General features: G+C 38.9%; 5 protein-coding genes across 5 annotated transcripts; 1 reads left to right on the forward strand and 4 right to left on the reverse strand.

Annotated features, from left to right (window-relative positions):
* Positions 1–21,673: 21,673 nt before the first annotated feature.
* On the forward strand, positions 21,674–26,234 carry LOC145779410 (LYR motif-containing protein 5B-like). The gene is made up of 2 exons (XM_082590996.1): positions 21,674–21,814; positions 23,791–26,234. The coding sequence occupies exons 1-2, from the start codon at positions 21,776–21,778 to the stop codon at positions 24,043–24,045; spliced, it is 294 nt and encodes a 97-aa protein (XP_082447122.1). The 5' UTR covers positions 21,674–21,775; the 3' UTR covers positions 24,046–26,234.
* A 13-nt stretch (positions 26,235–26,247) lies between these two features.
* Positions 26,248–47,628, reverse strand: LOC145779409 (suppressor of hairless homolog). Its single transcript, XM_082590995.1, has 11 exons — positions 47,430–47,628; positions 38,470–38,508; positions 37,424–37,519; positions 36,319–36,481; positions 33,201–33,375; positions 32,951–33,088; positions 31,924–32,048; positions 30,303–30,431; positions 29,749–29,904; positions 27,466–27,651; positions 26,248–27,126 (listed from the first exon to the last, which is right to left on the reverse strand). Exons 1-11 carry the CDS (start codon positions 47,567–47,569, stop codon positions 26,818–26,820), a joined length of 1,656 nt encoding a protein of 551 aa, XP_082447121.1. The 5' UTR covers positions 47,570–47,628; the 3' UTR covers positions 26,248–26,817.
* A 6,614-nt stretch (positions 47,629–54,242) lies between these two features.
* Positions 54,243–70,826, reverse strand: LOC145779280 (uncharacterized). Its single transcript, XM_082590821.1, has 5 exons — positions 70,513–70,826; positions 69,545–69,717; positions 67,082–67,222; positions 60,937–61,000; positions 54,243–54,418 (listed from the first exon to the last, which is right to left on the reverse strand). The coding sequence occupies exons 1-4, from the start codon at positions 70,804–70,806 to the stop codon at positions 60,940–60,942; spliced, it is 669 nt and encodes a 222-aa protein (XP_082446947.1). The 5' UTR covers positions 70,807–70,826; the 3' UTR covers positions 54,243–54,418; positions 60,937–60,939.
* Positions 70,827–71,937: 1,111 nt separating this feature from the next.
* Positions 71,938–96,538, reverse strand: LOC145780124 (C-Jun-amino-terminal kinase-interacting protein 4-like). The gene is made up of 30 exons (XM_082591832.1): positions 96,341–96,538; positions 94,397–94,535; positions 93,383–93,598; positions 92,924–92,994; positions 92,206–92,297; positions 91,716–91,733; positions 91,344–91,512; positions 91,085–91,181; positions 88,907–89,045; positions 88,424–88,539; positions 86,747–86,879; positions 86,121–86,271; positions 85,393–85,589; positions 84,458–84,664; positions 83,038–83,091; positions 81,986–82,052; positions 81,500–81,610; positions 80,980–81,147; positions 80,210–80,426; positions 79,813–79,881; positions 79,047–79,184; positions 78,557–78,648; positions 78,285–78,439; positions 78,050–78,198; positions 77,679–77,827; positions 77,070–77,272; positions 76,740–76,822; positions 76,245–76,523; positions 75,720–75,917; positions 71,938–75,593 (listed from the first exon to the last, which is right to left on the reverse strand). Exons 1-30 carry the CDS (start codon positions 96,422–96,424, stop codon positions 75,364–75,366), a joined length of 4,191 nt encoding a protein of 1,396 aa, XP_082447958.1. The 5' UTR covers positions 96,425–96,538; the 3' UTR covers positions 71,938–75,363.
* Positions 96,539–110,681: 14,143 nt separating this feature from the next.
* LOC145780074 (ELMO domain-containing protein 3-like) lies at positions 110,682–112,019 on the reverse strand. Its single transcript, XM_082591785.1, has one exon. It carries the CDS (start codon positions 112,017–112,019, stop codon positions 110,886–110,888), a length of 1,134 nt encoding a protein of 377 aa, XP_082447911.1. The 3' UTR covers positions 110,682–110,885.
* Positions 112,020–144,179: the final 32,160 nt, after the last annotated feature.

Below are 144,179 nucleotides of genomic sequence, written 5' to 3' on the forward strand. Positions count from 1 at the left end.
CGGATTGCTTTCCAGATCACGCCATTGTACCGTTCTACCTGAGAATTTCCAGTGGGATGATAAGGCGTTGATTTACTAGACGTAATTCCACGTTCCACGAGAAATTCTTTAAAGTCAGTGGACAAGAATGATCTACCATTGTCTGAATACACATAGCCCTGCATTCCGCACATAGGAAACAACTTTTTGAGGCAACTGATCACTGTGGTAGAATCCAAACCAAGACTGCCATTTCTAACATTTAAACGGGCAATAAACCCCAAACCATACTTTTTGATTTTTTTTGTTTGTAAGTGCTCTAGACATGTATAATTGTATAATAAGTGGTTGTCGTTGAAATTTTCCCTCAATTGCATTGCATTTCCTTTGTAGGGCCGTTTTTGTTAGCCCTTAGTTTCAGAGCGACGTGTGCTCACTGAACCGTGCGATAATCGGACGTGACGTCATAATGGTACAAGCTGCTCGTATGTTCACGCAAGATGCATTTGAAATGCAGAGTAAGAGATCGTTTATGGTGTCGTTTCCAGCAAATGCAATGAACTATTTATGTCGTTTTTAAGCAGCTTAGTGCTTGATAAAACGAACACTGAAGGCAACTAGCTTTAGGCAATCATCATATTAGTTTATAAAGAACTAGGAACATTTCCTCAAGACCTCTGATGGGTATACCTTACCGTACATGTACAAAAATTACTCTATGCACACGGCAAAGCTTTTCTTAAAGCAGACTTTGATTTGTGACTTCTTTTTATTTCAAATCAAGATATTTAAATCCAACATATTCGCAGTCTTCATTGGAAAATTTCGACCTAATTGCCGAAACGACGCGTGACGGCAGAGGCACACGGATTGAACGTCCAAGGTAACGCCAGATCCACCGAACAAACTGTCTGTAGGCGATGTGCCTATAGCGTCTGTAAAAACAACTTTTGGTTACCTTGTTACGGTAACTCCTTCACATTCAAAACAACTTTTTAATAGTTTGCTGATAAACGTTGGTAGGCTCCATTTAGGTAACGAACCTGAATTGGGGTCCTCGCTGTGCGTCAGGGGTATAATGCTGAATGTATGCGCCATTGGCAGTCTCGATTACCCACTGCTTCATATATGTATATACTGTTAGAAGTATGCTTATTGAAGAAGTAACTACGGTCGTTCATCAATGCAATACACACGCCATCAATTAAAGGATACGTTTCTATGCCTGAAGAAGCCGCAGATCCACTATTTTATTCAATCTTGTGTCCATGATGGCGTATGTGCCATACTTTCCACAGTGTCCAGGAGAATCTACCCTTCTATCCCTCGCTAGCATGAGATCACCCCCATCACCTTGCAATTGTTCGAGTACAGTAGTCTGTTCTTCTCGCCACATGCGATAAATGGCTGGCTGGACATGCCTTTTGGACAAGTTACAAAAGGTTGTGCTCGAAATATTCTGAATATTCAAGTGGTCAAGCATCCTTAGTGTTTTCACGTACGGCAAGCCGTTAGCAAAGATGGAGCCAACTAGTAACAAATTTCCTGCTGGGATCTGTCCCATCATTGGCTAACTTGACCACGGTCTGAAATGGTTACACTCAGAGCAAACTTCTGTGTAAACATGTCCCACAACCACTAATACAGTCATCTCCAGGTTAAGTACGCACCCGTTTAAGTTGGCATCCCAGATAAGTACGCAAAAATCCTTCACAAATTCTAGGTTCAACTTTTTCAACAATTTATTTATTTTAAACAGCAAGCACATTAACTGGATGTCAGGAAAAGTTAAACGTCAACTTCAATAGTTCACTGCTTAAACATGTCGTGCAAAGTCATCTGATGCATATTTTGCATTCTTTTTTGCTTGGCTTCCAACGTCACCTGTCTCAGTTTTCGCTGAAAGCATTCAAAAGTGCTTTTGAGATTATCGTAAGCACCTCCTGCTTGATCTTGTAAGGCAGGACACAGCAACTAAACCTCAACTTCAAGCACTTTGTTGTAAAGTTGTTCAAAGCCATGAAAAACGATGCTGTTTTCGACAGGTGCACAATCGTTGCTTGGGCCAGCCTCATCGTCAGTGTCATCATTTTCAGTCTGCATCGTTTCCAACACCTCATTCACGTCATCCAAAATCGTCTGTGAATACTCTTCATTATTCTCGTCATCAGCATGCATAAATCCTTCTAGCTCGTCTTTGTCAATCGAAATATCCATAGACTTAAAACAGCGCAAAATTTCAGAAATGTCAGACATGAAGTTAGCTTCCTCATCAACGCCACCATCCAACGGAGTTAGTAGTTGAGCCTTGTTAAACGAGTTTCTTACCGACGCATCCGATATGTGTGGTCTCTAAAATGATGTAATCTAGTATCAAAGCTACAATAAACTAAATCTGAGCTAAAATTGTTACGTGTGGTAATCTTATCTACTGCTGCAAACGCCTCAAACCTTATCTACAGCTGCATACCACACCTTAAACCAGCAAAACGTTTTTGCAAAACTCTGCTTATGACGTCACGCAAGCAAATATTTTATTTCGACAACACTTGATGCAGTGCAAGTTCGAATTGCAAAACCAAAACTTTGCTTTAAGATTGCGTGAGAACAAATGAGTATTTTTTTCATAAAAACAAGTGCAATGTGTTTTTGAGTATCCCCTTTATGTATTTCAACTCTCAATTTGCATTTGAAAATGGACTTGTCTGCCCCTTTAACATCTGAGACTTGTAATACAGAAGTGGAAATATATTATTGGAAGAGCTTGATCAACTGCATTAACACAACAACACATAGTTACTAATACACTCACTCTGCTGATTTCAACTATTCAATTTACTTCCGCCTCTCTCCACCAATACTCTCTTGAGTTTTTACACTGTTGAGATGCCAGTTTCATCCAACTTCCAAATATTATGTGGATTCTGAATTTTTATTTTGAAAAATGTATTTTTAATTTGAAAAAAAAAAAGCTTTACATGAGACCTGTTAAAAGGCCATTGAGCGAGCCAGGCTAGTGGCTGCTTGCAGTCCTTATGGCCAGATTCTTTTGACGATCTAAAACCCCATAAAACCTGTCTCTTTCTGTTGAATCATTTTCTTTCCAACTGGGAGGAATCACTATCGTTAGCTTTAGCAATTCGAAATGCAAGTGCATGACAACCTTCTCGAGAAAGACCATGAAACATTTTGGAAGAATATTTCAGGTATAATAAAAATTCGTCTTCTTGGTATTGAATAAACGTCTAAAACATATACTTAAATGCAAAGAAACCACGACATGTTTGCATGAAATAATATCCATCATAATACTGCAAAATATTTTTTTACTATAATAAACGTAAAATAATTTACAGTTTTTGCCTTTCGTCAGAATCTCCACACGGGATTGCAGTGAATTTGTTTTGGATTGCAGTGAATTTGTTTTACAGTGGAGTTACGTGTTACAAATTAACTGATCTTTCGACAGTTAATATTAAATTTTACAGTAAAAACACAACACAATCTAGACCATTTTTGGCCTTCCCCAGATTGTTTGAAAATATTCTGAAAAGCTTTTACAACTGTTTTACCCTTTTATCTGTTAGCGTTTAAATAAAACCAAATTTAAAAAGCACATCAATTACCATCAACCAGTACCTCACACCATTATTCCACTTGGAAAACTTTTGCATTTCAACTAAATCTGCAGCCCCAATTTCATCAACTTTTTTTGAAAATACCTGTTGTCGAGTGAATTTTCTCCTTATTAGTTTATGCAGCTCATCAGCTAGTAGACCCTCCTCTTTTTTTTGCTCCAAGCCCCAGCTTGTATTTTGTTCCAATTACTCCTTGAACTAATTTCTTGTCGAATGACTCTCTGATTCCTTTTGTTTCCATCATGGACAAGCTGCCCAACATGGATTTATCATATTTTAGCTTTCCTTTCTTGTCATTATCTCGATAGCAGATGTCATGTTTCAAAACGATAGCATCAACTTGATTAAACGATTCTTGACCTGGCAGCGGATTGTCATTTTCATCGAGTTGTTGATCAAAAGGATTGAATGGACCTGTGTATTTATGACCTGGCATAGTGAAAAAAAAAACGTATATAATATAAAAAATAGAAACGACTTTGGGAAGACTTATAAAAAATACAATGTATGATAATAAGAGAGAGAGGTTCAATGCTGCAATAAGAACATACAGAAATAAACAAGTTTGGTTTTGTGATATATAGGAAAAAAGTTATCGAAGAGACAGTAAAAACATACACTTAGTTTCAAAAAAACACATGAGAAACAAATCCGTCTAAAACTGATGAAGCGCTCGCGCGATTGGACACCATAATAAAGAAAGTCATGTTTAAATGATCGAGTCACATAGTGTTATTTCCAGCCAAACTCTCGAAGGTTGAACTTTCTTTTTTCGTTTTTCTTTTTGATGTTGTTGAAAAGTTTCTTGAAAAGCAATACCCAAGTTAATAGACGCTTTCAGCTTCTGTAATGTTGCTTTATAATAGAGATTGATTAAATGTGGCTTCATTTCCTCCAACTATTTCTCTTCTTTGTTAGTTGGATCATCTTGACTTGATACAACCGAAACCACACTATTGAGTAAATAATCATTCTATTCTTCACCTTGTTTATTGAAGTTTTTTTTATGAGAAGAAGTTTTTCTGAGATGACCATCCGGAAGTCTTGAGCTAGGTTTTCTTAGGTTTTACAATCTTAGTTTCATTTCTTTCCAGTTTATCAATACATTCAAGCATACCCTTATGAAATTGTCTATACTTTTTGAATATAGACTCTTTTTTCATGTCAGAATCAATGGACACTTTAGTCTTTACCATCAGTTTTCCAAACATGTTTCCGAGACATTTTTTATTTATTTTAACTCACGCAGTTTATTATGTAACTTACACCAAGCCATCAAAAATGTAAAGCACCTACTGGCCTAGAAAATGAAAAATAACAAGGCAAATCATACCAAATGTCAAATCAAGTGAGAGAACAGTAAAAAATCTGTCATTTTTATATTGATTCAACGTCTACTGTCATTTTTATATTGATTCAACGTCTACAGACGTTGAATCAGTGTAAAAATGATAGATTGTGCTGTCTGGGTCGTGTGTCACACGGCGTAGCCCGGAGCATCAGGCAAGCTCTTACTCCATCATTGAACTCGACCAAGTCTGTGCAGAGCACTAGTGTCACCTAAATACCTCCCACAAGGCTGCACCAACGTTTAGCATTAACCGTTTAGTGGCGTACCGTGACCACTTTGACAGGGTGTTCAGTGACAGCAAAGCAACAGCGGGGGTCTGGGGGGCCTCCCCCAGTAAATTTTTAAAATTAACATTGAATTTGGTGCGTTCTGAGAGCATTTTCAGCACAAACTCTGAACATGAACAGAACTGACAAAAATAATGTTGTCGGAATGGAGAAGAATACAAAATAGATATTTATTTGACAGCGCCTATTGAATGAAAGACTTAATAATATCAAACGTTAAGTTGCATTTCTAAAGTCACATACTTCAGTTCAGTTTTTATTTCCGACCATCAAAACGAACAATATTACTTGCCGTAACACAGCAGGAGTCTGAAAAAACGCGAAAGTTAAAGCGTGCTCGAGATGGTAATGATTTACTTCATGCAAGGATTAGGTACGGTCGCAACACCTTGAGAAATGTAGCCTACAAGCGAATTAAAAACAAACAGGTGAAAGTTAAAACAAAAAACAATAGCAAAGCAACTCGATAATAAACAAGAAATAAAAGTCGATTGCTATGTTGGTCGGCTGTACTTTTATCCGCCGTACTACTTAGTAAAAACGAAAATGTTTAACACCTCGACTACAGAAGGAAAATTCATGTATAGCATAATTCGATTCTTCTTGTTTGTGCAATAAATTTTTGAATTACATCGTCGTAGAAAGCTTGCTTTTGCTTCAGTTCTAGCAAAAATTCCTTCTCTATTGAAAGCAAGCTGAGCGAGCTCAGTCTTTTTTGTCCTTGTGTGGAACGCAAGCAGGTATGTATTCTCTTTAGTGCTGAGAAGCTTCGTTCTGCCGATGCTGTAGTGCTGGGAATACTAAGTACGAGCTGCGTTAAGTTAAACAATTCGTTGAAGCCAGAACTTAAAGAGTTTTGATGAACATATAGTAACTCCTCAGCTTTCGAACAAGTTGCGTTCCGAACGGCCGTTCGGATCTTGAATTGTTCGTAAGTTGAAACTGTACTGTTGTTTGGTGTAGCCTACAGAACTGCTTAGGCCTATGTCTACTTAGTAGACTCTTCTCGAAAGAGTCTGTAAATGCCACGTCAGCATTTGGGTGAATGACAACTTAGACGAATTTTACGTCCCAGGGGAAGAAAAACAGTGACGACATAATCGAATTGACAAATTATGCGATGACCACTTAACCGAACTTGATTGTGTACAAAAGATAGGCTTTCTGCCGGGACCTGGCAATCATTGACGACTTAGACAAACTGACAAGTTTCCGAAGACGAGTTATCCAAGTTCTACTGTAAAACACTTCCGGAGAAGTAACGTGAAACTTCGACTTTAACGTTGTATTATTCTGAAGTTCAATCAGTTCCATCTGCACGCTATTGTCCGCATCGGCTGGATCCACATCAAAAGGTGTTGCCAGTAACGCGAATTCGTGTTTGTGTCTTCGCATGTCCTGGAACCGGGAAGCAAACTGCTGTTTGATGTCAACAATAACCTCCACATATTTCAACGTACTTGACGGACTGTTGTTACCAAGATTGAAAAAATGTGCAAAATTAGAATTACGAAGTTGGTGTTCCCAAAGTATTTCTCAGTCCACTCTTGCTGAAAACTTCGTTTCTCCAAATCCACTTTTCTGCGTTTTGCCATCGTTACTCCTACCAACTGTTGGAATCTAAATTTTGAAATATATCAACCAGTTGCAATCACAGTCGTGTGATTCCCTTTTTCTTTTTCTTGATTTCCAGCAAAAATGTCCTTTTTCTTGATTTCCAGCATTGTGATGTCATCTGGCTTGTTCAAGATTGCATCATCTTATTGAATCAGTCTAGTTAAACGTTTGCACAAAAATGAAACGTGTGCAATGAAGCATATAATTTGTAGCACGAGGTAGTATCCGTGGTTTTGTTGCACTATGATTTTAGCATGCGAAAAACAACTTATTTATCGTCGCGGGCCGAATTGCGTGCTTTTGCTTGGAACTGCTCGCGGACCGGAACGAAGCGCCTGGCGGGCCGGACTTGGCCCGCGTGCCGTAGGTTGCCGACCCCTGGTCTACTAGACGTTCGTCCATCACATACGCAACATACACCTAAGTTCTTTCTAATATTAAACGCATAGAAATAAAGTAAAACACAGCAAACATTGTCTCAAATCATTGCATTGTATTTACATAAATATACAGTGTAGTGTGCAAAGTAGCCTACGTACACTGTTATGGATTTAAGCTGTCCATCAACGTTGGAATAGAAGGGGGAACGTCTGACAAAAAAGGCAGCTTATTCAAAACACATTAGTTGTTGAGTTTGAGTGAAGTTATTCTACGTTTTCTTGAAGACTTTCTACAGATTCGACGTTCTCTTGCGGGTCATCACGCTTCCTGAAGAATTGGTTCAAGGAAAATTGCACTGTCTTTCGTTTCTTTTCATCGTATATGATGCGATTACACTTGAAGGCATCGCGGACACTGGCTGCTACTCTTGAGAATCGCTCTACATTCGGATCCTGATTCTCAAAAACACTGAGAGCTTTCTCAATCAAACTAAACCCATCGGCCATCAACTTTGTTTCAAACTTCTTTGTAGGAACAATCTCTTCATCATCTTCATGTCTTTGCATGGCTTCCAATTCCATTAGTTCCTCATTTGTCAGTTCCTGTGTGTGTGACTCAAAAAGCTCTTGAAAGTCATTTTCCTTTAGGTCAATATCGAGCTTTTTAAATATTTCAATGAGATTTTCAAGAATCTTGTTCTCCTCTTGCTGAAATCCTTGAAAGGTGTTTGCAAACTGTAGGCACAAAGCCTTCCAGACACCATTCAATCCTGGCAGTTTCGCATACTTGTAGAGGCTTTGAATCACTGACGCACGCCCGGTCACTGAGATTGACAGAGTGAAGTTTCCGATTGTTGAAGTCTTGTTGCCCGGGAACTATTCCATCCATTAGATGGCGCTGAATGGAGAGCAGTCCTTAACATGCGTTGCTCAAGCGCACGCCCCGAGAGTCCAACCAGCGCCGCTTGATCTTGAAGCTTCTTCGTTCCAGAAGTCACGCGCTAACCAACTGAGCTATCGGAGCGGACATTGGCATTGCGGCAGTGCACTCCACTGGCCGGAATACTGACCTACTGAGCGGTTGTCGTCGCAACAATGACCGTTGTGGGATCACCGATACGAAAATCTACAATGGATTTTTTATATCCATGTTGCCATTTTGACGATACGGAAATTATTATACGTAAAGAGAAAATAAGGACTGTCTTCAACACAAACAAACCCACCATAGATGCATTTACGAAAAATTTTTGTGAGAAGATATAAATGTTCGTATCTCCGAATGTTCGTAAGTCGAGAAGTTACTGTACTCAATACTCATACATGTTTTGAACAGTTTGTTGCGAAAATTCTGGCAGCGAATACACAACTTGAAGTTCAGTTAAGCCGAGGGTAATCGAAAATTCCTCCATATATATCTTGTAATTTTGTCATTAATTGGTCAGGGAATTCTTTTTTGAATTCAGGAAACTTGTCACAGCACAGCAGTTGAAAAAACTCGAATTTTGTGACAGCAGTAAATCTTTAATCGATCTGACAACAAACACTGTCTATTATATCCTGATAGAGCAATGAATAAATGACTTTATTAGTTTCATTATTAAGGAGACACAGAAAGCGACTTTGAGTCAGCTGGCACCTGCTACATAATTAAGGTGTTTCAGCAATAAGGTACAATACCAGTAACATACAAACACTCTAATTACAAAACGATTAGATGTGTTGTTTTAGAATGCTGCATCAATGATATTGGTTGTTGCCATAAGATTTGTTGCAGATTCAGACAAGCTAGTTCTGATTTACTGGCACTTGGTGCATAAAAAAACATTTTATCTTATCTTGTGTCCAACTCTGATCACCTCAAACTCTAATCCAACAAGCTAAAACTTGCTATTGCCTGGGATTCCCCCAATGACGCGCCAAGGTGTTCAGATCAGCGAGTGCACAGCCTGGCTGAACTAAAACTATTGCTGTTTTCGCTGCCTTGTGACGTCATTTTTCTTAATTGTTTATTTTAAATAGCACTCGCCAAGCTGTCAGTGCACACCCAGCTTAAAGGTAATGACCGAAAAAAATTAAAGGCAATTACCTCAAACGTTGGAGTATTAAAATTAGAAGAGGACGAGTTTTGCAATTGCAAAGAAAGCAATCAGCATGCAACAAGATGTTAGAATATCATGAAAGTAAAGAACATCGACAACCGATGGAAATTTTCTTTTTTTCTGGATTTCTTGGGGTGTTCAGTGAACACCCTAAATGTACGCCACTGTAACCGTTGTTAGTTTTTAGACGGTTGAAGCATTGCCATGGCTCCACTTTACTTGGAGGAAGGTCCTCCGGAGAATAAAGTTCCATATATGTAGCTATCACCAATGTATCATGGCTAGTAGGTCCTCACCGGATGTTTTAACTGACATCGTCATCTAAAAAACGTTCAGTTATCGCTAACAAAAGCATCATTAACAGTGCTTGTGCAACAAATCAGTTATTTCAAGACACATGTGCTCTAAAAAAATACTTTTTCACACAAAAAGAACAAATCCCAATATACTGGCTGCTTAAGCTCAGCGCAATTTTAATTACAGGGTTTATAGGAAAGGTTTTCATGCATAAAAACATCATGGTCTCAAAAAACGTATATTGACAAAAAGGGGTGAATCAGTGATCTCACTATGATCATAGGTCCCGGCCTTCCCCTGCTTCCTTTGTAAGGAATTCATGTTGCTTTGGAGCTAAACTTGAACGTTTCATTTTTATCTTTTACAGCCGCGGTGCAGGTCTATTTCAAAGTTATACTGCACTTTTCAGGGATACTTTCGTGTGTCTATTGAGTTTAGAACAAACTTATTTATGCGTTAAATGGGAGGCTGAAAAAATGTGCATTTCAAATACTTCTGTTTATGTTTGTTACACACTGTAGGTTACAGTGTTTATTTTTTATGCGTTATTTTTCATTATAATTATAACTATTGAAGGTCATCAGGTAATGCAACAAAATGCTTAGTCTGTCTAATTACGGTCCTCATCGCGTACGATTGTTTTCAATATCATTTTGCTTTTATTACCACAAAAAATGTTGCTGTATCCTAATTGTCATTGCTTTTGGCTTTAGTAACTGTTATGCTGTTATGTTGCTTTCTGTTGGACTAACTACTAAATATAATTTAGCCCAGACTGCAAGTAGCCCAGAAATCAATGTAAAAAATGATCAAATCACTGCCTGGGGAGGCCACTGGCAACTCCAGACAATAAATCATTCTTTTTTACATTGATTCAACACAAGCCTTGTAAGGTTGTTGCAACTCATATTGGGATCATGTTTGTGTTGCATTCCGTGAGATCTTTGAACGTGCGCTTATTAAAACTTTATCACCGTGAAGAAAAGCCAGTGTGTCAGCATTTTTGTCTTCGTGCAATAGAAAGTTGGGTGGAATAGCAACTTAACTTAAAAGTGAATACAATCCTCGTACTGGAGTTTAATCCTGGCAGTTTCGCATACTTGTAGAGGTTTTGAGTCACTGACGCAGGCCCGGTTACCGAGATTGACAGAGTGAAGTTTCCGATTGTTGAAGTCTTGTTGCCGGGGAATTATTCTATCCATGTTCGGCATTTATTTGTTGTTAGTCCAGGTTTGCGTCGGGGAAAGCTTTATCAATGAATTATTCAAGTTTCCGAACATGACTGAGTTCACTTTTAGTTACAGTAGGCTATATATAGAAGTTGTTGTATTCTTACTTCTGCCTCGTTATTAAGTCAGGAGATACTTCGGTAAGATATAGGTTTTTGTATATTGAACGAAACGCTTATAAGTCAGACAACACAACTGCTGGATGGTCAAAACGCGGTTGTAGCTGTTCGATGTGCCTTTTCCACATCGGACCGTGAGGTAATACCCGCACATTTACACTGCGGCTACCGAACACTTTCGTTACCACAGCTGGGACCCACTTAGGGTCTTGTGTCTGTCGGGGTCCCCAATACAGCGCATAACAGGGGGTTCCCACTTCGAACTTAGGTCTTTCCAAGCCCTGAAGTGCTTCCGCATTTCCTTGCCTGTTCACTTGCTTACTTTGTGCGAAGTGGGCTGGTGACGGTAGCATGACGTCAATCTTGGCGCGAATGCGACGCCCCGATAGCAGTTCACCTGGTGATAAGCCACTTGATAGCGGTGTTCGTCTGTATAGCATTAAAAACTCTAGAAGTGCTTGCTTGGGTGGCAAGCTCGACTTCTTTAGTGCTTGCTTGAACGACTGGACAAGCCGTTCTGCAGCCCCGTTCGTTGCTGGGTGATAAGGTGCTCCTGTCAAGTGCACTATACCCCTTTCTTTGCACCACTGCTGGAATTCCTCAGATTTAAAACTTGTGGCGTTGTCCGATACAATTGTATGTGGATAGCCAAAGTGCGAGAAATCTTCTTCTAGCAGCTCAGTTGTAGCTTGCGTTCCCACTGATGTAGTTGGGTGAATGCAAGGGTACTTAGAGTACGCATCTACAATGACTAGCCAATTGCGTCCCATAAAATTAATTGCATGGTCAATATGAATTCTACTCCACGGCTTCTCTGGTAACATCCACGGGTGGTTGATTGCTTTTGCCGGTTTGTTTTGATGTTCGGAGCATGCAGTGCACTGACGACAGTTTTCTGCAATGTCCTGGTCGATTCTGGGCCAATAAACTGCTGACCGTGCGAGCTGTTTCATTCTTTGTATCCCGAAGTGCCCAAGATGAAGAAGTTCCAGGACTTGTTTGTGAATACTTCGTGGGATGACTAGTCGGGCTCCATAAAGTAAGCAACCATTCTCTACAGACAATGATGGAGCGATTCTTCTGAAGTCCTCTGTCGAGTAAGCGTCACAATTTGGTGCTTCAGACGTCTTTGATTCAGGCCATCCTTCTCTGGTGTATCTCATTATCGTTGAGATGACTGGATCCTTGAGAGACTCTTTTGGGATCATTCCAGGCTCTGTTGGATTCAACTGAGCGTTTATTATTTTGATAGTACTCACTACAAGAGTGTTCTCTTCCTCTTCCTTTCCGTCAAAGATGGCGTCTTCTCCCGCAGGCAACCTGCTGAGTGCGTCAGCGTTGCCGTGCTCTTGCGTTTTCCTATACTCAATTGAGTAGTCGTATTGACTCAACATGAGTGACCATCTTGCCAAACGGTTGGCTGCTAAAGCTGGTGTGGCTTTGTTTGGTCCGAATAATGCCAGTAGTGGTTTGTGGTCTGTGATTAGAATAAACTTTCTTCCGTAAAGATATTGGTGGAACTTTTGTAATCCAAAAATTATTGCTAGCGCTTCTTTTTGTATCTGGCTATAACGCCTTTGCGTATCTGTCAATGTTTTTGACACATTGGCGATTGGTCGTTCTTGGCCATCTTGGAAACGATGGAAGAGTACCGCTCCAATTCCAACACTTGACGCATCGCATGATATGCCGACAGGCAGAGAAGGATCGAAATGAGCCAGTACAGAATCTGCGCAGAGCACCTTCTTTAGAGTTTGAAAAGCTTCTTCCTGATCTGCTTCCCATTGCCACTTTACTCCTTTTCGTGTGAGCTTATGAAGTGGTTCTGTCGTGGAAGATAGGTTTGGCAAAAACTTGCTGTAAAATTGCACGGAACCAAGAAAAGACCTCAGGCTGGACACGTCGTTTGGTGGTGGCATCTTTAAAACTGCGTCCACTTTATGTCCTTTTGCAATGCCTGTCTTGGATAGCCGGTGACCCAGGTACTCAACGCTTGGTTGAGCAAAGGCGCATTTTTCCAGACGACATCTTAAACCCTTTTCTTGCAAGCGATGCATAAGAGCTCTCAAGTTTTGCAGATGCTCCTCGGCGTTGTGTCCACTCACCAAAATGTCGTCTAGGTAAACGGCTACTCCTTTCAAGTCAGAGGTGAGTTGACCCATAATTTCTTGGAAATAGCCAGGAGCTGAGCTGATGCCAAAAGGTAATCTCATCTGGAGTAAGACTCCTTGATGGGTGCTAAGAGCAAGCTTCTTTTGGCTTTCTGGACTCAGTGGTATTTGATTATAGGCATCAGCCAAATCGATCTTTGTGAACCCATAACCACCTCCCAGCTTGTGCATGAGCTCTTCCGGCAGAGGAAGAGGTTGTCTATGTGTTTCCAGCTGAGAGTTGGCGGTGACGGAATAATCTCCACAAACTCGGAGGGATGCTGTGCTTTGCCCTGGAAGTTTTGTCTTGCGTACAGGCACCACAGGAGTACCGTAATCATTAAACTGGGTTGGCTTCCAAACCCCTTTGGCAATGCCAGCGTCATACGCTTGGGCTAAATCAGACTGTATGGCAAATGGTACCGGTCTGGGCTTGCAAAACACGGGCTTGACATTCGGTTTAAATTTGACATCAAGCTCAAAATCTTTCAAACACCCCAATTCTGGTTTAAAAAGGTCAGGGAACTCATTGCATAATTGCTTACAAGCATTTTGGAGAGATGTGTCTGCGGAAAGGTTGTCAAAAACATGATTTACACCATTCAAATTACACAGTTTAGTATCAGCAGGAGATATCAAAGCATCTACAGAAATTTGTAATTTAGAAATTGCATCTCTACCAAGTAAGTTCAAATCATTTACATTTGTCACAATAAACGATAAATTGTTACAGTTCACTTTAGAGCCTTCTGTCGTAACGGAATTCGGGTGAAAAATGCCCATAATTGGCAATTTGTGTCCGGAAGCGGACTCGAATTTCGAACTACAATGTTGCAATGGTGGCTTGCCTAGCTGCAGCCAACGACGTTTACACATGAAATTCTCCCCAGCTCCAGTATCAACTTCAAAACTAAACATCATGTTATCAATAGAAACACATTGTTGGAGCTGAGGCACATTATTATTGGTTTTTACTTTTTGCAATTTAGTTTTACAAATCACCTTAACATGCGCAGTTCGTTTCTTCTTGAAACATGCCGGTTCGATATGTCCCTTCTTGTTGCAGTAGTTGCAAATGGAATCTTTGAAACGGCAATCTTTACCAGTGTGGCCCTTCTTCCCGCAGCGTCCACACTGTAAGTTTCTTTTCGGATCTGCTCGCTCACTATGGTTAAAGGAATTAGTTTGTCCTCTGTGCCATTGTCTCTTTTCCTCGACTGCGTTAACTTGGCCAGGTGTAAACGGCTTTGATCCGTAAACTGTCTCTTTTGCTACCTTAGCAGCATCTTCTGTCTCCAAGGCAATTTGTATGGCCTTGGCAAAGCTTAATTCTTCAGCGTCTACTTTGAACAAAGCTTTCAACACCGCTTCACTGCTGACGGAGCAAATAAAACGTGTGCACATGGCCTCATCTTGAGCATCCTTTATAGAAGAAAAATCGCATGTTGAAGCGTCCTGTCGAATTCGAGCTGCTAGGGTGTTGATAGACTCGCCTGGCTTGCGGTGCATGTCGCTCCAGAACTTAAATCTTTCTCGTATCGTAAAACGTTTCGGGTCGTATTGGTCGTTCATGAACTGTGTTATCTGTTCTAAAACAAGTTTGTTTATCTCCACAGGAGGGCTCTGTTGTGCTGCAAGATTCTGCAACATCTTGTATGTGACTGCACTTTGATTTGTCAAAAAAACTTGCGCAGCCTTTCCTTCGGGGACAGAGTGTGCTCCCAAAAATGTTTGAATCTGGCGTGATAGTCAGACCATAACTCACTCGACGGATCGAATGCGCTGAAGTTAGGAATAACAGAACTACTCTCTGTTTTAGTAGTAGTTGTCCCTTGGTCTCCAAGCTTTTCTAAAGCTTTCGTGAGCATTTGCATTTGTTGCATCTGCTGCTGCTGTTGTTCCTGCTGCTGCTGTAGTGCATGTTGTTGAGCTTCGTTTTGTCGATCAATTTGCAGCTGTTGCTGCTGTAGCTGTTCTTTCATCAGTTGAATGAGCTCTTTGTTCGACATTTTTATTCACTTTAAAAACCGATTTCAACTTGCTTTAACTTCTTACCAACTCACTGCTTAAAACGAATATCCCATCCTCGTCGCCAAAGCTTCTGTTGTATTCTTACTTCTGCCTCGTTATTAAGTCAGGAGATACTTCGGTAAGATATAGGTTTTTGTATATTGAACGAAACGCTTATAAGTCAGACAACACAATAACAACGCACTGTACTTCACAAACTACTCTTTTTCACTGCATAAAGATACAACCACGTCTTAATTAGCACGAGAGTTTACGCCTCATTGAATACTTAAGCATCCATGCAACTTTCCGCAGACCATGTGTCGAAACTAAAAGCAATGACCCGTAGCGATACACAACAGAAGTCAAATAATAACTACACTAAACATCCGTAAAAAAATATACCATAGCCTATATTCAAGCAAGTGGTAGGCTTGAGTTAGGGACAGTAGAATACCGGGACGACTCACTTTAATGATTTTTCCTACGAAATGGACAGCTGGAGGGTTACTAAGAAGTTCAAAAATTAGCAGAACTGCATAACGTTTTCTTTGCTTTTAGGTAAATTTTTTCTCATCAAATAAATTGCTATATTTAGTTAAAATTTTGGGTGCTGCAAAACCTAACTACAGCAGTTTGAGGCTACCTACCGTTACCGGTGTTGCGTGAAATCTACCCCTGCATTATCATGACTTGAATACTATTAAATAAACATGATATCACATATTTCCTACATTTATTTTGGCGATGCACACTTTAGGCTATACACACGTGGGCAGGTCATATAAACTGCACCTGAGTATGCGACATATGGCAGTAGACCTCAAGCTGTAGTTGCATCAAATTTTGTCATAACATTGTGACCTTCCAGTTGTCCACCTTACTTTTGAGTGAGCAATCCCCTACTTCTACAATTAATAGCTTGAGTGAAGAGTACCGTAACTTAGTTTTCCGTCAAACCCCGACTAGGTTTTGCCAAAGCTGAGCTGATACAATCTGCAGACTTTACTAGGAATAGCACCTAAATTTTTTTTTGTCGTATCCAGGTTTACACCCAGTGGTTGAAGATTTAGATTAAGTGGACGGGAAGGCAAGGAAGCCAATCTTCATGTCCACCTTCAGGCATGCCTTTAAGTGTCCTGCCAAAGACACAGCCGCATGCTCTTGAGCGGTGTCGAACCGGCACCCCTTCGATTGCCGTTCCAGGGCTCTCACCACTCGGCTATGCAGCACCTAAATGAACGGGCGCCACAGTGTTCCGCACCTAAATATCCAGACGCCACAATGTGCGCGCCTATTTGACCGGCGCCTAAAAGACGTGGACCCTGTAAAAATATGGTCTGACGTCATGTGTGAGATCAAGGTGGAAGTTCGTGCAGAGGTAAAATTGAGAATGTCTCATTCTCGTACAATTCATCCACACATGTGTCGACCTGCTCCTGCTAAAAGAAGCAAACTGGGTTTCAACAGCGAAAAACGTAGATCTTTACTTTCTTGACCCAGGACATCGAGGTTTGCTTTGTGGCAACAACTTAGTTAGCAAATTTATTTGCCAAAATAACAAGTCTGCAACAGCACTGTCCTCCCCGTTAGCTCAGTGGTTACGCGTTCGACTCAAGAAGACGCGGCGCCGGTTCGGCTCTTGGGGTATGCTTGAGCAACACATTTTAGGACTGCTCTCCATTCAGCGGTACTAGTGGTGGAATAATTCCCCGCCGACAACAATCAGAAAACTTCACTCTCCCAGTCTCGATAACCGGACCTGCACCAAGAGCCTTTACAAGTAAACAAAACTATTAGGAATATTCCATTAAGGCTTTGTCAGTCCGAGAATAAAGATTCAAAACCAAACCAGAAATTCAGCACTGTCTCATATAACATCAGGAACATAATTAATGGCATCACAGCCTTACTTGCAAGCTGCTCTTCTAGGTAGGCACTTAGCTTAATAGCCTACACATGATCAAGAAGCTTTTCAAAAACTTCACCCTCACTATAGATAGGTCTAGCCTACCAGTAATTCATGATGAAGAAAACAGACCCTTGAAACTTGGAGTCTCACAGAGATCACTCCTAACCACTATCCTACACATTTATTATTCCTAGTAGTTTCGCATAGGCCTACTTGTAGAGGCTCTTGACGCAGAGCCGGTTACCGAGATTGGCAGAGTAAAGTTTTCCGAATGTTGAAGTGTTGTTGTCGGGAAACTGAATGGAGAGCAGTCCTTAAATGCGTTGCTCAAGCGCACACCCCGAGAACTGAACCAGCGGTGCGTGATCTTGAGCCTGGCGCGTAACCACTGAGCCATCGGGGCGGACAGAAAGAAAACAAAAGTATTGCTCTCTCTGTTCCTTCAAAATATGGAAACACTTGCAAAAACATCAAAAATTTCATTTTTAACTTTTGAACATCTACGGTACTTTCAATCATACCACTTAAAACATTTGGAAATTAGGCCCAAATGAAATTTTCATAAAAGACTTCTTATTGATCAACTGAAGTCCCCCAGAACACATTAGTCTTTGATGAACAGATACAGTTTTGTCAGGGATGAGTTTTGTCAAGGAAAACCTTTAAATTTGTGTGTAGGGAGTCCATGTGGGAAATGGCTGACTGTGTTTTTTCACCCCAAAAATATCGTGTTCATTGGCTTCAGGAGTGGATAAAGATATATCTCAGTCGGCAGCCGTGGCCGAGTGGTTAGCGCGTTGGGCTCGCAGTCGAGAGCCTGCATGTTCGATTCCAGCCACCCGCACTTGCTGTTGTTTCTCTGGGCAAGAAATTTAACGATAATTGCCTCTACCTATAGTGATCGATTTCGAGTAATGGGTAGTAGGCTATAGCCTACCAAATTTAAGTCATAAGTAGAGTAGACAACCGGAAACTGACATTGCCGTCGGCTGCAGCGTGGGTCAGGTGTACGTCGGAAGGCGTACACCGATGCATAGCGCTCAAGTCCGCTTTCCCGCAATGCAGGATAAAGATAAACAAACATAACCTACAATTTGTCTGTTTGTGTCAACATTTTCTGCTCTAAATTTACGTAGCTTTCGACTTCTCCAAGGAGCAAATTGAGGCTGGGGTCTTCTGCAGGCCCGTAACTAGCTTGAAGCAGCAGGGAGGCAAAAAGTATTCTAGAGGGGGCCCAACTTTTACCTTCCGTATCATGTACGAAAACGACGTTTGTACACAATGTGGGTAGGCCTATATTTACGCAAGAACATTCATCGTAGGCTTAATACAACGTTTATATTAGAATAATTTATCATAGAAACAGACAAACAGTCAGTGGCGTAGCCAGGAATTTTGAAAGGTTTTTTTTTTTTTGACGGCCGGCGGCCGGCGCCCGACGGCGACACCCAAAGGCGACACCCAAAGGCGACACCCAGCAGCGGAGGGTCTGGGGGCGACCCTCAGAAATTTTTGAAAAAATTACTTTGAATTTGGTGCATTCTGAGAGCAATTTCAACAGAAACGTGGGTATGAATATTCCTGTAAAATGGTGCTGTCCGGTGGTATAGCAAAAGGATAAGATCATGTTTTCTAGGCCATTTTTCAGTAATAAAGCCAAGTCTCTATGTTTTCTTGTTGCTAATTCCTGGCTGAGATGTTTGAATGTTTGGTATTGGCAAAACTCGCTCTTTTAATGCAGTTTCGTTTAAAATTATGAAAACTTTGTTTTAGAGACACCATTCTACTCTGATTCTACCACACCATTAAACACACAATTTTTACAATTAAACAACACAAAAAATTGAGTATAAAACTGAAAAGTCAGCGATAGAGCAAATTAACATAATTTTTTCCAGGGGGTGCCAACGTTTTTGCAGGGGGGGCTTCTCCCCCCTAGTTACGGGCCTGGACTCTTCTGTCCATTGCGATAGCTATTGCAAAGTTTTATTTTCCGATTGGTCGCTTTTTTTTTGCAAACTTTATTGGAATTTTTCTATTTGCTTCAGGAAAAAAGACGATTCAGACGACATACTCGAATCAAGAAATATGTAGGTATTAGAGATGCAGCGAACCCCAAATTTTTATCCGCACACCGCACCGCAACTGACTTATCTATCTGCGCACCGCAATTTATTTGGAACTTTGACACTGCACCGCACACTAGTGATGCAAGCCGCGCCGCGCCGCGTACGCGGCCGCTTTTGACTTTTTCGCCGCGTGTTGCGCCGCGCCGCGTGGAAGGTTGAAATGACAAAGCCACGCCGCGCCGCTTGCCGCGTAAAATTTCAAGAAATTAAACTTTTGTAAACGTAAACTTTCAAGAAATTAAACTTTCAAGAAATTAAACTTTCGTAAACTTAAACTTTTTAACTTTTCAAGAAAATCAGTTATGAAACTTCAAATTTAAATTGGAAACACGAATCAGTTTTTTTCCCTTTGGAAACCCTAAGCTGGAAAGTTAAAGCTGTGCATTGCAAATTGCAATTTGCAAATGGCTTGCAGTTGACAGGGTTTTGGGGCTGGCTTGTCAGGGAAGCTGTACGAATGTTTTTTGGTTAACAGCCTAGCTGATTAGGTCAGTTACCAGGCTATAGGCCTAGCGCAACTACCGCATTAGTTACTGTAACAGTTAGCCCAGTGAGTTCAGGCTATAAGTTTTACTCTTGTGTGTGTAGTTCATAGCCACTGACATTAAAATTGCATTATTGCTTACAAAAAGTGTTCAAAAGTCCTGATACTGGATATAGATAGGAACATTCTATTTGTCTTAGTTTGTATTATGTCTTAGAACTTAGATGCATTGCTGATGTTGTGCAATAATTGGCTAGGCTAACCAGATCATGTTCTCTTATCAGCAATGCATTTAAGTTCTAAGACATAATACAAACTAAGACAGACAAATAGAATGTTCCTGGATCCAGTATCAGGACTTTTGAACACTTTTTGTAAGCAATAATGCAATTTTAATGTCGGTGGCTGTATGAACTACGTACACACACACAAGAGTAAAACTTATAGCCTGAACTCACTGGGCTAACTGTTATAGTAACTAATGCGGTAGTTGCGCTAGGCCTATAGCCTGGTAACTGGGAGCTGAGCTTATCAGCTAGGCTATTAACCAAAAACATTCGTAGCCTACAGCTTCCCTGACAAACCAGCCCCAAAACCCTGTCAACTGCAAGTGCAAGCCATTTGTAATTTGCATAGCTTTCCAGCTTAGGGTTTCCGAAGGAAAAAAAACTAATCCGTGTTTCCAATTTAAATTTGAAGTTTCATAACTGATTTTCTTGAAAAGTTGAAAGTTTACGTTTACGAAAGTTTAATTTCTTGAAAGTTTACGCGGCAAGCGGCGCGGCTTTGTCATTTCAACCTTCCACGCGGCAAAAAAGTCAAAAGCTGCCGTGTACGCGGCGCGGCGCAGCGTGGCTTGCATCACTAGTAGGTATGTTATTTGTGATAAAGAAACCGCTGCCCAGCCGCTGTTCTCTGACTTTGTAGTTTAAAATAATTAAGTTGGCAACACCACGAATAATTTTGTAAAATTCTTCTGCAATTGCACAGCAAAACTAGAAATCTAGAATTTCTCAGGGTAATATTTAGGCAGTGGCTATTTGACCGGCTCCGGTCTTTGAATCTGAAACACTATTTGACCGGTCATGACGTCACTGCATAAGCACTTTTTTCTTTTTCTCTTTCAAAGCAAAAGACGAGAAGCGCCGAGATAAGTTCTAAACTCAACACGTATTCTTCAACTCAGTCCGTGGCGCGTGCGATACGTCTCCGGCTGCCAATCTAGAGGGGATGAGTTCGATACCATCCGGAAGCATTCTTTTTTTTCATTTTTTTTTATCTAAATTTTGACCCGAAGCGCATTTATGTGGTCAATTTTTAATTTGAGTAGCCTACAGTCCAAGTTGGTTAATAGTTCTCAAGTATAGTTCTCAAGTTAGTTATATACATACAATACTTCTTTTAAAAGAAATGATAATGGTAAAACCATTTTTTAAAGAAGTATTGTATATAACTAACTTGAGAGAAAAATGTAGGATCGTTCGGCAACAAACGTTCACTTATGACGATCGGAAAATTACCAAGAGAAATTCTCAAATTCCAGCAAATTAAAAAAACTCTAACAGTATTACTCACATTTGAAAAGACATAAAAAATAGGCTGTAGGCTACTCAAATTAAAAATTGACCACAAAAATGCGCTTTGGGTCAAAGTTTAGATAAAAAAAGAATGCTTCCGGATGGTATCAAACTCATCCCCTCTAGATTGGCAGCCGGAGACGTATCGCACGCGCCACGGACTGAGTTGAAGAATACGTGTTGAAGTTAGAACTTATATCGGCGCTTCTCGTCTGTTGCTTTGAAAGAGAAAAAGAAAAAAGCGCTTATGCAGTGACGTCATGACCGGTCAAATAGTGTTTCAGATTCAAAGACCGGAGCCGGTCAAATAGCCACTGCCTAATATTTATGTAGCCTAATAGAAATAATGTTACGCTATTTTTTAGCTTAGTTGTTTGGTCTTTATACTTTACGAATTTACTTTGTGGTGAGCAGCTCTCAGTGCTCTGTATTGTTGGACAAAGTTTAAAGCCTTTTCTAAATGACAGTTTTGACTAGTTAACTCTTCCACCTCTACGCAGTGCACCTTACAAAAATGGAACTAAGAAGATCTGTGAAGCAATTATATAAAACAGTAAGTTAACTTGGTCAGTGAATTCTGATTAACATGTTTGAAAACTGATGAAAGATAAACTGAACGTTCTTAATTTAATGCAAATGTTACTATCCATACAATACAGTACTGTACATTGCTACACTACAGCACTGTGTATGTACAATGCCCATGTCTTGCGTTGTAGTGCAAAATATGCAGTAGCCTAGCCCAGAGTTTTACAACAATACGCTTTTTACTTGATGGTCTGCCATGATAGTACTTGATGGTCTGCCATGGAACACTTGTTGAAAATAACTAGCCTGGCCTACTCCAGTCAAAGAACACTAACTTATGCAATGAAAACTTGTTCTGTATTCCAATTCTAACCTTAGGGTGCTCCAAAGCGTGGCTCATGAGTTAATTTTGGTCTTTCACTAAGTTTTATCCTTGTTATGCAAATTCTATTTCATCAATGTTTGTGATATTGAATTTCGTCAACAAAATCAACTGAGCGTAATGCCGGAGCTTCTAATTTGTATGGGGAAGTCCATAAAATATCTTTGCAATTAAGAAAGTTGATTATAAAGACAGGTGTTGAGATATCTTGACTATACACATTTTTTGTTTTAATTTACAATTGATCTTTAACCCATTTAATTCACCACTATATGAACACTATTTGTTGCACAAAGTACATCAAGACAGTGCATAATTTCTTGTCATGCTCATTGTAGAGTAGCCTCATCAATGGTGGCAGTGGCATTAAAAATATTTTGTTTCGAGTCACTATTGTATCCCATATCTTTGTTCAATATACGATGCATTTGTCCATAAAAAGAAGTCCAAGGGTGTGATCTGGTGACCATACGATTGGCCCATTCTTTCTAATCCATCGGTTTGAAAATGCTTTTTTGAGGAACTGTGGTGGTGCCTGTTACAGTTGCACTTTTTAAGCATGCCATACAGCCTTGTGTAATTTGTAATTGTGTAAAATTTGCACACTGTTAAACATAGTACATAATTCCAACTGTGTGGTAGCAACATGGATTAACTTCATACGAGAATGTGCAAAACTTGTCACATGATCAATGCCTTTTCAAACATTTTTGGTCACCTACTTTTCTCTTCATTGAACACTTACCGGTACCTGTCTTGTTGCCATTGAATGTGAAGGATGCAAAAACTTTTGAATCCTGTCCTGAACCTACAGGATCTGGATCCTGTGAACATCTCTGATCTATCAGAGATGAAACTGCAAAATGGTACGCAAATAGAAAAAGTTTGGGAATCACTGCTTTGTAGAGTCAACTTGGGGATAAGGTTGCAGCTAGATTTTTTTTTTATACCAACCTACAGTAGCTTACCATACAACTCAGATTATTAAATGTTACATAGTGCATGTCACTATGGAACATTCAATATGTTCATTCAGACAAAGAAAACTAAAATTTAATTGTTTAGTTCAGGATAAATTCAGTTTTCTTGCTTCATACACCACCTTACTTCAACGAGTTTTATTTAATGAACAAGAGATGTAAAGCGGAGACGTTGCCATGGGTCTTGACTCTTAGGGGGCAATCACCTTCCAACATTTTATCTTGCCCCCATCCCCCCAAACAAATATGGGTTAACACTTTAATAACACTGTATTACATGTTGAAGTACGTTTCATGAATATTTGGCTGCATTTAGTAGCTATATTTTTAAACAAATTCTTTATTTCAAATATTAAAATGTTTGGCCCCCCAACAGCAACAGTTGTTAAATTTTTGCCGCCCTACACTTTTTTTTCTAGGTACGCCACTGATAACCACTATGAGGTTGAGCATTGTTTTGGTGCGCAACAAGTCATTGAAGTAATAAAACAACTCAGATGTTTCTGCAGTTGCTTATTCGAGCATAAATAGTACTGCAACTGCTGATCGTTCTTTCCTTTGCTTAAAGTAGCCTACTATTGCTGTTAGTTTTTAAGCACTTAGCCTGAATAACTTTTCACTTCAATTGCATTTCCTTAGCTCATCTTCACCGGACGAGAATATCCGAAAGGAAAGATTTACTTTCGAGATCGCTGCCATGCTGTGTTCATAAAAAACAAAGACATCGACGACCCTGTAAAGATTCGTCAAATGATAGCTCAAGGGGAATACGTAGTGAAGGAGCTTGAGGCTTTGTACCGGCTGCGAAAATACAGGACTTTGCGAAAGCGTTACTACAATACAGAAACTTTTGAAGAAACAATTTTGAAAAATATCAAACAGTTTGAAGACTAAGCAAGTGTTTTCTAAAGCGATAGCGGCAAAAAGTGACCCACCAAGCAGAGGATCTGTTGATGAACTACGACAACTAGGCAAATTTGAAACGTGTCATTTTAAGTGGATAGTTGTAAAATTTGGTTGCAGTTTGTGACAAATGAAAACTATTTCAAAACTTGTCTATGAACAAAGTAATATTTCTAATAGTTCCAACTTTGTGTCGACGATCGTCTATGCCAGCGTGGTCCAACTACTTTTGACTTATGGGCCACTTTACAAAAACGTGACAACTTGCGGGCCATTTCCAATAAAATGATAGCGAGTGCGTAATCGAAATTGTTAAACAATAGCAAATAGAAATTTATTGCAAATCTCTATCAGTGAGATGCCTGTGGTCGAGGTTTCTCTGATACTATCGTTTCTACATCAATTTCAATGTATGTTAGTGCGATAGGAAGTTGGAGACTATCTTCCAGTGTTTCGTCTATTATTTGATTTCTGTTTTTAGACTTGACTTGCTTCATTCTAGAAAATGTACTTTCAGACATGTGTGTGCTTCCAAACATTGAGTGCATTTTTAATGCAATATTTTTCAGTTTGGGAAACTTATCCTTGCTGACTACTTTCCAGAAGCACTCTGAGCTTTCATTTTTCCTTGACAGCAAGAATTGGTTGCACTGAAGCTCGGAGAGTTCGAGCTGAAGTTCTGGTAGCTGTGTTTCCACATTAACATCCATAAGATTTTTATACAAATGGAGATTAGGTTTTAATCTGTCAAAATCTTTAAATATATTCTCAAATTCACAAGATAAATCCTTATTATCTTTCACAAAACGGGAGCATTCCGCTTCATAATCATCTACCACAAGTGCATGCAAAGAATCAAAGGGTTTTTTGTTTTGTTTGTCGTATCCAGGCTTACACCTGGTGGTTGAAGATTTAGATTAAGTGGACGGGAAGGCAAGGAAGCCAATCTTCGTGTCCACCTTCAGGCATGCCTTCAAGTGTCCTGCCACAGACACAGCCGCATGTCGAACCGGCGCCCTTTCGATTGCCGTTCCAGTGTTCTCATCACTCGGCTATGCGGCCGACAAGCAATCAAAGGGTGAAAGATCGTTACTTTTCAAGCATATAGCAAAAAGGCGCAGTTTCCTCTGGAATGCTTTAATGTGTCCAACTAAATGTGAAATAGTTTGCTTTCGCCCCTGCAAATTTAGGTTTAACACATTCAAGTGCATTGTCATGTCTGTAAGGAAAGCAAGATTGCACAGGAAGTTTTTGTCGCATAACTGAGTTTGGTGCATTTGTGTTTCACCCAATTGTTCTGTTTGAAGAAATGATTGTATTTCCTTCCGAAGACCAAAGAAATGTTGCAGTATTTTTCCAGCACTAAGCCACCTGACATTTGTATAAAGTGGTAAATCACTGAATTCTGCATTTAACTCTTCTAGAAACGTAACGAAAGGTTGAAACAGTATAGGCCCTGCTGTCTACGAATTTGAATTAAATTTTTGACACTTTTTATTCAAATGCTATACTTGTTCTAATTGAAATTACCTTCTGTAACATAAATACAAATTAAATCAATACTGTGAAAGCGCGCGGGCCTGTAGTTGGACCACGCTGGTCTAAAAACTTTTTATATTTGTCTTATTTTTGTTTCTATTTAATTATATTTTAACAAATGGTTTCATTTTAATGTAATATTTACAATAGATGTGGGGTCTGTTCAAACGTTAATTGATGAACAGTGAACACCCCTTTGGGCGGTTAACAGAAGTGTCATATCGCGTGGAAAACGTATTTTTCGCATTAGATTGGGAAAGAATATTAATATGTATGCTGTATAGGCACAAAAAACATTAGCATTTAGTGTGTGGAGAGTGTCAACCGTGTTTTGAAACACTCGAATAAAGATTGGAAAAACATGATTAATTTTTAGTCACTGAAACCGGCAAATTATATTGCACTGCATGGCAGTCCGTGCAACCCAAAGGTGAAGTCTGTAAATTAATTCCAGAGGTAACCGCCAGAAATGAAACTCATTCACGCTTTTATATAGTTTTTAGTGGGGACATCGAACCCATAATATGGGTTTTCTTTCGACCTTAGCACAATGCGAGTGCCTCCCCTATGAACCGGTATAATACCATTTGTGACTAACATGAATGTTTTTGCTTCGGCTTTTCAACTAGACCCATCACAAAATAAGACGCATTTTATTGTCAAAAATATATTGCAACATTCGGCATCAGTGTTATGACAAAGGGAAACCTCCCATTCAAATTGGCGGCCATAGCGAGATTGATGAATCGCATCAACTTGAAGTTTAGTTTCGCCAACTGACATAATCCTGTGCAATTTACTTGATACAATGAGTTGTGACCTGTATCCCAGTCAGCAGAAGTCTCGTGCAAACGTTTTCTTTGTTAGGCAACTTTTGCTATCTGGGATCGAGCACTTTCCAGAGAAGCGCGCACACTTCATTGTCATCCAGGCACAAAATCGAGAACTGACTTGCATTGTTTCTGAGAGCGCGTCCCATTGAGGTTTCACTACGTTCTGGCGGCTTTTATCTCACGCACCAGAAACACAATTGAAGAGTATTGTTAGTTGTCCAATGATTCCAGCCGGCGAATGAGATTGAAATAATGCAGCGACCAACCACAAAGTCAACACGATCGCTCGCTACTGCATCGGCCATGCTTCGAACCATTGCGGCCCAGCACCTTCTCACTGGCTCACGACCATTACGTAGTACCGACGTCACCGCTACGTCACTGTAACGCGTCACGAAGCTGTCCGCAGCATATTAATATTAGAACCGTTCACAGTTGAAGAATCTGGCGCAACCGGGCGGCCGTGAACATCAAGAGCAGTTCTCTTGGCTACAGGAGTGGAGGAGTCCGGATCGTTGCTCCGACTAGAATCGTCCTCGGAAACAGGGGTGGGCGGCATGGAACAGGAAGGACGTTTACCTTCGTGCATCACTTCGAGGGCGGCGGGACAATGTTGACGGGGACCGGGCTCGGGGGTAAAGGTGAAAGTTAGGTTGGTCGGGTAAATGATGCCATCACTGCGGACTAGGTTGATAGGAACCTGAAGGAATATGGATATTATTACAGGTACAGCTACAAATTCATCATCCAAATTTGGTTTTGTCACACTAAAATTATAGCAAACTCTCCTTTAAAAGCTCTTAACTACAATGAAGTTCCGTACTGACCAGATTGACCTTTTTCAAACTAATCGGTCATGCTTGATTAGCCATGACTGACCGTGTGGAGTGCTGACGATTTCTGGAAGTTACCGAACTGTAATTCGCTTTGAATTATTGACATTCCGTATATATGACTTATCACTTCCTTTTTACATTGATTCAACGTCGGCAGACATAAAATTAACTGATTGAGAAATAATTGAACATGTTGCGCTGACCTGGACCGATTCTTTGACCCATTTCCAGCCCTCTCTGAAAGCAGATATATCCGGCACCACACAGAGCAAGCCCTCCTCACATCGATACATGGTTTCAGCTTCCACGTCACCGAACCAAACCTTGAGGTTTGAGCTGAAGTTTTCGCCGTTCACTTCCAACATTGCGACATCTCCACCGCCGTTCAACTGCAAATAAACAATTTCTGAAAGGTTTCAACCAAAAAAGCTTCGCACCTAATTCTTCAGCTAATTTAGCTAGCGGCTGTTTTAATCAATGGATGAAGTGTTAGCCCTGACTCGATAGATGCGGGTTCGATCCGTAATTAGATCATACCAAAATAAAAAAAACATATAACAACATAGGCGTCGATTTTTTCTAAGAAGAGAGGAATTCTGGGTGGGCGAGAGTTTTCAAACAGATTTCATTGAATGTGTATGTTTGCAAATTCGCAATGGTTCGGTCTTCGAAATGAGCATATTTTTACTTCGGCAAAAACTTTGCCGAGGTCAAACGGCAAAATTTGAAATTGCCTCGGCAATTACTGTGAATATTTAGTAGGAAAAGATTGTACTAAAACATGTAAAACGAGAAGCGAAAAATGTACTAGAGTGGTCTATTACGAACGCATTGTTTGATTTGTTGTGATGTAATAATACCAAAAGTAGTGATAAAGGGAGCAGCGCCATACGCACGCTGTTACGGTAATTCACGTAAAAAAACTCACGGAAAGGGGAAAGTAAGTTAATTTTGGGTTGATTCAACGTTCGAGTCAGCACAAATCGATTTAATTTTTCCGGCGGGTCGTATTGCGTAACAACAATGCCCAATAAGAAATTTAGGTTTGTTTTACTTTAATTCGACATCTAGCGACGTTGATTTATAAAATAATGTTAATTGCTCAACCAGGTAGGCTACAGGTAACATATTAATAGCTCCCTGCGAGAAGATCGCCTCGATTTATGTAAGCTTATATTTATAAGTCAACATAATTTCGGCACAATTGGGACACTGCGAGCAACACAAAGTCTGTTTGATGAACTAGTCAGAATCGGTATCATCAGATGCCGTATCTGCTGGACGAGATAACGGAAAGCGCGGCACAACAAGGAGTAGATGCTTACAATAATTTGACGTCTACTGGAGTTAAATCAATGCAAATAGGGTGATATTTTGATAAAAGATTCTCCCAGCTGGGCACGTGCCTAAGCGCCGGCGAAGTAGAAAGTAATCCAAATAAAACATCCAGCAATAGTAAGATTGAATCAACATCCTAGTCTGGTGTAGTCTGAGAAAATTAGTTTTTTTCTTGTAATCTTGTGGTCCTTACAATCACCTCGGCAATTGCCGACGCTAATTTCGAAAAGTGTGGTTAGTCTTTCTCACAAAGACTGCGTTTAGCGTCGCTGCAGCAATTAAGCTTTAGTAGGTTGGATGTTTTCGTTCTTGCATCTTGCGATCTTAAGAGCGCTGCTAAACTAAACAAACTTCTTTTATGTTTTCCTTTGCGACCTAAAAAGCGCGTGACTCGACCTGTTATCTTTATAGTGGCGCCTTCGGATTTGCCGCATTTTGATTTGTAAAAGCGATTGTTTTAGTACGTCTTTACTTTAGTTTGTATCGGTTATTTTATTGTCATGTTCATTATGATGTCATATTTACATTCCCTTTCGCTGACCGGGAACTGAAGTTTGATTGTGACGTAACAAAAGTGAGGCCATTCGGAGAAAAGATCAAATTGCGGACGCAAATTCGGAGAAAAAATCAAACGTGGCTTTCTCTCACCAGGAATTGCTAGCTGCGGCAGTTGCCGTAGCAACAACAATGCAGTGAGTACTGCATTTTTTTCCACGCAGCGTTGTTGCGGAATTGCTTTGTTCTGTCGGATACCTAGCGAGAGACGTAGCCTAAAACAAGAGGTTGCGCTGCAGTTGGTTGGATAGTCCAGCGTTTAAGAAAAACGGAAATAATTGTAACGAACACTTCATAAGTGTCATGAAAACAGGGTGGGCGAAACATATTTTGCCCACCCTGGTTTCACGGCAGGGTGGGCGTCGCCCACCCTGCCCACCCTATTTCGACGCCTATGTATAACAATGACATTGATTTTTCTACTCAGCGATCAGCATTGAGTAAATAAATTTGTCCAAAAAAAAGCCCACTCGATTCAGTTGAAACCGCGTTTTTTATTTATATTTATGAAACCCCGTGAAAATGCTACAAAACCAACATTCTTTTTATTCTTACATTATTTTAAGTGTGCAGATAAATGAGGCATGCAGTACCTGCAGTCGGTGGACACACGGCACGGGAGTGACCGCGTCCGCCGTCGGACCCATTCCGTCACAAAACGTGTATTCCGCTTTATCCGTGCTTATGATGGTCCACGACGCTCCGTCGTTGATCATTTCTTTGTTTGTTTCTTTAGGACAAGGAGTCGCCTGGAAAATATCGATTTAATATGAAATGGCCGGAGAGGAATTAAGTAAATATTGACAAGTTCGCAAATAAAAAACGGCACTCCAAGTCTTTACAACACACACTCGATCAGTCTTAGTGCCTGACGGCATCTGCTTTTCAACCAATCACAGGCTCTTAGCGGATTAACTATTCTGGAGTAGAATAGCAACCACTTTATGCATTGGCAATAGAGGCATTTTTCAACACGAATTCCATTACCATGTTAACATTTTTACGACGCTCCAATACGCCTTTATATCGTGTTTCAACAACATTTAAAAGTAGTAAAACGAAAGAAAAGTATTAATTTGCAGAGAAACAATGTAAAGAAATATGGTTGATTTTGATCAGACATAACAAGCAACTGTTGCAGGGTCACCTGAAATTGAATAATGCGTTCCTGAGACAGGCAGAGATACATTCTTTCAGTGTCTTTGAGGTAAAAGGCGCACTTGTGCAATTGAGAGACTGGATCGTCGGCATCCAAGATGGCCGTCTGTTTGTCAACCTGTCAATGCAAACTGCTGATTGACGGCTGTGAAGGACATTGAAACAGCGCAAACTTGTAAACTTCGTTTCGTAAAGACTGCTTTTGAATTTCAACCGAAATTATCGAAATCTTTCAATTTAATAATGTTTTTCTAACTGTATTGTAATATTTCTTAAAAGTTAAACAGACGTCTTCTATAACCTTACAAAAATATATAGGATGAAAAAAACATTTCCTAGCGGAACAAATATAGTTTTGAGTTTTTCAACTGTGAATTCATAATCACGCTGATCAAAACTGAACCTACTTGAGTTTCTTCGATGTTCGTTTTTTATAATGCCAGCTATAAAATTGTTCGTTTATTAAATCCTAAATTTCTTTCAACTTGGATGGATTTATTAAGCGAACTTTGTTGTTACGGACAGCCCTATTCACTGCGCACTGGGTCCTGCCAAGCCAAGCGTTTAAACGTGCGATACGTAACCAACGAGATGACTTGCTGGTCTTCAAAACATCACCAATGTGGTATTTCACAGCAGCTCATATGAATTAAAGTTTTAATGGGTTTCCTTTAAACTCATTAAATACACAACTCATCAAAACCGCTCCGTATATGTCGAAAAGGGACGTTCGAAGTGACTTGTTATTGCACAGTGCGCGGGGTTTTTTAATTGCATTTGCATAATATGAAATGTTAACATGTTGGTTTCATTTTTAGGATCTGACAAACAACACTCTCTTCTGGCAATAATGAGAAAATCGCTTGTCATCAGGAAGAGAATGTGCCTAATATGGGAGGCTTCCTGCGTGAAGATATTTGGAAACGCGTAAAAGGGAAATTTCAAGATTCAAGACGCTTGAATCGTCTAAGCCGATTTCTTGTGCATTGACGTCGTTCGACGTTGTATCAGTGAAATTAACGGCCGATTTTCGTTTGCGGGATAAGCCAAAGAAATTGCGTTGATGCAGCCACATAGACGTCAATTTGACATGGTATTACATAATGCCACGCACGTCGAACGCGCTTCGTGATTTGGTCAAAACTTTCAAAGCGGCTAAATGAGAAAAAGCGCATGCATGAAAGGAAAATGATCATTGGCAATCGTCATTGTTGTCAAACATTACGCACCTAATTGTCTAACTACGTGTCAGCTAGCCTTTGTCCTGCGCAGTTGCAATTCATATCTAATTATAAATGTCTTCGTGTTTACAAAGTGATCAGAGGAGGTTCTTCAAAAATCAAGCGTTCTTTAATAAAAATGGTGTGAGGAAAAGGATAATGATTGTGCAAAATGTGCAATTCGTTATTACCACACTACCACAGCGAACTCACAGCATCAGGTTAAAACAGGGCATTAATATCTGCATTGTGAAATGATAATAATGCTTTACACCATTGATTAAGTAAGTTTATTTAAGGTTTATACTTTCTAGAATTGTTTGTTAGAATATCTTTCCATCCAAAACCCGGTCCTTTTTATACATTGATTCAACGTATGCAGACGCTTACCTTTCGTATGATGAGTCTTGGTAAAGCCATGCCCGTGTCGGAGCAGACAAGCTTTACCGTCTGGCCGTAATGAATGTAGCCGTCCATTACACTGAACTCCTCCGATTCGGATTCTTCGTCGTCTACTGTAAAATTAAATTTCATTTTCAATCTCCCACACAGCAAAATCCATCATTTTTTACATTGCAAACGTTGAATCAACGTAAAAATGGCGGATTTTCTATCTGCGCTGCCTTTTCTCAACAACGCTTTAATCTTGTCTAAAGATTTTTCTTAGTGACAAAGGTTGCTATTAAATTGGTTGCCAAGAAATGAGACGCTCTCGATAGGTGTCGAACCGACGACATCTCGATTACCGTTCAGATGCTGTTTACCACATGAGAACTGACATTAGGCACAGTACGTGCATACAAACTCCCTGTTTTTATTCCAGTTGAATTACGGTACATAAATTTCGTTGGTCAAGCCAAAACGATATAAATTTACTTGTGAACACTTGCAGAAGAACTTGAGCACTGGACACCCTTTTACATTGATTCAACGTGAGTGGGGGAATTGCATGCCCAGTTAGTCTCGAGTCTAGACGATACTTTCAGACGCGTTGAATCAACACAAAAACACTGAAATTCGATAGTTGGTGCTGTTTCCAATGAGAGAAAATTTTCTCACGCTGATTGGTTAACTAGTTGTTGCCGGGTAGCACAGGACGTGTCATAAATCTGCGGTGCGAGGTGAGAAAATATGTAACTGCAGAACACGTTCATCATGTGGAAAGCGTTTAAAACTATGCCACTTTGTGTTTAATCAACGTCACAATGACATTAAATTGTTGTAATTTCTTTCTTTGAAAAATCATCGTGAATACGCTGCTCGTGTGAACAAACAACAAATTGATGAAGTGGCAAAGCAAACAACTGACGCAGAAAACCGTTTTTTTACATTGATTTAATACCTGCAGACGAAAATATGTGGTCTGCAGACGTTGAATCAATGAAAAAAATGGTTAATTTGCTGTATGGGAACTCACGCAGATGTATGGCGAAGCAACCCCACTGCAAGGAACTGGCGTGAAAGTTCCCTTTCTCCACGTGCAAGTATCTGGTGCTGACCGTTTGTGATCTCAGTCGATTGAACAAGGCAACCTTGGTACCGGAAGCGATGCACACTGTCGGAAACATAAACTGTTTACGAAAATGAAAATTCTAAAAACAGGAATTCCACGATACACAGAAAACTACGCAAGCTGGGCTAGTGGAAAATAGCAATCAAAAACTTACAATCCGCATTTTTCAGCGACTGTTTTTTCTTGGAAGGTTTGCTGATGACTTTAATTCGTTTACTATTAAATTGGCCCACGTCGCTGCGATTTCCATAAAACATTTTCACATTGAGCATGAAGTGCTTGCGTTTGTCCGTGTCAGATATGTACAAGGTCTTGGCAGTACAGAAGTTCTGTGAAAGCAAAATACAAATGCATTTTTCCGCTAAACGATGAACTAATAGTTTCTGTTAGTTTTATTTTAATTCGGAAGTGACATCGTCGATGACGTTAAAAGCGTCTTTTTATGATAATTTCTTTCGAATTATATTTACTGATAATCATAATCAACATTATCTTCGATGACGTCACTAACGATATCTCCGTAACTTCGTTTTTCCTTCCCAAACAGTAAATGCGTCATTTTACATTAATGTAACGTCTGCAGACGCCAGACGTTGAACCAATGTAAAAATGATGGATTTGCTGTCTGAGTTCACGGGTTTAGCGTTTTCAGAAGTGTTTGTTATGATGGTGTTCCAGCCAGCAAAAGTTGCCTTTTTAACATCAACATAATGTCCCCAGACGACGATGTGAAAAGGGCAAATTTCGCACTTCGGGCAGCTCTGAGTGAGAACCATAACCGAAAAGGCCCAATTAAACAACTTTCAATAAAAATAACAATGGTACAACTTGAAAAAATAACAGTTGTTGATAAAGTGGTCCTGTAGAAAAAGCGTCAATAAATGTTTGTAGAAATTAGGGCTTGCTCAAATCAATGTATAGCGGGCATGGAATATTGTCAAGCTTGGAAGTCGGATATTCGAATGAATACAAAGGGTGAGAAAAGGCTTTCCAACTTGGTGGATGGTGGTGAAGTACTTTACAATAAATCAACCATTGACCGAAACCCAACCCGATTTGCAACTTTGACATTCTGTATCTCAAATCTAAAAGAACTACCTTTTGAAGCTGATGTTGTCAAACAAACAGAAAGAAAATGACGTTCATAGCCTATATTTGATGCTGGTGATGACGGGGATCTGAGCACCATATTTTTTCAACAACCCATCATCTCAAAGTGCTCCACAGCACAAAAAGCGACTATATCGAAATGCCGCAACTACCCCATCAGCAAAAACATACTACTGTTACGTGCATATCCTAAACCTCGTCAAAAAGATAACACCGTGCACTCTCTCGCAAGTTTATTCGATAGATTACGCAAAACAGACACAACACGACGTTTCATCACGCTTTGCTTGCTAGAAACAACTAAATTTTCAAGATAACACTGCTATAAATTTTGCCGTTTGTTTTTCAAGGAAGGTGTTGCAGCTTGTGAACATGGATTACACACTAATTTAACATCACACGAAGAAAAGTGCAGAAGTGTTGCAAAATATAAAAAGATAAGCAAACCGAGCGGAGGGTTTGCAATTAGACAGAACAGAAGCAACAAATTTGTAAAAATTAGCGTCACTTGTCGATCGAAGCGCAAATCTGAAGGCGCTTCACAGATTTAAACGGAAGACCACCCAAAAGGCTTCAGCGTTAAAAAAAAACAAGTCAATGCCACGTAAAAAAAAGCAACAAAGCAGGGTTTGGCAGAGCCAGACCGAAGCAAAATATCAGATCCTGAAAAGATTCGAATTCGCGGCAGTATCGGCTTTTTCGCAAGCAAGTTTTTTATCGTCAAGACCGCGTGGGAAAGGAGCTTTTCTCACGAAAATGTTGAATTAAATTCTTGATGCGCAATCAGAACCGGGTGTCAGTTTCAATGCTTGCATATGACCACCGACTCGACTGAACTCACCGAAAAACGTCAATTCAACGTTGAGCAACATCGTGTTTGTCAGATTTAAAAGTTCATTGAAAAAGCACATGTTCTGAAGCAAAGTTACAAATCACGTTCGTGCTGGCATACTGACAAACCGGAAAGTCGCATCTTCGTTCAAGCATGCGCAACTTGCCGCAACAACAGATAGTATTTGACGTAATTAAGGATTAGCGCACGACATTATTACGCACAAGAGCGTCAGTGCGATGCAGGGACTTGGCAGCCGGCAGTGCATGTGCGGTCGGCGTGTCAGGGCGAACAACATTTGAAGAACGCTTATCATTCCCTGGAAGTTTCTTCGCCCACAAGACGGTGCCATATCTGTGCGAAGCTATTAAAACGCGCGTCACAGAGTGAAAGGCAGGAACTTCAGCCACTACCGTTTTTTCCTCAATTATCTCCCATAATCGCGCACGTATTTCCTGAAGTTGCGTCATTAACGTAATTATGATAATGAAAGGAAAGTGTTGATAGCATCCGACTATACACCGGTGCCAGTTCAATTTTCCTCGAATGCGATTTTGGCCATTTTTAAGGACAGTCAAACCAGTTAAGAAATAAACGGCATTGTACAACATGCGACTACGTAATACTATTTTTTTCGGGCAAATTGTGTTTTGTGGAAAAATTTATTTCCTGACCGTCATTGAAATTCAATCGACCAATAAAATTACGTCATTCTGAATTTATGTACATTTGGGTAACGAAAAATATTAAAAAAATTTTCAGCTGAACAAAAGCACAATGCTTATCGTTGACTAGTTTGCATTATCCTTTTATCTTTTGAAAATTCAATTTTTCTATGTCACGCAGATGGATGAACAAATGACAACAATTGGAACTAAAGCGTTTAGTCGCTTCTACCTTTTTTATATCTCTTTGTTGGCATGAGTCGTTTTCGCTGTGATTGTCAACAATAAAAATAAACCGTACTGAAGATAAAGAACGATATCATTAAGCCAGTTAATATTAAAACTGACCTATGACATTTCGAGTTATATAATAATAAATTAATCATATAAAGTAATACTCTCTCACGAACAAGCGGAAATCTCCGTTAGCCAAGTGGGTCCTTTTCAAATTAATTCAACGTCTGCAAATGTTGCATAAATGGAAAAAGACTTAGGAGCTAGCGAAGAACGGCTTGCTTGGTCACAAGCTCGCTCGAGTAATCGCAGAAAACCGAAACAAATACATTGCGTGGTGAGCAAATATCAACGCAAAGAAAATACATTTTTTCAACAATTTATACAGAGAGTTAAGTGTTAATTCTTATTGTACCGTGAACTGCACTCACCTTTCCATCAAGCTGAAGTTGCTGCATATCCTGCTCACTGCTTCCAATCCCGATGAATGTGTGAATTTGTCCGGCCTCTTGACCACTTTCCTCTTCAAAATGATGCTGCTTCTTTTTCCATCCTTCTCCGAGTAGATACATGCATGGGGGAGGACAAAAGAACCTGAGGTCAAACGTACGTTTGTTTTATGCAAAATCTGTTAAAACCTCTTTTCTTCTTTCGTATAAAGAAGTTGCTGAAAAAACCTTTTAAACTTGCTTTACTCACAAAAAGAAAACGTTGAAAATGCCTTGGTGACCAGGCTTCAAGCCTACGATAATCTGTCTTGTTTTAATTCGAGCATCCAAAATTTGTGTTTTGTTTTATTCCAACACAATTTGATGACAGCACAACTATATTGTGGAAAGCGTTTCTACGAAAGGTTTCAAGACATGTGGATTGGATTTTGGCAATCAAGCATTCCAAGCAACATTAAGTGTGTCTTTATCACGTGGAAAGGAAAATAACTTCGCATTGTTGATAAACCTATTTCCGGTGCAAAATCACCAAAATAAAGCTGATGGCAAGCAGCCACTAAGCTATAAACGAAAACTTACATTGGCACATTGTGGTTAAAAGTTAAAGCGACGCCACAAGCAAGAAATCACAAGGTCAATTGCGCAGTCGCGCCAAGGAAGCAATCTTATTGCGTCGTTTCAACGTCTGACGACGTTCAAAAGATCAACACGAGCTTCACCGAGTTGGATTTGTCATTTTGTTGCTTTGATTTTTCTGACTCATTCCAAAACACCACCCTTCTCTTGAGAGCCCAGTGCGAGAACAAAAAATCACATCGCGGTTATTTTACGTCAATACGACGTTGATACTCATCAAACTGTAGGAAAAATGGAGAGTTTTCAGCCAACTAATTAGACCTTCTTTGCATTGATTCAACGTCTGTTAACTTCAAATCAATGCACAAAACGGACCGATTTCCTTACTGGGTCGAGCGTGCACCGGAAATGAAGCCAGATAGAGAAATTGACTATTTCCATGTCGATCAAACGTCGCCGAACAACAAATCTATGTCAATGCGCACGATTTTGTAGCCGAAGCACAACAAACCTTTTTTCGTTTCCATAAGACTTTTGAGCGACCTTCGCGTGAAGAACAACAAGGGTTTGGTCATTTCTTTCTTTCAAATATCTGCGCATCGCTTCTCTGCAATGAAAAAAAAACGTTAATTTTGACAAGTTGTATGTAAGTCATTTTTAATTAGCTCTCCTTTTAACTCGAACTGATCAGGGATGAGATCGTAAAATTCTCACTGTTTTTCAAAAATCGAACACAAGAGCCAAGTGCAGGATTGGACCATTTATGCTGCTGGTATTTTTTATTGAAATCCCAGACGTGAAAATAAAAAGGTCTGTGTGTTGGGGTAGAAATTAAAAAAATAGATTTGCGTTTAAATTTCGTCTGCAAATCAGAAAACGCAAATCCATAACGACGTTGTTTAGTTATTTTTTGTGCCGCCTGTCCATAAACCAATGCAAAAGGGACTGATTGGCTGCCTGGGATATCTGAGTTATCAACCACAATTATGTCAGCTGCCGGAATCTCCCAGATGCTGGATATGAAGCACAATTGAAGAGCAATTATCTCATAAATCATGTTGAACAAAACCGCACCTTCTAATTGTTTCAAGCCCAAAAGAAAAAATGCATTGTAATCAGGAAATAACGACATCGCAGGTCGATATAAGATCCAATTGTTAACAAAGCCAAGAGAAGCAGGCTATATACCAGCTCAGTGGCCGAGTGGTTTCGCCTTCGGCTCCGGTGCTGGTAGATCTGAGATCGAATCCAGGTAGGGTCAAACCGAAGACTTTAAAAACGGTACCGATTGTGTTCTATCCTGCATGGCGCAGTGAGAATGAGTCGGGTAATAATGTGATAACATCGTAAACCTGATATAAATTAAAAATGAGCCCTGTCGCTAAAAGACCTTAGCTGTTGTAGAGCGACAATAAATAAAACCATAACATTATTATTATTAGAAGCAGGCTATGACATTACCCAGACAGGAATTACTCTATTATTTTTTTTCAATGAATCTACTACCATTAGAAAACAACGAACTGTATCACGGAATGATCAGTAAATTTTTGGTACCTGGTCAGCTTTTTCGGAGGCCATTTTTCTCTTGGTGATCTGTAATGTAAAAGATTACGTTCACATTTCATCAAACAGTTAGCAAAAAATAGTCTTACGTTGATTAAAACCAGCTTTATCGTGAACATACGGTTATATTGTTTCCTCACAATGAGGCCGTAAGAGAACGGTCGTTTGAATAATTGACTACAATATTCTTTACAGAATGTTGTTTTTGAAATCCCAGGACTTCTCCGTGGCTGCACAAGCTTAGAATTAATACTGACACTAGTTCCCATCTTCCTGATTTTCGCTTTTATTTTGGAAAACATTGTGTCGTATTAATCATGTTTTTGTGGAATTACAGCGTTTCAGGCCACTTTAGCAACAGTACATTTCGGTTTTGTGCCACATCTAAAGTCACATACACAACGTTCGTACTGAACTCGATATCACACCAACAGTCCAACATAATTTCACTGAAATCACGATGATATTGTTCACTAGAGACCTTGTGTAAATTTTTTTATATCCCAACTGCTTTAAAAAAAACAACAGGCAGCGACATGCTTGAAGCTTTTGGTATGATTCTACCGGGAATCGACCACAGGTCGATACCCCTGTCAACAAACCAGTCCTTTTTACATGGATCAGAATACGATAAATCAATGTAAATATGAATTGATTAGCTGGCTATGTAGAAATAGTGGCTGGGCTTGGTGGGCCATTTACTGAATTTCATCATCATCTCCGATCCGAAGGTTAGCTGTCATTTGCTTCCACAGGTCAGGTTCTTCCGCTACTCTTTTTGCAGCTCCGATGCTTGACAAGTTAGCCCCCTGTTTTACATCATCTCCCCAAGTTCGTCTCCTTCTTCCCTTGCACCTCTTTCCTTCCACCATACCTTCAATAACCAATCGATGTAGCTGTCCTGTCGATCATCTCAAAATATGTCCCGCAAATTTCATCTTTTGTTTTGCTAAGTCGTTTGCCCATCTATCTTGCACTCCAATTCTTTTCCTAATTGCTTCGTTTGTAATGTGTTTTTATATGATATACATACTTTTAGTATTCTTCTGTAGCACCAGAGTTAAAAAGCATTAATTTTTTTGTGGATTTCTTTGCTGTAGGTCCAACTTTCACTTCCACATGACTTAACTTCGTTAAATGAAAACTTTTCATGGCTTGCAGTGGCTTCAAACCCTGACGATCGAAACGTTTAATAGATATACTGGTCGAAAGATATTTGTGGTAAACAAAAAACAAGTGGAAACAATTTCGAAGGAAAATCATTCTGCAGCAAATTCATTCTATTTTACATTGGTTCAACGTTTTCACATATAACATGTCGTCATCTGCAGGCGTCGAATCGATGTAAAAAAGGAAGGATTTGCTAACTGAGATAAGACACTTTTTGCTTTATTTGACAACAATGATGACAAGATTCATCGACAAATCAACAAGAAAATGCAATGAAACCAGGTTGCTTCATCAAAAGTTTCTATGAACTTTAAGGAGGTTTGATAAATTGTGTTTGTATCTGGAAATGAATTTCGCTGACGCCGCGCCATTTTGTCAATCTATTTGTGCTGGTTTATTATGTCTCTTGCATTTCTTATCTCCACTTCCGCCATAATTTGGCACAGAGGAGGTTCTGCAAGAAGGCAATTTAAATGAGTTGTCTCACCATTTGATGAAAATCAATATTGTAAAGCGGGAATTTATCACTGAATGATATTTACAGCTTAAAAAAGGAGCTGCAGAGTTTTGTTTTGATCAATCCAATGCCTACCTTAGCTTACAAGCGCTAAAAAGTATTTTTTTAAGTTTTGCCGGTTCGCAGGAAATTCACCACCGTGGAGAAGTGCGATGAACCGAATCAAAAAGTAAATTGAAAGGCCCGGATTAACAAGGTTTTAGCCAAATACTGTTTGCCATTCAACAATTTTTCCGCTAATAAAAATAAATGTGAATTTAAAGCAAATGAGAATTTTCCAAATGTTCTCGTTGTGAACGCCCTTGCTTGCTTTGACCTAGTTTCAACAAAAAAACACATAACATTTTCATCGTGTTGGCCTTACGCTTTTCCATTAACAAGCCACATTTTCCACATCAGCGCAGTTCAAGTATGCAGAGGCTGTTGTCGCTGTATCATGATGCAGCTAACGTCTTTCATCAGATGCAAAGAATAATAACAAACGGGTTTTGACACGGCTCGTGTGCCACGTTCAGTTGAAACAAAAACAGCTCAGCTTGCAAAAAAATGTCCTTTTTCACAAAGTTTCGACGTCGCCAGACGCTGAAACAATGCAAAAGTGACAACGTTTGAAAGCTGGGACAAACCAGAAACGAAGAAACCACACAGTTACACAATGTTTACTCAGATGAGCCTTAAACGGGTTAAACGCACGCTTCTGGCGCCCGTTTCCCGCTCGAAAACGCAGACACACTTTAAGAACAGGCATTAAAAAACTAACTATTGCCTTGACAAACAGCTCCTCACCGATATAATCACGATGGATGAGGTTGTTTGAAAACAGGCTTCAGCCACTCAAAATTTCATGCATGAAGTGATGGATGAGAATAAATGAGGAAATGTGTACTTTTTCCACTCACAAAATAACAAAAGATAAATGCACTTGAATGGGTACATTAGGCTGCGCTGTCAAAGTACAACATCTCTGAGACTCGGACCAAAAACGATTCTAGCAGGTTTCTCAAAATTTAATGCACTTAGATAAACCACAGCGAAAGTATTTTATAAAACCACAGACAATGTACCACTTGTACCAGATAGCCTACCCTGAATTGGCTTTAGTTTACTATAACCACAGCGTGTGGATTGGTTGTTTGGGGCGAGATCGGAAACCATTTGTTTCCGAGCTATAAAAAGCCATCTTTTTTTGCATTGATTGATCGTATAAAGACGTCAACTCAATGTATGAAGTCCATTTTTTTTATCCGGACCATGCCCATATTGAAGTATTGTGGTTATCGGTGCTCCACACCTCAAGATGCAACATGTGTCAAAAAACAACAATTTTCGCAACAAGCCATTTTATTTTCTCAATCAAAAGCTTAGAAAGAAGAGAAGCGTGAGACAGTTGCAAGCCACAAAATTATTCAATGAAACGCTGACAAAGGCTTTCAAGTGACCACGTCTGATAGTGCGACACATCAGTTGTTTTCCTGGCTGCATAGTGCGACACATCAGTTGTTTTCCTGGCTGCAGAGTGCAGATGCACCCTAAAAGCGGAAACTACGTTGATAGCATGTTACTGTATTATCGAGGCTGGTCGACTTCTACAACTTCAAAAATATCACAAAACAATGACTTCTAATCTATAGCTCAAGCCTTCGCAGTTTTCCTTCAGCGCTCAAAAAAATATTTACGCTATGAAGTGCAATGTACAAATTGGAGAATTGAAAAAACACACGTTTCATGCGATTACTTTGTCATAAAAAAACTCCTCGCCATTTGACATCACGCGAACAATATTTTTGTTGAAGAGCTTGAAAATCTATTCTGAGCGTTTTGCACTAAATGATGTTATCAACTTGAGCTGTTTTCACAAACGATGTCTCAACATTCTCACATTCTTGCCAGTAATTTGATTGCAAAAAGTTTGTTAGAATAGGGGGCGGACAACCAAACGGGGCAAGGCTCTGTACTGGACCAGGAGATAGCTTGGTTGGGTCGTATAAAAAAATTGAAGTACGGTATCTCTATGGATTTTAGACAGATTTGCATTAAATTTGTATGCAGTGTCGTTCATCTGTTTGCAATATTCATCCGCCACACTTTGATGTGCGATCGATGGATATGACAACTACTATGTTCTAACTGATTCATAATGCACATAGCCTAGGTTGCCCACCCCTTGGGTCAGAGAAGCGCGGGAACATCAGAACAAAGCAGGCCACATATCTTCATGCTAATAAGCGCTAACTGTCCGGTATCAAGTGACAAAATGAAAGGCAAAGTAAAAGTAAACGACCTCAATGTTACGGACGGAATGCTTTGAACATTGGCAATCATGAATGGCAACCATCACCCTTCAAGGGGTAAAGACTTTGAAGCGCTTCAAAACAAAAGAAATACGATTAAAGTAAATGAAAGACGATTAACTCGGATTACCACAACACGATACGGTAGGACGGAAAAATGCAAACTGAAGTTCATAGGCGCCATAAACAATTCGCTGACGAACGAAACGAGGCACTATCGTACACAAGACAAAGGTTATATTAGTCGCAATTAAAAAAATGTTATACAAAATCAAACAACGCGGTAAAAATTGGTAAGAACATCTTTCGATCCTTTTTATGTTTTATTTTTGACAGGATTACCGTCCAGCAATTTTCTGAAGAAAATAGAGTACTAAAGACAACACGTAGATTTTTTGGCTTTCGCTTGGATGTTGATAAATTTGTCTTGACCACAGTGTTCATCTTAAGTCGAAAAGCCAAAATCTTCTACTACTGTCAGCAAATGTTTCGGCAATCACGCAATACATTTGCTGCAGTGGACAAATTTTCGTCGGAGACTATACACAAATTTGCAGATGAATTGCGTAAAATGCTTTGTTCTACATTGCTTACTGCGTTCACTTGAAATAAAGAAAATGCTTTGTAAATTTGAGGTTTTGACATCTATGATTTGCAAAAATAAATAAATCAACACAATTTTGCAATATACTTACTTCGTTTCCGACAAGTAACTAGAAAACAATATTGAACTATCGTCGAAATAACAGTGCTTACAAGCACAAAAAATTGATTAGTACATTATGCTGTTAACAGGTGAATTAAGTAGCTTTAATTTGGTGAAACGGAGAGTTAGATAACGAACATTTCGTAGGTTTCCTGAGCGCATACAAACCAGTAAAAGTTTCGAAGGTTGTGCTTTTCAAATTTCCGCATTACTTTGACGTTGAAAAAAGTTAAAGTGACATTTCTAAAGCAAAATTTTTTTCTCCAACTTGGGGTAAGAAACGAAGGCAAAACAGGAAGAAGTGATCTTGCCTTGAATTGACAAATTGCTCAATCAGAAGGCAAATCTTTACAACAACATCCGCTTCCATAGCAATGCGAGTTATTTCTACACTTCTACGGATAATCCTGAATTTTCAGCGCGAACAAACAACAGTATGTTTTTTGTAAGTGGGATCACATAGGACAACACTTCAATGATAAAGTATCTGATACATTCATTTCCAGTTTTCCCACAAGCAACGTCATGGATTCTCACCACAAACACAATTCATAAAACTAAAAGCGACGCAACCTGCAAACGGTTCCCATAACCAAAAGCAATCATTTAAGGTATGCCAGGATTTCCTTTAATCAAAAGATGTAGAGGCCATTATACATGAGATTACTGTCCAGATGCTTTGGAAAGCCATGGAAAAGGAACATTAGATTGGGTATCTTTCTATTTACTTGTCGGAAGTGGTCACGTAATAAGGTCCTATTGTGTGTTTGTTAGGTGTCTCTTTGTCCAAACAATGCGAATAGCTATGGCGATAGAAAGTGAGAAGCTTCCTTGTGACCCAGCAAACAACTATACTGTTCAAGTCACCATCCGTCAGATACAACAAGCTGATGTGAACTGAAACCTGAAGCCGAGGCAACGTAACAAGGCAACGCATATCGAGCGTGGGAATGTTCATTACAAAACGTACTGGGGCCTGTTTTTGTCTGCTGGTGAATAGAGTAATTACACGGCGACCAGGTCAACAAGTAAACACATTGATACAGCCTTCGCTGTTGTCATCAGAAAGGCAAAATATTTTTAGTTTAATGATTTTAGAAATGTGGAACGTTTATTTTTGGTAACTGGTTCACAATTTTTCTCACTTCAATTGGCAACAAGACAGAAACGCTGACTTCGCTCTTTAACCACAAACAGCTGAAAAACTTGGACACACGCAAGGCATTGGGTGCTTGTTTGAAACATTGCTGATGCTTGCTACGGAAAGTGGTGAGTGTAAATCAGTGACTTTTCCAGTTGTTGTAAATCCTTGGCACACCATGGATTATATCTACGTATTTGGTTACAAGGTAGAGGACCAGACAACTAGAAAGTTTTTGTAGAACAGGGATAGTACAGCAAATTAATCAAACATTAACTAATTAGTCAATGCTCCAAGAGCAATATGAGAAAATACTGCGGGATTGTAAAACTGTTCCCAGGTTTCTACAAGTTCCAGCACCACAAAATGAAATTTTAGAAGGCGGGAGTAAGTACAGAAAATAGAATGGCAGGTGAGAGAAATAAATGGAGCGTTGTGTAAAATGCGTGAAAGTGAGTGTTCCCTGGGGCATTTCGTTGTGTTTGCAGTTGCTTGAACGGGTGGATAGAATAGCGCTGAAATAACTTAACCACGAAACGCGTTTGTTTAAATAGAGAGAACGTATCCACGAGTGTGAGGGGTTGAATCACCACAAGCACGCGTAACAACTCAAAAACATGATAAAGAAATAAAAGAGAACTCAAGAGAAGCCAACGCATCGGTGCTCTGCCATTCCTGTTTGTGACCACAACTGAGTAAAAGTAATAGAATTTTATAGTCTTCGTAACAATAAAGAAACATATTTGAAAAAAGAGATAGAAACAGAGGAGCAAGTTCCCACACTTGGTTTTCTCTGTGCTTTGCACTAATAATAGCTAAAGTGATGGTGGGAAAACCGTCCCTTTTTTTCCCACGATGTTGTATCCTACTGTCTCAACCAACAAAAATCACCGTTGTAACATAAAGTTACCAGTTAAAGACGTTCGAATGATGTACAAATGGCAACTTCACAAGGTGGATTGTTCTTGCAAAAAATAAACTGCCAATTTTAGCTTCAAACAAAAAAATTGAAGTTTTCACGATCCAATAAGTCAGATATAGTTTTAAAATTTGATCGATTTTATTTTTAATCTTCTGTCAATACAACCTCGAACATCAGCACAATTTGTCAATGCGACATAAGCTGAATAAATCTTATATTTTTCAATATTTTCGCATATAATCTTGCAAAAGAGCAACAGTAAAAAACTTAACAACGGCCGAAACGAAAAAGAACGTTTCAGAATACAACAGCCAAAAACATGTGGTTGAAAAACTGGTGTATTGTAAAAAACGTTTCAAAAAATTTGACATCATTGTACACTTGTACAGCCTTGTAACTTCGCCAATTATCGTTTATACGATCTCAAATTTTAACAGTCTGTACAGATACAACATAAATTTTATCTTTTAATTTTCATGCGTTTTTCTTTTTAGATGTAGACATGCCATACAATTGCGTAGAAAAAGCATTTTGTGTACTGGAGTATGCTAGAACACAGTCGAATAAAATTGTGTAGCGTGCACTTGCGCAACGATTTGGAAGAAAAGGGCCAAATCCTTTTACTCTGCACAAGCAACCTTCTTGTTCAAACTTTTTATGCCATGTTCAAATCTGCTTTTCATCTGGTCCTTTTCTTCCAAAGCGTTGTTAATCTTCAATGTTTTCTCAGTGGAAGCAGAGCACAAAAATTTAAGAAAGCACAACTGTTTCTGCAATACGTTATAACTCATTCGACTATAAGCCACAAACATTTAAAACTTTGTACTTCTCAAAATAAACACTAACTATTGCAGTTGATCAGGGCGCATGTTCAAATAATAGCAGGTGGGTAGTATGGTTATAAAGGACGTCAACATTGTCTGCAAACGGCAACCACCTACCCACAAAATAACTCAAATTGATCTGGAATGAAGACATTTCAAACCACCAACACTATTGCACAAAAAATGGTTTCTTTGGGTCACAAAAAAAAACAATGCTAGTTAATCCATTCCACAGATAAAGTACCATACATTGGCTATTTTCAGACACTAATAATTAGCAGAGAGCTTTATCCAGTTTATGTTTGTAGGTGCCCTGAAAGAAGATGATCTGACATGCCATAAATTATATCGCCTTTAATCACTTTATTACTGCTCTCGCAAAAGCGGCTTTTACCGGGCATTGTCTACACTCCATAACATCATGGCTGGCTATACAAGGAGCTAAAGAAAAGCACACAATGATAGTGATACAGTGGCAAATACCCGGTCAACCGCGTGGGAAAGAAAACAGATTCTCACGAGCATAAATCAGATAACAATTTGACTCACCAGCTACAGTGCTACACCACATTTATGATAGCACAGTACAACATCACACAAGGCTACGTTAACATACTTTAGTCATTTTTTGTGATTGGGATGGCAGATTTGAATATTGGGTATTTGGTAATCAAAAACTATATACACGAATTGTAAAAAGACAATAGTAATAGCTTGAAGGAAAATAAAGACAAACGTCCCACTACTCAAGTCAACCCAAGTCAAAAAATGCAAACGACTATGGGTGTGGTTCACTACACCATGATGTACCTATTTTGCATCATAGATAGTTCCACTGATACAAGTCCGCACACTCCAATTTACATTTAAAACTAGCTAAATTTTAAATAAGCAAACCAAAATTAACAAATTGAATACAGTAGAATCTTTGTTGTGGTTTTTAAATTCTTGCTGCTAAACAGGCAATTTCGACTCTGCTGAAATAACTTCACTCAGAAATGCTCTATTTAATCCCAGTGGAGCAATAAGAATGCATATGACTTTAACTTTTCCAGCCATTTAAATGTTCTTCTCTGGGGAATGTAAGCTAGGCTACTGAGAGATAGTCAAAGCAATAACCCACTTTATTGTGGCTTTCAACATCTTACTACAGTAGCTATCCTAACCATGAAAAAAAACATAAAAAAAACAATCACGATAAAAAAACAAAAACGTTTAGTATTAAATAAACTGTACCATGCTATGGATGTTACCAGATACACCTATTTTTTGAAAAATTATTATATAAAACAGCGCAAAGTTGTCATTTGAAGTTGACATCTAAACAAATGCAACAAAATAAAATCAGAAGTAGCAAAGTGTCAAAAAGATGCAATGTACCTATAAGTTGCCAGAATGTTTGTTTCATTAGCAGCTCCATTCACTTCTTTACTGGAAGATCCCACGTCCTCTTGACTATGTCTGGCATTGGCCAATGTTTGGGATGTTCCAATATGGCCATACATCATATGCTTTTTCATTGAATTGATTGCTTAATTTTTTACGTAAATTTAAAAGTTATGAAAACTGCACATTACAGATATGCTGCAGAAAGGAACGATAAAGTTAATTAATCAACAATTGGGTTTGTACTAAGCTGTGTGCTTTCAAAAGGACAAAAGTTTTGTTTTTATATAGCTGAATCAGTAGCCTTGAAGATTCATGCTAAAGTAGCCTTTAACTAACTTCTCATGTACATTATGGCACTAAACTTTGATATATCGTTTCAGCTTCTCTCTACACCTTTAACAATGCACCTCGCCAATGGTTAAAACATTACTAAATTTTAGATATGTTGCTCAGTAAAAAACACAAAAATCAACCTGTGAATCTGTGGTAAACAACTTCTGTCAAAAATTTCGTAACGAAAATGGCTTACTGTTTGAAAATGATTTTTTTCTTTTTTGGTACAAAATCTTTATACTGGATTAGATTTATGCTTATCAGACAATTTTACACAAATATTTATTATTTTACAGCTGTGTTAAACTCTGATAGAACACTGTCAGATTACCAGCATTGATAAGATAAATATCAGTAACTTTCATTAACACTCATTTTACCGAAAGCCAACTAACAGTGCCTTTTAGTTATACTCATTTTATATAAAATTAAATAACAAAGTTATATAATATGACAACCCTTTTTTCCAATCTATTGATATGGGACGAAGATAATATCTTCTTTCACCATAGAGCAACTTGAGTATTGATCTCAATTCATGCGGAGGAAAGCAGCAAGGTAGGCTTGACAAGAGAGAACTCATTAGACAAATCGATGTGGCGGCGATTGCAGCACCTGGAGGTGAATCCGCCCACCCTCGGTAAAGGGGACATCACCGGATTAAAACTGGACCGCTAATACTACTACACTCTTGCAGTTCTAAGGCCCCTTGTACTACGGAGCAATATAACAAAAATGTTTTCCTGCGTTATATTATATGCTTTATGATGATTGTAGTATTTAAATATTTCATATGAACAACCTAAACAAGTGGTACTGTGTTACTGTGAAAAACCTTGCCATAATAACTAGTTACTAACGACATGCATTTTGACCTACCTTTGAAAAATCAAAAAAATATTTGGCTTAAACCAAAGACTGCTTAGTTCAACCACAACAACAATTTGATTGTGTTTTTAAAAAATTGTCCTCATTTGCCTCTGAATTAAGTTTATTAGTGCAGAATTTCATATCGCTTTTTATAAATTAGGATTTATTACCGACTAGGAAAGATTAGTTTGGAACACTGTTACAGCCAGAACTATCAGAAGAATTCTATAACCTTGGAGACATATATACTTCATGTGTGTCACTGGGTCAGTTTTAAAACATAAACAATCTGCTAAGAATTTCAATCGAAGAAGTAAAATTAATAGAAATTGTTATATATACAGTAAATTGTGACAACTGATAAACTTTACTCAATTTTTAAAAAAACATTTAGCCAAATTTAAGACTTGCTGAGCTGGCCAAGATGAAGTTTTTTTCCAAAATCAGTGTTGCTCACAAGTCTCAACAACACAAGTCGGTCTCTAATGACGATGGGTAACCAGCCTGAAGATTTTAGGTCAAGCAAGCCAATAAAAAATATGAAAAATTGCAAAAATAGTGGGAAGTGATGTAAATTCTCCATGTAGAATTCGTTAACACATGATAACAACAGTAAAGAAATATAATAGGCTATGGTATCTGCCACCTCCACATGACAAATTATTCACAAAATTATAACACTGAAATAATATGAAAACTAAAGTGATTGAGGAAGTTTATCCACAAAATAAGACTTGTAATTTTCTTCTTTGTATTTTACAAAGCCTTTCTGCAGGTCAAATACTTCAAAACAGTACGGCAACACTAAAAGGTGGAAATGCGGAAATAAGCGCGGAAAACTGCCAACAGCTCAAGAGAAGACATTTTGTAAAGTTGAAACGATGCTAAAGTACAAGTAGAAGTTAAACAACGACTTTAATTTATTATGAGAAACAACACTTTCAAATGCGTCACATTAGGTTGGCTTTTGAGTGAGCAAAAAACTCAACCAAATAAAAATACTGTATATACAATTACGAAATCTCATATATTTGCTTTTTGTCATAAAGTATATTCACAAAATTGTCATTTAGGACTGCATTCTTATTTTTTAGAAGCAAAATGCAAATGTTGTAACATTTCATTCTTTCATGATGGAGTTATCGCTATGTTAAACAATATGGACGCCAAGATCGTATTTCCGCGTTTTCTACATCGGTGTTAAAGTGCTACTTCTGCGGACAATACGCCATTTCATGCTCGGCTTATTTCCGCGTTTCCGCCTTTTAGTGTTGCCTAAAACAGTACCTGGCATTTTTCTCCTACAGTAAAATTAGTTTTACCATTCCGATCTAAAGCATTCACCACAGCAAAGTTTGTGGTAGACAGTTGTTACTTTGTTCTTTGTAGGTATCATAATGATACTTGGAACTAACTCCTCGACTTATAACATAACTTTGTTAATTTAAACTGCATCAATGTCATCAATCGTCATCAGTGCGTCAAGAGTTCAGCAAATTCTTCTCAAAAAAAGCTTTAGAACCACTGGCCTAAACTACACGGTGTAGCCTAACTGCAAAACTTTCTCATAAAAAATGTTTTCAAATTTTCTATAATTGCCATTCATTTAGCATAAGAAAAGATTACCATATATGTACTCTTTGTGGAGGACATGTCCTTCTTACTGAAACAAATATTGTCCTCCGAGGTTGTTTAAAAATGCCTAAATGTCCTCTGCTTGGCATTTCAAACAATTAAAGTAAGATGCAAGTAGAAATATTGCTTTTCACTTCTTGATCGAAGTGGCTATGTTGAACAAACTAGTATCTTCTTCTTCAGTGTATGCCTGTAAAATGATTTCGTTTTACTGTAATGTGAAAGCTGTATACCCTTCTGTGCACAAATAGTTTTGATTTGGGCTTTGACCAGTGTCAGTGAAGAAAATGCCAATTCACACAAGTAAGCTGTGGGAAATCATAAAATGATAATCTATTATTAGAATACAAATGGCTTGTCAAGCAATATCAGGATACTCTTTGAAGCATGGTTAATTGGTTATCTAAAAATACCATTATCCATTACTGTACATTGTGGTTCGGCTGTAATTTTAACAGTTGCTTTCATGCTGCCAATTTCAACCTGGTGACATGCAGCAGTAAATATGACAAATTTTACTATATGTACAGTTGAATGGCGAAAGTTGGGAGTGGTCCAATAGTAATGAAGTGATTTATGCTGTTAATCGCTGGTAGATTATTATCATAGCCTGCTGTCACACAAAAGCAAATATGCTTCTTACTAAACTAAACTGACACCTGGCAGCTTCGCGCTTACAGTTGCAACATTCAAATTACCAGGATTTTGCAGCCCATCAGTGTGCTGTGGCACAGTATAGGGGGTCTGCTACTATTCGGTGAGTCCGATTTGGTGAGTCTGATTCGGTGAGTCCGATTGGGTGAGTTCCTAACTCCTGACCTTTAACCCTAAAACGGCAATGATAATTAGGCTACGGTACTCGATAATTTTTAAAAAAAATTCAACAAATCACCGAATAGGGAGTCGGACTCACCGAATCGAACTGACCGAATCGGACTCACCGAAACGGGCCATTCCGCAGTTTAGGAACTCCTGTTATAGATTACAAAACTCAAAACAAAACTATTGGACAAAAATATAGTAATCCTGAGAAAAGAATAGAAGACCTATCAACTAAAACGAAGCTACAACCAACTGCAGCAAAATGAAATCAAAAGTTCTGAAACTATTTGATTATAATAAAAGATCAAAATGCAGAATTAGCAAAATCTGCATGGAAGATAACGTCAATCAAAAAAGAAAATGAGGCAGACCACCAAGACGATAACATGACAACGTCAACATCTGGGTATGGACCAAACTCAATTTGGCGACACTGGGCATTATGGGCAAGCTAGCTCAAAACCATGATTCATGGAGGCAGATGATCCTCCATGTTGTGATGTTGATGCGCAGTCTACTTCAGGCAGAGATGGCGAATGATTATTGAATATATGGTAATATAAAGTCAAAAAGGAAGTGTAAAATCTTGACTACATGTATTAATGATGTATAAATCTTTCTGCTATATACTTAGACTTACATACTTCATTTGCAGAAGTTAAATACTTAGATTAAATCCTCTTATTGTAAGCAACTAACTTGGAAAATGTCTGCCATGTTAGCTTAGTGGTTAAGCGCCCAACTTTGTGTACAAAGAAACCTTAAGATCATACAGAACTGGTTCGACTCTTGTAGTGTGTGCTTAAGCAACGCATTTCAGGACTAATTTCCAATCAGTGGCACCTTATGAATACAATAATTCGAAGACAACAACACCTCAAACAACAAACGGAAATTTCACTCTGCCAATCTTGATAACCGGCCCGGCGGCCCTGCATTAAAATCCTCTACAAGCATGTGAAACTGCCAGAAATAGCCCATCGAAAACTGACATTCTGAAGAAAAGACTAAAATCAACCAACCAAGTTGAACTTTGAGTTGAGTTATTTCATCAGAAAATGTTTATATAAATAAAGCAAAACTATCGGAGCTGGTATACAAGTGCCCCCCTCTCCCTTGGTAACTCATGACAAAAGACAGGACTCAACCAACCATAATATAGGGTGAAACTACTTTACCTTTGCTGTACTGTTTTCCACACTTCAATCTACATGTTTTGGTCAATTCCTCTTTGTCATGAGTTGCCAAGGGGGGGGGGGGGGGGGGGAGGAGACTTGTAGGCTATACCAGCTGCTCCAAACTATCTAACTAACGACAAAATCTTTGCAACTTTGTAAAAAAAAATTAAAACAGATACAATGCTTCATAGCAAATTGACAGCAAGTGAAAGATGAATAAATGTTATGAAACTAATGATGATGAATTCCTGTTTGGGTAATTTTTGAAACATCATTTATATCTAGCTAATATAATTTTTTGAAATAAGGTTCAAGAGAAAAATTTAAGCAAAACTAATGAATGACATCAGACAAACCAAAAATCTGAAGATATTGTATGCTGTGCATTGTGACGACCTTCAGCTGTTTGTTGCAAAAATTTGTCTTATTTTCAAATAGAAGACGTTGGCACAGTCTCAAATTTGTGTGTCTTGGCTTGCTTCAACTTATTAACCTATCTACCTCCTGCAGTGCTGAGTGTTCCGATTCCAACCAAGCTACGCTTTCTAAGTTTCTAACTGCCTGCAGTCTGCACATACCAACTGTGACAAAGAAATAACTGACCAACTCTTTTTCCACCAACACAGCACAGCGTAGGAAACACCACGCAACATTACGCACTCTGCTCACCAGAGAAAGTATTTTTGTATTGTAGCGTCACCTAACGAGCAAAAGAAGCAGAATGACAGTTGACCAAAAATATGCCAAAAAAAGATCACAATTTAAAACAGAAGTCGGCAACCTTTTCAACACAAGGACTAGTTTAGAAAATGTAACAGATACTGGTAGCTGCACTGCATTTAAACTCTGATTAATATTAACAAAACAAATACTCTTAAATAAAAGATCAAAAGATTATTACAAGCTTGTGGGGGCACCTTGACTTAGATAACCGCATGGTTTTTTCGGTGCCTCCATGGTGTGGTTTCCATATCAAAAAAGCGATTTGTTATATATCCTGATGTGTACATTGAAAATGAATGTGGAGCTATGCCGAAATAAACTTGATTGCTTGCTTGCTTGTATTTTCAAAGGTTTAGCCTAGCGGTACTGTAGCCTACTTAATCACTCTGATAGTCTCGTGCAGAAGCTATAAGCTAACCCATTGAATGTGTTGTGAATATATATAAGAGTGGAAACATATAAATTCATCTTAGTTTTTTTTTTAAGTTAAAATAATCAAAGCAAGGCAAAAATTTTGACTCGTTTAATCTCTGGTAGAACATAAGGGTCGACCGCTTTCGGGATTTGCTCTATTTCGGTACGGTACCAAAAGTCCACTAGGCTATTTAGAACATTGTTCTGAGGTTTGACACTTTGTGGCGCTGGCAGTGGCTGATCCAGGGGGTTATCACAACTTCTAACACACAGAAAAGTAAATTTATTTAGGGTGTAGGCTAGGCCTATTTGTAAGGTCGGATTGTTGAAATCATCCTTTTCCCTAAGGCTACTCGCTGGATCCGCCCTAGCACTGGGTGACTGCAGTGGTTAACAAAACGATGTTAATAGAAATGAATACCTTGGGGCCTTTTTGTCTTTGTCTTCAAGATTTTATACAGTGCATGTTTCTACGAGCAAGTTACAAGAGACGTTTTCGAAGCTTAGGCTACTGTGTAGGTTGACAAAAATAAACTTGACATCTTTTATCTAAAATCGTAGGTTGTTTTCTTTGTCGATCTTGTTCAGGAAACGTTATTTTTCTAAAATACAATAAAAGTCTGCTGCAGATATTCTTTATTTGCATCTGCAAAAGCTCGATGAATTGATCTTCAAATTCCTTCTTCAATTGTTCATGAAAATAATCTAATAACACTGCTAGTAGGCTACCACTGATTCACACTGCTTATCAATTCCTGAGAACCGTCTCAGTGCATCTCAGATTGTTTTTATTATGTGTGAAATAACAGCACATAGACTACAACTTGGTTAGACAGTTACCAGCTTGAACGCTTAGTCATGAACGCAGATTTGTGACCAACTGACCACTATCATGCATCAGAAATAGTAGATCAACGACGAATGGTTGTGAAAAATTATTTCAAGGAGTTTTTGCTTCACTCATTCTTCGTGGTGTTTTTTTTCATTTTTGTGAGTTGAAGAAGGCTGTAAAATAGAATCTTGTTTCATTAGAATATTTTCTTTTAGGATGATTCTCGTTTTTCGTTACTATAATTAAAATCATAAAACATGCCGAGTGTTAAAAAATTAAACTTTTTTTGCAATCAGCCTGAAATAATTAGACTAAATAAAAATATAAATAGAAAAATTTTAGTTAACTTGTGAAGTAGGCTACGGTAGCCTAACCTGTTTACTATAAAAAGAATTTGAAAATGACTTGAACCAATAAAAATACTATTATTATTATTATTTATTTGCGTCAGACAAAGCTGTCCATATCTAAAACAAAATAACGAAATAATAAATAATATATTGTGGTAAGCTAGGGTCATAGACTACCTTGCATGGTAGAAATAAAACCTATGTGCTAACTTGCTTCAATAAACAGTTGCGAAATAATTTGTTTTATTTAAAAAATTAAGATAATTTCTTGTCCTTGTAAAAATAAAAAAGGTTTTGTTACGGACAATTTTTAAATCAAACGTCACATAGAACAGTTGTCTACTGAACCTGACGTCTTACGTCATGGACTGTTGCTAGAAATTAGCAAAGATTGCATCACCTCTGGTCACACCTGTTGAAACATTACATCATCGTTAAATCTTGAATTACGAGATATGGTGTAAGCCAAAGCCAACAGGTGCTGGAATAGCTTCATAATGTTTATCATTATTACGTCACACAAGATGTTTACATGCGTTTGGAAGATTGCAATCTATTTTCGTCATTTTAAAAATGTTGCTTGAAAGGTTGGTCGCATACAGTGACGTAGCTAGGGGGGCGGGGGGGGTAGGCAGACCGCCCCGGGCGGCACGTCTGGGGGCGGCACTTTCAGACAGGACGTTTTGTTTTTTTGTTGTTGATAATGCAAAAGTACACGGAAAATAAAAGCAAACAGAATGGCAACGTTCAAAACAGTGGCGTAGCCAAGGGGGAGGAGGGGTTTGGGGGTAACAACCCCCCTTTAGTACGCATGTGACGTCACGATATTGAGAATGATGCTTTCAGTCTTTATGTCTCTAAAGAGTCTAAAACAAAGTTTGCCAAATTTTAAACGAAACTCCATTAAAAGAGCGAGTTTTGCCAATACCAAACATTCAAATATCTCAGCCAGGAATTAGCAACAAGAAAACATAGAGACTTAGCTTTATTAAGTTACCGAAAAATTCCCAAGAAAACATGATCTTATCCTTTTGCTATGCCACCGGACAGCACCATTTTACAGGAATATTTATACTAAGGGATTTATACCCACATTTTTGTTGAAAATGCTCTCAGAATGCACCAAATCCAAAGTAATTTTTCAAAATTTTCTGGGGGAGGCCCCCCAGACCCCCGCCGCTGGGTATCGTCTTTGGCGAGGACGCCGTCGGGCTTCGCTCGCCGGCCCTTAAAACCCCCCTTTCAAAATTACTGGCTACGTAGTGCAGGCCCTTAGGGGCAAAAATGAGCATCTTTAGGCTAAACGTGTTACACGTTGTTTTTTTGCATTTTTTTGTAGTTGAGGAATCTAACTTCAATTTTAGTGGGTGCCGCAACTTTTTGGGTCACGTGATCACCCCCAAATCGGGGGTTCCCCCCAAGTCAATTTTGAGCTCTTTTCACGGCATTTTTATGCAATTAGATACGTTATTTTTTTACATTTGGACTGACTGCCACTACAAAATGCACGAGATAAAAATCACACAAAATTATGTTATTAATGACGTCATTGTGACGTCATGTATTAATTTTTTGCTTGTTTTTTTCTTATTGTAGTCGCTTGTTTGTTGTTGGTGTTACTTTTTTGGTTACAATAAGTTACCAATGGTTTTTCAACTGATTTGATTAGTATTGAGTGTCAGTACTAACATATTCAAAATGTTAAGGAATCCAACTTCCGGAAAGTGGTTATTTTCAAGATAGCTTCCAAGATGGCCGCCAAACCATTGAACAAAACAGTAAATTGACCATAACTCAGTCATCATATGACCAAAACATGTAGTTTTGGTGTCTATATCTAGGTTTTTATACCCTGTGAAGTCAATGAGACCATTCTCAGAATTTTTGAATTATCTGATAGCCTATAAATTCAATATGGCAAACCAAGATGGCCGCCAAACCATTAAAATAACAGTAAATTGACCATAACTAGGTTATCATATGACCAAACGTGTAGTTTTGGTGTCTATATCTAGGTTTTTATACCCTATGAAGTCAATGAGACCATTCTCAGAATTGTTAAATTATCGGATAGCCTATAAATTCAATATGGCAATCCAAGATGGCCGCTAAACCATTAAAATAACATAGTAAATTGACCATAACTAGGTCATCATATGACCAAAACATGTAGTTTTGGTGTCTATATCTAGGTTTTTATACCTTGTGAAGTCAATGAGACCATTCTCAGAATTGTTAAATTATCTGATAGCCTGTAAATTCAATATGGCAAACCAAGATGGCCGCCAAACCATTAAAATAACAGTAAATTGACCATAACTAGGTTATCATATGACCAAAACGTGTAGTTTTGGTGTCTATATCTAGGTTTTTATACCTTGTGAAGTCAATGAGACCATTCTCAGAATTGTTAAATTATCTGATAGCCTATAAATTCAATATGGCAATCCAAGATGGCTGCCAAAACAATTAAAAATGTACAATAACAATGTATTGTTTATTAAACAACCCAGTAAATTTCTATCACAGGGATTTCTATATACAGTATAGCCTATTTGTGTTAACTGAGCAGGCATAAAGAGCTCATACGATGTGGTCATGTAGAATCTTGACATAATCAGCGTAAAGAAAGCAAATGAATCAAGTATTACTAATGCTCATCGCTGTCACTCTCGATGTCATCGTCTGTAATTATGTGATTGCTGTATGGACACATGAACCAGTTTGGCATGGTCCACATCCAGCATGGTATGGTAGCACATATCTCCGGCAACTACAGTGAGGTGAACACGATTCGCAAATGCAGTGATCATTTTCAGTAGGTTGTCCGGGGCAGCTTTCATGTCCGTCATGATTGGAACCATCTGATTATTGTCTACTTTCCATCCCCAGTCTAGAGCATCCATACCATCTTCAGTAACCTACCCATCCTGACCATAATCTGGTAGTAAACTCTGAGGCAGTGGAATTTGGTAAAGGATGATGTAGGTGGCAAAAGTTCAGGGTGAACAAAGGATTTGGCTGTTTTAATTTTCTTGACCAATGTATTGTATCGCTGTGTTTCTAGGTTACTACTGCCATCGTTGCCAAACGTAACGGTCATAGCTTTGTTTCCAAGATGATGTGGTCTGTCTGATTTGGGAGAATAAAGCAATTTGCACATTCTTTGATTATTGGTTGACTTTTCACTAGTTTCTTGAAAGCGTCTTCTTCCCGATACCAAATATCCTTGACGTTGAATCACAACCGGTGAATGCATGAATGAAGAGGAGCTGTGAGCATAATTATGTCTGGTCCGATGATTGCTTTAAGTTTGTTGATGTCGTGTATCTTGGTTGCGTAAGCCTTTTCGGAGCGGAAGTAGAGGTCTTTAATGTCTGGGTCAGTGTCAGCATAGCGTAGTATCAATAATAAAAGGTCCGTGTCTTCACCAATTAAAGTCGTACTATGTCGATGAGGGCTGTCCATCTGCCGTCTTGACGATGTCAACATCTGCATCACCTGGAGCGTTCCTCACATTGCAGCTTCTATTCCTCGGTTGAGCAGAAGTTAATCCTTCCTTGTTGGAAGCTCGAGGCAAGAACTGCTCCTTCTTTCCAATGAACTTGGTGTCTACAGTAAAGTGAACAACCGGGTGGACGTTCATGCCGCGTCTTTGATGGGTATTGTCTTTGATAGACGGACCACCATATCCACCACAGACCACCGTTGCTAAGCGATAATGACGAATGGTAAAATCTGCATACGACTGTGCAATAGACCCATAACTGTCTCCAGTTTCAATGGCACTCGATGCAACAAGAACCCTCCATCAAGGACGTAGTGATCGGTTTTCGAGACAGATTCTTTCACTACTTCATAATCAGCTGACATCACACTGCTGGCATGTTCTGTGATGGCAGTAGCTATTTGAGGCTTATCTTCTGCAAGAAACAGGGTCTGGGTGTTACGTGGCTGTCACAAGTAATACTCGTCTTCCTCTCAACTGGCCTGAGTTTTTGGGAAATGACAGCAACAAAACTACGTGATATCAACTGGTTCAACAAGCTGTGATAACTCCAGTCGATCCAAACTTGTTTACGATTGTTGTAACATCGTTAGATACAGCTCTTAACAATCAAACATTGGACATGTCTGAGGTTTCCCCATGTGATCACGAAGAGGCAGACACCCGTATGTTTCTCCATGTGAAACATGAAAAATCCGATGCCATAGTCAAAACAGTAGATACTGATGTGGTAGTTATTGCAATTTCGTGTTTTGACAAGTTAGAAATCTGTAAATTATGGGTTGAATTTGGAGTTGGAGAAAAAACTCGCTTCATTCCAATTCATGATATTGTTTCATCTTCACCTCAATCTCCGATGATTTGCGCTTTTTTACCTTTGTTTTATACTATCACAATCTGTGATACTGTTTCGTCTTTGGAAAAAAAGGCTTGGGATTGTTGGAAGCTTAATCTTACCGCAATGTGTGGCTCATTTAACTCTCTGAATTTCTCAAGCTCACCTAGTTCTATAAATGACATACAAAAGTATGTCATAGCTCTTTAGGCAATAGTCCTACTATCACGGATGTAGACGAATGCCGTTATATGATGTTTACCAATGGTTGCACTATTGAAAAGCTGCCACCAACGTCAGCTGCTCTGATGCAACATACACGCAGAGCGATACATCAAGCTGAAATACGGAAATCAAGCCTCGTAAATGTTCAGCAACTACCTTCTCCTTTAGCTTGGGGTTGGAAGCATAATGATGCAAATCAGCTTGTTCCGTTTTGTCAGTCTACTTGTGGCTCTCGATGTTCCTGTAAGAAAAAATCCATAAAATGCACAAGTCTTTGTTCATGCGAGTACGAAACATGCAATTCGACCACAAAATATCGAATCCTCTCTGATGTTTCATCTTCAATCCACATTGACGTTTCATCTCCAATCCACACTGATCATTCAAGAAATGCTTTTGACTTTCTAAACTCTATCTTGTAACTTGAAAAAACTTGTCGTACACGAATTTTTTTAACATCAAATTACGTATGGTAGAAATTTAACATCGAAAACCGCTAGTTTTTTCATCTTGAATTAACAGTGTTAAGACTCTGACATTGCATCATCTGGGGTCGTGTATTAATTTGATTTGTAAATCATAATTAGGCCTACATATTATTTTAAATTTTAAAGTGGCATGACCAAAAGAGAAATTCACCCCTGGTAGCTGCTCTTCTGGTTATTCCCTTGATGACGTCGTTATTGCGTCATACTGTACTGGAATTATTGTTATTGCTTGCAATTGTAAAATTTTAAGCATTTGCAAAACTTATAATGAGAGTATTTGATCGCCTTTTTCGGAATAAACTTACCTTTGGTTCCTGAATTTGAAGTTGTCTAGTTTTAATAATGTAATGATGACGTCATAAAAGATGTAATCATGACGAAACTACTTTTAGGAATTGTGAAATGGTATTAGTAACCGGTACTCCAACTAAAACCAACAGCAAACGACCAAAATAGGTTCAAAAAGCAAAAAAATATATGTGATGACGTCACAATGACGTCATCAGTAAAATTATTTTGTGTTTATTTTGTCTCACTTATTTGTATGTGCTTTTTAAGTTAAAATATACAAAAATCAAATATGTAATTGCACAAAAATGACGTAAAAAGAGCTGAAACGTGATTTTTGGGGAAATCCCCGATTTGGGGGTGATCACGTGACCCAAAAAGTTGCGGCACCCACTAAAATCAAAGTTGGGTTGATTAACTGCAAAAATATGCAAAAAAACAACGTGTAACACGTTTAGCCTAAAGATTCCCCTAAGGGCCTGAACTAACGCTACTGGTTCAAAACATACAATAATTCCACTTTAAGTCAATTAAAAAAATTTCATTTTCACATGCTTTTTCTTGAAGGGGCGGCAAAATCTGAATCCGCCCCGGGCGGCACATTCCCTAGCTACGCCACTGGTCGCATATTTAACTGTTTTGCTTAGTGCTTGCCAGCTGGACGAAATTTCCGTCTTTATCTCAGTAATTTGTATTGTAGTGTAGTGACAAGTTTTAGTGGCGTACGGTGTTGTGTTCCAATTTCGACAGCCTTGAGGCTAATTTTACAGAACTACAATTCTTGAATAGACGTTTTCAGAAGAGTGTTTCTTTAGGTCATTACATACAGACGAACGGATCCGGGAACTTTATGTTACAATTTTCCCACGAAGAGATTATGGTTTACCGCTGTGACCAGGTCTCAAGCACATTTTCAAGTTTTCAAGGTATTCAAGAAACTTTCTTATATGAAAGAAGTTCGTCTTATCAGAACAAGGGATTCTATTTATTAACCTACAAATCAACTTACCAGATCACCACGCTGATTTTTTGCAGTTTGATCTTTTCTTTTCCTTCTTTCGCTAAAAAAGTAACAACCATAAATAGTAGTGGAATAATCATCTATCAGGCTGTCAAACATTTGAAAGCAGTTTATTTCGAAATGTATTCTCGGCAACCCATTTATTTTAGTTTTAACAGGTCCAAAATGATGTTTATGACTCCACGATTAAGTAGTCCTATAAGACTATATAGACCAACATTTAGAAATCAAAAGTATAGTAGGCTACGTAGCCTACGCCTCGGCAATTTACTACGTAGTGTAGAATCATAATTTTAAACTTTGAATCAGACACGTAGGCCTGGTCACCAAGATTGACGGTAGTGTATAAAGTTTTTTATTGTTAAAGTAGCCGATCATGGTCTTGGTCTGTAAACTATTTTATGCACTGGGTCTATTGTTTCGCTGAGCGGACAAAGGGAAAACCGTTCTTGAAGTGAGTTCCTCTAGCGCACACCCTGAGAGTTGAGCGTTTTGAAACCAGAAGAAATCCAAACTAGTATAGTAGGCTACCGCAGCTTATATTTACGGATTGCTAACATGAGTCACAGGAAAGTTTAAAAAAAAATTTGTAGGCCTTGCTGGTAGCCCACCATTCACATATCCGAGCCCGAATAAGAGCAGAGCAAGACACCTTTTAAAATGGGGTAGGCCTATAAGCTACTCCTACCAGTAAATTCGTTGAGAAAAGAGGTGGTTTTCCTACAAAGAGCAAAACAAAACGGATTAGATGCAAACGAATAGACAAAACTAACATGCAGGCTCTCGACTGCTAGCGCGTTGGGCTCGCAGTCGAGAGCCTGCATGTTCGACTCCAGCCACCCGCACTTGCTGTTGTTTCTCTGGGCAAGAAACTTTACGATAATTGCCTCTACCCAGTGATCGATTTCGAGTAATGGGTAGTACCAAATTTAAGTCATAAGTAGAGTAGACAACCGGAAACAGACATTGCAGTCGGCTGCAGCGTGGGTCAGGTGTATGTCGGAAGGCGTACAGCCGTACACCGATGCATAGCGCTCAAGTCCGCTTTCCCGCAATGCAGGATAAAGATAAACAAACAAACCATGTTTTTATCGTTTTTCTCCCCTGGAAAGGTGGTGAGACTGAAACAATCATTTTTGGTATAAATTTATGCCCTGCTCCTCCCTACCCTACTGTTGTATATCTGAATTGTGAACGAACTACAGCTTATCAATACTATGTACAATCAAGCAACACTTTACATTCAGCAACCACTAAGCGAGAACTACAATACTAAACTGATCATAGCGCATACGATAACAAGACGGTAACAGTGGGTCATTGTTACGTCACACACGAATACCACAACCCCCCTTTTTCTACAAGGAAGTTGTGAGCAACAGTTTGTTTCTCAACGTCCGGAGCTTTATGTACAAACATAGTCATTCAACTTTGACGGTCCTCTGGCACGTCGCCTGCTCCGTCGTGGAGGTATCGATCGCACATTAACATTGTCATTGAAATGAACTTTCCGATTGGGCGAAGGTATCTCATCCTCTCCTTCGGTTGTCTATCTCTGGTCGCAAAAATCGTCGATTACGCCAGCAGATTCGACCACTGGGTAGTTTGATGTTGTAATCACAGTTTTTACCTATGCCAACAACTTGACCGATACGATCCCATTTACGTGAAACTGGGTTTTGTATCCGTACACTTTGACCGATAAGAAGGGGATTGAGAACTTTGGAATGCTTGTTGTAATTTTGCTCTGCATATTTCTTTATGCTTGCTGCAGCTTTATCCCAATTTTCAAATTTCTTTTTCCACGCTTCACTAAACGACTGGATCCGGGCCGGTACGATCGATCGTATGGGAGATCCATATAAAATTTCAGCGGGTGACAAACCATGAGCTTTCGGAGTATTTAGCCATTCTAGAAAACCTTCACAAAATTCTTCGCTGTCAATGCTGCCTCTTTCAGATGTTTTAGCAAGGAGGTTCTTCATAGCCTTGACAGCAGCTTCAGCGTGTCCATTCGACTGAGGATAATGAGGTGTACTGCGCACAGAGGTAGCACCCCATCTTTTTAAGAATTGTCGAAATCTACTGGAAGTGAACTGAGGTCCTCCGTCTGTTCTCACGCGGACTGGTACGCCTGTATCTACAAAGTATTTCCTGATAACACTGATCACCTGTTGAGAAGTTGGATCGTGGTTAAACTCTGTAATCTTTATCCATCCAGACAAACGATCAACATACACGAGATAACACTTTCCCGCGTAACTGAAAAGATCCATTGATACTTCTTCAAAAGGGCGAGTTGGAGGAGGATCAAACTTCATTGGCTCTTGCTGTTGGCTGGATGAGTGCTCTTGACACTTGCTACAAGACTCAACTGTAGTCTTTATGTCATTGTTGATAGCTGGCCAATAAACAGTTTGTCGGGCACGACGTTTGGTTCTGTCAATACCTTGGTGTGAAGAATGCAGCTTGGTCAGGATTTCTTTTCTTTTAGCCTGAGGCACCACGATGCGATGACTGTCCAAGAGAATCAATCCATCCTCGATCGACAATTGATCTTTTAGTTTCTTAAAAACTTGAGAAGCAGAATTCAGCTGCTTGTCTTGAAAATTGTTTTGGATTGACGCTATAAGCTCTTGACTTTGTTGATCTGTGCGAGTGGCTTCTTTGAGTTCTTCCAATATAGGATCAGCACGGATGGCACCTTCTTCGTTTCTGAGGATTGCAAACACCTTGTGTATGGTCGTACTGACGACTTCGTCAGTAATCAAGTCGTCTTTTTCTGGGTCTCTGCATGGAGCTCGGGATAGGGCATCAGGGATTTCATGATTTTTGCCTTTTCTCCAGACAGTTTTGAATATGTATCCCCCTAGCTTTTCTTTCAGCCGTTGAATTCTGGGATTGTCCACCATATCCAAAGTTTGATTGTCCAAGATTGACTCTAATGGCTTATGATCCACGACTATGTCGAATGTAGGCAAACCTTTCAGGTAAATTTGACATTTATGTATTGCCCATACCACTGCGAGTAATTCTAGTTCAACCATGGCATACCTGGATTCTGTTTCAGTTGTGAAACGAGATCCTGCCTTTGTGAGTTTCCATGCATCATTATGCTTCTGTAAAAGAGCATACCCTAATCCCTTGAGTCGGGACGCATCAGTTTGAAGCATAGTAGGTAGCTTCGGATCAAAGGAAGCTAGGATGGGAGGACTGCAAAGGATTGCTTTTGTCTCCTTGAATGCTTCATCGTGAATTGGGGTCCAAACAAAAGCGTTTTTGGGTTTTAACAAATCTCTAAGAGGAGAAGCGACTTCACTCAGTCTGCACGTGAATCCTCCTAGCTGATTTGCCATACCCATGAAGGAGCGAAGACCTTTAAGGTTACTGGGGGTGGGAAAATCGGAAATAGCTCGTATTTGTTTAGGATCTGCTGTTATTCCATCCTCACTCACCACATAACCAACGTAGTCAACGGTGGTGCACATGAAGTTAAACTTACAAGGATTGAGTGTGATTCCATACTTTCTGCATCGATTGAGCACTTCGACAACGGTGTCGAGACTTTGTTGCGCTGTTTTGCTGTAAACTAGAATATCATCAACAACTTTTTCGACAAAGTCGATGCCGTAGATTGCTTCATCACCTCTGGCACAGTACTCATCTTGGGAGGAAGTTAATCCCATAGGCGCTCTTAGAAACTTAAATCTTCCGTGTGGAGTAATAAAAGTAGTGAGGTCCTGGCTTTCAGGAGCTAAAGGGACTTGCCAATATCCTTTTGCCGCATCCAGTGTAGTAAAATATTTTGTCCCAGATGGGATATTTGTGATGGCTTCATGCGGCGTTTTTGATGGATAGTAAGGGCGTCGAACGTATTGGTTCAATTTTTGAAGATCAACACATAATCGAATACCTCCTTTTGGCTTTGGCACCACAACGATAGGATGAACCCAATCAGTTGCTTCTGTCACTGGTTCTATAACACCAGCTGCAACTTGTTTTTCAAGTTCTTCTTTAAGAAGGTGTCTGTACGCCAAAGGAATTTGACGAGGCGTAGATACAGCATATGGTTGTGCTTCTTTCTTCAAAGAGATTTTCATCGGCTTGACATTCATTTGACGGAGTTCGCCATCGTTAGCAAATACATCTTGAAATTCATTCAAAAGTGTATGCTTCATCTGATCGACTTCTTCTGGAGTAGGTTGATTTGAGATATGAAACTTGCTTTCTTTTACACTTGAAATTTGCTTTGCAGTATGCAATCGATGCAAGGTTAGAGGTTTAGGATAGTCTGGTGGCAAAATACTAAGTTGCTTGCAAACATACCATGCGAGTAGAAAATCTTCAACTTCGTTACACACATAGATGGTTTCTTTTGAAGACATTTCTCCATACTCTATTTCGCAGTGCAAAGTGCCAATGCATGTAAGTGACTGTCCATTCGCGGTCATCAAAGGGTCGTTAGTTGGTGGTTTTAACATGCTAAGATCGTATCCTAACTGTTTAAGCTTGCCTGTTCCTATAAGGGTGGCTTCAGCACCGGTATCCGGCGTGGCTTGACTGGAACCAATAACACTTCTAGATTTTGCTGATCGCAATGTAACTAAAATTTTCGGAGCTGGTAGGCTATCCTTTTGCAATGAATTAATAGCACTTCGTTTAACTTGACCTGTGTGTTTCTTGTTAGTTACGCGACTGACAGAATTTGACATCTTAGAGTGGCATACAGAAGCAAAATGTCCACTTTTGCGACATTTTAGACATACCTTGTCTTTAGCAGGACACTGGGTTTGTCCTCTGGGTGGGCAGTTCGGTTTTCCACATCGTCTGCATGATTTCACATCTCTCTCTCTAGATTTAGGCCTATATGGACGTCGCGGAAGTTTATTTCGGTTAATAAACCTGCTCCGCGTCCTTTCCATGGCAGCTTCGTCTGATTTTGCAGCTTCTTCTGATCTACAAACATCAGTTACTTTCTGAAGAGTTGGAAGCGGCGTGATAGCTAACAATTTCTGTCGAAGTTCCTTGTTTGAAATTCCAGACATAACTTTTGTAACTAAGCGGCGATCTAAGCAATTCACACAAAGATCGGCTTCTCTAGCTAACGTTTTAATAGCAATAAGAAACGAATCAAAAGATTCCCCTTCGAGCTGTCTTCTTTCTTCGAAAGCTACACAATCCAAGGCTATGTTGCGTTGGCTTCGAATGTAACCCTTTACTTTATCGAGAACTTCTTCCGGTTGAAGCTCGGTGTCATCAGGTATGAGTAAGACATGTTCGAGAGCTTCTCGCATTTCTATAGAGAAAAAACTTCTCATTAACGCTAATCGGCTGTTCCGAGATAGCTGTGCTGCTTGCGAGACTGTGACGTAATCGTTGTACGACTTCCGCCATCTTGAAAATTCGCCTAACGAGACTCCTACATTAAGTACAGGCGGCTTCTGCGCATCTGCTTTTGAGGGTCTATGATTCCCGACCTCACTGTGCCTAGTTGGTGGGCAATCTTCTGCAGGCGTTTGCGGCTGAATCATTTGGGCAATTAGATTTTGCATTTGTTGCTGACTTTCAGCTGTCTGCACTTCAGCGCGATGTTGCACTTCTAATTGCGATTTTAAAAATTGTTGAAGCCATGCTGGGGTGGCTGAGCTTGCGGCCACTTCATCAGCTTCAGTGACTGTGGGTTGCGCTGCAGTTAATTCAGATAATTTCTTCTTAGCTGCTTGAAGTTCAGCTTCTAATTCTTTGCGCGACTTTGGCATGATTAGAAATACTAGGTAGCCTAGGCTAACCCAAAACTTGCTAAACTCAGCTGACAATAAATCTAGGCTATAAGCAAATTTAATGTCCTTCTAGCTTTCTCTTGGCTCGGCTTTAAAATACCGGCGACGCCATGTTGTATATCTGAATTGTGAACGAACTACAGCTTATCAATACTATGTACAATCAAGCAACACTTTACATTCAGCAACCACTAAGCGAGAACTACAATACTAAACTGATCATAGCGCATACGATAACAAGACGGTAACAGTGGGTCATTGTTACGTCACACACGAATACCACACCTACCAATGCTGTTGATGACTTATAAAACAAACTAAGTTAGGCCTACTTAGCTTACCGATCTAAAATATGTCCGACACAACGCAAATATGTTTGTTGTGGTGGATTGGAAACCGTCTTTGAAGCAGTTGCTTTTCTTCGAGGTGTTGAAGTTCGACCATTAAGGTTAGCGAATGCTTCATTAGGTTTGAAAACTGACCTTGAAATAAACGGTCTGGATGTAAGCTGTAATGCGCACTACACATTGCCTACATACAGGGTCGTTGATACGATATCTTGGGCCGGTACCAATGAAATTTTTGGGCCCCAAACAAAGAAATTTTGTTAGAAAACTCATGGTATCCAAAGAATACGCGGTGGTTTTCTTTGAAGCAATATACCGCTGTGTTTTGTGTCGGTTTACCAGATTTTAGTAAGTCACATAGGCCTATAGCCTAAGAAAAGTTCTTTTTACTGGAGGAAGCTGTTCATTTTATATTCATCTTTAGACCTGATTTTGGAGTAGGCCTACAACAGGATAGCCTATTCTAATCTAAGACTTCTGGTATAATTTTTTGAAATTTTCATCCAAAACTTTCTCTACGGTAGCCTACTCTGAAAAATACTTTTTTGAAAGGGTTATATTTACGACGCCGTGCATGGGCGCCGATCGTTCTATAAAATTGGTGGGGACATTTACTCGGAAGGTAAGAAGGAGTGACGAACGAAACGAGCTCGAAAGATCGGGAGTCTGTTGCGTCTAATGCGATGTATACTTATTTTGTTAGTTTCAGCATTGGACAGCAGACGTCCAAACACTCGGTAACGAGTCTCCGGCGAATTAAAAACGAAGTCCTTGGCGAGGTCATGGAGGTTGATCGAATTCAAAACTTTGTTGTGCACATGGCAGACCATTGCATGATTTAGCCGTTTCTTTGTCATGGTATTGGCCTATCGTAACCAAGTTTTGACACGTCGTAAAGTTGAAAATGACTGTTCAGCTGAACACGAGTGGGCTGGTGAAATGAACAAAAGTCGCGTAAAAAGTTCCACCTGCGGAAACATTTGGCGAACAGCGGATGGCATCCATCCGATGTTCGGCATCTTCTTGAATATTATTCGAAAATCTTCCACCGAACTTCCAATTTGCTGCTTTCGAAAGAACCATATAGTTCTTGTGCAAGGGACTCTGTGTCAGAGAACTTAGGATAATTGTCCACTACCACAGGTGATTGTAGCTTTCCACTAAAGAGTGATTCTTGTAGAATTTTGTAGTGCCCAAGATCGGTCGACTTGAAATAGTCAGTAACATTTTGCTGCGCGCTGTCCAATGTCCATGACTGCAAAATACTCTGACCGATATTTCGTCTCTAGTGTTTGAAGTTGAGGAGGTTGACCATGTCCATGCTGAAGACGATTTGGGATCTTTTTGAGACGTGACAGTTTCAATGACTCAAGGTTGCAATCCTCCATTAGCCTCTCAAAATCTACAAAGACAAGATGAAATTCTTCTTCACTGCGTAGATGGCGGAGTTTATTCCTTTCGAGCATGCCAGCCACAGTCACCGTGCAACCTTACAAGGCTTTGGTAAAACGTTCCGGACACTAAATGACAGACAATGCCGCTAATAACCCAAGCGTATGCTAATGGTCCTGGCGTAACCAAAACAAATACAGTTTGCGAGTTGCACCAGGGTTTCCCCACATTATAAAACATTTCCACTACGGTCGGGGTTTCCTCGCATAAAACAAAAATTTTGTCCCCTCCTTTCAATAGATTTTAGACGTCTGACTAATAAAATTGTGGCATTGGGTTAATATTTTCCCTTTCACATTATAAAAATAATCTAAAAAGATGGCGGGGACATGTAAAAAGATGGTGGGGACATGTCCCCGCTGTCCTTAGGGATCGGCGCCCATGACGCCGTGAAAATGATATCGAATTTTGTTTACGTCGTTTTTGTTTTTAGCATTTTAAGGTAAAATATTATAACGTAAATCCAATATTAGGCTACTGTTGAGGCGATTGATATGAGGCCAATTCTACGGCGATATATAGCCCTTTTCGAAAAGCAATTTTTAATAGAGGGCGGAAAGGTTTTAGCTGGAAATTTCAAACAAATTATACCAGAGGTCTTACCATATCCTGTTGTAGGCCTATCCAAAAATTCAGGCTAAAGTTGAATTTGATTTTTCCCCTATTAGCCTCCCCCCCACCCCCCTTGCTTTAATGAAATCTCTATGAGGCCATGTTACGCATATTCTTGATATGCAACACAATTCAATTCAACAAAAAATTGCAGTTATTATTACTGTCAAATTCAAAGGAATTAGATTAATCAAAATATTAGACTTAGACTAACAGGCTACCTCTACCCTACATTAAGCTATGGAGGCAGTTCATAAGGGAGATCACAGCTGATCAAACATGACCAATCTGTTGAAGAAGAATTAGGCTATAGCCTATCGGCCTACTACAAATCACAGTTACAACTCCTCTCTGTTTAAATAATGTTGAATGAACAAGATGTTGAAATCTTACTTTGGGCTTAGCTGTGTAGTCACACGGCTACTTTTCTGGTCATCTTGACATAGCCAATAATGATTCTTTTGATGCTGATGACGTACACAGAAGCTTAACTGGCAGACGCTGCATACCATTGGCACCAACTCTCTTTGGGAACACCAAGGAACTGAACATCGGATGGCAAAAGTCTGAGAGAAAAAATAACCATTTTAGTTTAGCCTACTTTCAAATAAAGTTTTTTTTGTTGCAGTATAATTGAAACGTCGTCTAACTCGATTAAAAACTCAGCATTTTTATAGTTGCAGCCTACTTATACAATCAACTACAAAGTTAGCCTACCGTACTAAAAAAACATTTAAATGAATCGCTACGCTACATGAATTTGCTTCTGCTCTCTCTGAAAGCGTAGGCTTCAGCCAAGGCCATTGAGAAGATAACTTTGGCCTGGTACTAATGTGATCTTTTGGCCCCCAAATCAAGATAGCTGCTTCTAAGGAAAACGCACTGTAGCCTATATCCAAAAAGTACGTGGTTTCATTTGATTCCTGCTCCTATTGGAAACGTTACGATACGGGCTCCTAAAAAGTGTTCAAAAGTAGCCTTTGTCAAAGCGACTTGTTTCAGCTATTGGCTAAATATTAAGTAGAACCTATTTCTTTTTCGCCTGACCGGCCTGACCTTGTGAATTATCTCCATATGACTTATCACGTCATTTTTGTGTTGTTTGGTCATGACCTGTGGTGGATTATAAATATTATTCCATTCGTCTTGTAAGAAATTCTTAGTGCGGATTGAATTAACTGCATTAGTGTCTTGTATTTCGTAAACCTGTGTGTGTGTGTGGGTCTATGAATGCCTGGTGTGGGTAGCCTATTTAGGCTACGTGTGTTTGCTATTTTCCTGCTATACACGAATGCTTGAAATAAATCCTAATAGTAAAGTGATAGTAAAAATAGAATAGTGGTATTAATCACATCACTCACCTTCAAAATAATGAAAAAGACAGCCTTTACCGAAATCAAAATGATGCTCATGTAAAAAAAACTTGATGCAATATCTTTCTGGTATGGAATTGTGTAGATTCTGAAATACTGAACAATTATTTGAATTGTTTTAAAAATACTAGTCACAGCAGACCACAAACTAGCAAAGGCAACACTCGCAAAACCAGGTTCCTTCACCACGGGTTTGAAATGGTGTAATCTTGGCTGAGCTAATCTTCTGGGCCTGAAAATAGGAAGCCTGCGATTTATTGGGATATTGATTCTTCTGTTCATCTTGATACCTGATACCAAGTCTTAGCTCAAATTAAACAAAAATCGCTGAAAATATAACATGACAATGATTTGCAAGCTACACTCAACATAACAAGAGTTTTTGAAAAATCAATAATTCCTCTCCAGTCCACTCACGTATGAATTGTCTACTCTGCAAAGTGTTCGATATCAAAGAAAATACTTGCTTTCTTTTGTGACAAAAATCACAAATGTTAAACATTGTTTCAAATCCATAAAACTAAGCCAGAGTTGCAAACGAATGCTTTATCATGCAAAATCAACGCACTTGGCCGGCAAACGTAGTTGCATAACTTGTAGAATGTAGCTGTCTGACCATGAATCTGGCTTGTCAATAGACAAGGCTGCCTCGTTTTTATCGAAGTTCTATCTGCCGATTGAAACGATTTTTCTGCCACAAAACGATTACATCTGTCATTAGCTAAAAAAACTTTCGGACCGAAGGCAACGCCGTGGATAAGTGCAGGATCCTAATCAGAACTTCTGCATAAAGTTTCGACTGATATTACTACATACTAATTTTATGTATTACTTAATCTTGGTTTTTATGTAGGCTACAATATTTCATTTTTGTCGTTGCGGAAGCTGATCCGGACTTGAGTGACTTTGCAAATGGCAAAGCAAACAATAATTGGTCTTCCATCCTTAAGTCGTGGCTTTTCTAGTCGATGGGTACGCTGTACATGGGTTTCCACTACTGTGAGTCATAGTCACTGACTATTTGTGCTTTAGAAATTTGAGTGCTACCTCCTCTCCATCGTAGTTGTTTGAAATTGTGTGTACGTTTCCAGTCCACAAATCTTACAGCAAAGAGCATTCAAACAGATGGGATTACGTTTAAATTGAGGAGACGGATCTTGTTCTGACCATGGGGCAAGAGTGTTGACAGGGGGGGGGGGGTACTTTTAGACTCGAGATGATTTTAGGGGCCCTTAACTTGAAAAATACACCTCGTGTTCTTTTAATATAGTGCGTTTTTCTAAAAAGCATCTTGATTTGAGGCTCGAGGATTTCATTGACACCGGGCCTATATTATTCTCAACGGCCCTGGGACCGGGAGTCTACTCTATTGCGCTAATCAATGTAATCATTCCATCAACGCAAGGTCATGAATTCAACAAGATTGTTTATTGAAGCAGTGACGTCACAACAAACATGCTTCACCTGCAACATATGACCAGAATGTAACCAAAAAATAATTTATCCAGTCATCAAAAAAGTCCTTTTTACATTAATTCGACGTCTGCAGACGTTAAATCAATGCAAGAAGAACTGATTTGCTGGCTGGGTAAGAATTGCACAGCAGATCACACAATAACTGTGTGGGCTATATCTATAATAAAGAACTTTAAAATGAAAAACAAACACATCTTTTGACCTTAAAAGGATGACCATGTGAACGACGATGAGACAGGAATTTCAGAATGAATAACAATACCCGTGCAAAGTGTTTGTTGATCGTCAATGCAATGCAAAATTGGGTTATTTAAACGTACATTACGGTATAGCTAGATCTTTATGAAATACAAAATTGAGACCGATGTCATTGGAAAGAATAGCCAATGAGATGATGCAACGTGTTCTGCTCAGAAGCTCTTGCAAACTAACATCATATTTAGACGGCCAACTTTTCAAAAAAACAACCCGTTAAGGTTAATCATTTTTTTGGTTTTTAATAACGAAAACACGTAATGTGACATCAAATAAAACATCCAGTGCATGTATTCACTCGTCACAGTTGCGCTTGGGAAAGCTGCAAACACTTTTCCCGACTAAAATTATAACAAGCTCGGGGCGCATTGCCCGTAAATTTTCAACTAGCTTGATATGAATTGAAGCAAGTTAAAATTGCTTGCGTTTCAGTAGACGTTAAAAGGCTGGCGTCACCCAGACAACAAATCAACCGTTTTTTACATTGAATCAATGAAAAAATGGTTGATTTGCTGTCTGGGTGAGGGGTTGACGAAACAGGAAAATCGACAATAACAGGCTGACAGCACAAGAGTAACAATAACACTTTCAAGGTCTTTCACGCTCTCACAAACGCAAAGTTTGCGTTATACGTTGGCATGTCAGTGAGAGGTCACTAGGCAATGACCCGTTTCTTTTAATTCTCAATTCCGGCAAAAAACATGAAATCACGCAAGAATGGACGGCATAGAAATTGATGCCAATCAAAGCCACAACAGTTGAAAACAGCCAGATCAAGACTGAACCCTATTTTCCTTAGCACTCGAGAAAAAGCATCTTGATATTAAAATATTGGTGACCACACAAGAAAAACTGACACAAAACATCCAAGCAGTCATTGCTCATTTACTGAAGTTTTAATCTCAAAAAGCAGTTTATTTTTATGTACGATTTTCTTTCAAGTTTAATAAAAGCCCAATAATTTCAGGCAAATACACGTCGATTTAACGTAAGCTTTCACGTATTACAATGAAGCAAAAGTAGTACTTTTACTTACATCAGCAAGGTGGTCGAATCCAGTGTTAAACCGAAGCTTTTTGTAAATGAGAACTGATTGAGATGACATGTTAGTAACACAGCATGGCGTGTCAATTGCAGGCGCCAAGTGGAAAAACCCGTTCTTTTTGCATTGGATCAACATTTTCCAGCTAGCAAAGTTTCTTCGCAGACCTTCAACGTGAAAAGGATGGTTTTTGAAAGCTGGGTTATCGCTCCACAAAAAGATGTTGCTGGCAACGACATAGCTCGTAACTCTTTTGTAAGCTTCTGCGAGCAACCACACCATCAAGTGGCGCGAGCATGCTATGCACAACATGATCTCGACTGCGACTGGCAAAATTTCAATTGAAGGGGCAAAGTGACATTTGATGGTACACTGGGTGCAAATACGAAACACATTCGTATCAACAGCTGCACTGCAACCAACACTTGATTACGTTTGTGTGAGCTAGTTTTATCCTTTGCATCCTGCAAGGTAAATAAAAGTGTGACAAAACAAATCGTGAATAAAGATTTAAATAAATAAAACAGAAAATCAGGGGAGACAAATTAGTCCGAAGTTTACGTTCAATTGTTCATACATCGATTGGAGAGATTGGTATGAATATGAGTGAAGTTTGTAGTGAAACTAATGGACTGAGCGCAAGAGTGTAATTCACAAGATAAAACATTACGATTTGTCTCAGGTAAGAACTGTGCAATCAAGATCAAATTTTTGGGGACGATAACAATCTAACTAATCGCATACCGTTGAATGCAGTAGTGGAGTTAGCTCGATCTAAGTGACCAAAATAACACAATAATTTTGAACAATACAAGATAAAGAACAGCACCACACGTTCAAAAGAAGATAATTTCAAGTAGCATTATTGATTTGACGTCGGCTGTGTAACCAGTTGGTGAAAGTGTCTGAGGACACCGGTTCGACACCTACCAAGAGCAACCCAGACAGCAATTTAGCAGGTTACATTGATTCAATGTAAAAAAAACGGCTGGTTTGCTGTCTGGAACGTCGCTGTGCGTTGAAAAGACACTCAAATGCTTACGACATACTCAAGAATGGACACAAAAATTAGCCTTTTGTTCTTCCGTCAACTTAATACTCTTCAATAAAGATGATACTCCTAGATACAGAAAAAAGAATAACTGCATTAAAAACTAACTCCACGTCCTTTAAGTTACATCCATGGACCAAGTAGATTGCGTTGCACAATATATTTGCAGTTTAATGGACTTGCCAACGTTTTTCGACAAATGTGGCGAGTTTTAGTTAAAAGCAAACAAACCACCTTGGCATGGAGACAGTTATCCAGACAGCAAATCAATGTAAAAAAACGGCTGATTTGCTGCCTGGGATACTTGCAAATATCATACGTCAGCATGTCAATCAACGAAATACTGAAAATAAGAACAAAGTATACTGAACTGTAAAATATTGACTAACATAAAAATACAACGCTACGCATGAAAACGATCATAAAATTGACTTTGCATTACATTGTACAATTGTTAATCTATCATATATATCGGATGAATACAACAGCAAACAATTGGGTTACACTTAATACAACTTTGCTTGAGTCAACTTGCAGTAAAAACGCATTGCAACACACAAAGAATTCTTATTACAACTTGAAATTTTCCATCAAGTTTTCGAAACATGTTTCTGGGAACGTACTTTCGACAATAATTAGCGAGCTGAGCTTCTGCAGCTTTCCGATATTATCTTTAACTGCCACGAATGAAGTCAGAGTCACGTGAATCGATGACGACTCAGTGGGGCATTAAAAGGCAAGAGCTCTTGAGACGACTGCAGCTCCCAGATGGTAAAATGAGTCGTTTTTACATGTAGACGTCGAAGCAACACAAAAAGGAGGGATTTTTGTTGATCGACCTAATTTTGTAGTTTGCTTTTTTATAGGAATTGGTTCGATGTGAACTTTGTGAGTGTAGAAGTTTAATAAATAGTTACATTTACACAGTCCAAAGCGACTCAAAGCTTCATACAAAAACCTTTTTAATTTCGAGATGTATTGTCGTCAGCATGAAAATAAATAAAAGTAAGTCATCTTATGAATGAGTCAGTTGCCACACTATGACGTGGCTGGTGTGTTGACTTCCTTGGGACATCTTCGCGTATTCGACCTTTTTCTCTTCTGGAGACAAAGCTCCCAAATCTCCTTTGCGGAAATCCACGTATCCCTCTCCTCCGCTGAGCACAAGAGTGCCCTCTGCGCGGGACGCTGGAAAATTCGGAGGGGAACCACCAACCGAATGAGGTGACGACATCGTCACGCAACCTTTACGTAATAAAAGCGTCATCAAGATGATGTGACTTTACTTAAATATTTTAAAGTTAAAACAAGGGATGGGTAAGAACAAAGGTTGTTATTTTCAGCGAAAGAAAGAAACTTGTCGCGCCTCACCTGGTACGGCAACAAAGAATTTGACTGCATCTCTGTAACCATGGAAACTCAGCTGTGCGTTGGCCATGGAACAGTAAGGAATAAAAGTTCCAGGGGTGATCTTTTCACTGACGGGGTCGCTGTATACTCTGACCACCCCTCCCGGGCGCTCCTTCACGGATGAGGAGAGAACAGGGGCAGAAGTGCTTGTTTTGGCGCCTAGAAATGTAATGGGGCGTTAGACGATTTAAAAAATTAAAACATGAAATAAGACAAACTTTTCCGCTAGTGGCTGTTCAAGCGATTTCGTTCCTTAAATAAATTTTCTTTAAACTGGGTCAGAACATCAAGAAAAGAACTTACAAGGCTCGATCAAGCTACTGGCTAGTGCTGCCACTACTCGTCGATCAACAGAGGTAAAATAAAATCATCTGGCACTTTGCTACTTTTTGCTGGGTTCTGATAACACAGGACCCTTTAGATTCAACATTTTTCTGAAACTTAGTTAAAAACTGCAAAAAGTAACAACTGCGCTTAAACTGCAACCTTTCTTTCGAAGAAACTTGATTTTCAACAACATTCCAGCCCGTTTGTTCATTTTCGTTGATCGCTTTTTCACTTTCTGGCTCAAACTCGATTTCTGTTCTTTGCACGTGCACTGCTCACTATCAAGCGCTAGCGAGCCGTCAACGATCACGAGTTTATTGCAAAGCAAACACTTCATGTCTTTCACTCCGCAGCAAGCGATAGTGTTCTGGTGCTTGAGCAAAGAAGTGTGTCTTTCTAAAGTGGAAACCCTGCTGCTTGTCCCTGACTGATCGGTAGCTGTATGAAATCAGAATCAAGTCAAACAAAATGAACCGATGATGAAAATAACAACTTGAAACAAATAACCTACTAAGACTTACAATGCAACACGTTCTAGTCTAAATCAATCCTTAACATATCAGTATCACACACGATAAACGGGGTATGAATAATAATGATGACATTACTGAAAATGAAATATCAAAACTACAAGATTGTGGCAATTGAGATTACCTTCTGACAAAGGAACAGACATCACCACTCCGTTGCCTGTTCCGATCCACAAGCGATGATTGGATATCATGAGGGAAGTTATCCTGAACGGAAGGGTCAAATGAAATACATGTAAACAATGTTTAAATACATGTAAGCAATGTGTAAACAATGTTGTGTCTTTGGCAGGACACTTAAAGGCATGTCTGAAGGTGGACATGAAGATTGACTTCTTGCCTTCCCGTCCACTTAATCTAAATCTTCAACAACCGGGCGTAAGCCTGGATACGACGACGACAATGTTTTGAAAACGTAAAGAAATTTCAGTGAATCATGATAGAAGTAGCTCACCTAACGAATGAAAAGCCCAGCTTCCCCGAGCCGAGGACTTTGCTGACGTAGGGTTCGACGTCGACATCTTGCAAGTGCTGCAGCGTGCGTGCGTGGTAGAGACGCACAGTTGAGTCCAACCTGATGGAGATCCACACCCCGTCACCAGCCCACGCTAACTGGCGCACCTGAGACTCGCGGCGAGGATGGGCGTCAAACGAAGACTGCAATAGAAACCTTATGTTAAAATACGTTTATCAGACATTCAACCAAGCGCCAAGTGCATCGATTGATTGACAGTAGTAGTTTCGTTTGGCGTTTTCACCCGTGAAGCTCGTTGTCTTTAAGCCAGTTTTTAAATATATTTCCGTACTGACGGGTAGTGCAGTCTATGGACAGTCTAACGTCAAATGATTAACAATTTATCTGTTTTTTTCTCGCAATTTGGACAAATTGGTGTGTTTTGATAGCCCCATCGATAGAGTGGTAGCAGTTCGGGCATGACGGAATAAAATTCCATTGTAACTGATCTATTCCTTTATGATTGGTTCGTCGATAATGTTTCCACCATATGGTCGATTTTTTGTCCAGTTTGTTACAAATTTATGTAAAAAAAAAATTCAAGAATACCTGAAGTTTCATAGATTTAGGTTCAACAATGTGAATTCTGTTGCGGTAAGCACACCACACTTGGTCGTAGACCACAGCCATGCATCTTATGGAATGATGAGGTCTGCCAAGATCCAACAGATAATAGTTGGATAAATCCCATACAGCGTCTGCAAAACAAATGCTCAAATGTAGCGTGAAGATTTTCTTTAAAATCGTCAATGTAAACAGGGGACGTTTTAGATCGGTGTTTTTCTAAAATCATTACAAATTAATCAACATCTGCTGACGTTAAATCAAACTACAAAGCACTGGTTCGCTGGCTGGAGTTATTACGACGTATGAAAGCAGCAGCAAGTAGAAAGTTTAAGATAGATAACGAAGATACTCACCATCGTTCCTTCGGAAGAAGGCCACAGTTCCATCAGCCAAGGCGGCCAACGCTCTCCCTTTGACATGAACAATCGCCAACACCGAATCCTTCAATCTGATCTGATGCAAGCACTTGCGCCAGTTGCTGATCGCAGAATGGACGTAAACGCTGAAAAGAAGCGTATTTTCACATTAAGCCGATGTAAATTTTGCCGTTTTAATTCACTTTCTTCACAAAGTGTCAAGCTGACTCACTATCCATTCTGGGCGCCCAGCCACATAGTGGGTTGAAGGCTGGCTAGTTTATTTCCCTCTGGCGGGAGATCAGACTCCCCTTCCACGCCAAGATCTTGTACGGTGAGGCTTCCAGTCGATTTGGTGGGGGATTGTACTTTTTCAATTCCACCTATCTAAAATAAAACCACGATGTTAAAACTAAAACAATTAGCGACAAAAACCGAATCGAAATAAAAAAAAATAACATGAGAAAATATTTGTCACTTATAAAAAATAAATACTTAACTCACTTTCTTTGGGCTTTCACTGGTTGATAACTCAACTGTTCTCTTTGTAGTCGTTGGGTGAACGTTGCTGGGGTCGGTAAATATGTGTTCGGTGACTGCATAGAAAACAAAACATGTATGGCATTAAAGAATATACCCAGCTTGAAAATCAGTAGGCCTACTTTTCTATAATAATTCAACGTCTGCAAACGTTAAATGAATATGCAGTAAAGATATTGATTTGTTAATTGGGTATTAGTTGCATTAAACCATCGCTTTAAAACCTTCTTCATATGCATGTTCCAGTTCTAGATCGTTCACAGTTTGATTAAGCTGTTATACATTGACTTCTGCAAAAATGTTAAAGCACTGTAAAATGGATAGTTTCCGTTCAGTGGGTCATGCACATTACGTTCACTTGTAACGCGACTTAATTCGTTTGTAGAAAAACGTTGAATCGATGTAAAAAGGTTAGCTCTCGGCAACTGGAAAACTGTAAACGACATCGTCGCACCTCCTTTGGTTTGGATCTTTTTGGGTGCGCCGGATGCCCTCAAATCCTCAGTCGCCTCCATTGCTACTTCTTCCTCCTTGTTGAGTCCTCCTGAATGGAGGGAGCTACCAGATCGATTTTGTTCCTTCGCGATGATGCCTGAGAAGATTTAAACACAGACAAACTTGAATGGAAGATTATCACAGTAAGCAACAATGCAAAGTGCAATTGAAAACTTTCAAAATAGAATGCATATAAACTTTAAAACACACAATGCATGGTGCCAATTCTTCTTTTTTCGATAAACACTTCTCTTACCGCAATTTCAAGGTTAGAGAAGTTCTGCCTTTACCACCGTGGAGCAGCGACTGGCCATAAATGCTGGGCAAGTATACAGCAGCCGTTGTGCGGTGTGATTATTCAGTTCGTGCATTCAAATATGCCTAGTGCTCAATGCAAGGCAGAGCTAAAATGTAGCAACTCAAACAAAGCACAGCAAAACCGGCTACCTCAACCTATTGCACTGCCGAGGGTGGTTGGAAGATAACTTAATCATAAATAATCGTTTTCACAGACGTATAGTTATATACTGTAATATATTGTATATACTTGATAAGAAGTAAGTGTTTATTTTACCATCATCATCCATTCTGCTTCAAAGCTTATTTTATCACGTTTTGTAAAATTATTACGTGATTCTATTGAAATAAGAACCTCCAACACATGTTACGGAAAATCAATCAATCAAAGTGAACATCAAGAAACATATTTAACAACTACTACGTGCTTGGTGCTTTGCTGGCCAAAGAATCGGATTCGATGCTGTCAGAGTTGCTGTAATCTTCCACCTCCGCCCCTGATGAAAAACAAACAGGTTGACTTAACCGCCAGGAGATCAACAGACTTTAAACAACGTTAGGCTACAGTATATAGTTGCTGGAAGACTTGAAGTTGAGAAGCGAATGCTTGAAAAAAGCAATAAAAACGAACTTGGCCGGGAGAAGGTTCATATTTTAAAATGTACTCTGAATGAAGTGGAACAGTTCTATTTTAATATTCTTGACAAGATCGTCACATAGTTCGAAGGCATCGAGCTTCGTTGTAGGTTTTACACTTGAATTTTTTTTCCTATTTGATGTAAACGAACGTTAATACAACATCATCTCAAACATCATATGTCCCACCTGGTATGCTGGTGATGCATAATATGTTGGTGTCGGTGCTACCCACAGAGAATTTATCGATGCATCTGTTTGGTTGGCAAGCGTCCATGACGTGGACTGTGTTGCCTCCAGCACCGCCACTAGCGCGCGCGTCACTGGCCACCATCCAGATGAAGGAGCTCAGGGAGTTATGTTGCTTCTCACCCAACTGGATCTTGCTCGTTTCGGTTTCGATTTCCTGAAAAGTGACACGATATTTGTGTAATAGCCGTTATAAACAAAAAGTGTCAACATAACAACGCATGGTAAGTAAGCTTTTAGAATGTTAAGTTTAACCCTGTTGTTACCATGGCTATTTAGATATTCTGATGAGAGCTCAGAGGTACATGCGAAAAGGTTCATTCCTGTTTGTGCTAAATCAAAATAACACTAAATGCTAAGCTGTTGCTTGGTTTCATACTTTTGTAGTACAGTACAACAAAGTAGACTCGTTACTAAAGCTCCACCTTCATCAAAGCAACAAAACTTTACATTTTACGCATGGTACAATACCAGTAGACCAAAATTGAAAACCCGGCTGTTTAGCAATTTCAAGAAGTTGCGGTTGCGTTTTTCTTTAAAGCTCATAACAAGTCAGTCGTTACTTATAGATAAAATTATTTCGGGTCTTTATCAAGCAGTTCAACCAAAAGATAGACAATAGTATAAAAATTTGGCATCTTTGAAAAGCTATCTATCTCCATCCATACGATCTGACGTCTCTTGTAAATGAAGGACGTTCTAATCAGCACCTTGTCAAGCTCAGCAAGAGCCGAGGAACTTCCTTTCGTACTTTTGTTGTCATCTGACTTAGCTTCGTCAACGTTGTTTGCGTCATAGAAGACGCTCCCACTTCCAACGATGGAACCACCGTCCCTGGTACGACCGTCGGACATATTCACAGCAGTGGCACACCACAACTGCATTGAAATTCGTTTATAATCTAAATTGAAGTTTTATCCAAAGGAATAACTGCTGAAGTAATTTCTAAATTAGTTCCCAGCCATTCAAAATTATTCTTTTTTGCAGTGTAAACGTCTTTTTTTTTTAAATTGGTTTAGATTACGCTCATTGAATTTTCAATTTTCCTTGTACTGCAAATTGGCGGTAGCAATTTTAAAAACAAATAAGTAAATAAAGCGTCTGATATACGAAACTAGATTTCAAATCTACGTTTTCATAATGAGTGACAAAATCTGTGTATTGAAGTTTGACTTTGTACAAGTTAAATCAAGCTACAAAACAGCAGAAAAAAGCACACGAGCCTCTTACTTTCATGGTAGGCTCAGCATCAAACATAGGCCCACAAAACACCGGGACTGGGACAGTACGAGGACCTTCCTTGGGTGTCGCTGGACTGTTCGGCAAGCTCCATCCGCACGCCTGTTTGATGGAAATACAAGCATCAGAACATTACTTTTATGTTAGATACAAGTAGTCTGGAAAAGATATTTCGGATCATCAATGAAATAAATTAGAAGTTCGCGAGTTCTTAGACCATAAAACGTCAAAAGATGAGAATATGTTGCATGAAGTGGACCACAGGTGACTTTTGTCAGCAATAACGTAGCTAAAAAACAGAGCCGTATTTTTCCGTTAATCTATCGATAGAATTTGAATTGATAGGACAGAATACAAATTTAACAAGATATTTAAAACGACTCGTCACAGTTAGTGTGACAAGAAGTTACTTTTTCTAGGTATCTTTTTCCAATAATAAATTTTTATATTTTCGCACAATGTCTTATCAAACCATACCTGAAAGCGGCTGTCCACCATTTTTGCTTGTATTTCACGCTTTGTTGTCTCAGGTTTGGCTGTCGGTCTTAAGACAAAACAAAGGCATAAAATTAAAAATAAATTTTCAAGTTTAAAAAGTACTCAAAAACGAATGTTATTTTTTCCATATGTGTACAATATGTACAGTAGCTACTATGAATGCCCATTAAATGGCAACACTTATCACTGATGAAATGGTTATGACATACTTCATGCTAACAAATAAGAAACTTAACAATGAAAATCTTGCACAAATGGAAGAACATTCTTGTATGGATGACGCGAGTTTTACCACGAATGAACAAATTATTAGCACCGTGTATTCAAAACAGTGACGTTTTTCAGATTTCTGAATTGAGCAGCAAATCAATACAAAAAATTAATAACCACATCAATCTAATTGATTCAGTCTAGTTCACCTAAAAATTGACCGGTTGACTAAAAAAATAGTAAATAGTGTGATAATTTCAAGAGATGGTGTGCAACATTCCAAATAAATAAGAAACAATCAAAACTTAAAAAGTAATAATTACAATCGACAGCTTGTCTAAATATACCGTATTTATCCGTGTATAAGTCGCATTCGTGTATAAGTCGCACCCCAAAATTTGGCTCAAATATTGGTACAAATTTTTTTTTAGCAAATTTTATTGAAAAACAACAATCAAAATTTTAAAAGCCTTCAAACTCGTTTTCATCTTCACTGATGCCAAATAGTTTGTCCCATTGTTCTTGGGGCTCGCAATGCGATGCTCGCAATCCTCGCACGCAAAATACAAACGCTTAATAGCAGCGCTAACGCGCGATCTGTAGCATTCGTTTGTCAGAAGTTCAGAACCTTGTGTATAAGTCGCACCCCAACCTTTTTGGGCAAGATTTGGTGCAAAATTTTGCGACTTATACACGGATAAATACGGTAATCATTGCAATGAAAACCAGTCGAAAAGAAATGTAATTTTTTTTTATAAATCAATAAAAAATATGAGAGACATCATTCCTTAAGACATTGGCAGCATGCTTGTTATTGAAACCTTGTTTTTATTGAAGTGGCTTCAATATCATAAGGAGTTGTCCAACGCTCTCTTCTGCAAGTGTTTAAGTGATGAGCAGCAATTTAATATATAAAAGATATTCAAGACTTTGCGTAAAGTAAATAGATTTACAACCATACTAAACCTGCTGAATGGCAAACCAGTCAGTACTGTAATACATTGGATAAAAAGATGCCAAAAAAACAGATTGACCGGTGAGTTGTACAGACCATAGATAGGTTCTGTTCAACTATGACGGTCCTCTTTCAGTGGAGATGAAGCAGGGATGGCAAAGACCTAAAGTAAGCGACATCACTAACTGAAGACCTCGAGCAGTGGAGGATTCCCGTTTGGTAATGTCTAGTCGTACACAGAAGGAATCAAACCAACTTATAACAAATACTGGTATACCGTGAACGCCGCCCTTAGATTGTTACTTTTACTATAACTGAATGTGGATTAGGTCGGTTAGTAAATGCACCGTGGCAGCTTACTCACGTTGAATTCGCTTTCGGTTTGTCTTTTTTCGGGTATAGCTTATTCATAAGGCTTATGAAGAAAAAACAGAGTTTGTGAGACAACTGAAGAATTTTGCAATAATAAATGAAGGAAAAATAAAGCGAATCTTGAATGCACTAATGCACTTGCATATAGTTCTTTTTAACAAAGAGCTATCACACGAATCAATGATTGAAAAAATGCATATGCAAATTAAAATTTATTTCAAGCCAAATACAGTACTATTCATATATAAGCTATGTGGATGAAGTACCAACGGATATAAGAACTGGCTTCGCAAATGCCTTTTTACGTTGATTCAGTCCGTTGAAATCAGTCCTTTTTACGTTGATTCAGCGTCAATCAAACGTTAAATCAATGTAAAAAATAACTAATTTGTAAGTTGGAGTACAATAAACCAGCGATAATGAATGATAGAAGTCACTGACAATAATAGAGACGTCACATGTTGCGTAAACAGTGGCATCGCCAGTTAAGAAGATGTTTTTGTAATTACATGTTTTGTAATTGCACTTTGAATCTTATGGTGTCTCAATGAAACGTCATGTGTTGTTGGATGACACTGCATCATACAACAGCTCAATTCAAGATGCATTAAAGATTTGATTTCAACATCGGTTTGCCACTGAAAGCAGCCCGACAAGCAAAGTGCATGTTTCCTGCACGAAGCGACATGATCCATTCAAGCTTGGAAAATATTATTACAGAAAGGAAGCAGAAATAACAGACGAGCTACAACAACCCAGACAGTAAATCAACCATTTTTCACATTGATTTAACGTGTGCAGACGTTAAATCGATGTAAAAAATGGTTGATTTACTGTTTGGGAATATGTCAAGTAGCTATACAAGTACCGGTAATCGTAAAAAGGTGTAACTTAGCACAAAGCATCAGACTTACTCCTCTCGCAGTGTGTCGATAGTAGGAGAGCGACCGTACAGCGACATCTGTGTGCTGCGGGACCGAGGCATGACTTTCGAGGTCGGCACGTTGTAGGACACCCCGAGATCGGCCGAGCCCATCGAGCGACGGATGGGTCGCAGTTGGTTGTCAGACGTTGGTGGGCTGCTGTTGTCGCTGCTGTTTGACGTGAACAATCTGCTGAAACTGCAACAAAAAAAAGAAATTTTATTACTTTGATTCCGATGACAATTTTGTAAAGAAACGCTCCCTTGGTGAACGTGAAATCCACCCTTCTATGAATTGAATAGTCAAAGTAAATCACGTTGGTTTTCGAGTCTGTTGAAAAAATTTATTACTGGATGATTAGATTAAAGTGACATGTCGAAAAGTTTTCTGCAATAGGACAATGCAATCGACAACAAATATTGGAAGCAACGAAGTGGTTGTTTCCAAATTAAAGACAGCAGGATCATACCAGGCGCAAAGTGAGTCGAATTTGATAGATCTTGAACAAAATCTAAGTAGAGACGAAAAGTTGAGAAGATTGTAGAAATGATGTTACAAAACACAGATTATCCTTTTTACATTGCTTCAACGTCACCAGATGCGAAAGCGATGAAAAAACGACAACTCAAAGTTACTGCGAAAACCTAGGGGAATTTTAAATGAAAAAAGGTAAAATAATCTGTTTCGATGTTTTTCTTTCAGAAACGTTGACCCTAGTTAACATGCATAAAAACAGCACTACCGATCGATAATAAATTAAATTGTATAAAAAAAGAAGCCAGCCAGCTGAATCAGTCCATTTTACAATAATTCGATGTCTGCAAACGTTGAATCAATGTAAAAAAGATCTGACTCATATGAAATCAATACTACGTTAAAGCCCAGGCAAGCGGTGGTATCCAAAAAATAATTAAACTCTGACTCACAACTGAAATATGGTTGATTTGTTCTTGGTCTTCGCTTGGTTCACGTCCGGATGGGCACGGGAGGCGCGAAGAGTCTCCGTCCAGCGGACTGCTTCCTGAAGTTCCATCAAGCGCTCTTTGTACTGGTTCCGTTCCATGAGGACTCGCGCCATCTCCACACGAGTGAAGCGCTTTCGTTGCGATAACGGAACCGATTCCTGGAATGAAGACAATAACTCGATGAATGATAAAAACAATTACAGCAACAAAAGCTGCTCTGTTGCTATGTTCTAACATTTGACGATGTTGAAACGATGTAAAATTGTGACTTTTGATAACCAAGTAGGTAGTTAAATGATTAGATTTGACTACAATAAGACAAATTTCAATAAAATTGACCATTGAGTCGACAAAGAGCTAAAAGCGATTATAGCTTTAAATACAAAATGAGGTATCAGTCAATGGTGTTGTTAAGTCCGGGCATTTCACTTGTATAAAGCTTTGGTAGAGAGTTCGCTTTGCTGTATCGCAGGCATATGCAGTTGAGTTTGGTCTATGGGCTTAATATATTTTTTATTATTTAGTTTATTCGAAAAAATATACGGATAATTTTTTCACGTAAACTAAATAATGAAAAATATGTTAAGCCCATTGACGTCACTTGCATGAGCGACCAAAACAAAATGCAACCATTCAATCATAAAACCTTAATGTATGATACACTTAGCTTTAAAACCGGTGCCATTCACCTCTTCCTCAGGTGGCTTCGTTACTGCATTGACTGGATTTCCACTGGCGACGTTATCTAGCGCTTGTTGCAACTTATTCAATTGCCTTTCCAAGTCTTTCATCTTTTCTTGCAGTTTGCATTTTGATTTTTCTGACTGTGTGAGCTCTTCTCTGCAAGGCACACCAGGGGAGCATGTCAGAAAACATGGTTACCAACAATCATCACTCATCAGCCAAAAAAAGATTAAGACAAACGCACAATAAAGAAATCTTTCAGAGGCAATGCGAACGTCTTCAGCAAAAACCACAACTATTCAATAGACATTTCATTGCAATTTTAAAGCATGTTGTGTTCTTTCCATAAAAATTATGCGATTTGCATGTTGTCAGTAAACGGTGAAGACTGTAGAATGTTGTCAGTAAACGGTAGGGAGGAAGACAAGCACCTTCACGTGGTCCCCCCCCGTCAGTAACAAACGAAACATAAATGCTATTGTAAGCACTCAGCCTTGCATTTATCGCTAAGAGTAGCGCTACATAAGTACAATAAAGAAATAATGATTTACAAAGCTGAATATGGTTATTTTACCGTGCCGCAAATTGCATTGCATGTTGTTGCTATGCCTCGCACATAATGTCGACTTACTTCAACAAAGTATGTTGCGTGGTGAGCAGATCTACTTGTTCTATGAGGTCATCTTTGACAACGTTGAGCGCGTTCTTGGTGGCAAGTAACTTGGTGTTTTCGTTGATTAAGTTTTGAACTTCCTTGCTCATGCCTGAACAAAAAAACGAAATCATGAGAAGCAAAAAATCATGCACAAGACAGAGGGTTGAAAAAATGTTAAACATACAAAATAAGGAACTTCGCTCGTATCCGCTAAAAAACTCCGGTACGTTAACTATAACATGATAGCGAGGGTGGATAACTGGATATTGATGAGCTCTGGGCCGGTACTTGTAAAGTTTTGCAGCATCCAGAAAATGAGCCAGTATTGGGCACCGCCAGCGAACCTTTAAAGTGTCTTCATTTATTCAATCGAGAGAGTTGGTTCTTACTCGTTTTGCTACCAAAAAGTTCGTTTACACTCGCATGTGCTTTCAAACATAGCACTAACAAAGCGTCTTAAGTTTGAAATCCATGGATAGCTAATAATAATCTTACAAAACTTTCGTTTTTTTCGTTCTTTCAGAAGAAACGACTGCAATTCCATAACAAATTCACTAAATATCTCTTCCAAAGAATGTAGCTATCAGGTATTTTTGATTTAAGATTACAAAACATTTTGTTCTCAGCAACAAAAACACATAAACCACTACAAACTTCGACCTTCCAATCAGGCTGTTCAATTCACGTTGTGACAAGATAGTGCTGTGCTAGAGATATTCGTACTGTCAGGTCATAAACCAGAATTAACTGACAAATTAACCTAAGAGAAGCAGTGAAAACAATACAAGCCACCTAGTAATCAACAACTGATTTATCAGGAAAAATATAGTTCTAACGTAACAAGACTATTTGAAGGTGTTATGCACACAGTGATGCGCAACAAACGACTGGGCCATGTCAGCATACTCCAACATGTAGTACTCCCCAGACAGTCTGTCTGGATCATCACAACACTGATGCACAGGCGGGAAGATAAAGTTGTTGTTATTGAATGCAAATCTTGACGGCTCGTGCAATTGACAGCAAGCATGCACAAGACATCACAATATGTATGTTTGTGTCAAACACCTCATCACGTCGGTGAGGCAACGAAGCTTTGTGAGTTATTGTGGGGAAATTTTGAATCCAGTTGGGAAAAAAGTGAAAAAGAAACAGGACAAAACAGAATGACGTCACATTAAGTCATAATCATAGTGAACTGTTTGCAGTTGAGACGGATGCTACAACATCGAGTGAAGTTAGTTTTCCAACAACTCGACATGAAAGATGCGTCACATACCCTCATACTCCTCAAACCCAGAGTCTTGCAAGAGACCTTCCGCAAACGGCGGATCACTTTCAAATAATGCTATCCGTAAAAAAAAGTAAAAAGTATGATGCAAAAGGACCACACAACTACTGTAGTGTCAAAATTAAACTTTAGAGTAACTTTACAGTTGACACAGTCTCCAGTGAAGCAATTTTTAAAGGTCAAATCAAGATAGAGAGGTGAGATTGTTTAAAAATCAGTAAATTTGGTTATCCGAGCATACAAAAATGTGTGACAAATTCACTTTTAAAATTAAGTACTACAAATATTAAGGTTTGTAGATGTAGTGGATGTGTATGAAGATGATTTCAATATGTCCATTTTTTGAGAGAAAAAAGGCTTACCTAATATGTCAGCGCCTTCATCAACATCGCCGATATCCTGGTGTGATAGCTCGGCGTACAATGAATCCTCATTGGTAGTGTGTGTCTTGTCGAATGCCGCGTTTTCGATTCCAGTGCTGGGAGAAACGTTTGGTTATTGTTCAGTAAGTAGTTTTTTAGAACATGCCTAACGTACAAGATGGCTAGCAAGAATGTGGCTGTCACAATTTGTAGACCGTTGCAAACAATCCGACTGATATTATCTACAGTAAACATCACACTTTTTATTACTGCCTATGAGATCTTGTCATTGTTAGTTTGTAGTTGTTTCAGTTTGTGAAAAAAATTGGTGATTAAGGTGACGCCGCTATGTAGCCTACTCTGCATCGAAAAGTCCTGGTGTCGATCTCTTGTGGGAGTTGCCTGTTGATGCTATGTTTCTCTCTCTTGTCCTATTATGACAATTTTGTATGGATGTATCAATAGCCACACAAAACTACAAACCTTTCCATTGCTTCTGCATTTGAAAGGCCATCTGGAGAGGGAAGTTGTTCAAGATCCAGGTCTCCGTTTCGTAACATTTCCTGAACTTCGTCGCTTACCCAGCCATGGGTTTCGCTTTCGCCAGACGGAGAACACACATCTGCAGATATTCAACATCAAATGACGGCAAATTTACCCAATACGTAAAAAAAGTGATAAACTGTAGTGCTGCAGACACGACTACATTTTACCGTACATTGCGATAACGCCGCTGAATTGATTCAACGTAATCAGACGTTGAATCAATGTAAACAACGACTAATATGCTGTTTGAGTAGTCATATATATTATATAACGCGTCAAAAACACAAAAATAAATATTCAGAAACAACCAACGCCATGTTCACCATAGGGCTGTTCGAAACGAATTTATTTTGGTCGAAACCAAATTGAAACTAACTCGAAACGAAATCAATACAAAGCAATTTAGCAACAAAATTAATAAAAAACGGGTTGCAAGAACTTTTTAAATATTTGTCTTTTGAGTGGCCTGAATGGTTGAGCACCAATTTTTAATATTAAGGTGCTTTTTGCAGTTGAAAATTTTCGTACAAGCCCATAAATAAAACCAAATTTGCTTTTTTCAAACCAAACATTACAAACTTCATTCATAAATTAAATGACATCGAGGCCAGGAATTTTTGAAATAACTTCTCCCAATGAATCATTAGTCATTACATCCGTTTATTCGCAAGCGCAAGTTCGTGTTTGATAATTATAATAAGTAACACTTTGCCGGAAAATGAATCACATAATAAACTAGCTTGCTGCAGACAACGGGTAATGCAGCAGCTTCAATTTCCAACAAAAGAACCACACGCACAATTTGAAAGGTGCTTTAAACTTCGGTGAATGCTGAATGAACTCATCAACAACCAGGCCAGCAAATCAGTCTTTTCGCACACTAAATCAACGCTGACAGACGTTGAATCAATGTAACAAAGGATTGATTTGGAAGCTGAAAGGTTAAAGCTCGAAGTTTTCGGTTAGGAAGTTGTAACAAGCAATTCAAGATCAGCAAACGATCATTGTGTTTCAAGACTTTCATTTGATTTTTTGTTGATTATGTTCTAACATGAATTACATTTCATGCATAATGATGGTCACTTATAAAAAATACTGTGTGCTAAATGGCTTGCTTCCTATTTTCCAAAAATTTGTTTAAACTGACGCAATTGGAGCACTAAGATCAATGCTGTGAGAGCTCAAGTCCTTTTTTTGTCCGACAATTTGATAAATTGAACAACTGTCTCCATCGTGAAAATTTTGTATGGAATTTTCCAAATTTTCATGCAAATGAGACAAAAAAAACCACCATTGCGATGATAGTACTGTAATTGTAAATTTTCTTGATCTTTTAATTGAAATAATTGACAAGAATTATATGAGCAAGCGTAGATGGATCTTGAGTTGTGACATTCTCTCACAAAAACCTCGACCACCCTGTGTCTGTGCCATCAATAATTTCCTCTTCTCTTTATTCGCACTGAGAACTTGATTGATCGCAACAAGCTCATCAACTTTTTGAGGTGATTTTGACAAAATTTTTTGGTGGCGATCAGAAACTGTCTTCTGCGGGATTACGTCATTTCCGATTGCATTCTCTTTTTCTACTCAACGAACCATGTAGAAGAAAAAAGGAAGCGAAATTGCAATTCAATCAGTTCACACACCAGGAAAGGAGATTTCTTAATTTTCTATGCTGATTACTTCCTTCGTATGTTCAAAGTCTTTCAGCAGGTGGATAAACTTACTATGACCGCCCACCCAAAATGAGCCCTATTTTATGTTGATTCAACGTCGGTAGACGTTGATGAAGAATCTCGGTCATTGACAGAGCATAGCAAGTACATCAATAATAAAGTTCATATTTTTTTGCTCAAAACAGAAATCATGCTCTAACAACCACCTCTAAAAGTTGGATAAAATCGTTGCTTTTAGTGAAAAGTGCAAAGCATTTGAAAAACAACTTTGTAGTGTGGTACGCTAAAAATTAAAAACAGCAGAGACAAAAATGACAGACCACAATTTACGAAATATCACAAAGAAATTTAGAAATCTATGAACTATGCACAAATTATTATTAAAGTTTACTGTACCCGGTACATGTATTGCAACAGTTGACGTAATAATGCCTACCCATTTGCACGCTTTCTTCTTGAGTGCTGATGATTGAACGATGTTCTGATGCAGGCGTGGTCACAGGAGTAACAGTTATAGACTTGGGAAGCTCCTCCTAAAAATTTGCTATTTCAAGTTTCGAATATTTTATCACAACTTCAACACAAAAGAACGGCTTTTGAGTCAAAATAACATGCAATAAGCGTGGAAATGAACAAAAAAGGGTTGAATAGACTCAAATAGATTCGAAAGAGGTGAAGTTGTTAAAATAATTTACTTTTAGGCTCATGTGTGATTGATCTCCGGCTGCCCCTGGGGTCGATACGACCGAGCTTTGTTCAACTGCTGGTGTGTGGACCAAATTGCGATTCGAATCAGGGGTGAACGTTTTGACACTGGGGGAATCCCCAGGCGAAGGAGTGTTTCCAACAAGCGGCAGATCTTTCCTGAAGATTGTAGGGATAACGATAAAAACTGACGTAAAAATTCATCGAATGTGACAAAACAAGCTTTGATCGCATTTTCACATCCAGTTTCACCTCCAAGCGGATACAAGTGGCGAGCACATGCGAAAGAAAAGACGTTGCAAGTTTCCAATAATCTAAATACATACATTAGAGAAAATCAAAATACAACATTCATAAGTTACCTATACCAATCCAGAAAGCTTGCAAAAAGAAAAAAATACGCTTCAATTAATACATGATAGTTAGAATTACGTGAAAAATCTTAAACCAAACGATAGCTGAGAAGAGTTACATAGACGATTAACGTGTTTGTTCCTATATTGAAGCTCTGCGTTAAATGTGAACTATTTGCTTAAACATAGCCAATGCATATTAACAGTCCATGTCAAAAATTGCAATTGTCGAAAAATTTAACAACCGATGTGATGGAAGTTATCAACATAATTTTTATAAACAAGAAGTTGCAAACTTGTTATTGGAAAGAAACACATTTTGACACTAGAGTGAGTGATAGGATCTTTCACTTAGCAGTGTTGACAGTCTAAGCTGGCCATTAAATCCTGTCTTTCTCATTTTGATTCAACTTGCACACATTTGTTTTGTGAACTGGCAATGATCTATCGCATAATCTCTTTACTGTTGAAATGAGTTAAATGTGTCCACTCAACCTACTTGTTGCGAGGGCTTTGGGAAAGTTCAGTATAAGATTGCTGCTGTTGAAGAAGTTTGGTTCGTTCTATGAGTTCCATGTAGTTTTGAATCATCTGAAAGTTAACAAGTCGACATTGTGAACAAGTTCTTAGTCGCAGCAGGTGTTCTCAGCCTTTGTGTACTCATTTGTAACCGCCATCAACTTTCCAAAGGTGAACTTACTCTACCGGATATTTTTGCATTGCGCATTTATCACACTGCGTATATTTCATAACTGAATAAGCGTACTCTTTTTGTAGATGATAGTCACTTCTGACTGAATGCTTACTGAGAGTATTCTACCTTGACATCACCAGTACTGTATCACATGATCGTTAGTGTCAACTTACTTGACCGACAATGGTTTAAAAAGGTTATAAACCCTCGGAATGGCCCGTTTCGACTAGTCCGATTCGGCTAGTCCGATTCGACTAGTCCGATTCGGCTAGTTCCCTATTCGGGTAGTCTTTCTCGGCTAGTTTCCTATTTGCCAAATTTTTGAAAATCCAATCATAATCCTTCTGTAATCCAACAAAATCCTTCCGTAAATCTAACAAACCAGCCGAAAAAGACTGCAGCCGAATCGGACTAGCCGAATAGTAGCAGACCCCAAGCCCTGGTAGCAAAAGTTAGCCTATTGTCAAGTGATGTTGAACGATGTGAAAATAGTAACTTGTGTTAACAGAGAAAACTACTTTACCACTGTGTGTCGATCATGGAGTATGGAAAACTCCCGTTTGAGTTCCGCTTCTCGTTCTTGCAGTCGCTCAACTAAACGTGGTAAAACAAAAAGAAGTTGTCAAGTCTAAATAATTTGGATCAAAATTCTCAATTACCTGTTGCAAACTGTTTTGATATATGCATTATTCAATGCCACAAGAAGCAACCGATGTCATTAGCAGTTTAACAACTGGCATGTTCATGATGTTGCTGAAAGCCAAAATAACAGCTATTTTTCTTAGATAATATACCAGTATTTTAAAACAAATTACGGTACTTCAAAATGTCGTGTAAACGCTTTTAATTATTGTCTTTTAAACTCTTCTGCCGGTTTGGGCTGGCCGTATGTGCCAGGTACACATGTAACATACTCTTTGATTCATGTGTGATCAATGCGAAATTGGATCACAGTCCGCGCAGGTCAAAAACTGAAACAAACCTTGGTCGGTGTAATTTTTGCATTTCAATTCCAGGTGTCTGGTGGTGGTTTCTAAATTATCAGCTTTCGCGCGCAACTCTCTTGCAGCAGTTTCATTGTGATCTTCGCTCTCCATGTACTGCTGCTCTGCAGTTCTTCGCAGCTGTCGCTCACGATCGAACTGGGTGGCGAGTTGTTCGTTGTCGTCTTTCAGCATCTCAATTTCCACTACATTTTCTAAAATAAACGTGATGAGATGCAACAAACAGAACTCAATGTAGCTGGTTCTTTCCCATCTCAATGAACGTTATGCTAGAAAATCGATTGATATGTTTTTGAGTAAATTCAGCTACACAAACTCCATGAGGTAAAACTGTAGCTTTCAGATAATATTTTTTTGAAAAATAATTACAACTACTTATTTCTATTGATTGTGTAGCTAGATAGATAGCAAGACAGAGAAGAAACGGAAACTACTAAATTTTATCTCAAATCTCTAAGAAATATTAAATTCCATTTGTTGTAGGGAGGTTATGGTCAGAGGGAAAAAATTGTGCAAATATACATTGATGAATGCTGGTGCTGCGTTACAAAACTTGTCACCATTCATCATGTTAAACATTTTGTTGAAAATTGTATATCAAAATCTATTAACGTTATTTCTTTATAAGTTTTCTTTCAAGAGTTTCTTTCCCATTCAGATTTAAGAAAACTTCAAGGAAAGTGTTGTGAAGTGTAAATGTTGAAACACAATGAGTGGAAGAAGAAAGTATTACTATAACAGCACTCTTTGTGCCTGTTGTTAGAATAGCACAGCACAAACTAACTCAAATTAATCAATACATGCGCCACACTGCTACTGCTAAGAAGCATTTACTTTACAGAAAGAAAACGCTCATCTATAATAGATGAAGTTACTTTAAAGATGTTAGAGGTTTCTGGTCTTTGACAATCTTAGAATGAAATCAATACGAGTTTTCCCACTTGTAGGTCAGCATAGTATAACAAAACATGAGGTCATGCCATAACTCTTACCATTGCACTCAGTTAATGATCTATCAAGTGCTTCTAGGATGGTCACAACAAGGGGCATTAGTTCTTTGATGACGTCTTCACCGTACAAAGACATCATGCGTTGAAATTCAGAATATATGCTATTTGCCATCCCTTGCACCTAGAATGCACTTAAAGTAATAAAAACTGACAGATTGTTGCATATGAGATGAGCCAAACCTTTCATAGAAGAAACTGTCATTGATGTACCGGTAACTCAAGTTATTTATGAAAAGCTTGAATATCGGAATACAGTAGTCCCCACTGCAGTAAGCCCAATTTGGTATGGACCGGAATTCCTAAATGTATAGGAGTGGCAGAGAATAATTGTCCCCCGCTTGATAGGCTCACCTGCTAATAAGCGGAGACTACTGTACTAGTTTTTAAGTACAAATTAGCAATGACATTTTTTGACATTTATAAATTGTAATTGCTATAGAAGTCAATATTTTTTCTAATTATATATATCTACAAACATACAGTATGCCAGAGTACCGCATACAAGTTACAAAACAACATAAAGCTGAATCAAAGTCGATCAATAATACCATATCCATTATCCAACATAGAATTTTTTGCTGGAGGACAAAAAATGAAATGCAGGAAGTGTGATACTCGTATAATCACAATATAATATCTTGACCAATTCTTTAGCAACTAAAACTAAAGTTTTTAACTCTAACAGGGCAATGTAAAGCAAAGATATCATAAAATTAAGTTATTTATTCAAGCTTCATCAGGAAACTTAGACCGTAAAGTTATGTTGTAACTTACATAAAACACCATTGCTATTCACTGTATTCAGTCATTGTGTTTGTTTGTAGTACTATGTAGTTACAAGAAATGGATCAAACTAGGATAAAGAGTGCAATAAAAAAAATTGTTTCTTAACATATGAAAAAACATATCAAATCAAGAAAAAACAGATTTTTTCTATTTGCTGCAATATTTCTTTTTAAATTGTTCAGTCATGTAACAAGTTTTGTCATGCCTCCGCTGTAAAAACTATTTTACAGCAAAATCATATGACAAGTTTAAAAATTTATTTCCCAAAATCGGAAAAAAAGTTGAAGAGATTATTTAGAGAATCGGAGGCGCAACATGATAATTTACATTCAAATAACCAACAAGAGACTTTTCATGGTTTTAACCTCACATAAAAACAGATTACAAACTTACAACAAATACTATACATACAACAACCAATCACCTGAATTGGCACCTCTGGACTAGGCAGCTTTGTAAAATAAAAACAACTTGTTATACAGTATATTTGAATATCTTTCTAAAAAAACACATTGAAAAATCCAAAAAATCATTCAACGTCAAAGGCAGGCCTCCAAGCTCCCAGCGGCCATGACCCCTGAAAAGTCTCTAAATGACCTCTAAAACTAGCGCCGGTAGGCCGTGTTTGGTCGTGAGCTTCCATGAGCCAACATTTCTCGAATCTGTTTGAATTCCAAACTTTTATCTCTGTTCAGTGTTCATGTTTGTGCATGAAACTTTTTTCTCTTCACTCGAATTCGCAACATTTTTTCACAAACAAGAAGTCTCTTACACGCCGATGAGAAATACTGCTGATAAAAGTTTTGCAAAAGTCTGAGTGTCAACATATAAAAATTTCTAAACCTACTTGGAAAGCAGTGCATTTAAATACAACATACAACCGCAAATATGTTTCAGGGCCTTGTTTGCATTGTTTTTACCTGAATGAATGCAAAACAGGATAATAATTAAATGATTTTTGAAAACACAAATTATTAACGGATTTTTCAATTTGGCTGCCGTGCGCGAGAGTTAAGCTGCTTGGAAGAATCTCTGGTAGGCCATGCTTGGTTGCTGGAAAACTAAAAGAGCTTAGAGGTCTGAAAGGTATATATATATTTAAGATGACTTGTAATGTACAACCAATAATAAAAATTGAACCTTTTCTGTTGATAGGCCGCTGTTTAAATCTTGATCAGTTGAATACACCAAGGGTGCTTCACGTTCTTGAAAAACGCTTGCCATTTTTCAGCTATGGTTTACCAAGAGATGTAACTTCAGGAGTTCAATCAATATACAAAAATTGCTTTAATACCACTTATCATTCTATGCTTGTATTAGCTAAGCAGCAAACTTGACAAAAACCCTGTGATAAAATTAATGCACATTTACAACAATAAAACTTCAGAAATAATGTTGAACAAGTCAGCTTTTGCACACACAATTGTTACACTATCCTATTAGATTTGAGCTGCAGCCACAATAAATCACATTGGCAAGCAAAGATCTACAACATACTGTATATAATATATTATGTTTAGGTGAGGTGAAAGTGGTCCCATACTCAGCACTGGAGGCTTTGAGATAATTTTCATTGTAAAAAACTGGTGGAATAAACGAGAGTACAGTAGTTAGGATACTTTTATTCTTGCAGCCTTTCCTGTTGCAATTACACCTGCCTTCTCCATTACACCTTGGGTAGAAGTGAGCAGTGTTCTTCTACTTCTTCATCTCTTAGTGGTCACTTATATGATGCGAAGCCCAACATATTGTCTACTTGACCATTTTGATGCACACACAACGTTTTCATGATTTGAAATTACAAAATTAAAACTTTTGAAGGAATTATAATGGAAACTTTAAATAAAATTTGTTTGTACTTTGGTTAATTTTAAACAATAAACTTCTGTAATAAAGCAAGTCATCTCATCTTCATTCTACCTTCTGGAGAAAGTTAGTCTGAAAATTGTTAAAACTTTCTAAAGTACTGTATTTCATTCAAGGCTAAGAAGTTTTTAAAAACGCATTGGTACTATGATAACATGGCAATCATTCATTCACTAGCTGTGGAGCTATCAAGTATTAATCTACTAATTCAAACTACTGCTCAGAAAATTAAAAAAAATATACCTGGCATGGGTATCAGAAAGAAAAGTATTATCAAAAAATAAAATGTTATTAAAGGAAACAATCTGCATTGAATTAAGATTATTATCAAAACAGTACAATTAATTAAACTTTTATAGCTTTAAATAATTTTCAGTAAATGCTCCCAAGATATCAGGACATTATACTGGTGCATTACATAATGAAATGAGATGGAAAAGATGCAAAAGACCTTATAAGGTCACCAAGTCAGCTTCCACCCCAAAAAAGTACAGACGAAATCAATAAAGCGCATATTGCTAAACCCTTTACTGCCCCAAATTGGATGAATTCATCCAGTAATATTTAGTTTGCATTTACGTTAGTTTTGACAATTTTTTTTCCAGTTCATTAATTTTGTCTGGAGACCACATGCTTTCCACTTTTGAAAAAACATTTATTTGCCATAGTGCATATTGTTGTTCCTATTACAACTGCATTTGAGAAAGTAATAGGCTATTGTATTTAAATTGACTTTGATGGCACTATTTACTAATCTTGTAAACCATCACCGTATTGTATTTGCAAGTTATGGATGCTTTTAATGTGATAACGTACTGGTTTCATTGCTGTTTGTACTCATTGTTTGCAAATATACATATTTAATGGTTGAAAAAATGTTTCGTTGTCATGCCCAAATTTGTCTATCAATAAAACAAACTAAGAAAAAAAATTTTTTTCAGGGATATCTAAAGAAAGGAATATGAAAGCTTGCAGCGATTGTCTTATTCTTATGACACTACCAGGGCGGTAGTTTGTAGTGTGTTAAACCAAGCTGGTACAGTCGGCTACAGAAGACAATTAGCAAATGTTATGTAGAGCATATTTAAAGAATACTTGTTTGGAAAGACAGTTGAAAAGTTACCACTAAGCTGTTTTTCGTAACGAAATCTTTGCAGTATGCTAGATGTAAAGCAAGTACACAGGTAGATGAATTAACAAGTAGCCATGAGCATGCAGTGAATATTCAGCCCTAATGCTAATAACGCAATGCAGGTTATCATAACAAGATTTGTTAAACTACTATCGGTGCCAATTGTCATTTTACAATAAACTGAGATTATTTACGATAAACAGTTCAAAGCCCTTCTATTGTCAAAAGAAATAAAAGCCTTTGTATCTCCTTCTTTAGATATCCTGACTTTTTCAAAACATTAAACCAAAATAATATTCAATAACATTATAAAAAAATTAGAACCAAAAAATTTTTTTTTAGCCAAGAAAATAAATTGGGCGATAAAGGGTTAAATGTATTAATCAAAATCTAAAATCCCAAATCAAATCTTATGTTACACAAAACTACCGCTTTAACGTATCCCACTTAAAGAAATAAATAGATCCGGATTTGCTTCTCGTTTGCATACTTCATTAATTTAATCATATCGTTATCTTTGCGTACAAACATCTGGACAAAGACCATGAGAGAAACGTTTACCAGTAAGCAGAAGGAGAATGTTCCTTTCTTCTTTCGCATAACTGTCTGCCGCGTGCAAAAGCAAAGCGACGAAAATAAGGTCAACAGACAAATGCATGCCATTAAAAGAGAAACAAGCGACTGTAACCCCATACTGTAGTCTTATGCGCAAGACATCGGCCACAAAGATCTAATCTTTACACAGCTGGACTTTGTTAAGGCAAAAGAACAAACAAAGGAAATAATCACACTGCAACAGATGTAAAAATAGCACGCTTGAAACAAAAACGCAAGCGGTCTAAGTTCATCTTGTGATGTCACAGAGATCATTGATGATAAAAAGAGTCTGATTGCCACAGTTTGCGAGAAAATGTTTTGTTCGTACAAACAAACGATCACTGGCAATGCACTGCGTTGTGTAACAAAGCAGTAATAAACTTCTCAGAGTTTAATTCGACTTGCAAACAGTTATGAAGCTACACAGAAACCATAGTCGTGAAGCCCAATGCAACTGAGTTAGCATGCACACATTTCCCACAATAATGCCTAATCACAATAAACCTCTTTTCTTGATAAATTGGTTAAACATATCAATCGAAAAATCATATCAAAACAGGCAAATGGTTGATACGATTAACCAATTTGTCTGCATTATAGGTTGCTATTTTTCTCGGTAATTTTGCAACACAATAAGTATATACAAATTCTTGTCTTTTACAATTAAACGGTTTATCAAGATAACCCTAACCCCAACCCTAAGCCATGCATATGACTCTAACCTGAAACTGAGGTGCGGTTTATCAACAATTATTTCAAGATACTTAGCATAACTGTTTCGGCAACTCAGGCAACGGCGACTCCGATCAGCAACCTCGGCATTTCTGTATTATTCCACTCAATCTTTCCAAGCAAAAAATTTTGAAATGTTTGCGGCAACTCCGATCAGCGACTTCGGCTGTTGTATGAATGACATTGAATGATTTAAACCTTTTAATAAGGCTGTGTTCAACTTAATTCTTTTGAGACAGCAGATTGTTGATAAATGCTTCTTAAAAATGCAAATGTTAGTCAGCAGTTTATCACCATGCTCACAGTTTTGCAATGACTGTTATTGCAACGAATTAGCCTAATATTAATTACCAATGAAAAAGGGAGAAATTCTTTGTAATGGTCACAAGTATTCTGTTAACTTTTGATAAAATTTATAGATAAACACCAAATAAGCATATAGATTACTGATTATTAATGTTTGATCCTGTGTGCAATGCATAGCTCATAACATAATTTCGCCAATCTGATCAATCGTTAAGTACATTGCGAATTCAGCAAATTCTTCTAACAATCCCTGTCTTCTAAGTGTGTTGCTTCGAAACTTATGTAGAACAGTCACTCCTATACGAAAAAAAAACAATAGAAGATAACTTATAATGATGCTTAAAGAGTGAGCCGTCGTTAAATCTGCAGAGAGAAAAACAAAACAAAAAGACATTGGAAAAAAACTTGGAGGCAGACCTATATCAGTAATCACTTTCAGCAAGCTGACTATAAGATAAAAATAAATTAAAGCAAAATTTGACTGAGTGAAGCTTGTACAATAGGCCTACTTGAAGAAAATATCATATTCCTGGAAAAGGTGAAAATGTTGCCCATGAAATTTTAAAATGTCATTTCTTTGTTTCTCAGTAAATAGTCCGATGTATGTAAGGTAATAAAAAGTAAAGCAAAGCTAGTTAGACAGTCAGAATTTCAGAAAGACATTTTTCAACTCGGCGAACTTCTGTACCGTACATACCGACACCATTCACCGTTTAGCTCATATGAGCTAAACGCATCATATGAGCTAAACGCATCAAGACGTGTTCCCCTTACGACCATCAGCACTCTTGATAACGCACCATGGCCGATCTTCATAGCAACTGTCATTTTTTTTGTAACATTTTCTTTTTTTATTTTCCCTTTATATCTTAAATTTTTCTGAAGGTGTTGCGACCGTGCCAAATTTCTTTCAAATCAATAACTTACTTCTGTCTCAAGCACGCTTTAACGTTCGCGTTTTGTCGCTTCTACCCTTTTCTCGACCTTTGCTATGTTGACGTGTATTGTTTTGATATGATGGTCAGAAATAAAAACAACTGAACTGAACTGATACACAAATTTACCAGATCAAAGCTGAAGAAGTTTGAGTTGGGTTGAGTCATTCTCAATATTTTTGCTGCTTGCTGCCGCCTAACGGTTCGATGCTTTTGATGCTGGCTTTGTTGTGCGAGAGAAAATGTTTTTCTCGGTTTCAGTTTGTTTTTTATTTCTGACCATCACAACGAAAAAAACAATATATGCCAAACATAGCAGAGGTCTACAAAGAGGTAGAAGCGACAAAACACGGACATTATAACGTGCATGATATACTTCCATTCTCAACTGTAATTTTTGGGAAGAGGCGCTTTCAAATGTAGCTAAACAAATTAAATCTAGTGGTAGCCTAAGTTGTTTGTTTTTGTTTGTTTTTATTATCTTTATCCTGCATTGCGGGACAGCGGACTTGAGCGCTATGCACCGGTGTACGCCTTCCGACGTACACCTGACCCACGCTGCAGCCGACTGCAATGTCTGTTTCCGGTTGTCTACTCTACTTATGACTTAAACTTGGTACTACCCATTACTCGATATCGATCACTGGGTAGAGGCAATTATCGTAAAGTTTCTTGCCCAGAGAAACAACAGCAAGTGCGAGTGGCTGGAGTCGAACATGCAGGCTCTCGACTGCGAGCCCAACGCGCTAACCACTCGGCCACTGCTGCCGAGTTGTCAATTCTTGTCCAAAAATTAAGTCAATTTAATGAGCATGCTAAATTTTCATGCTAGCTTCTACTGTGTGATATAAGTTCTGAGTTGAATTACCCCAATATTTATGACCATTGCCGGTATTTATGATTACCGTACATTTTTTTAATGCTTTTGGCTTTCTCTCCGAGCAAAGGACGTGTAGCTATGACATAATTGGACCTGTGTTTGCTATTAGGCTACTTAGCCAAGCCTACATTCGTGTTGTTTTACAAACTGGTCAGAAAGTCTAAGTGAACCGCCTTTCCATACCTATGCTGTGAAAATGCACACTATATAATCGTAGATTTTCTTGCCTGTAGGAGGCGCAAATTATCTTGGCCCTGGGACCAATAAAAAGCTTATAATTTTAACACAGCACAGACCGTAGCCTAACTTAATACACGCACGACACGTACCATCAATCAATCACTTGTATAGGCTATTTATTAAAAACAAGGTCAACACAACAGCTTTTCGGACTTTACAGTGTTCATAGTTTCGTTTAAACTCCAGTGCCCTTTTCCCATTTTTTTCTGGATCCGCTACTGTCGTCGCCTGCAACTTCCTTTGTTTCATTATATTTTAGACCATAAAAGCGAAAGCTTAGCCTACTATAAACTTAGTTGGTTAGCGCGTGACCGATGAAGCTTCGAGATCAAGCGGCGCTGGTTCGACTGTTGGGGAGTGCGCTTGAGCAACGCATGCTTCTACGAATACAAGTAGGCAGTAGCGTATTTAGGGGGGAGGATAAGGGGCGATGGCCCCCCTAATGATCAGGTAAAAAAAATAAAAATATATAAGTTACAAATTTTGCAAAAAAAAGTTGTAGCAGAAGACATAATTGCTTGGATGATTTATCCTAGCGCGAGGGGGGGGGTATAGGCTACTTTTTGCGATACAATTTTCCAATATTATTCTGAGTTTCCAAATCAACTTCTAGTTTAATCTTGATTACAGAAAGTTAAAAATATTTAATTAAGCAAGCAATCACTAGTATACACTGCATACAGTGGCGGCTCGTCTAATGGTGCTGCAGCACCACAAATAAGCTCCTGCAAGGACCTAAGTTACACATAGGCTAGGCTACGTTGAATTCTGCAATGGTGAATGTTAGAAGCTACGTAACTGTGTTGCAAGACCTGAGGGGCGATAATAGGCTTTTTCCACCAACTTTTTGGCAAGGCTTGCTCAGTTTTTGGCGAAGAAATCCGAATGCCCAGGAGAGCACCTAGACAACAACATCAACCTAACATTCCAGCTAAAACTGGGGAGATCTATTTTAAACAAACAGTTTTTCTTCCTTTTCTTGACAATTGCATGGCACTAATTCACGAGAGATTCAATGAGCACTGCTCGCTAGCTTTTAAAGTCAGCACATTTCTGCCGTCATTGATTCATGAAGATGAGGACTGCCGATCGACGAGATTTTCGACTTCTACCATGAAATGCTGGATGTTGAACCAAGCAATTGCTTTGCAGCTACCATTGAGTTGCGAAGATGGAGAGCAAATTGGCTTGCAGTTTCTGTGGATAAACGACCTGCGACTCTTCTGGATGCGTGTCAAGCTGCTGAACAACTCGACACTAATCCGATTACCCATAAATTATTTCGAATCTTTGCTACGCTTCCAATTACAACTGCCTCCAATGAGCCATGTTTCAGTTCACTAAAGTAGCCTACCTGAAAAATTATTACCGCACGACCATGGCCGAGCCACGTTTGGATGGTCTAGCTCAGATGTATTTAAATAAGGATATTGTACTCGAGTATGATGCAGTTATTGATAAATTTTCCAAGCGCAGCCATCGCATGGAACTGTAAATTGTCGTTGCAAATCGCCGAGAATTTTCAAAAGGTATTCGAGGTCGGAAGGACTAACTTATTGTTTATGTTCTGAAGTGATGATATCTTTTGTTGGTTCATTGATTGGAACATAACTTACTTCTACGGATTCGCTCTTGATTCTGGACTCCCCTACCTGACAGTATTCTGACGGTTTCATCTAACTTCCTCCCCCCGTTCTGACGCATCATATGACATTTTGGTATACTCCACCCCTATTAAAAGGGTCAAAAAATCTAATTTTAACCCAAATAGAAAAAATTTGAACCGATTAACAGCCATCCATTTTCACCAAATTTGAGCTTTCTGTGTAGGCTACTACCATTGAGAGTTGAGACTACCCCGTGTGTACTACTCCGAGACCCCCATTGGCATCCAGCCGCCGAGTCAGCCTCTACGCGGCTGACTGACACAATGTCTTGCCCCCCCCCCTAAGAAACTTTCTAAATACGCCACTGCAAGTAGGCCTACGGTATGCAAATCTACCAGGAATAATCTATTAAGGGTTTGTCAGTCAGAAGACAAAGATTCAAAACCTACCATAACGGGGGTAAAAAACAGCAGCAAAAAACGCAAAAATCAGTGAAATCGCCTACTTGAAACCTAAATTGAAGGATTTAACGCAGTTCCTCAAAAAATGTTGTTAGCCTCCATCTGTAAACATTTTCAAAAAACAAACCGCTGAGCCTAAAATAAACAATTGCTAGGATGTTCGACCTCGGGACTTTACTAAGTCAAAGTCCCGGGTTCTACGGTTCCACCGTGGTGGGTAGGCACATTAACATGGGACAGTTTTCGGTGCGAACCAGCTATTATGCGTAGGCTACAGCTATTTTCCTTATAAACTCAATTGATTACAGTCATTAAGATCCTTCTTGCACTCAGTTTAGTTGCAGAAGAAAAATTAACATTAGCAGAGGATGGGAATCGAACCCACGCAACCGAAATGACTATTCCCTTGCCCATTAGGCCATGCTGCTTGTGGCGATATATTCACTTAATTTCCTTTGTAAGTTATCCAAAATCTTTCGAGTAGATTATCAGAATATCACGTGTCGAGTCGCATGACTGAAATCAGCTGATTCGCACGGAAAACTGTCCTATGTTAAAGATCCTACCACCGTGGCGTGTTTAGGCCTACTGTGTTACGGTACAGCCGATGTGAGGAAAATAAATTGATGTGTAGCTTACAGTTTAGTGGCTAGCCCAGTGATTCCCAACCTTTTTCATCCGGTGGACCCTTTTAGTCAATATTCAAATCTAAATTCCCCCCTTATAAATTTAGTTTGTTAAAAACTCGTTTACATTAATATTTTAATCTAAGTCTTTAAAGATAAACTTAAGTTTTACTAGTAATAAGCTTTTTAGCCTGTAGCCTAATATTCCTTTTCATACTAAAATAATTTAATTACGGTAATGAAGAACGTTGTTGAAAAGTATTTTATTCAAAGAAAAAAAAAAGAGATTCAAAGACCAGCTGAAAGTCTTCCTCATCCATGCAAACATCGATCTGGATTCATGGGAACAACTTGCTAGTGACAGATCAACTTTGGAGAAAAAAACTTTGGAATACACAAAATTTTTCGAAAAAAGCAGGATACAAAAGGCCAATGAAAAACGAAACACTAGAAAAGAAAATCTAAAACTACCACGTCCCCCACCATCCATACAATGTGATTTTTCCCCACGTCCTTCCCATCATAGACTGGGCCTCCAAAGTGACATATGACATTACCATCCAAAGCCAAATTCGATTGGACACGAGCTGGAGCCAACGACATTCAAAATATAAGAGGCAATGCATTTAACAATCTGTGTGAAGCTTGTGATTTTTTTGTTTCGACAATTCATGAATGTAGTGGAAGTGTATAACGAATATCAGCATAACGAATATCAGCATAAAGAGCATAACAAATATCATTCTCCACGTCTAATCTGTTTTCTTTTCATCTGCAAGAGTTGAAAAACCTGATTTGCATAGATAAGTGGAAGCAAACAGAAGGATAGTTTGAATAGCTTTCTCTGCCACTTTGGGATAGGAATTACACGTTAATGGCCAAAATCCAGTGATGGATTTTTTCTCTGAATTTTTATGTTTCTTGAATTTCTCTTGTGCAAGAATCCGTTTTGAGTTCTAAAAATTCATTCTGCAATTTATCGGGAAGTTTTTCCATCAACAATGTGAATGAATTTCGTATTAAATCAAGCTCATCGTCATAAATTTCAGGAAAATATCGAATGAATTCTAATGCTGTGAGATGTTTGAAAATCAATTTATTTTCCAACTCTGGAAGAACTTGTTCTTTGCCTTTAACAACCAGCACCAATGATAATTTTTTAAATATGGTGACACGTTCAATTGTTCATTCTAACTTCTCTCTTTCAATCATCAAGCTTGCTAGGGAAAGCTTCCAAAGCATCTTTAAATGCTGAGCGGTACTGGCATCTGCTCCTGGAAGGGCCACCCAAGCCAGGCTGATCGGAAGGTAGAGGCCAGACAAAACGTAGTCTCCCCTCGATCAGGACAGCAGAGCCTTCTAGCAGGCTAAGTTAAGGCAATCTTTTAATGACAGTGACATAAATCAATCACTCTCTTCTAACTTGCCTTGAGCCAGCATGGAAGCAGTAGCCTACAGTTTGTAAATTCACATGGTATCAATATGTCAATGGCGCATGGATACAGATAACCCATGTTGATGCGCAATCTGCTTCAAACGGAGATGGCGATTGGATATTTACCGTATTGGCGTTATTCCCTTGCATTTTCAGATTCAGTTTATCCAAACATATCAACCAAATAAGCAAGGAATCTAATCCATCTGTCATCATTCAGCAATGTAACAAATTCCAATTTTATTTAAAGGTCAAAAAATAATTTAAGTTCGTCTCTGAGCTCAAGCGCTCGCTTGGTTACGTTTCCTTTTGAAAGTCATCGTGTATTTGCATGAAAAAGAAGTAGGCCTACGTGATGGGTTGCATCCATGTCAGTGCACAGTTTAGTTGCTTAAATAATCGGGAGTTAAGGGCTCCTCCTCAACGTTTTAAAGCTCTGGTCTAGGCCAACTTAGTAGGCTTAAAAAGCTTTACAATCCTAAAACCAAGTTCCCCCCTGAAAATTGCAAAATTCCCCCCTAGTGGGGAATTCCCCTCCGGTTGGGAACCACTGGGCTAGCCTATTCAAAAGAGCAAGTTAGACAAAGAAAATTTAATAATAGTGAATCCGACTACAGTACGAGCATAGCCATTCCAGTGCTACTACCGTACTACGAGGCGTTACTTAATGGCGTAAGCTTTAGGTTTGCAAAAGTCAGTAACGTTATCCTCCTGTATCACAAAACTTCAGCATCAGGCTATCGTATTTTCGTCTATTTTGCCATGCAAAAAAATACACACAAACAATATCGCCTCCGTAACTAAGCTGATGTAAGCAAGCTATTAGAATATCAAAGCGATTTAGTTTTGAGATAAAAAATAGAATGAAAAGTGTTTAAATTCATTGACGCTATCTATGTTTCGAATCAATTTGATCACAAATAAGTTTAACTTTAAATGACATAGGGGCCACTATGTGAAGTGAAAACATATGCTGGTTTTCAATAAAGAATTGTTTTTATTTGTGTCTACACCATCATTGAACTTTAACATTGATAGAACTAGGGTACAAAGTCATGAACCTTCTTCGGTAAAACCATTTCCGTTTTTGCTAGTGCAAATTAAGGCAATGTATCCTTCAACAATAAAACAAAAATAAGTCTGAAATATCAGTGACAGCAAAGTCACATTCTTTGTTAATGCTACTCTAGTGAATGTTAAACAACACAGGTTACAATGATAATTAATATAATACATATACAGTATAGATATACAATCACAGTAGGATACATGCCGAAAAGAAAAACTATTAGCAATGAAATCAGGCACCAAACATAAAAAAGGTAAAAAGACACAAGCCTGCGAAAGTGTCACAGGGGACCGAACGCCTCACCAAGCAAGCTGAATGTGAAACGGATCCATTCCGCGGTTAAGTGAAAAGTATGGCTAGTTAATCACTTTTAGGTACTCTGGTCACCTGAGTAGAGACTTCCAGTGACGCAACTATAAGTTATGTGAGGGTATAGAAGCGAGAGAAATACAATCGTTTTAGTTAAAAAAACTTTTAAATTTACAGCTTATAACTAGAACAGGCCATGGCCACCTGGAGATGCGGCCTGATTTGTTACATTTGATTACCGCTACTGCTAGTGTTTGACTGACATTTTCTGAAATGTTTTTACTTTTTGCTCGTCGTCGTCGTGTGAGCGTCTGGGGCCAAGGATCTATCCTTTTACCACCCCAGATTCAAGACGTTCCCGGACTACACTGGAAGGCTACTAGAGAGCAGCCGGTCTTTGGTTTCATCATCCATGACACGCAGACCTGCCACTCCGTTAGGTGGCTTGAAGATGGAGCAGTCATTGATGATGTAGTCTGCGGTCTGTTCCTCGGCACCACAATCACAGGAGGAGGAAAAGGCCATTCCCCATTGGTGCAAGGTTGAGCGGAAAAGCCCGTATTACCTTTTGCTGTCTCTTAATGATATAAAAGCCTTTTGTTGCCTTGGGGAAGCAGTACCATATAAAAAAAAATAAGTTTTTTGAAAAAAGCAAAAGCTAGCATTTCAGTGAATTTCATAGATCGGAAGTTATTACTACGTTGAGAGACCCAGCTCCGCCCAATAAGTGAAGTCTTGCTCGAAAATACGAAGTAAAGAGGCTATTCAAAAGGTTCGGGAGAATATAGAAGCTAATCGAAAACGATCTGCTTTGATGTCTGAGGAGACTAAAATAAAAAAAAATTGAGCATCAGTTGGTGACTTTTCTGAACTAGAAGATTTGCTGTATATTTGGATTAATATCATCCGTTGCGCAAGGGTTCCGGATCCACCCTGAATGGCGATTTGCTGTGGCTTATCAGATTCAGAGCACGGAAGGGATTACAGACAGTTCTTCTCCACGGTGAAAGAGCTGAAGTGTATAACAAAAAAACTAGTAGCCTATCTACCTTAGATGATTTGTGTGCCACAATGGATCAGCATGATCCCGAAAATAGTTATAATATGAATAAAACCGGGTTATTTTTTTGGCTACTACCGAGATGTACCCAGCACTTGACATCTGAAGATATCAACAGTCGCCCTACCTAAGGAAAACAGCTTAAAAACAAGTGCCATTGGTTGTTTGTGCAAATGCCAGAAAAACGCATAACTTCCGGGAGAGAATGCCGGTAAAGTATCTAAGTTAAAGTAAAGAGTAGATGAATGTTGGAAAACGCAAAAAAAGATGACAAAATTAACTAAAAGTATGCACAGATGATCTTTTAAGGTGTTAAAAAAGGAGGTTTTTGAAGAATGAGGCTAGCGAAAATCATAATTGCTTACCAATGAAGGACAATGCCATTATTGGTAAGCTTACTGATTGCTTCAGTACTTATTTTAATGATCTGAATTTCTTCGATTCTAAATCTCAACCTTTCTGCCAGTCGTGGTTGTGAAGCGGCAGTGACTGCAAGAGTAAGGTTTAGTTGGGCAAAATTCAGAGAGTGTCGAGAGTTGTTATGTGGTAGAAGATTTCCGTTGAAAATGAGAAAAAGAATTTATACTAGTTGTGTGAGATCTGTAATGCTGTACGGAAGTGAGACATGGTGCTTACGCGAAAACGAATTGGCGATTTTGAGAAGAACTGAGAGAGCGATGGTGAGAGTGAGAGCAATGTGTGGTGGGAAGCTGATGGGCAAAAGAAATACCGAATAACTTATTAACTTGCTTGGGTTGAATGAGAATGTTGATAAGTTGGCAAAACCGAATGGAGTATGGTGGTATGGACATGTTTTGAGAAGGGATGAAATAATGTTTTGGAGAAGAGCACTGGAGTTGCAAATAGAGGAGGAAAGCAGCAAGGTGTGCTTGACAAGAGAGAATGCGTTAGACAGATCGATGTGGAGGCAGGGTGTGAAGGCAATTGCGACACTTGGGGTAAATCCGGCCACTCTCGGTAACGGGGACATCACCGGATTAAAACTGGACTACTACTACTCTTATTCAGAACTAACAATAACACCGGGCAAAAATGCTACATTACTTGAGGCATAAAGTATGGGAAAAGGTTCCTTAAAAAATTAAATGTTTGTTTCTCTATTTAAAAAAAAAACAAGGTCAAACGCACTTAATCAGCCGTCACTACTGATATAATGTAACAACACTTTTCAGTTTTCGGTGGAATTAATCTAGCAGTGCGATAGGCTTTTGGGATGTGTTTTACCATTTGTTTGATTCTTGTGTGTTAACAGTTGAACAATCGTTTAGAAACTTTAGATATACACTATACAGCACTATTTTAAGTTTTTTACGCCGTTGAAAAAAGCAAAACGAGCGACTTAACAATACAGTATAGATAAGTCAGAGATCATAAAAATGATTGAATGAAGAACAAGAGCAAAAAAACAAAAGCAAATTCAGCATAAGCACAGTATTGTCAAGTGTTCGATGAACAGGGTGAAGCTGGAAAAAACAATGGTTTAGTTTGATAGTGACATCCCAATCTGCAAGCAATGCAAAACAGTGTATCAGTTACAAAAAAACTGATTCAAAGCTTGCAGGATGCAGCATCAATTTAGTATGTATTGTACAATGTAATGTTTAAAAATTTCACAATAGATGAATCAAAATTCAATCAACTCTTGACATAGAAAATAGATTTCATGAATCCATGAATATGTTTTTTACTGAGAAAATTAGTGTTGAAGCATGTAACAAAGCTTTACCATAAGTTATAAAATATTAAAAAGTTATAAAACAAAATTGAGTGCTTTTCAGTGTAAAAAGCTTGCAACCAGTATTAGCATCACAAACCAAGCTTTATTTTTCTTTTGTTAAGAAAATATAAATATCAAGTCATGCCAAAGAAAGTCTATATGATGAAATTCAAATGACTGCTTGGCATGTCAACAGCTTCATAAAGCCATGATAAAAGTCATACTGAGACAACAATACCACAATAAGCAATCACAGCAAGAATACAAATGATGTACACATGTTCACAATTACGTATATATTTATAAAAAAAGCATAATTACAGCTCTGTTTACATTGCGGGATCTTGAAATATCATATGATACCACTTACTTGGTTTTCCACACACCCTAACAATGGAATATACAATATTTATCAAATGTGGTGATTCTGACAACTCCCTAAGGCACCATATGGTATTTCAAAAGCCACAACATAATATCACTTTCAAGCAAGTCACACCATAATAAGATTGATGAATATTGCTAATACACAAAATTCTATAATTTCAATAGCAGTATGAAGAAAATTTCAACTTTAATTTCCTGAAGTAATGCTGATGTACTCATGGCATTTATCAATACCATTTACAATAAGTTCCAGTGTCCAACACAGCGACTTATTCAATCATTTTTTTTTAAGCAAACCAATGGTGTTAGTTTTCATTCATAAGGTCAAAAACTCCAGCAAAGTGTGGATTGTTACAACATTGAGAGCCATCTAATTCTTGTTCAAACGGTTGCAAGACTGCATCCAGTGATTGTGATGGCATAGTTGGTGACCGTATTGATGAGTCGGAAAGAGAAGAGCTGGCTGATATTCTTCTAGTGGCCACATGTGGGGCAAAATTGAAGTAAAATTTTTGCTTCTCTTTCTGTAAAATCTCTAGATTTTTTAGCAATACAGTTGGATTCTTTAAAGCATTTGTTTCTGCGGCTTTGAGAACATGCCCAGAATTAACCATTGTTTTGAATTCATTTTTCCACGTTTCATATATGTTCCAAAATACTGCTAGATAAAAGTCGTTAATTGTTGAAATAACCTGCTTCCTTTTGTTACAAATGCTGGATAACTTTTCATTTCTCAGAGCTAGAAGTGCAATTCGAGTGACATTAATAGAAACTAAGCAAAATGGAAAGTTCTGTTCTGGATGAAGCGACAGCTTGTATATCTCATTTGCAATAGATTTATTTTCAGTTACTAAAAACAAGAGCTGAAGCAATGCTAGGAAACCTGCGCCTCTAAGATCTGTAGCAGGATCGTTTCCCTGAAATCCTATGATATCCCAATGAGAACCAAACCTTGGGCAATTGTGGTTTGAACCAGTCAAACGTTTATATATAGTTTGCAACACTCTACAATGGAGTTTGTCATCATTGTCTAAAGATACTTGGGTAATATTAAAAACTAAATCTTGCTCTTTGACAAGTGATTTGATGAGTGGGCGAGGACCAAATAAAAAGCGAAAAAAATTAGAAAATCTTGACCGTTGTTGACTTTTCATAACAGGAAGAGGCAAATCAAACAATTGATTTTGAAAATACTGTAACGCTTCACTGAATGTGACATCTTCAGTTGCTGTCACAACACCACTGACTGAGTTTTTAAGATTATCAAGTGCATCCCACTCTTCTTGCTCTTTAGCAAGCTTTTCTTCCCAGATTAATTTTTCTTGTTTATTATTAGATACCGAATTATCTTCTTTTGTATTTAGCAATCCTTTGGTATGCAAAATTTCAGAAGCAGATTTGGATTGTGTATGAACTGGATTTGTTATTATTATATCCATTGAATGGTTCCCACAAGCATCATCTATTGGAAGGCTAGCTTTGCAATTTTACACATCGGCACTGTCAAAACTTACATACAGTCTTAACAAAATATAAAAAAGTCAAAAATTTAAACCACATCATTATGTTTATTATGTATGATAATGAATTCAAATTATTTTGTGAATGCATGTAGTCATGTGAATGATTATAATGACTTCACCATGTTGTGTAGTCACCATGTTCACCATTTCAGTGTAAACTAAAAAAAAGCGGTGTGCAACTTTTTTTCAACTTGTTTGTGATTATTTGTAAAGCAGCAAATAATGCAAAACATACACGCTGCTAGTTTTACAGAACTAGTGTTGCCAGATAAAGAATTTTACCGTAACTAAAGAAAACTTTAAAGTTGTTGAAAATAAAAAGTTGTAATTTGGCAAATTTTGAAGTCTTAGGGAGAGAGCAAAACCGTACGGTAATATTAATAACAACTTACCTCCAACCCAAACTCTGGCAACACTTATGATGAAACAAAGTACTTTTATTGCAACCAGCGCCATGAAAATAGCTACTATATATAGCCACATAAAAATCATTTTGAACATGTAGTGTTTTTCTTTTAAGTCAACATGATAAATATTGGGTAAGCCTACTGTACTATCAGAGTTACGTAGTAGTTGCTAACTTAAGTACCGGTATATATTCAAATGCTAACTAACAGACGTTCTCACCACTCGGCTTCGGCTACGCAGCCGACAGCAACAACACGCAGGCTAGGGTGATTCAAAAATTGAAATTTTTTTTAATTCAATGGGGCACCCTCTTGTATCATGTCAATACCTGAAAAAATAATCCTGTCAAATTTTTAGGGCAATCGAAAGCATTTTTAAAGTTTAATTTTTCAGGTAAATTTCAGGTTTTTAAAGTAAAATTTTTCAGGGGGCATGCCCCGGACCATAGAAAGCATGGTCCGGGGCATGCCCCCTGAAAAATTCATTGCAAAATTACACTTAAATAATGGATTATAGTGCTTTCTGGAAACACTTTTAGGGTCATATTTGTATGAAATTTATTAGTAGATAAACAGCTATTAACTTATTAAAGGTAGCTCTTACACACAAACGGGGCAAAAAATGCGGCTAAAATTAGAGAACACCAAAAACTCAGCTACAAAGTCAAGTCTAGAATAGACCTCACATATCCTGCCTTATGCCAAAATCTATCCAGCCAGGATAACAGTGTAAAGCCAACATTTGGCTCAAACTTTTGCTTACAAGGCCGATATTATAACCATAACAGCATCTATGCTATGATAACAACAGTGCCTTAGATTTTCTCATAACATAGCCCACTGACACAACATCGAACAAAGCAAAGTTGCCAGACTATGAAAAGATCTTAAAGCCAACATAATACAAAAAAGGCCAAAACAAGGAAATTATTAGACAAAAAAGCCAAATGGATAAATTTATCTGTTTCTATGAAAAATAAGAAAATTTACATATATTTTATGACTTGAGGGGATTTTAATAAATTGTAGCAAAAATAATTCTGAAAGTAGCCCAAAAAATAGCAAGTAGCGAGTAGCCTATAAAAGGATCGTAGCGGATGTTCAGTTGTTTTAATCCACCACATTACAAGTATTGAACAAGTATAGAACATGTGTTCCAGACAATTGTTCACCTAATCAAACGTCATATAGAAACCGTTCAAGTCTACTGAATATTACGTCATGGAAATTCCTAAAACATGTGCCAAAATTGCACCATCGTTCGTAAGACCTGTGTCAAACCTGTTTAAACCTGTTTCAGTTGAAACCTGTTTAAACATGAAATGTTGCGTCGCGCTAACTGCTGGCGTGCCTTTGAGTTATCACAAATTTTTCTGATTCATTTTCGAAGTTGTTTGTTGGAAGTCGGTCGCACATTTAACTGGTTTATTTGGTGCTTGCTAGCTGGACAAATTCTCCGTCTTTTATCCAAGTAATCTGTATCGTAGTGACAGTTTTTAGAGGTGTAAGGCGTTGCACCAGTCATTTCGATAGCCGCGGGCTAATTTTACAGGAATACACTTATTGAATAGACGTTTCAAGGAGTGTTTCCTTTTCGGTCACTACATGCAGACAAACAGATCCGGGAACTTTATGTTACAATTTTCCCACGAAGAGATTATGGTTTACCGCTGTGACCATAAAAAATAAAAGACGATTTTGTTAGCTGGTAGGCCAAGAAGCACTAGAAGCACATAAAAAATAAAAGACGAGTTCTTGTCAGTTGGTAGGTCAAGAAGAAATTAAAGCAAGAAAAATAAAAGACGATTTTTGTTAGCTGGTAGGCCAAGAAGCACTTGAAGGCATAAAACTAAACGACGTGTTTGTTGTCAGCTAGTGCAGAAGAACTACTTAGAAGTACAAGAAATAATAAAAAGAAGATTTGTTGGTTGGTAGTCTACACTCTTACAGAAGCAAAGAAAAGTAAAGACATTTCTTCTCAGTTTGGTACAGAAGAAAAATAACTTTGACATTCATTGGCAAGAAAGAAGATTAAAAGACAATCCATCTGTGCTTGTAGATTCAAGTGGAAGAATCCAAGCAAGTTTTGTGGACTTTAGGACTTCATACCCGTACAGCTACGGTATCGTGCATTTAAATTCTTTTTTGTATTTTTACGGTCTTTGCAGTTAAGTTTTTTATAACTACTGTAGCCTAATAATTTTGTGTGTTTGTGTAACTTAATTTTTTTAATTGTTAATTTAGCCCCAACATTTAATATGTCTACACTCGGTGGCGACAAGGACTCGACCGCCGTAGACTCGACTGAGTTTAAGCCTGATGATATTCTTTGCGGTCGGGCAGGCCATTCTGGGGAGGGACCCAGTAACGATGAGGCTAAATCAGTTCGAGAAGCCCGGCATCTTAGAAGGGATATTTTGACTGAAATTGGGGAACTTTCTGTAGCCCTAGGTTCTTTGAGTGATAAGCAGAAACTGTTAATTTTTAGATCTAACTTATCTACTTTAGAAGAGGAATTACGGCATTTCCATGCTTATTTGACTAAAATCTTTAACTCTACAATCTTGGCAGAACTTCGTGATAGGGTAGATCCCGAATTTAACTCGTTAAAAAATAACTTTGAACAAAAAGAAAGTGAGTTCTCAGATATGTTGGATGCTGACATACATCCTGAAGATAGCGCCTCAAATGTAAGCACTAGGATGTCTAGGACTTCGTCTCGGATAGTGGCACAAATTAACCTGCAGCTAAGACGAGAGGAGCTCCAGATACAAGCTGAGGCCGAAGCGAGAGCTGCTGAGGCTGCCGCGAGAGCTGAGGCCATTCGAGCTGAGGCTGCCGCGAGAGCTGAGGCCGAAGCGAGAGCTGCTGAGGCTGCCGCGAGAGCTGAGGCCATTCGAGCTGAGGCTGCCGCGAGAGCTGAGGCCGAAGCGAGAGCTGCTGAGGCTGCCGCGAGAGCTGAGGCCATACGAACTGAGGCTGCCGCGAGAGCTGAGGCCATTCGAGCTGAGGCTGCCGCGAGAGCTGAGGCCGAAGCGAGAGCAGCTGAGGCAGCCGCGAGAGCTGCTGAGTTCGCACTCAAAGACGCTCAGTTGAGGGCTGAACAACGTAAAGAGGTAGTTTTAGCTGAATATCGATCAGAGGTGGGCTCTCGGCGTAGCTCTAAGAAGGGCTCTTCTAGGCATTCCAGAAATGAACATCAATCGCAGTTTAATTTACATAACCTTTTCCAAACGCCCGTTCAACCTGTGAGTGGACCAGGGCATTCCACACGTTTTCCAGCTGTTTCAGGAGGTCTCGGGGCCGCGGCTAAGGGTCTTCCGAATGCTGTAGAGCCAAGGTCTGCGAATTACAACCGAACTCCTCCCCCAGAGCGTACAGGTCACGGGGCCGCCATTAGTAGTAATGCTTTGCCTCCTTCACAGTTTTCTGCGCCGCTAGGTTTTGATCGCCCAGCTACACGTAATTTGGGTGGTTGTGAGAGGCGTATCGCGTCTCCTGATTTTAACGTGTGTGAGGATCGTGATCGGGCTGTGCACGTCACTGAGCCCACTCAGCCCCTTAAGGGATAGGCCTATAGCTTGTCTTCTCCCGCTAAATCGAGTTCTCAACAGCAGGATTGCTTTTTTGAATACCAAAATAGTAGGACGTTTTTCGATAAGGCGGCCTTGATTGGTAACGATGGTAATAATATGCCATTTATCTTCTTTAAAAATCGTGTTACGGCCTTAATGGCAGCTTCGCCCTTTAAGGGGACTCGTTTGACTTTGTTACAAGCAGCTTGTGTTAGGACAGCTGCGCAAACGATTGCTAATTTGGTTTCTGATACCCCTGGCTTGTCAGAGGAAGACAGGATAGAAATGTCGTTAGCTCGCTTGTCCCAACGTTTTGGAGTTCGTGGAGGTCTTTTTGCAGAACCAGAAATTAGAAAGTATCGCTATGGTAGCAAATTGACTTCGACCTCTTCCAGTGATCTGAAAGAGTTTAAAGATGAAATATCGCAGTGTTTGCTTTACGCGCAAGCTTATGGTCAGCGTGACAAATTGGAAGGACGTTTTGTTTTGGATTTGGCTAAGCGACTCCCGTTTGACGCTAAGCAGCGTTATCTTGACTTTTTAGGTGATCAGTATGGTGGCACTGATGAGCCTACTTTTCAGGGTAGGCACTTTAACGTAGGACAGTTTTCCATACGAATCAGCTGATTTCAGTCATGTGACTCAGTACGTGATATTCCGATCTTCTCCGATCTTTTCCGATCTTTTCGTCCGATCTTCCCCAAAGATTTTTGATACAAAGAAAATTAAGTGAATGCATCGCCACAGCAGCGTGGCCTAATGGGTTAGGGTTAGGGCAAGGGAATAGTCATTTCGATTGCGTGGGTTCGATTCCCACCCTCTGCTAATGTTCTTTTTTCTTCTGCAACTGAACTGAGTGCAAGAAGGATCTTAAAGACTGTAATCAATTGAGTTTATAAGGTTACAATCATAATGGCGTGAGTCACATGACTGCAAACAGCTGATTCACGAGGAAACCTGTCCTACGTTAAAGTGCCTACCACTTTTCAGAGTTTGTTTGAATTTGTAGTACGGGAGGAAACGCGTAAGTCGACTGATTTTAGCATTATGCTAATGGGCGATTCTGGTGAGTCGCAGCAATTTAAAAAGTTTGGCAAAGGAAAATTGCCTTCATGTCCGGTTAGGCAGACGTCCGTAAAACCCCATGATGATGTGATGTCAGGGAGTTCGCAGTACTCGACTGTTGTTGGCGCACCGCGCGGTGGTGAAGCCAGACGTAAAAACCTACCGGCATGCATTTGTTGTTCGTCACGTGGTCAAGTTGAATATCATTTTTTGTCTAATTGTAAAGAATTTTTGCGCTTGACACCTAAAGATCGGAGAGATGTCATTGTGAAAGCTGGCAAATGCTTGAATTGTTTGCGCCAGCATATGGTTAGGGATTGCGTTCATGCAAATAACTGTCGTAAGCAGTGGCGCGGGAACTATTTTTCTCTAGGGGGGGCTGAAACTGTCGTAGTGTTGTCATCTTCTGGGGGGCTTCGCCCCCCAGACCCCCCTTACATGGGGGGACATTTAAAACTGGGCATTCGGTCTCTTCCTGTGAAAAAAAAAAACGACGCTAAAACACACACGTTGCAAATTGTAACAAATGGAGAACGGCAAACAGCAAAGCAGCTGTTCAGGAAATTAAAATGAAAACGAACAAATTAGAAAGTTATATGAAAACGACAGTTTGTAGAAATGAGCTCTCACGCGCTTCCGAAGATTGATTTTCGCTCAGGTGTTTTCTCTATAAACTGTGTCATAAGTTCTTTGACATCAACAGTGTCCAAAATGTTTTGGTGGACAAGCATCAACGCAAGATGAGTAGGCCTACCGTAAGTCGTTTTTGTGTCATTGAGCTTCTCAACCACGTTTTCAGGCGTCTTAGAGCAGAAAAAGAACGTTGTGATGATGCAACCGAAACCGAGAGGCAAAAGCAGAGCTCCACGAATTTTCGCGTTTCTTTGAAAAGATTTAGTGTTTGAGGGTTTAGTTGCAATAGTATCTCAGCAACCTTTCGAACGGAGTTTGCGGTTTTTCCACTTACAACATCGCTGAGCAAAGTAGGCTAAGTTCCGTTTTTAGGCTATCTTTTCTGATGGCATTGGGTAAGCTGATCTCAGTATCAGATCTTTCCTCACCGTTTGCATAGATCAAAAGGACCTTCTCTCTGTTGGCTGCTGTAAGCAGATCCGCCTGGTCAAATCTTCGATCAAGCTCAGCTTGAACCAAATCAAGGGCTTCGATGTATTGCCGTTTCTACGCTCCTTCTCCGCAGACGACAAAGCATCCGATTCCTCTGTGATTCGAAATCTTGCTGGAGTTTTGCTCACTCGGAGATCCTTTGGCGTCTTACCTCTCGCTTGTAGAAACCACCATGGCAAAGTATCCAGAGTGGATACAGCAACCTTCTTGGCAGACATGAGTGTGTTCCCGACAATTTTCACCAAATCAAACGTCATATAAAAACCGTTCAAGTCTACTGAATATTACGTCATGGAAATTCCTAAAACATGAGCCAAAATTGCACCAGCGTTCATAAGAATTGTGTCAAACCTGTTTGGGCCTGTTTGGGCCTGTTTAAACAGGAAATATTACATCAGCTTTAAACACCTGTTGGAATGACTTCATAATTGTCTTTCATTATTGCGTCACAGTACTGCATACGTGAATTTGAGATATTGCTATCTATTCTGGTCATGCGTAAAATGATTGTTTGAAAGTTGGCCGCACTTTTAACTGTTGGCTTAGTGCTTGCTAGCTGGACAAAGGTTCCGTCTTTTATCCAAGTAATCTGTTCTGTAGTGACAGTTTTCAGTGGTGTACGCGTTGCACCCCCTCGTTTTCGGTAGCCGTGGGCTAATTTTTACAGAAATACACTTTTTGAAAAGAAGTTCAAGTGTGTGTTTCTTCGGTCATTATATGCAGACGAAAGGATCCGGGAACTTTAAGTTACAATTTTCCCACGAAGAAATTATGGTTTACCGCTGTGACCATAAAAAATAAAAGACGCAGTTTGTAGTTGGTAGGCTAAGAAGCACTTAGAAGCAAAGAAATAATAAAAGAAGATCTTGTTGGTGGGTAGTCTAAAGAAGCAAAGAAAATTAAAGACATTTTTATTTGAATAAGGCAACTGAAGAACTTTAAGCTAAAAAGTAAAGACATTTCTTCTCAGTTTGGTACAGAAGAAAAATAACTTTGACATTTATTGGCAAGAAAGAAGATTAAAGGCAATCCATCTGTGCTTGAAGATTCAAGTGGAAGAATCCAAGCAAGTTTTGTGGACGTTTGGACTTCACATACTCGTACAGCTACGGTATCGTGCATTTAAATTCTTTTTTGTATTTTTACGGTCTTTGCAGTTAAGTTTTTTATAACTACTGTAATTTTGTGTGTTTGTGTAACTTAATTTTTTAATTGTTAAATTTAGCCCTAACATTTAATATGTCTACACTCGGTGGTGACAGGGACTCGACCGCCGTCGACTCGACTGAGTTTAAGCCTGATGATGTTCTTTGCGGTCGGGCAGGCCATTCTGGGGAGGGGCCCATTAACGATGAGGCTAAATCAGTTCGAGAAGCCCGGCATCTTAGAAGGGATATTTTGACTCAAATTGGGAAACTTTCTGTAGCCCTAGGTTCTTTGAGTGATAAGCAGGAACTGTTAATTTTTAGATCTAAGTTATCTACTTTAGAAGAGGAATTACGGCATTTCCATGCTCTCTTGAGTAAAATTTTTAACTCTGCAATCTTGGCAGAACTTCGTGATAGGGTAGATCCCGAATTTAACTCGTTAAAAAATAACTTCGAACAAAAAGAAAGTGAGTTCTCAGATAGGTTGGATGCTAACATACATCCTGAGGATAGCGCCTCAAATGTAAGCACTAGGATGTCTGAGAGCTCGTCACGAATAGTTGCACAAATTAACCTACAGTTAAGACGAGAGGAGCTAAAGATCCAAGCTGAGGCCGAAGCAAGAGCTGCTGAGGCCATCGCAAGAGCTGAGGCCATACGAGCTGAGGCTGCCGCGAGAGCTGAGGCCGAAGCGAGAGCTGCTGAGGCCGCCGCGAAAGCCGAAGCTAGAGCTGCTGAGTTCGCACTCAAAGACGCTCAGTTGAGGGCCGAACAACGTAAAGAGGCAGTTTTAGCTGAATATCGTTCTGAGTTGGGCTCCCGGCGTAGCTCTAGGAAAGGCTCTTCTAGGCATTCCAGAAGTGAACATCAATCGCAGTTTAATTTACCTAACCTTTTCCACACGCCTGTTCAATCCGTAAGTGGACCTGTACAATCCACATGTTTTCCAGCTGTTTCAGGAGGTCTCGGGGCCGCGGCTAAGGGTATTCCGAAGGCTGTAGAGCCAAGGTCTGCAAATTACAACCGAACTCCTCCCCCAGAGCGTACAGGTCATGGGGCCGCCATTAGCAGTAATGCTTTGCCCCCTTCACAGTTTTCAGCGCCGCTAGTTTTTGATCGCCCAGCTACACGTAATTTGGGTGGTTGTGAGAGGCGTATCGTGTCTCCTGATTTTAACGTATGTGAGGATCGTGATCGGGCTGTGCATTAGGGCGTGTCAATTTACTCAAAAATTTTTAATTCAAAATGACGGGTGTTAAAAACTTGTAGTTGGACTAGAAACTTCGCTAAATATATTTTTTTTCAAAAATAAATGACGTCTTGCTTGGTAAATCGTTCCCTAAAAATTCAAATATTTGACAATTTTTCAAATTTTACCGACCTCTAAAAATTTTCATTTACAACTTGTAGGTTCTGTGACGTCATAGTTTGCTTCCTTTTGAAGCTTGCTAAGGAGGTGTGAGATGTCAAATGAAGTACTATGATATCATAAAGTGCAGAAATGCTAGCAAAAAAACTCTTATTAACCAGCAACTTTTGCCTGCTGCGATGACTGCAATTAAAGTAGGTTAATTCGATTTAATTCAATTACTGGTAAGTAAACTAAACTTAGAATCAATTAAACTTAGTATCGGTAGTTGTTAATCAACTAACTTTTGTAACAGTAAATACTATTGCTGTATGACAATTTTTATTTCAACGCATGCCAAACTATCAGTTAACAGTAGATGTTAATCAGAAAATATATTTTGCACTTGCTAGTGCATCTTCAGATCAGAACTGAAGATGCACTAGCAAGTGCGAAATATATTTTCTGATTAACATCTACTGTTAACTGATCCCTGGTGCTTTAGCAATTAAGGTTTTAGCTTTGAGATATGGACCAGGGATCGTTGCAGAATAAGACTAGGTCAGAAAGTGAGGCAGACTCCGACTCAGCATTGCTGATCTGCTTCATCGTGAGTCACACGGCCGTAGCCCAGAGCATCACGCAGGCTCTTGCTCTATCGTTGAACTCGGCCAAATCCTGAGCAGAGTACCTTGCTTTTTGGTCAGGGCATTCAAGTAGAATCAGTAGATGTTGCATCGTTTGCTCCTGTCCGCATTTGCAGCTTGTGCTCCCCATGGAATATCCCCAGTGTCTCATCAAGGTTTTACACCTGCCAATACCAGTTCTTAAGCGGTTGAGTTCCACGGTTCACATTTTCCGGGAGGAAGGCTCTCCATGGGTGAGAGCTCCATATTGGCCAATGTCGGTCCGGCTGCCAGTCCCTCCTGCCATAGTTGAACCCGCACATTGGCGGTGACATCGTCTTGACCTAATGGGACAACTGAAGCTAGGAAACTTTTTCTTGACTTCAGACGCCTGTGTGCTGGAGTTTAGCCATACAGTGGGTTTCTCAAATCTATGTCCTGACAAGATCTTTCCTTTCTGCTGGTCACGCTTCTTCTGATGTTGGGGGGAGCAATTCCAGACAGAATGTGCAGCGACGTGATGTTGGTTGGTTTGAGACAACCTGTAATTGCTGATCATCTGGTTAATTTTTTGAAGGAGACTGGAAGTGACAAAACCCTGCAAGCAGTTGGTGGTGACTCTACAAATGTCAATACTGGTTGGGAGGGGGGTTCAATGCACTGGGTTGAAGTTAAGCTTGGTCGAAAACTAAACTGGTTAGTTTGTGCACTTCACACAAACGAATTGCCACTCCGGCATTTAATAACCTGCTTGGATGGAAAAACTTTATCTAACAACAAATGGGCTGGAAACCTTGGGAAAATGCTAGATAACGCAACTGACTTGGAAATACATCAATTCTTTTCCAAGATATCTATTGGAGAAGCACTTATTCAACTTGAAGATAGTGTTGTAGATAATCTTTTGACTGACCAAGCATATGGTTACAGGATGACACAGGCAATCAAAACTGGAAATCTTCCCTCGGATTTGGCTCTCTTACACATTGGCCCTGTCAATCATGCTAGATGGTTGACCACAGCAAACAGATTTTGTCGAATATGGGTTACGAAGCACAATCTAAAAGGGAAAAATCTCAAAAAATTTGAAATTGATTGAATATATTGTTGGTGTCTATTACCCTTGTTGGTTTCAAATTAAAGTCAAGCACAATTGGATTGAAGGACCACGGCATATTTTGTTTCAGCTTCGTCTACTTCAACAGCAAAACAAATCTGTCATACAAGCAGTTTTGCCGACAATCAAATGATCAGCGTGGTATGCATTTAGCGAGATGATAATTCAAACTATGTTGTGCTCAGAAGATATGGAAGAAAGGAAAAAAGGTCTGGAAAAAATAACAGCAATAAGAGGCGGTGACAGAGTATCCAGTTTAGGTGATGACTCTGTTCGTCCTAGAAAGACTCCCACAATTAACATTAATGCAACTTCTTTGATTGAATTGATCGATTGGTCAACAGAAGTCTATGAGCCTCCTTTAACTGCTATGCTACCATTGGAAGAAATCAAAAAGTTTGTTGATACGCCAATGAAAGTCCCTGCCACGGCCGCTGTAGAAAGATGTGTAAAGATGGTGACAGAAGCTGCAAGCCGAGTTTACACCCACGAAAAGAGAGATAGCTTTGTAAGAGTTCAACAAGCGAGTCGACAAATTATGAGTAAAATTGAATCGAAACAGGATTTAGCTTAAATGACAATGCCTGCAACTTTTTAAAACTATTTTTGTATTTGTGAACAGCATTTCAGACAATTTTGCAAAGTGTTGTTTCCTCTTATGTGCAAAGTTTGAAAAATATACACAATTTGGGCAAATATAAGTGGGCATTTTAGGCATTTTTCACTAAATTTTCAAGATTTCTTCTAAGCAAACTTGTTTTTCTTACTTGAAAGAACAAAAATTGAACGAATAATTGTTGCTTATGTCAAAAAATATAATACAGAATAAAGTGACGAAGAATATTTTAAACTGGGAAAGAATCAACTTAAAATAAATTGAAAAAAAATGTTTTTTTTGAGAATATTTTAATTTTTTGTTAATTTACCAAGCTAAACAACAAAAATTTATTGAAAAAATTGCATATTCTATCTTACTACAAGCATACACAAGTTTTTAGACCCCATCATCTTAAAAAAAATACAATAAAAAATTTATTGCTATAATTGACACGCCCTACTGTGCATGTGACTGAGCCTACTCAGCCCATTAAGGGATATAGCTTGTCTTCTCCCGCTAAATCGAGTTCTCAACAGCAGGATTGCTTTTTTGAATACCAAAATAGTAGGACGTTCTTCGATAAGGCGGCCTTGATTGGTTACGATGGTAATAATATGCCATTTGTCTTCTTTAAAAATCGTGTTATGGCCTTGATGGCAGCTTCGCCCTTTAAGGGAACTCGTTTGACTTTGTTGCAAGCAGCTTGTGTTAGAACAGCTGCACAAACGATTGCTAATTTGGTTTCCGACACTCCTGGCTTGTCAGAGGAAGACAGGATAGAAATGTCGTTAGCTCGCTTGTCCCAACGTTTTGGAGTTCGTGGAGGTCTTTTCGCAGAACCAGAAATTAGAAAGTATCGCTATGGTAGCAAATTGACTTCTATCTCTTCCAGTGATTTGAAAGAGTTTAAAGATGAATTGTCGCAGTGTTTGCTTTACGCGAAAGCTTATGGTCAGCGTGATAAATTAGAAGGACGTTTTGTTTTGGATTTGGCTAAGCGACTCCCGTTTGACGCTAAGCAGCGTTATCTTGACTTTTTAGGTGATCAGTATGGTAGCACTGAGGAACCTACTTTTCAGAGTTTGTTTGATTTTGTAGTACGGGAGGAAACGCACAAGTCGACTGATTTTAGCATTATGCTAATGGGCGATTCTGGTGAGTCGCAGCATTTTAAAAAGTTTGGCAAAGGAAAATTGCCTTCATGTCCGGTTAGGCAGACGTCTGTAAAACCCCATGATATTGTCATGTCAGGAAGTTCGCAGTACTCGACTGCTGTTGGCGCACCGCGCGGTGGCGAGGCTAGACGTAAAGACCTGCCGGCATGTTTTTGTTGTTCGTCACGTGGTCAAGTTGAATATCATTTTTTGTCTAATTGTAAAGAATTTTTGCGCTTGACACCTAAAGGTCGGAGAGATGTCATTGTGAAAGCTGGAAAATGCTTGAACTGTTTGCGCCAGCATATGGTTAAGGACTGTAATCATGCAAACAACTGTCGTCAGTGTGGGCCTAACAACGATAGGAAACACTATTTTCTTCTGCATGATTTTTATGTGACGTCACGTGATTCTCTGGATTCGGTCGGTAAAGATGATGCTGGTGCCAGAGTTCCTGTGCGTAATGTTAAGATTGGAAATGTTAAAGCAGCCTTTAACCGCATTACTGCTGCTCGTGTTTTGAATCCAATGACTGGCAAATCGAAGTTGGTGTATTGTCAGCATGATCCTGGTTCGCAGTTGACCTTTGTTTCGAGTGACTTGGTGTGCGAACTTGGCCTTAAACCATATGATAAAGCGTCGTTTAAAATGGATACTCTGGCTGGTCAGAAACCTACTTGTGCTGACCTTGTTAAACTCAACATCCAGTCGTTAGAGACTGATGAACTGTTTTGTGATATAATCTCGGTGGTTAACCCAGCTTGGGCTGACGATGTTAAAACTTTACCCCATAAACAAGATTTAAATGGTTTCCGTCATTTTCATGACGTGAATATGTTTCATTTGAATGATTGTAGTACTGTAGATGTACTGATTGGCAATGACAACGCTTATTTGATGTGGACAAAAGAAGAACGTGTTGGTGAAAATCGCAGTGAACCGCATGCTTTACTCACTCCTCTCGGTTGGTTGGCTTGTGGTGGTAAGTCACCCTTAGTTGAAAGCGTTGCTAAAGTGTGCAGAGTGCAGACGTCTTCAGAGTCGGATGTCATCTCTGGCTTTCAGCGTAAAATTCAGTCTTGTGATATGGAAATAGCAGACCTGAATAAAGTCATTCAGGATTTGACTTTGCAAAATGAAACCTGTGAATTGTCTCGCAATGATATTTTGGCTAGAGAACTTGTCGAACCGAATATTGAGTTGAAAGATGGTCGATTTGAGATACCTGTTCCGTTGAAGGAAGATATTGATCTACCTAACAATTTTGTGTTGGCGTCAGATAGAGCTGCTGCTTTAAGAAAGAAAGCTTTGAAACAACCTGAAGTTCGTGATTTCCTTACTGACACCATGAAAGATCTTAAATCTAATGGCTATATTGAGCGCGCGGGTGAAGCAGGAAATGTCAAGGGATTTGAATGGTATTTACCATACTTTGTGACGTCACAATTAAAAAAGCGTATTGTTTACGATGGCAAGTCTGAATTTCGAGGAACTTGTGTTAATGATGTAATGTTTTCGGGTCCTGACTTGTTAAACCCTCTGGTAGATGTCTTGGCTAGATTTCGGCTTGGTAGATTTGGTCTCATGGCTGATGTGACTAAATGCTTCTTTCAAATAATGTTACCTGAGTCGCAAAGGGATTTGTTTCGTATATTGTGGTTTGAAGATGATGACCTTGAAAATGGTAGGATGGTACCATTTCGTTTTTGTGTACACCCTTGGGGAATAAAGAGTAGCCCGTAGCCTATATCGCTTGCTTGGCTATAAAGAAAATGATCGAGCAGAATCCCAGCAGTGCTGGTGAATTGACTCTCTGCAATATTGCAAATAATATGTACATGGATGATTTTATATTTTCGGCTGATAGCTTAGAGGAAGCTCAGCAAATCACTCATGAATCAATTGCTTTGTTTGATAGCCGTGGGTTTAAACTTGTTAAGTGGAGTGCTAACAAGGAGGCTATGATTGTCTTGTCAAATTTGGATAATGAGATGCTTTCACCTTTGATTCGTGACATTGACTTTCAGACTGAAAATATGACTTTGCCATCAGCGAAGACATTGGGTTGTGTGTGGCAAACCGAGTCTGACGAGATGCGTATCGCATGTTCCTTAAAGCCCTTAGCTAAACACACGCGCCGAAGTATGCTCAGTCAGCTTGGACAAAATTTTGATCCGCTAGGCTTTGGAGCGCCATTTTTTCTAAAAGCACGCCTTATACTTCAGCAATTGGCGATAGACAAGTTTGATTGGGACACCGAGGTCCCTGATAGCTTTGTTAAAGAGTGGGAGTCGTGGCTTCGCTCTTTGGACCTGCTTAAAGATTTTTCGTTACCGAGATGGTATTTTGCAAACTCTGGTGTGTGCAGTCCGGATGATATTGTCTCATATCAATTGCATGGGTTTAGTGATGCTTCGAATCAAGCTTTCTCTTCTGTTGTTTACTTACGTAGACTGGTTAACGGAGTTCCGAGTGTGTCTTTCGTTCTGGGTAAATCTACCATTGTTGTAAAAAATCAGTTTTCTTGGCCGATAGCTAGGAAAGAGCTTGTTGCCGCTTTGAATACAGCAAGACTCGTGAAGCAGGCCTACGAGGCATTGAAGCTGCCCGACTGCAGTAAGTATTTTTGGTGTGATTCTCGGACTGTGTTGCAGTGGGTAAAAAACCCTGATTTACGTTTGAATAAGTTTATTACGCGTCGAGTTGAGCATATTTTATTGTTGTCTGGAGCCCAGGATTGGCGTTTTTGCCCTACCGATATGAACCCAGCTGATGTTGGCACACGGCCAAATCTTATTACAAAGAAAGAGTTTCGAGAGTTGTGGTTAAATGGTTCTAGTCTTCTCTATCAGTGTGAAGAAATTCCATCTGTAGAAAACCCCACTCCAGTACCTGTCCATAGCCTATATCTTCGTGACGAAGAGGGGTCGCTTGACGTTGGACAGGGTGGCCTTCACAGATTGATCGAGGCCGCACCTTCTTTGTATGTTATGAAAAAGAGAATTGCTTATTTGGTTGCTTTTGTTGAATTTTTGTGCTGTAAAACGAGAAAGCGTAGCTTTGTGAAGCCAAAACTGGACGCCTCTTATCTAAATAGAGCCTTAGACTTAACTGTGAAGTTTGTTCAGAAAAGCGTGTATGGCGATGTGTTACATTTAATGACCAAACGATCGCCGGATGCACTTGAGGAAGTGATAAAGCGGGGTAGTGTTGGCGCTTCGCAACGTGAGAAGAAACGCTTGAAAGAATTGCGTTCACTTAAAAAGTACAGACCTTGTGTAGATGATGCTGGTGTAATCCGCATTGAAGGGCGCTTAAGTAATTCTCCCGAGATTTCTCTAGAAGCAAAGCATCCGATTGTTTTGCCTTCGAAACACCCCTTCACTAGGCTTGTTGTACTGTCGCATCATAATCGAAATGCGCACTGTGGAGTACAGCACACTTTGTTGTCTACGCGACAGAAGTTTTGGATCGCTAATGGTAATGCTTCCGTGAAGAGGTATCTTAATGATTGTGGTGTATGTGCGATTGAGAAAGCTCGGCCTATAAGGCAGCTCATGTCTGATTTACCTTTGTCTCGCACAACTGCCCATAGGAAACCCTTTTTTGATTGCGGCTTGGACTATCTTGGACCACTGACCTTTGTTGAAGGTAGGAGTCACAAAAAAGCTTGGGGACTCTTATTCACATGTATGGCATCTCGCGCTATTCATGTTGAGCTGGTTACGTCATTGTCGCTGAGTGAATTTTTACTTGCCTTTACAAGGTTTACATGGGCAGGTTAATGCTATCTATTCCGATAATGGAAGTACCTTTCAGGCAGCATCTAAGAAGTTACCCGAGTTGATAGAATCAGCTGAATTTCACAACGCCTTGAAACAGAGAGAGATAAACTGGGTATTTATACCTCCATATGCTCCGGCGCAAGGTGGCGCCTGGGAAGCAATGGTAAAACAATTTAAAATTGCATTTTTTCACATTTTGGACTCTTCAATACGTAAGCCCAGTTTTATTGAACTGCTTACGTACACAGGTAGTGCCGTTCGGATCGTGAACGAACGCCCTTTGGTACCTTTGAGTGACGACCCTAGGGATTTTACTGTCATCACCCCTGCCTCACTTTTGACCCCATACTTAGACCCATACTGTGCTGTTGGGCAACCACATGATCGTGACCAATTAAGAAGGGATTATCGGTTCAATTTGTCACTTTCTCAGCAGTTTTGGAGTAAATGGATCGATTTTTACTTGCCAGGTCTTCAGGGCCGGAAAAAATGGCTAAAAATGGCCGAGAATTTGGAGCCTGGTCAACTTGTAGTGGTAGGTTCTCTCCAAGACATTGGTAAACGTGGGAAGTATCAACTTGGGAGGGTGCATGAGGTAGTTCCACAAATTAGGAAAGGGAAGCCTGTGGTTCGTAGAGCCAAAGTTGCCGTCTGCAACTATGATGAGAGTACGGGGAAAGTAAAAGTAGACTACGTGTTGAGGGATATTTCGTGCCTCGCCCCCGTAAAGAACACCTAAGTGTTAGGGTTTGAGCCTGGTTTTGTCTGCGGTGGCCGACCCTTGTCTGAGCCCGGAACAGTCGGTTATTATCGCAACTATTGTATATAGCGTCATTTTAGCGTGTACGGTACCTACCCGCACAACAACGTGTCGTTGGTCCAACGTTAGACCATCGGAAACGTCCCGTGGGCCCTCCGTTGGTTTCCGACGTTGGCGCGTAACAAATTTGGCCAGCGGGCCACCTTGGGCGAATCGTCAGTCACAAAAATCGGTTGGTTAAACGTCGATCCCTCGGTGGCACACTGTTGGCCAACCCTTTCCCGACCATTTGCCACCTGCGACCAACCTGCGACCAAACGCTTTCGTTGGTTCGACGTGGGATCCACGACGCAATTTACAACTGTCCTCACTGTGGCGAAAAAAGGCTTGGCTAATCGTAGACCCAACGTTGATGCACTGTTGGCCAACCCTTTCCCGACCATTTGCCACCTGCGACCAACCTGACGACCAAACGCTTTCGTCGGTTCGACGTGGAATCCACGACGCAATTTACAACTATCCTCACTGTGGCGAAAAAAGGCTTGGCTAATCGTAGACCCAACGTTGATGCACTGTTGGCCAACCCTTTCCCGACCATTTGCCACCTACGATCAAACGCTTTCGTCGGTTCGACGTGGAATCCATGACGCAATTTACAACTATCCTCACTGTGGCAAAAAAAATGCTTGGCTAATCGTAGACCCAACTTTGGTGCACTGTTGGCCAACCTGACGACCAAACGCTTTCGTTGGTTCGACGTGGGATCCACGACGCAATTTACAACTATCCTCACTGTGGCAAAAAAGAGTTGTTTAATCGTAGAACCAACGTTAGTGCACTGTTGGCCAACCTACGACCAAACGCTTTCGTTGGGTCGACGTGGAAGACGCAATTTACTATCATCCCCTCTGGCGAAAACGATTTGGTTACTCGTGGGCCTAGCGTTGGCCATCATTTGCTAATCTACGACCAAACGCTCACGTTTTGCTCTGACAAGGGTTAGACATTACGACCTCACCAAACCGAAAACGTTTCTTAACTTTGACCACATGGTGGCGTGTTGTTAACTCACTTTTTTCGAGTTAATCTGTGCTGAAAATGATGACCACGAAGACGTGGGATCGAGGCCTCAATTCGCAGTAAACCTTATTACTTACCATACTAGCATTCCACTCGGTACAACATTGCTAGAAAAGGCACTCATACAAGCAAAGAGTAGGACAGATGGCAGTTAAGTTTGTTTTTATTTCTAACCATCACAGCAAAAACAAAGAACATGCTAAATATAACAGCGGTCTAGAAAAGGGCATGAGGCAAATTAAATCAAATTTCCTGTCTTCCTCTTCTCAAACTTCTCAGTCCTCATCTCTTGCGTATTTCAGCCAGTCTGAAATAGCGGCATGGATATTTGAATTTGTTGCTGTGGACAAGTTATGGGTTCTTCGTACTCCATCTAAAAATAATAATGTCATTGGGATAAATTGCCAATAGCTGGTCCAAACCAATATGTCTAGTGGAAAAGGTTGGTTGCTGAAGCCACGTAACTAACTCTAACAAGCAATTTTTTCCCATAAAGCAATGAACTAATCACACTGAAAAAGTTCTGAAAGTATCTCCCATGGATAAACTCAGAATTACATTGATTACAACAGTCTGGAAAAGAAAATGAGAATTATCCTGCTACAAATAAACTTTGAAATCCTTTCTTCAAAGATTTTGCGAATTACTTCTATTACAAATACAAAATTATGATTTTTCGTCACTGTAATAAACACCTTTTTCATGCAACCTTGCATTAAATTAACTACAGAAGCTTTGTCTGTAGTTATTATTCATTAAAAACTGAGAGTTTGTTGAAAACGAAACATAAGGTAAAGGGGTAAATGCTTAAGCTGACCATGTTTGTGCTTGTAGTGAAAAAGGATTATCGAAATCTGATGTAGCCTCATCATCATCCGTCATCACCATCATCCATCATCATCAGCCTATTCCTCACAAATAGAGCAAGTTTTCATCGACCTGAATATTCAAAACAATTTACTTTAAAATGTGAAAATGACCTTAATGACCTAACAAAAACTTGACCCAATAATTTAGTGTTTTTTTAGATTTTATGTTAAAACTAATTGCTTTTAATCAATTAGATCGTACCAAAATTGCAAAATTGCGATACAAGACAGTAGTCTGAGCCACAAAACTGGCGACATAAAAATAAACAAATTATTGAGGGTGAGCTTTTTTTATCAATGTAGGAGGAAACATTTTGCTTACCAGTGTCCATTTAAAACAAACTGACTTAAAATAAGTAATGGTATTGAATTGACTTTTCATTGATCTATTAAACAAGCATCTGGAACCTTTTCGTTACTTTCAGAATCCTTACAAAAAACGCACCGCGCAAGCTTGCTACAAAAAGTTGACTTCATCGAAAAAACAGGAGATAAGCTATTTAGTATTATCGAAACTAACACAAAAATCAATGCACTGCACAGTACACACCCAGGTGTGTCCTAAAATCTAAATTTATGAATAATTATGTATCGGTATTGCATTATAATTAATTATAGTAGGCTACTACATTGAACTAATTGAACCATTTCATGTTTTATCAAAAATGCTAACAACAATAAAAACAGCGATATGCAGTACCTAGTATACACTCACCAATGCTTTTCCAGGCGACTAATGATAGTATTCGAGGCTGGAGCTTGTAGGCTTAAAATCTTTCGCAATTTCATTGGTTGGACCTTGCTGACATACCAAAGCACCGCAATATTATCTTTGTAATTCGTACAAGCCCTCAAGCCGTTACAACTCACTGTGAATAAATTTGAAAGCAGGGCAGCATGGGAAAAAAATGAAAAAAGAAGAGGATGACCTAATTAACACCAATGCATGACCTAATTAACAAAGAGCTGTTTATTGCCAGCCAGCAAAGCATGCTTTTGTATCAACATCTGTGAACGTTGAATCAATGAAAATCAATTTCTGCTCTGTTGTCCGGGTGAATCTAGTAGTTAAACTTAATTCAATTCAATCAAACTTTGGATTTAATTAAACCTCAATTCTATTTGGGTTAAATCACTGGCGAACAAAATCAGGCATTTTACATTGATTCAACATCTTCAAACATTGGATGAATGTGAAAAAATTGGACTTTGCTTTTCAATAGAAACTTTTAGGTCGAAACGAAATACTTCGAAAATTCGAAGCAAACGAGATGAGAACAACAAGTTTTGTGGCTAAAGGAAGTAATTTGTATTGAACACTCGAAAGTCTGAATGGTTGAGAAATAGTTTTGCCCACCACAAACATTCATATGATCATTTGTAGGCTACTTTATGGGGGATATTTGCGGTTACTGTAAAAACATGATGAAATCATTTTTTTGGTCCAAATTAAATTATTTTATTTTGATGTAGTTAATTCTAGTCAAACGTTAAATACGGCAGATGTAGGCTAACGAAAATCCTTATCCTCAAACAAGACAAAATTTTTGCATTTTGAGTTTTCTTGGTTGTAGTTTCAACAAAATATTATTTTTATATGAATTTTTGGCGACGGCTTATATTTCATTTTCAAAAATTTCCGATATCCAACCGATTTACTGACTTATAAACTATTGAAAAGCTGTAAAAACGTTTATCAAAAGATGAATTTCTTTAATCAAATTTATGCAGCATTTGGTCATGCAACATTTTAATATAGGCTATTTGTATGAGTGATTGTAACACTTTGTTTCGTGAGACTTGTGTTTTCTCTAATTGAAAACTATTTGATTCAATTGCGTAGGCTAAGCATTTTGAATTCTATGGACTTTGAGTCTGATTGCAAATAAATAAATAAAATAAAATTAAGATTTTTTGGCAAAAGGTTTGCTCACAACCGAATGCCCACGGCGACGAACGCGCTGTGGGGCCCACCATTGGCTCAACGCCGCGTCAACAAAATATTTTTTATATAGCGTTTTTGTTAGAATAAACCTTTGTTCACTTTAATTTCGTCAAATTGTAACATGTACTGGCCAATGCTTCGAATTATTTTGTTGTGAATACGAAAAATGATATTTGTCGTAGAAAGGTTGATTCACAACCGAATGCCCACGGCGACGAACGCGCTGTGGGGCCCACCATTGGCTCAACGTCACTTCAACAAAATATTTTTTATATAACGTTTTTGTTAGAATAAACCTTTGTTCACTTTAATTTCGTCAAATTGTAACATATACTGGCCAATACTTCGAATTATTTTGTTGTGAATACGAAAAATGATATTTGTTGTAGAAAGGTTGGTTCACAACCGAATGCCCACGGCGACGAACGCGCTGTGGGGCCACCATTGGCTCAACGTCGCTTCAACAAACTATTTTTTACATAGCATTTTTGTTAGAATAAACCTTTGTTCACTTTAATTTCGTCAAATTGTAGCATATACTGGCCAATGCTTCGAAATATTTTGTTGTGAATACGAAAAATGATATTTGTTGTAGAAAGGTTGATTCACAACCGAATGCCCACGGCGACGAACGCGCTGTGGGGCCCACCATTGGCTCAACGTCACTTCAACAAACTATTTTTTACATAGCGTTTTTGTTACAATAAACCTTTGTTCACTTTAATTTCGTCAAATTGTAGCATATACTGGCCAATACTTCGAATTATTTTGTTGTGAATACGAAAAATGATATTTGTTGTAGAAAGGTTGATTCACAACCGAATGCCCACGGCGACGAACGCGCTGTGGGGCCCACCTTTGGCTCAACGTCGCTTCAACAAAATATTTTTTATATAGCGTTTTTGTTACAATAAACCTTTGTTCACTTTAATTTCGTCAAGTTGTAACATATACTGGCCAATGCTTCGAATTATTTTGTTGTGAATACGAAAAATGATATTTGTTGTAGAAAGGTTGGTTCACAACCGAATGCCAACGGCGACGAACGCGCTGTGGGGTCCACCATTGGCACAACGTCGCGTCAACAACTATATTAGTCATATTAAATTTTTGTTGAAATGAACTTTAAAAATTCTTCATTTCACAGAATTATAATACATACTTGCCATATCTCTTAATTCGTTTGCCAGAAACACCAAAATTGAGATTTATTCTCAAAAGGTTGGCTGACAACCGAATGCCCACGGTGACGTACGTGACGTTGGTTCTTCGTTGGTTCAACGTTGTGTTAACAACTTATTTATGATATTGACGTTTGTTGAAATAAAAATTTATAAAAGCTTCAATTCACAGAATTGTAATGGGTACTTTTCATTATGTAAGATTATTTCACTCGGAATATCAAAATAAACAATCGGTGGCTGGAGGTTGGTTTTCAACTGAATGCCCACGACGACAAATGCGACGTTGGCCCACCATTGTCTTAGCATTGTGTCCACAACCAAGTTTTACACAATATATATTTGGTAAAAAAAATGTTTTATGTGGTTTATATCACCAAATTATAACATGTTGTACCCTTTTTTACTGATTCTTTGTCCAGTTAAAGAAATAATGTTAGTTGGCAAATGGTTGTTTTGCGGCGAAAAGCCGACCGCGACGTTCGCGACCGTTGGCCAACGATCAGCCGACATTGTTTGCTGTGCGGGTATGGTACCAATTTCATGTATCGTCGTGTATTATTCCGTATTGTTGTTCATTCTTTGCATGCCCTTTGTATTTACGTATTAACTTAAACGTGAGTGATTCAAACAATTTGTGTATCATGTGTTTTTATTCATTGGCTCACAATTGTCGTCAATTCTTTTTTAGTTATGCCATGTCAGACTGTCATAACTAGGGGCCGCTATGTTCCCGACAATTTTCACCAAATCAAACGTCATATAAAAACCGTTCAAGTCTACTGAATATTACGTCATGGAAATTCCTAAAACATGAGCCAAAATTGCACCAGCGTTCATAAGAATTGTGTCAAACCTGTTTGGGCCTGTTTGGGCCTGTTTAAACAGGAAATATTACATCAGCTTTAAACACCTGTTGGAATGACTTCATAATTGTCTTTCATTATTGCGTCACAGTACTGCATACGTGAATTTGAGATATTGCTATCTATTCTGGTCATTCGTAAAATGATTGTTTGAAAGTTGGCCGCACTTTTAACTGTTGGCTTAGTGCTTGCTAGCTGGACAAAGGTTCCGTCTTTTATCCAAGTAATCTGTTCTGTAGTGACAGTTTTCAGTGGTGTACGCGTTGCACCCCCTCGTTTTCGGTAGCCGTGGGCTAATTTTTACAGAAATACACTTTTTGAAAAGAAGTTCAAGTGTGTGTTTCTTCGGTCATTATATGCAGACGAAAGGATCCGGGAACTTTAAGTTACAATTTTCCCACGAAGAAATTATGGTTTACCGCTGTGACCAGAGTGATCATAGGCTAATAGACTAAAGGAGGAGCTATGATTGACATGCAGGTGAATCAGAGTTGTGGGACAAACTTTCGTCCTTCCGCTTGCTGATTTCTGGTGTGACCAGTTGACGGCACATCCTGCATTGGCACGAGCAGCAATGGAATTGATCGTCCCATTTCCGACTAACTACTTGTGTGAAAAGGCGTTCTCCACCATGCTCCAAATCAAAACAATTGGCCGGAGCCGCCTTCAACATGGGTTGCTCCACGATATGAGAGTGGCTTTGACAAACACGAAGCCTCGAATAGATAAATTGGTCACACATAAGCAACAACAGAAATCACATTGATACATGTGTAACTAGATAGCCTACCCAGCTAGGTAACTTAAATATGCTTAAGTTTGTCCATGTTCTTTTACTATTCTCGGGTTTTCCTATTTCTTTTATCACCAATGACGACAGTAGTTTTGAAGAATTAACAAAATGATCAATTTGTACTTCGCTTTCCTTTCAATAGTGCAGGCCAAAGTTTAATGGCGGCGTCGAAATTTTGACATGCTATTTGATCACTGGCGGTATATTTTGTATATTTTTGTCGCCTAACAAACTATGCTGTTGTTTTAAGAGAGTTGAGTTGCTTACATATGGTTATAATTGAATTTCTGTTGGTGAATGAAAGCCAAATACCAAATCCTGAATCAACTTCGTTAAAACAACTGCTCAGTTTGTTAAACAACAAGAGACTTCATTACAAAATATATCTCCAGCGATCTGAAGGCATGTTAAAATTTCGGCCTGTACTAAACTTTTGGTCGGTACTGTAGTAGTCTTATGTCAATGATAGTTAGGGGGTGCTAGACTGGTCAGGCCTTTTCAGAGGGGTGCTAAAGTCAGAAAAGGTTAAGAAACGCTGCTACGATATCTTCTGTCATGTCGGTCAGACTTGACAAAGCAATATCATGTATTATTGTAATGTTCAGAAGTAGCCTACGCATGAAATGTAAATATTGCAGAATGATGTCCAATAAACGATGTACCGCCGTGTTAGTAGGGAAGGTGGCTAGCACCGCCACTGAGAGGTATAGCTCCCTGTGATTGACGACTCTTTATTGCAAATGATGAGCGCGACACGTAACAGGAACTCGATTCATCGTAGCAATTAGTGTTCGAAAAAATTTCTGAAATTATGATATGTAGGCCTACCTTAAATTGTCAGAATTTTCTAGGGGGGGCTGAAACAATTATTAAAAATTCCAGGGGGGCTGAATTTTCTCTAGGGGGGGCTGCATCCCCTTGAGCACCCCTACTTCCCGCGCCCTTGGTCGTAAGTGTGGGCCTAACAACGATAGGAAACACTATTTTCTTCTGCATGATTTTTATGTGACGTCACGTGATTCTCTGGATTCTGTTGGGAAAGATGATGCTCGTGCCAGAGTTCCTGTGCGTAATGTTAAGATTGGAAATGTTAAAGCAGCTTTTAACCGCGTTACTGCTGCTCGTGTTTTGAATCCAATGACTGGCAAATCGAAGTTGGTGTATTGTCAGCATGATCCTGGTTCGCAGTTGACGTTTGTTTCGAGTGATTTGGTGTGTGAACTTGATCTTAAACCGTACGATAAAGCGTCGTTTAAAATGGATACCCTGGCTGGTCAGAAACCTACTTGTGCTGACCTTGTCAAACTCAACATCCAGTCGTTAGAGACAGATGAACTGTTTTGTGATATAACTTCGGTGGTTAACCCAGCTTGGGCTGACGATGTTAAAACTTTACCGCATAAACAAGATTTAAATGGTTTCCGTCATTTTCATGACGTGAATATGTTTCATTTGAATGATTGTAGTACTGTAGATGTACTGATTGGCAACGACAACGCTTATTTGATGTGTGCAAAAAAAGAGCGTGTTGGTGAAAATCGTAGTGAACCACATGCTTTGCTCACTCCTCTCGGTTGGTTGGCTTGTGGTGGTAAGTCATCCTTAGATGAAAGCGTTGCTAAAGTGTGCAGAGTGCAGACGTCTTCAGAGTCGGATGTCATCTCTGGCTTTCAGCGTAAAATTCAGTCTCGTGATATGGAAATAGCAGACCTGAATAAAGTCATTCAGGATTTGACCTTGCAAAATGAAACCTGTGAATTGTCTCGCAATGATAAGTTGGCTAGAGAACTTGTTGAACCGAATATTGAGTTGAAAGATGGTCGATTTGAGATACCTGTTCCGTTGAAGGAACATATTGATCTACCTAACAATTTTGTGTTGGCGTCAGATAGAGCTGCTGCTTTAAGGAAGAAGGCTTTAAAACAACCTGAACTTCGTGATTTCCTTACTGACACCATGAAAGATCTTAAATCTAATGGCTATATTGAGCGTACTGGTGAAGCAGGAAATGTCAAGGGATTTGAATGGTATTTACCATACTTTGTTACGTCACAATTAAAAAAGCGCATTGTTTACGATGGCAAGTCTGAATTTCGAGGAACTTGTGTTAATGATGTAATGTTTTCGGGTCCTGACTTGTTAAACCCTCTGGTAGATGTCTTGGCTAGATTTCGGCTTGGTAGATTTGGTCTCATAGCTGATGTGACTAAATGCTTCTTTCAAATAAAGTTACCCGAGTTGATAGAATCAGCTGAATTTCACAACGCCCTGAGACAGAGATAAACTGGGAATTTATACCTCCGTATGCTCCGGCGCAAGGTGGCGCCTGGGAGGCAATGGTTAAACAATTTAAAATTGCATTTTTTCACATTTTGGACTTTTCAATTCGTAAGCCCAATTTTATTGAACTGCTTACGTACACAGGCAGTGCCGTTCGGATCGTGAACGAACGCCCTTTGGTACCTTTGAGTGACGACCCTAGGGATTTTACTGTCATCACCCCTACCTCACTTTTGACCCCATACTTAGACCCATACTGTGCTGTTGGGCAACCACATGATCGTGACCAATTAAGAAGGGATTATCGGTTCAATTTGTCACTTTCTCATCAGTTTTGGAGTAAATGGATCGATTTTTACTTGCCAGGTCTTCAGGGCCGGAAAAAATGGCTAAAAATGGCCGAGAATTTGGAGCCTGGTCAACTTGTAGTGGTAGGTTCTCTCCAAGACATTGGTAAACGTGGGAAGTATCAACTTGGGAGGGTGCATGAGGTAGTTCCACAAATTAGGAAAGGGAAGCCTGCCCAGTAAACATTGATTGTTGGGGCAACATTGGCAAGAAGTTGGCCGCAACATTGGCAAGATGCAGACGCCAACGTTGGCAAGATGTTTTATGCACCATTTGGATGCATCTGGCCAGCGTTGGCGTCTGCATCTTGCCACCGTTGGCTTCTGCATCTTGCCAACGTTGGATTATGCATCTTGCCAACGCTGGCTACTGCATCTGGCCAACGTTGGCTTCTGCATCTTGCCAACATTGGCAAAATGTTTTATGCACCATTTGGATGCATCTGGCCAGCGTTGGCGTCTGCATCTTGCCAACGCTGGCTTCTGCATCTTGCCAACCTTGGCTTCTGCATCTAGCCAACATTGGCTTCTGCATCTTGCCAACATTGGCAAAATGTTTTATGCACCATTTGGATGCATCTGGCCAGCGTTGGCGTCTGCATCTTGCCACCGTTGGCGTCTGCATCTAGCCAACGTCGACTTCTGCATCTAGCCAACGTTGGCTTTTGTATCTTGCCAACATTGGCAAAATGTTTTATGCACCATTTTGCTTCATCTTGCCAACGTTGGCATCTGTATCTGGCCAGCGTTGGCAAGATGGCTTGTGCACCATTTTGCTTCATCTGGCGCCTAAATTCTGGTTGACTTTTATGCACCATGACGCTGCTTCATCTGACCTATGACTATTGTGATGCCCGCGCTTTGACCAAGGTTGGCCATGCGAAGCAAGCTGGTGCATAAAACATCTGAACAGCATTGGTATTTACATTTGCCAAACGTCTCTATACCTAAACCTCGCTCATCACCAAAAGTTTATTGTTGAACCTAGCTAATCCTTGGGCGAAAGAACAGCAGCAACACGGATTTATAAGCAACACTACTCCCTTTGTGACAAAGCAAAGTAACAGCCGAGCTTCTTATATTTTCACATTTATTAGAAACAAGCTACATCAAATCGTATTGACAGATGGATATTCATTGCACATCAGCAGCTTTTTCTTGCGTATCTTTATCATTCTGAATTCCTGCGAATGAAACAAAAATATTTAATTCAAGAGGGCTGTTTGGCAACAGTGTAGGATTTTGATCAGTTGTTGTCCAGGATAATAGCCTACGAAGTTAATTGACAATCTGCAATATCAATGTAATATCCATGGTAATATCCCTCTCTCCAACGTGCGTGACAAAAAACTTATCATTCGATTCTGTGCCACGCAGAGCGATAATCAAGTTCCAATACATTCTAATTGCGTGTACAGATAGTTATTCAACAACTAAAGCAACACATTCGCAGTTGTCTTTCAAACATACAACAAGCTCACCAAAAGTTAGTTTTTGCCGTTTTCGGCCACCTTGCCTGTCCTTCCAATTTCGAAATCACTCTGAAACTCTTCATCAATTTGCTGCACGGCAGCAGCTTAGTCGTGCGCCATCACCATGTCTAATCATGAAAGTAAAAAAAGAAGTGTTAAATCAGCATATAATGCCGACATAGCCTACTAACCACCATGTTCGTTGTTCACATCAATGCGAGTATACCACTAAAACATTTTCATACATTACTCAATACTCTTCACAATTACATCATACATTAATCAAAAGAGCAAAATGGCATAGTTATGACATAATCATTTAGTCGTAGTAGAAACATTTATCCGTACTCACCAAGAACAACCTTTTTCAGTTCTTCTTTAAACAATCAAACGAGTGCTTAGACTTCACGATGTTTTTTTTTTTTCTTTCTTTGTTCTCGACATGACTTGAACTGTGTTGTGTTCGATAATAATAGTTGGAATAAGTCCACTGATACAATCGCTTGCATTTTTGCCAACAACTTAACTTAAATTTGCCACCTGCAAAATGTAAATCGAATGTAATGACAGGGGTTTCATCCATCATATTAAAAAGCTTCAGCACTTGTTACAGAAATTTTCGACTGTTACAAATGACAGCCAACGTTTAAAGTTTTATTTGGGATTCCAGTCGTGTGTTGCGTATCTAGGTCGCAGTGTAGGCTACTGTAGGCTATGTTGTCGCAATGGGCGCAAAATAAAACATGTTATTATTATTATTATTCAGTTGACGGCAATGAAAGCTACATTTGCAAATACTCTACAACCATCACAGACCTATCCACACGACATAAAAATACAAACACATTCAAGCAGTCAGGCAAACACTGCCGGAGCAGCAAAATCAAAGATTGAGCAAAACCCTACACATGTTGTGGGACATCACAAGCTCTGCTACTTTGCTGATATCTTCTTAGCACTCATCTAGGAGCACTGGCACTAAATTTGTCACGAGAATATTTCATATGAAAGTTTTCCATTGGCCATTGAGTTTTATAACTTTCTCTAAATTGAGTTTTATAACTTTCTTTAAATTGTGTAAACGTAGCCTAGTGACAAAAACGACTTTACACAATTATTTCAGGTTCAATGAATAAAAGACATTCACTTACCAGGTTTTCATAAACATTGTCGTAAGTCATTCCTATAGTTTCATTTTGATCATTTCTAAAACTTTTTTCGGCTCATTTCTAAAACTAATATCTCAATTGAATTCGATTTTTTATATTTTCGATGCAAGAAGCGAAAATTCCTCTTAGCGCTGTTCACATAAGCATTGTGCTTTCGCCTCTCCGGCTCTACACGTAATTGTGTATTGCGCACAACCGCCATGCTTGAACAGTCGAAGTGAATCGAGTGACGTCATAATCCCTTTAGCAAAGGATTAAGTCATGGCCTTCGTCTTCCTTCATCAAAACAAACCAAGTTCTTCTGCTAAATTGCATCTCCTCACGTTGATATAACACATCGCCGCATTCTAAAGCTTTGTTGCCTATTTCACTTCAACACGTCATATTGCCCAGTCAAAGTTTAAAGTGCCCAGTCAAAGTTTAAAGTTTAAGAAGGAATTTTATAAATCTAAATTTGAAAAGCAAAAGTTTAATATGAAAGCTACTTGGCAAACAATCAACAATCTATTAGGTAAATCCCAGTCTAAGACTAACCATGGCATCAAAATAAATGATAGTACAGTCACTGACAGATTAACTATTGCAAATCACTTCAATGATCACTTTTCCTGTGTTGCCCATTCCCTTACAAAAAAAATTCCCAAATCAAATACAATATTTTCAACATATCTTGATTCTCCATGCTCTGAGACAATTTATATCTATCAAACTACTTTAAATGAAATAAACAATATTATTCATGCTATGCCAGCAAAAACTAGCAGTGGCATCGATGAAATACCATCCATAGTTGTAAAGTCAACCCCAAACAACATACTGCATGCTTTAACTCATATATTTAACTTATCTTTAACGAGTGGAAAATTCATAAATTCATTTAAGTTGGGGAAGGTGATACCTATCTTTAAAAAGGGTAGCTGCAAAGATTCAAACAACTACAGACCAGTCAGCCTACTACCTGTTTTTTCAAAGATATTAGAAAGACTCATGTACAACAGATTATACTCGTTTTTAATTAGACATAAATTTTTCTATAACAATCAATTTGGTTTCAGAAAAAATCGTTCCACAAGCCATGCTGCTTCAATGCTAATAGATAGTATCACTAGTATACTCAATGACAACCACCTTGCATTAGGAATCTTTCTTGATTTATCTAAAGCATTTGACACCATTGACCACAAAATATTGCTAGCTAAATTATATCATTTCGGAATAAGAGGCGTGGCCTATGATTGGTTCATGAGTTACCTGAGTAATAGAAAACAAAGAGTGGTTTTCAATGGCACACTATCTTCTAATGTTAACAACATATCTTTGGGTGTCCCACAAGGGTCTATCTTAGGCCCTCTTCTATTCCTGATTTATGTAAATGACTTTCCTAACTGCCTTCAACACGGAACTGCAATTATGTTTGCAGATGACACCACCATTATATATAAAAATAAAACCGTTTCTACAGTATATGATACGGCAAATCAAGAGCTTGTATGCATAGATCAATGGCTATCAACAAATCGATTGTCTCTAAATGTCACCAAAACCAAACATATATTATTTTCAAGTCAAGGAAGCAAGACACTATCATACCACCCACCCTTGAATATTCGAAAAAGCAACATAGAACAAGTTGCCTCAATAAAGTTTCTGGGAATAATTGTAAACGAGCATTTGTCATGGAAATCTCATATGGAAATCTTGCTTCAAAAAATAAGATCAACACTCTGCGTGACAAAAAAAATTAAGCCTTTCCTAAACAAACAAGCACTTCTCTCCATTTACCATTCTCTAGTTGAGAGTCAGATATTATATTGTATCTCAACGTGGTGTCATGAAAACAAAACTACATTGCAAAAGCTACAACGTACATGCAATAACTTTCTTCGTACTGTATTTGACATTGACCGCAGAGAAAGCATAAAAGGTGTAATGGAACTCAATAATTTAAAGTCAATTAACCACATGAAAACTACAGAGATTGCAACTTTCATGTTTAAATATTCAAAAAAGCTGCTTCCCACAACATTCAATGATATACTTATGTGTAAACAATCAAGTAGCCTAACAACAAGAAGTAATTCTCCTTATATTCCGATATATTGCAGAATTAACACTTGCAAACAATCAATACGGTACACGGGGCCAACAGTTTGGAACAAGCTTCCAACTACTATAAGAAATGAATGTAAAACTGTAAAAGGCTTTAAATCAAAAATAAACAAGCTAAATCTTCCTTGAAATAATCCCATCTAAGTATTACATCATGCACCAAACATACTAACATTTTTTTTTTTTTTTTTTATTTTTATTTATTTTTTTTTATTGTCCAGCAATGATTAGCCAATGTGTGTAGATTTATTAGCAAAATAGTAAGATTGTAAGTACTCTTACTGGCCTTCTGGTTCTTGTGTTTTTTTGTCCACAGAAGTTCTACAGAGTCTGCAGAAGTTTTTCCATCCTTTTTGACCAATCTCCATCTTTCGGTGAAGCGGTGGCCATGTGCTCCAACCAGTTGTTTTATTTCAATATCTTGGACTGGATCGTCATGCTATTGTCTGATTGTTTATCTATCTTTTTTAACGTAATATGCCAAATTGGATATTTTTTGTCACTTTAATATGGTTTAACGTGTAAAACATACGGTAACCCAAATTTATCATATTACTGGGACATACCACTACTACATCCCAGCTGGCGATGACTGTCATTTTTGCATTAATTCAACGTTAGCCAACGTTAGATCGGTGTGGAAGTGGCGAGTTTAGCTGACAGGGGTCTAAAATTATCGCTTTATCAACGTAACTTTTATCAAAGCACGCTTGATATCTTTAAGACATAACTTCCCTGGGTATAATTGAATTTCCGCAAGATGATGATGTTGTTTTTTGCTAGTTTGTTTTATTTGTTTTTTTGTCATTGTTTCATGTCATCAAGTTATAGCCTATCTATTTTGTGAGTCGTGCAAGGCCTGGTGCGTTGCGCTTGAAATGGCTTTGCCCGTGGTAGGATTTCTTTGTGGGGTTTTCTTTGCCTGCCTTGCTCTTTGCTATGAGCTAAACGCATCAAGACGTGTTCCCCTTACGACCATCAGCACTCTTGATAACGCACCATGGCCGATCTTCATAGCAACTGTCCATACAAATCTTCAATATATCAGCTAAAGTTATGTAGGCTAATAAAGTTATAGCCTATATATGTTTATTTGTTTTGTAACATTTTTTATTTTTTTTTCCCCTTTATATCATAAATTTTTCTGAAGGTGTTGCGACCGTGCCAAATTTTTTTCAACTCAATAACTTACTTCGATCACAAGCACGTTTTAACGTTCGCGTTTTGTCGCTTCTACCTTTTTCTTGACCTTTGCTA

Source organism: Aplidium turbinatum, chromosome 11, assembly GCF_918807975.1.
Source record: "Aplidium turbinatum chromosome 11, kaAplTurb1.1, whole genome shotgun sequence".
Taxonomy (NCBI): domain Eukaryota; kingdom Metazoa; phylum Chordata; class Ascidiacea; order Aplousobranchia; family Polyclinidae; genus Aplidium; species Aplidium turbinatum.

Excerpts from the sequence above, each read along its gene's own strand:
- LOC145779410 (XM_082590996.1), top strand. The coding sequence starts at position 21,776 with ATGGAACTAAGAAGATCTGTGAAGCAATTATATAAAACA. Across the intron at positions 21,815-23,790 it reads TGAAGCAATTATATAAAACA|CTCATCTTCACCGGACGAGA; the intron begins GTAAGTTAACTT and ends GCATTTCCTTAG.
- LOC145779409 (XM_082590995.1), bottom strand. The coding sequence starts at position 47,569 with ATGAAAAAGCATATGATGTATGGCCATATTGGAACATCCCAAACATTG. Across the intron at positions 30,432-31,923 it reads CAAGACTCATCATACGAAAG|GTTGACAAACAGACGGCCAT; the intron begins GTAAGCGTCTGC and ends TTGCATTGACAG. Across the intron at positions 27,127-27,465 it reads GGGTCAAAGAATCGGTCCAG|GTTCCTATCAACCTAGTCCG; the intron begins GTCAGCGCAACA and ends ATATTCCTTCAG.
- LOC145779280 (XM_082590821.1), bottom strand. The coding sequence starts at position 70,806 with ATGAACAGAAGAATCAATATCCCAATAAATCGCAGGCTTCCTATTTTC. Across the intron at positions 67,223-69,544 it reads ACTACACAGCTAAGCCCAAA|GTCAGTTTTCAAACCTAATG; the intron begins GTAAGATTTCAA and ends GTTTATTTCAAG. Across the intron at positions 61,001-67,081 it reads GTCGGACATATTTTAGATCG|CGAAAGAAGGAAAAGAAAAG; the intron begins GTAAGCTAAGTA and ends TTACTTTTTTAG.
- LOC145780124 (XM_082591832.1), bottom strand. The coding sequence starts at position 96,424 with ATGGCAAGCGTTTTTCAAGAACGTGAAGCACCCTTGGTGTATTCAACT. Across the intron at positions 94,536-96,340 it reads GCGGCCTATCAACAGAAAAG|GTGCAAGGGATGGCAAATAG; the intron begins GTTCAATTTTTA and ends AGTGCATTCTAG. Across the intron at positions 77,273-77,678 it reads CTAAATCTATGAAACTTCAG|TCTTCGTTTGACGCCCATCC; the intron begins GTATTCTTGAAT and ends TTTCTATTGCAG.
- LOC145780074 (XM_082591785.1), bottom strand. The coding sequence starts at position 112,019 with ATGGATATAATAATAACAAATCCAGTTCATACACAATCCAAATCTGCT.